Source organism: Vidua macroura, chromosome 18 (assembly GCF_024509145.1).
Source record: "Vidua macroura isolate BioBank_ID:100142 chromosome 18, ASM2450914v1, whole genome shotgun sequence".
Lineage (NCBI taxonomy): Eukaryota > Metazoa > Chordata > Aves > Passeriformes > Viduidae > Vidua > Vidua macroura.
Window position 1 is genome coordinate 7,868,390 of NC_071588.1, and position 121,896 is coordinate 7,990,285.

At 44.9% G+C, this 121,896-nt stretch overlaps 3 protein-coding genes and 1 long non-coding RNA gene across 9 annotated transcripts; 1 reads left to right on the forward strand and 3 right to left on the reverse strand.

Annotated features, from left to right (window-relative positions):
• Window positions 1–31,534: 31,534 nt before the first annotated feature.
• On the reverse strand, window positions 31,535–33,184 carry GP1BB (glycoprotein Ib platelet subunit beta). The gene has a single exon (XM_053993699.1). It carries the CDS (start codon window positions 32,998–33,000, stop codon window positions 32,389–32,391), a length of 612 nt encoding a protein of 203 aa, XP_053849674.1. The 5' UTR covers window positions 33,001–33,184; the 3' UTR covers window positions 31,535–32,388.
• Window positions 33,185–35,429: 2,245 nt separating this feature from the next.
• On the reverse strand, window positions 35,430–78,100 carry SEPTIN5 (septin 5). Of its 5 annotated transcripts, XM_053993695.1 has the most exons (13): window positions 77,977–78,100; window positions 77,833–77,843; window positions 57,443–57,506; window positions 46,045–46,141; window positions 45,447–45,533; window positions 44,779–44,902; window positions 44,540–44,674; window positions 43,751–43,868; window positions 43,330–43,431; window positions 42,330–42,426; window positions 40,943–41,078; window positions 39,292–39,394; window positions 35,430–38,979 (listed from the first exon to the last, which is right to left on the reverse strand). In XM_053993695.1, exons 3-13 carry the CDS (start codon window positions 57,455–57,457, stop codon window positions 38,923–38,925), a joined length of 1,071 nt encoding a protein of 356 aa, XP_053849670.1. In that variant the 5' UTR covers window positions 57,458–57,506; window positions 77,833–77,843; window positions 77,977–78,100; the 3' UTR covers window positions 35,430–38,922. The 5 variants fall into 5 exon arrangements, with proteins under 5 accessions (XP_053849670.1, XP_053849671.1, XP_053849672.1 ...); XM_053993696.1 differs by lacking the exon at window positions 77,977–78,100 and having other exon boundaries at window positions 77,833–77,853; XM_053993697.1 differs by lacking the exons at window positions 57,443–57,506; window positions 77,977–78,100 and having other exon boundaries at window positions 77,833–77,890.
• Window positions 78,101–80,941: 2,841 nt separating this feature from the next.
• LOC128816342 (septin-2) lies at window positions 80,942–116,421 on the reverse strand. 2 transcript variants are annotated; one of them, XM_053993892.1, is made up of 13 exons: window positions 116,367–116,421; window positions 111,519–111,570; window positions 110,318–110,417; window positions 108,783–108,869; window positions 108,074–108,197; window positions 103,479–103,613; window positions 102,890–103,007; window positions 98,222–98,323; window positions 97,260–97,405; window positions 96,174–96,257; window positions 95,220–95,277; window positions 88,352–88,445; window positions 80,942–81,741 (listed from the first exon to the last, which is right to left on the reverse strand). In XM_053993892.1, exons 2-12 carry the CDS (start codon window positions 111,543–111,545, stop codon window positions 88,377–88,379), a joined length of 1,050 nt encoding a protein of 349 aa, XP_053849867.1. In that variant the 5' UTR covers window positions 111,546–111,570; window positions 116,367–116,421; the 3' UTR covers window positions 80,942–81,741; window positions 88,352–88,376. The 2 variants fall into 2 exon arrangements, with proteins under 2 accessions (XP_053849867.1, XP_053849868.1); XM_053993893.1 differs by having other exon boundaries at window positions 80,942–81,744.
• A 77-nt stretch (window positions 116,422–116,498) lies between these two features.
• Window positions 116,499–121,692, forward strand: LOC128816343 (uncharacterized). Its single transcript, XR_008439859.1, has 2 exons — window positions 116,499–116,722; window positions 119,551–121,692. It is a non-coding gene; the product is annotated as an uncharacterized LOC128816343 (long non-coding RNA).
• Window positions 121,693–121,896: the final 204 nt, after the last annotated feature.

The following is a 121,896-nucleotide window of genomic DNA, read 5'->3' on the forward strand; positions in this document are numbered from 1 at the left end:
TTTGAGTATGTAAGCTTTGTACTGAAGAAATTAGTAGAAACTATGCTAAGGAACAGAATTAATTGTAAATACGTGATAATGATAGGTCTTGATCCCTTAGACCACTCTGAAGGATTCACTGTGTGTATGGATAAGAATGAGCCAGCTGAAACTGTGTAAATATATATTTTTTTTTTAAAACCCACCTTTTATGAAGGTCCCTTACAAAAGTTTCATAATGGTGTGAGAAGGAGACAGTTGATAACCCCATCATTTCTCTGATATATCTATTAGAAGAAAAATCCAGACTTTCTTGCTGTGACTTGCAACTCTCTGAAGGCTTTGACCAGCTTCCCGAGGACTTCACCATGGCCAGGATTTCACTCTCAGGTATGACTAAACCTTAAAGAAAAACATGTCCCACAAACACAGCATTTTTCATCCACACAAATCTTACCAACCTCAGCAGCACAGATAATATTTGTTAGAACAATTAATTTTCAGTGGGAGCCTACAGAAACCTCATGGAGTAGGATCAGGGTTATTATTACTTTTTTAGAGGTATAAAGTTCCCTCACTAGGTGCACTGAAAACCAGAGCTCCTTCACAAAGAAAGAATGCTTCACATCCACTATTAATAAGCTTTCACTGCTGAGGCTCAGCCACAAAAAGTGAATATCAATCTTTCCTGTGAAGCTCTGCCCATCTGCAACATTTGGCACAGATTTTAAAGTACAGTAGACTCGAGTTTTCCAGGGAGCAGCCATCATTCCTGTGCTCCCTCTAGAGTGACTACTGGAAGCCAAAAGCATTTAAGCAAAGCTAGATAAAATCAGCAGCGCCCAATGTGGGTTCTTTCTGGTTTCCTGCAAGTAAACAGACATGTTTACAAGGGGCTGTACATTCACATCAATCATAAGGTGACTTTGTTTACAGTAGAGGAATTTCCTGCAGGCTTTTGCTGTCCTGGTTTCTTTCTCTTTGTATTTACTTTTGTTCAAATGCAATTTAAAAAAGCCATAGGTACTTCAGCTCAATTCAAAACGTGACACACTGAAATCTGAAGCAGGCTATAATTCATGCCCAGATTTAGTTGTTCTTTTTCTTGTTTGTTTGTTTAAGCTAACACACGCCTCTGCATTAAAAAGCCACTTTTCTCTACCCATCCAATTAATCTATACCTGGAAAAAGGCAGATTTAATTTATCACTCCATTAAGAACTGCTTTTCTCATCAAACCTTAGAAGAAGGCCACCTTATATAGGGATTGGATTTATAATTCAGGCATCTAAGAGACAGATTCCTCAAAGGAATTAAAGTAAAAATGTTAGTGAATGCAACTGAAAGACTGGTATTAATAGCACCTGAGCTGCCAGGATTAAGGACTTCTGCTGCCATGAATCAGAGTGAACTATTTTCCACCACTTCACTGAATAAAAATTTACTTCAGTGGGGACTTAATTTGAAGAAACACTACAGAATTTGGCTGCAAAGATCAGGGAACCATATTGGTGGTTCTGAGATACACAGACACTTTTGATAAAAAGTCATGAACCAAAAGTTCACTCTGCTTAAGCTACTGGATACAGATAGGAAAAGACTGCAGCAGTCAGGCAGACATCACACCTACTATGATGGCACAGATCCTACAGCTGCTCCATCAGCCCCCTGAAGTGATGTGCTCACTCTGCCTGTTTGCTCTCCATTCTGCTGCATGGTTCAACCACACTTTAGGTCACCCTGAATTATTAGCCCCGAGTGCAAGTGTGCACTAAGAGGTCAAACACAGGAAGGGCCAGGAAAGGACACTCCTTTAAGACACAGGCTTTAGGAGGCAAGGCACATCCAACCCCCAAAGGCTACCAAAGAGAGATACACAAGAATATGAAGAGCAGGGCCAGAGATTTGCCAAGAAGGAAGTAGATTGGTGTTTATGAATTGGAGAAGAAGAAATTAGCCCCCCTGTTTGCTACTGAGAGACTCAGTTGCACAAATGGAAGCCCACATGAATATAAGACTTCTGGAATTTCTTTTCAGTAGTTTCCAATGCACAAGCCATGATTCCGTATAAAAATCAGCCTAGTACAGGTTCTCTTTGTTAGCATCTGTTAGCAAGAATGTCAGCTAATCAATACATTTTTATTGCCAGATACCTACAGGGCTGGAATAGACACAATTTCTGACATTATGTTCAGTGTTCTTCTTACACCTCATTTTCCTGGAAGCTGTTTTCCTTCACCTTGTGTGGCATCATTATTCATCTTCACCGATGCTTATCTACCTCCATAAATTTGCAAAAGGCCATCCAGGGAGCTGAGTCCCTCTGGACAGGCTACCAAATTCATGCAGCTAACTGTCTCTTCCTCACCACTTCATACTTTCAGACTGTCACCTGCACTTGGGTTGGGTTTTGGCTCTTCATGGTGGTGGGGACCCTTGTAGTTGACTTGCAATGTCCCCATGGAGCAGTTTCCCTGCTGTAGGTGACAAGAGGCAACAGCCAGGACTTGGCAATACACAACAAAAAAATCTTCCCAAAGCTGTAATCCAATTTACAAGCAGCTCCTCTTACCACATTTGTGTGTCACAGGTGAATAGAGCCATGAGCTATATCTGTTAGCAGCTCCTGCTGCAACCAGATTTCTGCAGAACTATTTGGCACCCTGAAGAATACATTAGCAAGCCTGGAGCTGCCTCCTGGAAACTTCCCAGCCTCTCTGTTTGCTTCTCCAGACAGACACCTCTTCTCCCATTCCAGACACCTGCATTTTTGTCTCCCATACACTGGCAGTGCCCTGGGTTCCTCAGTGCTTTGTGCTTTTGAGGAATCCTGGCTGCACACTCACAGGGCAGAGATAAACTGGCACATGGTGCTTTTCTGTTCCACAAGTGCTGTGTCCCAGGAGGATGAGCAGCATGAAGAGCAGGACACTCTGAACCAACTGGGGAGCCCAGTAATCGCTTCCTGCTGACCACTTGGCAAGTCACTCATCTCTCAGGGTCCTGTCCTGCACCTCAGCTATTGAACTGCCTGAAACAGCACCTTAAAGGTACAAGCTCCAAGCTTTATGCCTCTGCTCTGCTTTTCATGTTTCCTTTGATATTATGGCCAAGTCACAGTCTTTGTGAAACTGTGTCCCAGCCTGGATGGAGGTTCTCCTTCACCAAGGAAAAACACGAAGTGTTGTGACACCACAGGGGGAGACAACACCAAAATTTTTCAGATATGTCCATTGCTGTCCAAGAAGCTACAGAGAGCAAGATCTGTCTCTTGTAACATGCTGGTGAAACCAAGCACCCACTGTGCTGTGTCATTTGCACTAATGCTCCTCACTGTAAACAATAGTTACTGGTGTGTGGGCCATAGTCAGTAGAGTAAGTACCAAGCATATAGGATATACCACCTCCAAGTTAGTGTCTGAAGGGAGTAAAATTAAGGTGAAATTCAACAACTCTCATTTCAAATCAAGTGAATAAGGCTATATCATTAAAAGGAAGGGGGTCAAAGACAACTGTGCCACGCACACTTTGGGAAACACATCAGTATCTTGGAATAATATATTTAAGAGTATTATTTTAATTCTGAATACTGTCTTGCCTCAGGATCAGTTTCTATTTGTCCCAAGACATGTTGAAACAATAAAGAACATTTTCTCACCAAGCCCCTGCAAAAAAATTTTCTCTTAAGGGTTTAAAAAATTGGCAAAAAGCCTTCTGCAAGGAAAGTGGAAATACTCTTTATTGCAAAATCATCACACTCCCTCAAAATGTGCATACAGATATTGGCAACTTAAAAAAAGCCTCACATTTAAAATAAGGTCCTTTTCTGGTAAATACAATGACCACTCTGCCTTTAATTTTAGAAAGGGACAACATCAAGCAAAACTTCCCAGTGTAGTACACAAATATATTTCTGTAAATACTTACACTGATGAAGCATGTATTTGTATGTGCTGTATTTGACAGGTAGGTTGTGATATGTTTGCTTAGCTGCAGGACAATGAGATTCTTTAGCTTCTACGTGTTATTACATTCCAAAGGATCATGAGGTATTTCGAAGGTTTAGAAATATCCAGGACATCACAATGAACACCCAAGTCATCTGAATAAACCTGCATGTACATAAACCTCAAATGAAATGATCAAAATGAGGAGCTACTTTGCATCATGCCTGGCTCTAGCTTTAAATTCTTCAAAGGAAACTGGCTGAAGTATAAGAAAAGAGGCTTACTTCTTCTGTGAACCTCTTTAGAGCAGTATCTGCCACACAGAAGATACTGAGGGAGAAGAAACACATCCCTAGCATCCCATGTCCCGATATTGTGGATGGAAACACTAGGTAGTAGCCTGAAAATCAGACTTCAGAAGGAAAAATGTGAGTTACATCAAGGTCTTTTTAAAATTACTCTTTTGCTGTAGAGAATACCATAATGGCTGTTGAGCAATATACAGAGGCTCTATGGAATAGCAATGGGTACAAGGACTTACTGTGGGTCTCTTTGGTAGTGCCTGTCACAGTAGCTCAGAGCTAGCCAGCAGTGGGAGGAGGAAGACAATGACTTTCAGTGTATCAAACAAAAGACCCTGCAGTTATTACCGTCCTGAGGCATCCCTGACACAGAGCCGGCTCACTGCAGGAAAAGAAAAAGCAGCACAGTGAACTGACTGCATCATGTACTCAAAGCCTACACAGGAAACACAGACAAAGCCTCGATAGTTTGCAGACGCACAGAGGCACCCTGCATGCCAAGAGAAGGGGGTTCATCTATCCTATAGACAGGTACAATGTGCACTAGGGATAGGGGTAACAAGGAAGAAAACTTACTGAACTCAAAGCAATGAAGTCACTGAGGAACAGCTTCCTTGTCCTTGCATCCCAAGTGAGGATAAACAAAGTTTCTTCCTCCCTTTATTCACAAGTATCCCAGTGAGCCTGGGTTACTTATTTCATCAGAAAAAGTACAACCTATGCCATGAAGATAAATGAGCTACAACTGGAGATGTTTTTCATGTTTAAGCACAGTGGGTAGCAGTAGACACCTAGGTACTCAGTATTTCTCCTCCCTGTAAGAAAAGGGTTTCTACAACTTTTTAAGAAAAGCAGAAGAATCCTCAGCATTCCAATCTCCTTGTCATTGTTCATGGTGAATATTTGCGTAACAAATCCTGCATACCTGAAATTTCCTTACTCAGGCTGTGTGCATGCTCACACCTGACAGCAGTTCTGCTGTATTTGCTGCCATAAAGATTGCTTGGCAGACATTGGAGATACAGCAGCAAACTCAGCTATCGTTCTGTTATAAGGAATCCAATAAATTCTAATGTAAAACGTAGTCAAGTGTTCTTTCTTTCCCTGCTCCTGATTAAAAGTTGTAACAAGCTTCACAGACCTCCCACACCTCCCCATCTAGTAAAACCATTTGTCTAATGCACTGGGGGGTGTGGCATAACCATTTGCACTGTCCTTCGGCATCAATTCAGAAAAGTATTTCAGCATATGATTAAGGTCCTCTGAGTACAACATCAAAGGTAAGCAAATGCCCAAGGACACTGCTGACCTGGCTGTACCATTGAATCAAGATTTTTAGCTGTCAGGCTTTGAATGAGCATCTTGATGGTGCACCCTGGTCTCAGGGCATGGACAGCAAACAGAAAGCAGCACTAGGGCAGAGCAGCACTGATGAGCATAAAAGAATAGCATTAAAGCTAGGAAGGAAACACTTAAAGATTCAATCACAGGATGAGATGTAGGTAGCAAGAGACATCACAGCTAACAGGAAATGTTTTAAAGCCTCCTCAGTATCAAGACAATTGGACCAGATGATCCACTATGGTCCCTTCCAACCCAAATAATTCTGTGATTCTGAGGAAGTGAGAAAAGAAAGTGCTGGTGGCTTGTTCACCTTCTCTCAGGTCTTTGATCCCTGAGCTCAGAAGGAAAACTGGAGTGGAGCAGGGAACAACCAGTCCAGGGTGCTTCTAACCCTCATGTCCACTTCTAAGCCTGTCCTGCTGCCACACAGACAAGCTGATGTAGCACAAAGGCACAGTGGAGCACAATTCAGAGGCAGTGTTGGACTCCTGGGGCAGAAGATGATCACTCGTGCTGTGCTGCCAACCACTCCTGGGATCCCCTCCAGAGCTCTGCTTGACCTGTGGAACTAAGAAACTGATGTGCCTGGGCACCCCACACAATTCTCTCCGTGTTTTGGGGTGATATGCCCTAGGAGAGCACACACCTGCAAATACACTCCTCAAGGAGATAAACAGAATAGGAAAGCGGATCTCCACTAGAAAGCAAAAAACCTCCTGATAATAAGCTGTGACTGAAGTGAAATTCTCTTTATGTAAAGCCATGTGATATCCAAAACCAACCCAACTGTCCTTCATTTTGATCTTTACCAGGAATTATTAGCACCCCTCCAGGAGAAAATCCACCTCCTGTATTCTGTTTCCAGCTGGCTCCAATTCACTCATATTCTAAATGTCCCACTGGATTCTTCTAACATTTTATAAGGTGTCAGCTTAAATTCCTGTAATCCATGGCCCCATCTATGGCTATTAGCATACAGTATGAAAAACAATATTTGGGAACAGGAGAGCCAAACTGTGAAAGCGCAGTCTCTAAATATGGCTGCAGCTTCAGAAAGGAGTTTGCTAATGTCCAGAGACTGGGCTGCTCTCATGTAAACCAGGTCACTTAGACATCAGATCTCCTGATCTGATCACAAGTGTTGGAGCTTGAAAGAAGCAGGGAGAAGGGGAATATGTGGAGCTACAAAAAGTCTCCATTTGCAACAACTGCCAGTGTACATTTATCTTTAATATGTCCCCAACAAAAGAAAATCAAAATAAATCATCTCCTGTGTCTGCTTGGCTCAGGACATAATAAAAAGTGGCAAAATTTCTCTCTATTAATACAGACTATTAGGTTTCTTGTCCCAAGAAAATGGAGGATCCCCTGCTACATAAATGCTTGTTTCTGATAGCAATTGGTCAGCTAAAAGATGGGGGACTGATTGAAGAATTATTTGGTGAAATCTGATGCCTTCTTTTCTGTTGGGTGCAGCCGAAGGCCAGCTGGCTGATACCTTTACTCTCCCCTACCTAAGCATCTTGACAAATGGGTTTTTAACAGCCCTAGTCCCTCTGGAGGGAGACTTTCTGCAAGAGCATGCAGTGATAGAACAAGAGGGAATGGCTCTAAACTGAGAGGGCATGTGTAGATTAGATATGAGGAAGAAATTCTTCCCCAAGAGCGTGATGAGACACTGGCACAGGCTGCTCAGGAAGCTGTGGCTGTCCTATTCCTGGAAGTGGTCAAACTTAGGTAGGATGGGGCTTGGAGCAACCTGGTCTAGTGAAAGGTGCTCCTGCCCATGGCAGGGGGGTTAGAACCAGATGGTCTTTCAGGCCCAGTCCAACCTAAACCTTTCCATGACTCTGTGATAACAAATCAGGAAACCTTGTCTCAATCAACATCTCTCCAAACTGGAGGGGAGTGAGAATAGGGAGGAAGTTTAAGTCTTGGAGAAGATCCAGGTATTATACACTCAGTGTAATACAACAGAGAACCAGAAAAACTTAATAATGAAGTAATCATTAATAACAAATCTGTTGTAGCTTTAGCAACAACATATCATCTGCTAGCAGCCTCATTTTAAAATGCCTCCTGCATGCCAGATTTTGATTTCTTCCCTCAGTCACATTCAAATACAGTGGCCCCTGAAACTACCTTATCCCAAAGGAAACCACAACTTTAAAGTGCAAGCTATGAATATCCCCATGGCTACAATGATTCTCAGCAGCATTTGGCATTACAGCCAAGGTCATCTATTCACCAGCTAGCAAGGGATCGTTAGTGACCTATAAGTGCAAGTCTATTACAAACCTGTAGGTCTTAAATGAGCTAACAGCACATACCGTCTCCAACCTTTTAGGGTAAGTGTGAAGATGCCTCTTAGATCAGATCCTCAAGATAGCCTGGGGATGCTGATGCATTCAGGTTTGAGATTCATGCCAAAACAACACCAAATAAAAATGCTGTGAAAAAAATCCAGTGTCAGAGTGTCTAGTTGGGAAATAAGAGTACTAAAACCACTTATTTTGCCGGGAACACAGCTTTTAGAAAATGCAGGTCTATTTAAGGATTGTATGTGGGACACTATACAGAAACACTCTTATTACCAAACAGTAGAGAACTAATAAATGTTTCAAGTAGGATGAACTTAAGCTTATCTCCATTTTTTGTTGTTGTTGGGAGTAACATGATACAGTGATCTTTATGGAGACATTTCCTATGAGTGTCCTGGATTGCATCTTTATATTCTAGTCTATGGTTATTGATGAGTAGTATTGTATGTGCAGTTCTTCCCATCTGGGTGCAAAATCTGCACTTGCTATATTTGGAAGCTGAGTAGAAAGCCAGTTGGCCATCTCCCCTCCTTGCCCTCACAGGATGCCCCTTTATAGCCCAGCAATCACCAAGCACTAGACTTTACCTTTAACCAGTCACTCCTCTTGACTCAAATGTTTCTAAAGTTTCCCATTAGCCCATTTTTCTCTGTTTCACACCACCAGTATTTGGGCTCCCATTAAACTGAACCAAAGAGACATTCAAACATGACAGATCATCTCAGGATACTTTATATTTAGAAATCAGCCTCAGGCTACAACAGTTCCTGAGATTCCTACCTCCCTTCAGACCCAAGTTTATAATGTATACCCTAAGAACCACTTTAATTTCAAATTAGCACTGCATAGTCCCCAAAAACCACAGAGAGGAATGAGGCTTCCACTGAACCAAAAAACCCACAAATGTCAGGAAAACATGGCCCTAACCATACATAAAATCAAATCAGAGTTGTTCTGGTCATTGGAAAGTTGTTCTCACAAATACTTAGGTCTTCCCCCCAACCCCATACATTTTATAATTAATTGTTTGCTTTTATTTAACAAAATACTTTTCTCACACTCTGCCTTCAAGGTTACCCTACTCCAGTCTAACGTGAGCTGGCAAAAGATAAACATGAGCTGCCTACAAGATAAATCTAGAGAGGAACACACTCCATAGTAAAATCCTCCATTGCATCTGTTCCCTTCACATGAACAACTGCTGCAATCTGGTATTTCTGTTCCAGGATATTTATGTGTTTCATACACCAGTGGGAAGCGATTAGGGAAAGCAGTCCCGACGCTGCAAAGTGCTCACCAGCTGAACCGTGCGTGTGTGGGACGATCAGCTGTCAGTCTGAATCCACATGGATTTTGTTACCTGTTGCCCCTGTGCAACACAGTAATCAATATTAAGGGATTACACTCTAAGAACATGAGTGGGGTTCAGTTTTCTCTAAGTGACCCAAGCACATGCTCAACGTGTTTGTATGAGGAGATCAAGTGAAAGATCCATTAGACAATAAAGCAGCACAAGCCCACGTTCCTGTGGGCTGAAATCAAGGACACATTTTCAAGCACTGAGTAGGCTAAAGAAACTTGATGCCATCTGAAACATCCCTCAGCCAGTGTGTACTGGCTGGATAGAAAATTCTTATTATCTTCTTATCCTGCTTTGTTCCTTGCTAGATTTTTGTGGTCTCAATAATAAAACAGCAAAGTAACATTCCAGTCAGAAAAACTAAAGTGCCACCCCATGTTTTCTTTATGAAGTGCTTCATGTATTTGCCTCCAGTAGCTTTTTCATAGAAGCTAAGGATATTCATGGGGAGAGGCATAGCGAAACCAATCTGTGTCTGGAAAAGTTGATATGCTCCTTACTTGTTGTAACCTGAAGCCATTGACTTCTTTTTTCTCCCCCCTCTTTTTTTTTTTTTTTTTTTTTTTTAATTACTGGTACATATTTGAGACCTGAGCCAAAATGATATAAGAAGGAATCCTGCTGTGGCTTTGCTGATTACTTGAACAGGTCCTTTGATGGCAAAGGACCCGTGCTGATAGCAGAGTATAAGACAATTTCAAATCAGGCCATAAAGCAGGAAAAACAAATGACAGCTAAAAAAAAAAGTACTAATATAAGAGCATATGGTGGTCTACTACTGCAGTGTAACCCCAGGTGCTCTGGTAACTCCTTCTTGTAAAGGAGGCTGCAGTGCTTTAAAAACTTTCATGAGCTAAACACTGCAACATCCCATGGAAACAGGGAGGTATCCTTCACTCGGTAATCTGGTAGAGAGCTGATGTCTGCTCCCACCCCTGTGAGGCTGGGAACTCTGATCCTAGCAGGACCACACGATGCCCATCCAGGAAGCCATTGACAGCACTGGGACCAAGCCTGCAAATCCCAACCTTTTCCCTAACCAGGAACACAGTCCTTCCTCCAAGATAAAGGAAGAAAATAGACAAAGTTAGGTTGATAGGCTAATCTGATGACAGGTGCTGTGTTGAATTTCCACATTAGACAGTGATCACAATAATAATTCTCTATTGAATGCACAAGAAGATTAATAATGCATTTCTTTTAGTAAATATTTAAAGCATAGTCACACAGTGTCATACCTGAGCGCTCAGTTTTATGATTTTGTCTCCAAACCCATGACATTAATATTAGGGTATCATAACTTGTTGGGTTGTTGTTTCTTTTAAATTTGCCTCCTATTTCTGAGCCTTCAGTCTTGTTTTCCAGCTATTACTTTTTTCCTATGACAAGCAGGTTATAAACTGTCTTGGTTTTCAAAGGCTGAGATTCCCCATTAATTACATGCATGGCTCTAGGAAATACACCAAATATCACATAACTTGGCATTCTTACCATGTTTCATGTTCAAAGCACTTAGCAAAATTCAGTTAATGGGTCCTGCTAGCACTGCTGTATTTGGAGTTAGTGCAAAACAATTGCTGTGAGCAGGATTTGGGACCCTGACAAGGCTCTTTGGAGGATCAGGTCCTAAGCAAGATTTCTCAGGGTCATTGGAGAACTCATAACTGGGATTACAGTTTTGGATTCCTCCTGTCCCAAAAGCACATTTCTCTTATTAAAGATTTTAGCACTCAAACAGAGCCTTATCCACTCCTGAGCATCTGTTTACACAGTCTAGGTAATTTTTGATTAGTTTGTTACTGACATATGCCTCTAGCCAACCCACAGTAATAAAGCAGTATACAATATCAATAATGGCAGCTCTTGTTTCCACACCTGCCTTTCTTTCCCATCCACTCACCCAAAATTTTAACAGAAGTGTTTATTTGGAGATAGAAAAATTAAAAGCTAATAGGTTAGAGATGCACACTGGGGATTCAGAGGGCCCTGATCTAGGAACAGGGAAGGTCTCATTGTACCTGGAGAGCCTTTTTTCCTTTCACTGCTAAATCCCACTCTTGGACATCCCTTCTGGAAGGCTTTCTGGGGTTGGTAGTGTTTGCACTGCTTTGAAATGCAAGTCTCCCGCTTTGTTTGTTTTTGAAATGGTTTGAAAGGGAGGAGCAGACGTCCTTGGCTACTAAAGCTGAGCTTTCCCAAAACACAAGCTGCTGCTCTTTGTTTGCTTCTCGTTAATTAGCTGTGTGTCTAATTAGTGACAGGTTCCCTTTGGCTTTCCTGAAACCAAAGCCGCTCCATGTCAGTAGAGGTCCATCAGGGGACTTGTCAGTGACCGAATGGTTTCCAGCTGCTCTGGGGCTCTCCTCAGAAGCACGGTGCACACACACTGCCACTTACCCCGAGGGACTGCTGATAGCCCTGACAAAGGAGATAGATACCAGTCCCTTTATCTGCACTGAACCCCTGATTTCAGGCAGGTCTAATCTGTAATATCCTAATCCACATCACACCCTAATTCACATCACATCCTAATTCACTGTGGAGACAGTTTCACAGCAGGATAGGAAACAGGGGATCATTTTCTAACCCTCTCCTCTAATCCACTTTCCCTTCCCAGTGTTTTGCTCTGACACTTTGGTTGAGATTCACCTCAGTTACTGCAGTCCAGTAACACTAAGTTCACCCAAGGGTGAAAACTACTTTTCAGCTGCACAGTGCATCACTCAGCTTTCCAGACACTCACCATAGGATACTGTTATTGCAGTTTGTTTATTTAAACTGAGGTGAGCTTGGCCTATTACCAGCTTTAAATTCACCTTTTTGGGGACTCATTGAAAAATCCCTTCAGCTGCACATGCTGGTGTGAGAAAGAGGGAGGATACAGACTTGCACCATCCCAGGGGACCACTGAGACTGTTTCTCCCCCACGAACACGCTTCCTGCTCTTCTCTGCTCACTTCCCCCCTACGGGTTTCCATCAGCAGATCCCTAAAGAGAGAGGAGTTTATTTAATTCCCTACTGATGTCAGATCCTGTTGGTGCCAGAATGATTGATGGGCAAGCACCATGACTGACGGGAAGATGCACTTTCAATTAGCACTGTGTGGGCCCCTTCCCTCTCTTCTCTCTCTCCCCAAAGTCCCTCTGGGGCAGTGCCCTCATTGCAGGGTTTCTCTTTGTACCAGAATTCTGTATTCCCTACCCTCTCTTATATCAGCAGCACCATTTTACAAAAACATGGCTTATTTTAAACTGGGCGAAGCTGAACATGGAATTGTCTTGGACATTAAACAACCCTCAAACCCATCAACCCCTGGACACCAGAGAAGACATTTCTCCCAAAAGCCACAGGGTTCATAGCATTTTATTCAAAACCCCTCTGAAACCCAAGGTCTGTGAAACACGTCACATGACAGCTCCAGGGAGTCATGGAGCCAAGAGAAAAAGCACAATCTTTACATGGTTTTGACTCCTATTTTGCAATAATCACTCTAATAATGGACTACACATAAAAACTGGGATTACTCCTATGAAACACTATCAAATGCAAGGGAGATGATAATTCCTCCTATTCACTTTCTCGTTTCTGCAGAACTTGTAATATCTTAGCTGTTGCTCTCATTCTTGGTTAACAGATCCAGCCCCTGGCACAACCATTTGTGCAAATACGATGGCATAAGAACACCAAAAGAACATTTTCTTTTCACTTTTTCAACGGTGATTTGTGTTTCTTTCCGGGTTGCACTAGAAATAATACAGTTACCTGGAAAGATTTTCCTGCACCAAGAGTTTCTATGAAGAACAAACAGTACAATCTAAACTGACTGCGGCTCAGAAGACTGAAACCATTTTCCTGTGTCAGAGTTTTAGCAACAGCCAGATGCTGATGAACAGCAGGTGCCAACAGAAAACATCAGCTCTGAGCTCACATGCCCTTCACCAGCCAAGTCCAAAGCATGCAGCAAGGTTATTATTTCACTTCCCACAGTAAAGGTGATCTAGTCAGTAACAATGGTGTGGGGATGAGAGAAAGCAGGGCACTAATGAAGAACTACACTATTCTTGGACAATCAACTCCAGAAACAAAAGCATCGGGCTTTTGAAGATGAAGTTGAAGAGATATGTAGAGACACTGCTGGTGATGTACCGGAGATATGAACATCTAAGACCTCCTCTATTGATCAAATAAAGCTGTTCTGAGGAACTTAAATAACATTAAGTCATGGCCAGATAAACTTATCTTAATCTAAATCCCCTGTAATTGGTTCTCTGTGCCCCATCCCTCCATCTGCAAATGAAGTTTGATCATTTCCAGTAGATCTACACAGACCGCATTACAAAGTTCTCCCAACCCACTGGCTCTATATATTTCCAGAAGCACTGTTGTCTTCTGGAGTTTACAAAGCATCTTCAATTCAGTTTGGAAACACCCATCTTGAGCGTGCCTAGAATTTACATGTAATCAACAAATTTGAGACGAACACTTCTGTACTGGTTGGTACAAAGATTACACAAACTAAACAGTGTGCCAGTATCAATAGCAATTACGTGCAGTTACAAAATCACCTATCATTTCCAGCAATGAACCAAATCTTCCTTGTTTTAGACGGGCAACATAACTCAAAGTCAGTAACATTATGCTTGTACTGTTTGAGGAAAAACACTCCAGAAGACTGGAAAGAAATAGCTTCTACTAGAGATCCTTTACCACATTTCCACATGGAAAAAGAAACCCCAAAGTATGTCTCTACTGCAGCCTTCCAGCTTCTGTTGCTTTTCTAATTCAAGTTAAAAAAATTCCACAGTCCACAGAAATGCATGAAAAAGAAATCAGGCACCTGACATACTTGGTTTAGGACTCAAGTGACATGTATAAGCAGATGTGTGAGACTTTCCTGTATTGCTCATCCTGGGTCAACTACAATTAGGAAAACAACAGGGGGAATTAAAATGGGACAGAAAACCATGAAGGAACAAAAGCTGAGTCATCAGTCAGCCTAACCCCAACCTCAGTTACAGCATGTGAACATGGAATAAGTCTGCTAAAATTAGTGCTATTCTTCCAGACTGACATACAGAGATTAGGAGGTAGTTCTGACAATAAATCAGAAGATGTGCAGTATCATCACTAGTTTCACTGCAGCTGGTGTACTGCAACACACACCTCTGGTAGGGGGATGCTATAAACAGTTGAAGCCTGACAGTCAGAACTGTTTTGGACTCCAAAAGTTGAACTGCTTCTTATGGGTTGCACAGTAAGGGATGGCAGGCTTATCTACACACTGCCTGCTAAGCAGTCTGAAATGAACAGGGAATCTGGCTTTACTCTCCACTATTCATCTGTTGGGAAAAGAATTTCCAGGAAAAAAAGATAATATATTTCTTCTTCGCTTTCTAGCAACTTCCCCTGCAATTACACATAGCTTAAATCTAGTGCAAAGAAGGGAACAGGGAACAGGGAAATAGGGTTGTCTTTGGAGAAGCAACTTAACTGTGTGCAATGTGGAGCCAGGTTCTACATTTAATAGGCCATCCACAAGGATGTTCAGCAGGCCATGAGGGAAATAAGAATTTGAGTTCTAATAAAAGCAAGAAAAAAAAGGAATGTCTTTTTAGATATCCCATGCTTTCAAAACCAGGGCAAGAAGCCTATAATGAATGCCATTAGTGCCAGCCACTGCAGCACGTCTGGCTTCAAAGCTGCCCTTGCGACACTGCATGTGTTTTTTCATCTCTGTCAGTAGAAAAGAGCAGTAAACAGTTCTAGCAGAGCTGTGTTTTGGTCAGATTTAGGATAGAGTTAAAAAAAGCCAAGGGCAGTCTAAGTAGGGAGTGCTCAATCCAGAGAGCCAGTACTAACTCCTAAATAGCTTGTCTCTTGATCTAATAGAAATTCACACTGGGAAATGCTACACCCTGATCCAGAGATGTGTTCTTTGTGAAACACCTCCAAGATTGCCTGTAACATGAAGCAAAGGAAAGGCAGAAAGATCTAATCCAGCCACTGACTCTGCCAGCAACATTTGTTTCAGCTACCGCAGCAGAGATGAGCAGGGCACAACTCTGTCTCTGTCTACGAGCCCCGTGGGCAGGAAATAGGATTCAGAGAATCCTTTTGTGAAGCAGTCCCTTGACCATTCCCCCAGTCTGGCTGTCTGGAATAAGCAACTGAGTGGATGTTCCGGCTGGGGACATTTCTGTCCAAATGTCACAGAAATCTGCCCCAGAATAGGACGTCCCCTTTCCTCGCCTGCTGGCCGGACGAAGCGGCAGAGCAAGCGCATCCCAGGGACCGTCTCCCGGTTACTGGTGCCCTCTGCCGACCAGCTGGAGGAGGAAGAGTCTGATGGGACAGCGAGGGGAAAAAGATCCCAGACCTTCGCCAGTTTGCGTGGAAAGGATTCAAACAGAAGGCACAGACCATAGTTTGGCGTAAGAAGCTCCTCCCCTCTCCCCAGTCTGACTGGGTACCCCACAGAACAACATGTCTGCCAAGGGACGACATGCTCACTGTAAAATCATGTGCATGAGATGATTGAGGTTCATTCTGAACCTCAGCCCTCCAACCAGTGAAGGTATTTCAAAAAATCACCACCATCTGCGGGTTTGTTGTCAACCAGTGAACAGCCCCCTCAGCGCACACTGAAGTGCATCAGCCCCTGCAGTCCTGCACCACAATGGGGCAGGGGAAGTGCAGTGTGGCCCAGGAGCACTTTGTTTGTTCTGAGTGAAAGAGGGGATTATCTGAGTGGGGCTAGACAAGTGCCCTGAAGATTCAAGCGATGTCCAGAGACAGCTGAAAACAAGCTGTACTGCAGCCACTCTGATGGCAAAAGATAAAGGAGATGACGGCTTAAAGAAAAGGGCTCATTGCACAGGAGACATGGAGGGTAAATTGGTCTTTTTATTTCCTGCTCATGTCAGCTGGTGATGAATTAGGAATAGAAGAAGAACCCTGACAAAGCAGTCCTATAGGCCAATCAGCAGGCTGAGAATTTGGGAGGTTCAGGTCTGCAGGGATGCCATGGCTGCCTTGTCACACCTGCCCAGCTATCTGTGGGCTTGGAGTTTGACTGCAGGGTGGGTGAAGAGGCTGGAACTGCCTGGGGAACTGCTGCTGTGACTGGCAGAATAGTTTCCCTCCTGGCTGATGAAGGGGCTGAGGAGAGAGGAAGAGGAGCTCTTTGCTAAAGTGTACCAGCCTCTTGTGGCAGGGCCAGACAAGTAAGAGGAGTTGCTGAAACTCTGCCCCTGGCCTATCGGGGTTTTTTACAGGACAAAACATTGCCCCCTTAGCATAGATTCAGGAGGGGCAGCACACGGGTTTCATGCCCCACCAGCTCCAAAGAACAAGCACTTGCTGGCAACCCTTCAGCTCCAGCCTCTCCCTGTACCAAACAGCTCAGGAGCAGCTGGAGCAGGCTCAGAGCACCTGCACTAGAGGGTTGTGCAAAACCCCAAAGCCACATTACTGTTTGCCACACAGAAAAGGGTGAATCAGCCCTTCCAGATTGATCTGCCACCCTCCAGCTTACGACAGATTCGGCCCTTGGCCACCCACAGCAATTTTATATCCACTTTGCTTGTTAGGGTGCCACGGGGATGAAGGAGCCTCTTCCCTGACCTGTCTGGAAGCCAGCCAACCTCAGTAAGAGCCCTACTTTCTCACCTGCCTCAGTGCATGTAAGTGTGCATCATTTGCTGCATCCCACACTTTAGGTGCCATAGAAGAGCACTGGCCTTGGCATCTGCTCTGCAGGCCCAGGAGGTGTGCACTGAAAGGCACCTGCTTTCAGGCTGTGGGAACAACCCTCTCAGCTCTCCATTAGAGAAGGCGATGACAGTTGCACTTATACAGGTGACTAGGTTTCACCCATAAGAGACAGGCAGAAGGATGCTTTAACAAAGGGCACACCAAAGAAATGCACCTTCTCTTGGCTAACCCCTGCCCTCATGGTGCTTGCCACCCACAGTGAGCTAAGGGTGTTCGTTGAGGTAGAGGAACCAGTTCTGGTAGCAAAAGCTTGGCTCAGAGCAAGAGCCAGAACTTGCACTAAACTGTTCTTTATAGCCTGTTTTCCCTTTGGTGGCACTGCAGCACCTCCCCTTCCCAGGTGCCCTCTCCTGGACTGGATCTCAATTAACTCACAGCCTCAGGCTATAAATCAAGTCAATAAAAGGGGCTGTAAAATAAACATGAACAGATCTTCCCCTTTCCATTCAAACGTAGTGAAGTGGCAAAGCCTTTTTCCAAGCAGAGCTTAGACACCCTGTACTGCACTGGCTTCACAAGAGGGAATCCAATGTGCTCATACATTAATAGAGGTGACCTGGTCACTGGGATGCAGGCAGTGTTAGGAAGTGCCCCATGGCTTGGAGGTCAGCCTCAGGTCGCTTATTCAGAATTTCCATGGGGTGGACAGTTCTAATTTACAACTCACAAGAGTAGGAAAATATTTTAGAGAGGGAGGTTAAATAAGCAATGTTGTTGGGTTTTATTAAAAGGCCTGGCCTACCAGAACATAAAAGCATACATTTCATCCAGCAGACCTACCTGACACCTCAAATAAGGAAGAAAAGTAGATCTTCAGCACTGGAGCCAAAATCTGCTCCAAGGGATGCCCAGGAGGTCAGTAAAGTTGGCTGTGTGACACTGTAAACACAAAGGACTAAATTCTGCTGTCAAAGCAGCAGCCATGAGAACTGTGACCTTTTCTAATAATTTGCAAAGGAAGAGATCAGAGGATATATAAACCATTGTTATGTGTAGTGCTCCAATGTCTAAAGCTTCCAGCTGCAAATGGGGCCACAGCATGCCAGGTGCTGTAAGCCAAAGTGAGAGAAACACCCTGCTTACAAGTAGTGGAATCCCTGTAGGCATGAGGGGGTAGGAAGATAAAGGAGAGCAGAGGTTTGGCATGGTTCTCCTGATCAGCCCAAGGCCCTGTATACCCTCACTGGGCAATACAGCAGGATAACCCTTTCAAAGGCAGTTTGGAACAGTCTTCTAAAGTAAGATGACCCAATTTAGGGAAAGTTCTGCCTTTCAACCAACTCTCCATGCTGTCCAGCAACACAGCAGCCTCACTCATCTGGTCTACAGAAAAGAAACCAGCTTTATTACTCCAAATCACTGCCAGTTCCCTCCATGCTCCAGAGCCTGCATCAAACATTTTTATAGCCTTAAAAGCCATATGGAACCTTGAAATACATTATCCACCTTCCTGGGTCAAAAACAGCAAAGTAACAGTAACTCCCCAAATCTATGCACTACCACACCCTTTGGAAATCATCCATCTCCCTTGTAGCTCATAATCCAGCCCTAGGGAGTGTCCAACTCATAAGGAGACTGTTTGCTTGGAGCTAAATCCTCTGCACATTATTGTTAAGAAATGGATGAGGCCTGTTTTCATTAGCAGAGGGTCCAAAGCCTGTTCAGAACTGAGCTGCTCCTTGCATTAGGGAGTGAACACATGTGCACAAACCCTCAGTGGAATGAGAAGGGTTAAAATCCTTAGGTCTATCCTTTTGTGGCCACTTTTTCTGTGTTATTGTTGGTTAGAAAATAAGTGCTCATTCAAAGAAGCAGGTGAGACATCTTTAGAGTCAGGAGATGGATCAGAAGATACAGAAAAAAAAGAGTTCATGAGAGGAAGAAAAAGCTGAAGGGGACTGAAATCTTCATTCAAGTCTTTGTCCCTCCTCTATAAATAGGGAACTATGACAATGCTCCTGTAGTTTGTCCAGTTAATTATAGAACAATAGGAGGACCTGGGCTGTGATGGATTGGTGATTTACAAGATAGGAGTGTGAGAGCAGAGAATGGCAATTACATGAGCGCTTCCACACTGCCTAAATGACAGAGTGTTTGACTAAGGAACTATCTGCCTTCCCCTGGTGATAAGAGCCGAATGCCTCACAGGCCCAGGTAAACAACAGAGTTGGGCTTCACTCAGTCTGGATGGGATGCCCGTTATCCTTCCCCCCACCCGGTCCTGGAGAGGCACCTAGGGAGAAGGTGCAGCACTGGCAACTGCTCACCTTCCCTGCAGGGAGTGGATGCCCAGGACCAAGATAAGAATCACTGAAGTAAGGCCACAGGCAGGGGACAATGGCCGGGCTTGGGCCACAAAGCCATCCATCACCTGGGAAACAAAGCTGTTGTCAGCAGGGGTGGCTGCATCCTCCAGGCATGTCAGTTGTCCAGTGAGTTGGATGACAGGCATGTCAAGGACTGAAGAGGCCTCCGGGGAGATGCCAGGAGGAGAAGAAAGACCATACAGTGATTGTCACTACTCCACATCAGTGCCAGGAAAGGCCACACTGCTTCACAGGTTCCTTCCAGGTGAAGAATGCATAAATCTCTTGGTATCAGGTTTGATTTTTCTTAACTGAAGTATTTCTACAGTAGCTGAGGATGCAGCACTTTTCCTTAGCAAAAGAGAGTATTGTAGCTGCATCAATTAAGGCCCTTCATATTTTCTGAACAAAAAATCCAAACTCAAAGTATTCAGGGATTCTTTTTTCCGCTTTTCTGAATGGTGCGAACCTTTCCCTACAGTCTCTGAGTACCCATACAAGATTCCCCACCTGCCTACAGCTCTGATACAAGTTTGTTCCAGTTGGCCCATCATAAAATAGAGGAACATTGGAGAGCACTGATGGTTCCATAGAGGGGTTGCAAAGGAAGGGAGCTGTAAGATGGTATACATATCTCCTTCACACTTCATGCATATCCCACACCATTACTTAGGGCTTGCATGAGGAACAGTTTATCTGATAAGCCCCTTCAATGATTACTCTTATTTCAGACTAACAAAGTAGTTCAGTTTACTTCCTGACCCACTCATGTCTAATTGCCCCATATGGACAAGCCCTTGCACAAGTAGTTTGGTATATCTGTAGTTCCACCAAATGATCCACCTTGAGGGAACAAGAACATTTCCAGCAGGTCTGGCCTCCACATGAAAGTGACACAAGAAGAGTCTTTCTGAGTTCAGTACTGGCCAGAAGACAAGAATGAAACACGTGTTTCTGATCATTTCAGAAGCTCTAAAAGAAGTCTGGTTCAGAGAATGGGCAAGAGTTCGAAGGGGAATAGGGGAAACACATGTCCTGTTTGAATTGTAAGGTCTCGTTTTTTTATTAAGCCATTTTAGCCATTCTTCACACATGCATGTGAAGTGTCAACCCAGGGCAATGTGCAGAGTAGTTCATGATGCATATATTAGAAGTTAAGACATCCCAGAGTTTGGAAACTGCTGAATTCAGCAACGTGGTTTGAGCTCATTGTAAAGAAAGATTAAAATGGAGATGAGAGTCTGAACTCGGTCTCACAAGTACCAGGGCTTAGATCAGGGTATATCTTGAATTATAAGCTGGTCTCTCTCCTTTCTTTCTCCCTGTTGCAGCTCCTGGGACTTGCCTTCTCTGTGTCATGTTTGGTGACTTTTTGCTTATTTTTCTGCCGTCGGGAGAGATGCCACAAACCTGGAGCTGGGCCCTTCCACCCATTAATCAAAAGCTACAAGTGCTCTGCAGGGAGACAAAACCTCTGTGTGTTTTCTCTGATATTTCTGGAGCAAGGCATGGAGGGCGGGGGGCGGGGGGGGGGGCTGGGCCAAGGACCCCTAGTTAGATTAACATTTTATTCAGAGACCTATTAATCAAAGTCAGAAGTGGCGTGAAGCAGCACCAAGGGAGAAAAATAGCTGGACAATCAAGGCCCTTTAAAAAAAAAAAAACTCAACCAACCAACCACCCAACAAAAAAAAACCCTCAGCTTGTCCTGATTTACTGCAACTCACTCACAGAAGTAGGTGGGAAAGGGGGGATTTGCAGCCTCTATCAAAACAGGACTGGACCATGCAGGTAAATTCTGGCTTTTTTCACTTTAAGCAAACAACTCTCTGTATCCTGCCCTCAGCACCAGTCAAAAAGGTCCCTATCTTTCTTTCTCCAGAGCATAACGTGCTTTCATGCAAGCTTATACTTTTTAATTATTATTTTTGGAAGACTGCACAATTACACTCCTTTTTCTTACAAGGAAAGACAGGCACAGTTAACAGGAACAGGTCTGGCCAGCGTTCTGCAGGGCCTTTTGGGGAGGAGATAAATGACCTTAACAGCACAACACGGACAGGAGTGAGGCATGTATGTGTTGGGAGCCTGAACAACCCCGTGTTTGTTCCCTTTGGCACCAGCATTAACTCATCATGAGACGAAGCACAGGGACACAGGTGGTGTGAGCCTGAAAACACAGAGATGCACTGGGCACAGTGCAAAAGGGGTACTTTGTTTCAAGATAGAGATCAGCCAGGGAAGAATTCAACCCTCAGCTCTACAGTTTGCCTCAAGAACATAGCCATTGAAGCTCTGCATGTCTCAGTGAGAGTCCAGTTCCTCCTTTACTTCTGTCTCCTCAGGCTGTTGGAGGATGGTACCTCAAGGACCTCTGAAACCTCAAGGCACAGAAGGGAATTGGGCCCCATGGCCCCAAAGGGTGATGGCATTAAGAACATTATTCTGTAGGGGCTCAGCCAGTAGAACCACATAAATTAAACAGTCCTCTGAGGGAAACCTTGTGCTTTCCTCTGAAAGGATAGCAAGCCTCGTGGAAGACAGAGGGTAAGGACTAAGCTGGACAGCAAGATTATGACCAGTCACGCCAAGCAGTTTGTAGGAAACTGTAGCAGCTGCCTTATACAAAGACAACTTTGCCACAAGGAAGGAGATGGGGAAAACTGTATGCATGCATTCTCTGCCCAGAAAAAATGAAGGCATCTCCAGGAGCTTTGGGTTGGTGTTCTCCCATGGCAAGTTCCTGGCAGCTGATGACAGCAAGGAAACTTAGGGAACTTGATCCCTTCTCTCTTCCTCAGGCTTCTGCCCCCTCCAATCCCAAAACACAAGTATATGGAGGAAGAAACAGATTTTTCCTGTACAGATACATTAGACGCCAGGCAAAGAGAGGCTTGTGGAATGCACAGTCCAATGGATCTAGTTTCCCAGAAAGACTGGCCTGGCCTTAGCAGAGGGTTAATTAACTCTGGCAGCTCAGGGCTGGAAAACGTCCACTTCATGCACTGGAGTGCCTGGCCACGGGTGAAGAGAGGGCCAGGCGAACCATAGGGGCAAAGGTTCATGTATAAAAAACTTGGCTGGGCTTATGCCTGGGTCCTGCGGGAGGAACACAAGAAAGATTTAGCCAATTGCTATAGCCAGTGCAGGGTCTTGTGGGTACAAGGGGAGAACAACAAAACCACAAAAGAGCTAGAAAAACACAGCCATGCCAGGCGTAGGTGGAGACACATTATCATATGAGGCAGGCGTGCACTCTGCCCTCCCTTGTCTAGGCATCACAAGTGTCTTTGTACCTCAGCCTCCAGTAAAAATGGCTGAGGGCTTGATGGGGCTTAGAGACACATTCCTCAGTGGGTTTTGGGGTTCACAAGTAGGGAAGCCAAGTGCATCACTGCGGCATAACAAAGAAATGAAGTTACTTCAAGGCCATGCAGACCTGATGAAAGCAGGATTTGGCTTCCCTTGCACACTGAAAGAGGACACTGTCCCATATCTGTGCACGCTTGAGTGAAGTGTGTTCAAGACAGGAGACCTCTGTTCCCATTGCTAGTTTTGCACATTGCCAGACTGCAGGATACATTTCATGGTCAACAAGAGCAAAGTCAGAGAGATCTTTTCCCAGTGTAGCAGCTCCCAGCTGCATCACACATGAAAAAATGCCCTTGTTCCCCATTATTCCTCTAGCACCTAGGATCTGAGTACTTTGAGAAGACTCCTAGCAGCATTTTACAAGACTTCTGTGAGGTGGCAGCAGCTGCCCACATCAGCCCAGGGTCTGGAGACAGACACTGCTTCCCAGACCCTGATGTCAATCTGTAACACCAACTCTTCCATCCTCTGACTTACTGAAACCTAGTGGGAGCTTGGCAATTAGCTTAACCATGAAAAACAGGAGAGCATAGTCCCTCTTCTCCAGTGTGCCAGTTATTGAGAAGGAAGCAAGGAAGAGCTACATGCAAGAAATACACCTTGGGCTGCACATCCTTCCCTCTCACTTCCGACGAAGGTGGTGCAAAATGCGGGGGTGTTCCGTTCCAGCTTTGCTGCTGATGTGTTCTAGGAGAGCAGGCTCTCTTCCCCTGCTTCAGTTTCTCCATCTTTGCAATAGGTGCAACAACTGGTATCCAGCTTGGCAAAGCCCTCCAAGATCCATTGATGAGAAGGACCTATGAGACAGCTGGTATTATTTTACTAATTATGTTCCTCACACTTCCTAAAACAGCAGGTTCATCACAAGGGTGGGAAAAGAAGGAACAGTGCCTGGAGCTATTTTAAAGTGTCCCACCATCCAAAAGATAAGAGACCAAATCCTTTACGCTGTGTTAGGATAGAACAAGGAGTAAGTTGGCAGCTTACCTATCTGCCCGGGAAAGCCACTGTGTAGCAAAAGGAGGGTGAGAAATTAACACAGAATTTCTGTGATTCCTTGGCTTGCTACTCAAGATGAGTATCACAGCCATAAATATTTGAGGGAAATACTAAACCTAAACAAAGGAAAGTAAGGTTCAAACAGAATTGTTTGCAAAGAAGAGGGAAGGAAAAGAGAAGGAAGACAGGCCAGGAGGTATTGGACAAGCCAAGGAAAATATTTTGAGAACACCATGCCACTTAGTGCAGTCAAATGTATTTCAAAAGCAAAGAAATAGTTTTTCAGAAGTTACTGCATAGCCCAGCTGTAGGCAGGAGGTATTCTGTTGCCCCTGCTTTGAACCAGACATATCCTCTCCTTCTGCCCAGCATTTTTCACTCATAAATTTCAAAGCACTTACAGATGTCCAAACTTAGCATACTTCTGAGATTAACTTTCTAGATTAAGTTTTTTGATAACTCTACTCAATAAAATAGACTTCACCTTTTTCCTTCTGCTCACAAAGGTCCTGCAAATGCTGCTTTGCTATGAAGTATTCATGTTAACTCCCAAATTCTACTGTTTTCCTCTCCATTGGAAGTACAGCAGCTCAAATATGTTTTATGTACAACTTGGCATAGACTGACTTAGGTACAGTGACTCCAACAAAAGAGCCTTCCTCTCCTGTGCTCTGAAATAGGGCTGGATTAGCCAGAAAGGTAGGAGGGCAGGGCAAGAGGAGAGAAAGTGAGTGCCAAGACAGGCAAGGGAATCCTGGCATTCCTCTCTGAGCCTGTAACCAGATCCTCCCTCCTCGGTTATTCTTGCCACCATATCTGTAAGAATTGCTGAGGAGACAACTAGGCCAGCTCAGTAGGCACTGATTCAGCGTTTGTAAATACTCAGTAATTGGCCCAGATCAAGCTATTGTTGCTGGGAAACTGCCCATCAGGCCTACTCCTTTATTCTGCTCACTCCTGGTCTTTTCCTGGTTGTGTGCACAGACTTCATCCTGAGGGCTGTTTGCTGTCAGCTCTGCAGTGAGGTTCTTCCTTAGCTGAGTGAGGAAACCTTTTCCAGGCAGCTCACAGCAGCAAATGAACAGCCAGCAGGGAATGCTTCCATACACCTGCCAGGGACCTCTTCATCTTTGTAGAGCTCAGGTCAGACCTTCCTGGTTCAGGAAAGCCAAGGGGAAACTGCCAGAGAAGCCCATTTCATCCCATATGAGGATCATGGGGGAATACACTCATGGCCCAAGCATTCTGGGGAATTGCTCATGGCATAAGCCACCTCCCCTCAGCAGCAGGCCATGAGGTCACTGGTAGTTGCACTACCAAGGACCACATACCCCAGACAGAGCCTCCCAGCAAGATACAAAGCTGGTGGAAACCATTCTGTGAACTATTTATTTTTTAATATGAAACCCTCAGCTTGGCATAACCAAGGAACAGTTGGTATATGCATCTACTTTTAAGACACAGATTAAAAAATATATAAATCAGTGGACTTGTTTAGCTGTCTGTTTTCCAGTTAACGAATACTGAGGCTCCAATTTTTGAATTAGAGTTATTTTTCACTTAGACAGTGAAGTGTGTTGCAAGTAGGCAGGCGAGTGAGCATGAAAATGAATGCACCAGTTGTATGCTCTGGGTTTCAGCTGAATTGCTTCCAAGATAGATTTTTTTGTTTTCCTCTAAGATGGGAAACATCCGAGATAATTTCCCATCCCACATGGATTTCACAATTTCCCATCCCTGGGAACATAGAGTACCTAGTAAATGGGGCCCTACAGACATCTACAGATAAAGGCAAGGCAAGGTAGGAATGCTGGAAATGCACAGACAAACGGGGATTGAAATTACATGCTAATTTTTCCACAGCTAATTAATCACTAGAACAAGTTTAGGGAATATAGTGCCCGACCTTCATCCCAATTTTCTTTCATTTTGACAGGACTCAGATGCTTTCTGTGGTTTTAGAAATACTTGCTTTACTGTACATAACTAATGTTACACTACCAAGACATGCATAATCCAGTGCTCTTGCTCCAGAGCTGGGCCTCCCTGCATTGGATCTTCTTAAAGAGATTCCTCTTGGCAGTTTGTGTGCACAGCCCAGCACATGCTCTAAAGGCTGAACCCTGAGCTTTACTGAAGTCAATGGCACAATAGAGCAGAGCTAGGATTTCACTCCACTGCCTTCAGGTTTCACATGCTTTCAGCAGATGCATCTCCAATTATTTTTTTCCTGCACATCTGGAACACAAAGTAGGGCACTGGATTATTGCAACACAGAGCAACTTACCTACAGCTGACTTCTTCCAGAGCGTGAACACCACCACAGAGTTCTGCACTTACTGAGGAGCTTCCTTTCAAATATACACACAGGAAAATACATCTCATGATATGTTTTCAAATTATGGACAATGCAATGCCCTCTCTCCATCTCTACCTGATGCAAGCATATCTCTTTATTCCTCTCAACACAGAAACACAAACCAATACAAATACAGTATTTTTATTTTTTTGCTGTGCTGTAGGAAACTGCATGGGAATTTGTACACTGAAATTCACACTCAGCACTTGGAGAGAGTTTGCCTTCATTTAGGCAGCACAGAAATGACAATGCTGCTTCTTGTGCTTTGAAGTCTCAGGAAAAAAGGAAAAGAAGCAAAGGGATCATTAAAATGCCGTTCTTGATGGATAGTGGCAAGAGAGGATGACAGGAGAGGAAGTAATCAAGAACACCAAGGTCTTGCTTTCAAAGCCTCCTGCACTGCATGATCAAATTAATAAATTTGGTGGGCTTGCTGCAGCTCAGCCATCAGAGAGCCAAACATGGGAAAGCAGCAAGCTGTATTTTATGTACAACTTAGGAAATGCCAACAGCAGTGGGAAGGGTGTGGAAGAGCAGGTGCAGACAGAATAGGCAGCAGCTCACAGCAGAGCTGAGGATGAGGCGAGAAGGACAAAAGCAGTTTGGCTGGAAATGAGCCGCCAGCCCAGGCAAGAGGCTTTGGGCTGGACCCAGAGAGAAGTGTCTTAAGGCACAAAAACACATAAAACTGCGCAGGGAACTTGTCCTCCACTTTGTAGCTGTTAATGGGTACAAATTCCCTGCAGCACATGGGGATTTATGGAAACTAAATATAAAGCCCAAGTCCCACTGACTGTCATTTTGTCTCAGTCCCCACAGAACAAAGGTTTCATGTTTTACTTCCCTTCTCTCCCTGCAGGAATCAAGGCAGCTGACCCAATATGAAGATTCACCTGTGAGAGGTAAAAAACAGCCCGGAGAAAAGCCTTCATTTCACCAGCAGGTTCATTCAGAGAGATCACGACACAGCACATAAGGGGGCCATTGTTTCTGGAATAAAATCTCCATTTGAGCTCTCTTCTTTGGCCATGATCAATGGGAGGGAATTAAAGTCTCATCCTGGGAAAAAAACCAGCTTGCTAACACTGTGTTGAAAGATCAGGTAATGGAGATGCAGAGCAAGTGTGGGCACCCACATAATCCATTGCTGAGCGAGCTTGAGAATGCTGGAGGTAAAAGCTTCACAAACACAGGCACATCCCTTATCATACGCTATGAGAGACAACCAAGTCAAGGGCTAGGAGTCCTAACAGGAGTTGCTGGTATTTCACAGTCCTTTGATCCAGATTTCAGCTCCCCACAGCTCCTCCCAGTGCAGGGGCATTTAAATTTCATGGGTGCTTACACAGCTACCTGTTCAGCCTCTGCATTTTCTGTCCCACAGATGCACAGAGCCAATCCCAACAATTTTGAGCCCTCTGTCCTACAAAGCCCTGGAGTATTCTGAGAGCACTTACCTCCCACCCATCCTCCTGACCCAATATGAAGATTCACCTGTGAAAGGTACAAAACAGCCCGGGCACCTTCCCATCTCCAACAGAGACGTCAGTGAAAACCCACTGCTCTCACCACTCAGTGATGATGGCAAGGGCTTTTTCTACCACCTGCCAAAGGATGGATTTCCACCCTCCAAAGCTCATCAGACTAAACACCCACAGAGAACCAACCCTATTTCCATCATGGCCACAACGTCATAATGACCACCTCCTCCCCCTCTCTGCTTCAGCCTGATGCTTTGAAACAACAAGAAAAGGAGCTTTTTATGTAGTAATTACTGGTTCAAGAAGCAGTGTCTGCTGCTTGGGCAACTAAGTCTGGAGCATCCCTGTCAGCCTATGGCTGACATCACATTTGCCTTCACCCTCTCCCAGACCCAAATCTCATGTGTATTTCACTAGTCAAAGCAAACAGGAGTTTAAAAGCTATTTGCTGCCCTCTCCTGAGCAAGCCCCAGTGACTGTCAGTACTGTAGTGGCTCTGGAGACACTTTCCTTCAGCAAGCACAGCTGCTCCCATGTAAAAAGGATGGCGCTGGTGTGGAAGCAAACAGATGTGACAGGGCAGGTTAGAAGTGATCATCAGCTGCAACAGATGAGGACGGCAGATCAGCTACACAGCCTGAACCATCTGGTATGCACAGAGGGCATTCCTGGCATTTTGGTTTTGTAACTCTCAGGTTATTTTTCCTCTGTGGAAATACAAAGAAATACCTCCCAGCATATTCTATTCTCAATAGTCACAAACATTTCAGAGCAAAAGCAGACCGTGAGATATATAAAGAAATAGAAAAAAAAATTCTTTGTAGGGTAATTTGAGGAGGTTTTTTTGGACTAAACCCACTTAAATCTTTTATGTCCTCCAGTAGTGCTCTATCCTGTCCTTCCAGGGAGCATGTAACTTTACCTAGACATATAGTATGTACACACTATCTTCAGAACAAAACACTGCAACCTGCTGCTTTCAATGCACTTCCCCATGATAACTATTTTTTTGCAGAAACCTGTAAAATTAAATTGTACTCTCCATTAAAACACTCCAAAATAAGGCCTATGAACCTGAGGGAGCCTTTGTTTCCATATGCAAATATAGACATAAAAAAAGTAAAAGTCACTTCTAAACATTTCTCAAATATTTGTTTTTCTATGTACCCTAGGATAGATAAGAAGTCCCATGATGTGGAATCAACACTGTTTTCTTGGCATTCTCTCTGGGATGCTCTTCACGCTTCAATCCTGAAAGGAAATGAGGGGTTTAGAGAAGGCCAAGCAACTTCATATTAATGACCAAGAAAAATGCCTCTTACGATTTGTAAACAAGGCAACAAATCCCAGCCCAGGCTGCCACCAAGGCATCCACTGAAAGTTCTCACTCGGGTACACGCACAGCACACAGCTCTGACTGCATGAGAGGGACGTGCCACGCTCCATCCTATCTCCAAGCACTGCCTAATGTCCAAGTGCTGCGTGGAACTGGCCTGTCCCAGTGACCAAGCCCTGCAGTGGGTGATAATGAGTTGTTGTCTGTGTGTACAGATGTGGTATTTTCATCACATGCCTGAGGGTGCAGAACCCATGAAAGTGTAAGTAAAAGAACAGGGGCAGGTTCCCAAGGGTCACATGGACCCAGGCAATCTGTAAACAAGGGCCTGCAGCAATTTTCAAGCAAAACAGAACCACTGTCACCATACGGAGATTATGGGTTAAAATTCTCTAGGATCCAAAATCAGCTTGCTTTGCTCTCAAGCCTTCTTTTTCTCTGCAAAACATGCAAAAGTCACCATAAAGACAACTGAGAAACAAGGCATTTGGAAGAAGAAAAAAGCAGTGTGCCTTCCCCAATGTCATCTACCAACCAGTTGGTCCTTCACTTAGGAAGTGCTGACCTGCTTTTTAGACACCTCAGGTTTGGAGGTCTGCATCACTGAGACTGCAAACACTTTGGTCTGGTCTCCCAGGCTTCTTTAACCTGGTAACTTTCAGAGAAAGGAGCTGCTTGGAAGTATCTGAACCTTTGGCAAGGTAGCAGACTGTCCAGCAGGCCTGGCAGCCCAACCCTGCACGGCATGGACTTGGATTGGCCTGGATACTAGAAAATTATTTGCAAAGCAGCTTAATAGCTTGCGTTTATTATGTTTGCCATATTTCACTGCTGCTTCCCCTTTGAAGCATCTGTGCATTCTTGGACAGTGTCCTTTCAGAATGAAAGCCAGTTCTCATTTCAACAACATCCCAGCAGATCCTCCACTGGGTAGCAGAGCAAGAAAGCATCTGTGACATGCAGATTCCTGAGCCAGGAGAAGGCAAGATATGCAGGCTCTGGATTTATGGATTAGACATGCTGCCATGGCACACAAATCACTCTTCACTCAGTGCAATTCATTATCACAGTGCCATGGCTGGTCACATTTTTCACAGGTGCAAATAATGCCAAAAAGGTTTTTAAACTTCCATGTGCCAAGACTTAATGATGCAGAGTCAGGAGCCCTCCTGCCTCCTCATGGGAGCAAAACCAAAGTCAGCAGTTGTTCTGTCTCTCTGGACACACTGAGCCACAAAGGATTTTCAGTACCCCATGGCAGTGTTAACAGACTAAGCAGTCACAGGGCTGGGACTGTGCCTGCTCCCAGTCCAGCCTCTCCCAGCAACTGAACCTGTTGTACTGCCCACGTGCACCAGCAGCATCTTCTAACCCAGGTAAATTCAGTTAAAAATCCACAGGCCCCAAACGCACAAGGCATTGCAGTGAAAAGCCCCAGGTGCTCGGGGCGGCAGTGCTGAGGAGCTGAGGCGGGAAGATGGAGGCCTGTGGGTCCCCTCACGGGGCCTCATGGTGCACCAATTTTGACCTCTCCACAGAGGAGGCTCCTCAGTGGACCTGTGTCCCTCCTTGGAGGTGATGGTCATAGTGATATTGCAGGGGATACTGGTGAAGAGGTGCAGTCCCCAGAAGAAAAAATAAATCTGAGTTGGACCCCCATTTCCCTGGGTACCTCGCTGCCACATCCAGTCAGGCCAATGCCACAGGGGTTAGTGCTGGAGGGACATGTGGCACAGCAAGGAAATGGCAGAAGGAGACCCCAAGGCAGAGCCCCAGGTTACTCACCTCAGTCAGGCTGGCCCTGGTACACACAGCATGGGGAACGTCCTTCTCAGCCATCGACCCCACCCGCGCGCTGCCCGTGAGGGGACGAACAGGCCTCCATCTTCCCGCCTCAGCTCCATCGGCACCGCCGCCCCGAGCACCTGGGGCTTTTCACTGCAACACTTGGTGCGTTTGGGGCTAGCGCGGCCCTCTGGGCTGAGCTGGGCTGAGCCGAGGTGAAGCAGCCTAGGGCAGAGAAGCCCCAGGACTTCCCTTCTTCCCCTCAGGCGGCCCCGGAGCGCCCGGACCGGCTCCTTCAGCTCCTTCCCCGTCACGGCTCCCTCAGCGGCCTGGGGCAGCGGCCAGCGGGCCGCTAGGGGGCGCTCGGCGGCCGGGGGGCAGCGCTGCCTGGCGGGGCTCCGGCACTGCCCCGGGTCCCACCGCCCCCGCCTGCCCCGGGTCCCACTGCCCCCGCCGGTCCCGGGTCCCACTGCCCCCGCCTGTCCCGGGTCCCACTGCCCCCGCCTGCCCCGGGTCCCACCGCCCCCGCCTGCCCCGGGTCCCACTGCCCCCGCCTGTCCCGGGTCCCCCACTGTCCCTGTTCGCCCACTGCCCTCGCCTGTCCCGTGTCCCACTGCCCCCCGCCTGTCCCGTGTCCTGCCATTGTCCCTGTTTGCCCACTGTCCTCGCTTGTCCTGTGAACCACCCTTGTCCTTACCTGTCCCGTGTCCTACCGCTGTCCCCACCTGTTCGGTCGCTGCCCTCCCGTGTCTCATCACTGCTCTGTTACTGCCCTCACCTATCCCATGTCCCATCACCTTCCCCCGCCGGTTTGGTCACTGCCCCAGCCTGCCCCATCCCAGTGCAGAATAGAAAAATAAGCCATTTACATGGTCATGTATAATTTTATTTAAATTTTGCTTTATTTCAAAAATAATTAAGGGACACCATAAACAGCAGTAGCCATATCAGTAGGGTTTGTAGTTTGAGCCTCTCAAGACCAGATTTCTTGTGCCAGGTGCCATACAAGCACAGTCAAACAAATATTGTCTTCAGGATTAATTTCTCATAAAGATTCAGGGCCCCAGTCTCACTCAAGTCAGTATTAAAACTAAAGTAGACTAAAAGGAATGCAGATAAGGTAAAATGAGTGGCCTTCTAGACATGCCCTCCCTCCCCCAGAAGAACATTGGAAAAGATACATCAAGCAAGAAGATACTTCCTTTCCCTTTTACTTGGGAAACCAAGGCAGGAGAAGACTAAATCCCTAGTCTAAAGCTCTTATTGCTGTCTGTGGTAGCAGAAGGAAACTTTATTTCTCCATTATCCTAGCTCAGTACTCAAACAGTTCACTGCCCACCTCTGTCCTCACCTGACCCAGCACAACCAGAAGCATCCTGGGAAATATGGCTGGAATACTGTAGGAGGGGAGGGATTGAGCACTGGAGCCCCTGTGAGCTTATGAGCTGTTTGAGTCAGTTCTGGTCACTGTAGTTTATGACTTCCTTAGTCTACCGAACCACTTCCAGCTCAGACAAGCAGTCAAGATCATGCTAAAGAATTTAAAGCATTGAAAAAACACAAAATTGATTCTTTAGGAACACACCAAAAGTCTGATCAGTTCAAGTTCTGCTTCAGACTGCTCTCAGGATTAGATGCTGTACTAAATTGTCCTCTCTGGGTATCACAAACTACAGGACTTTGACACAGCATCCCCCAAAAGGAGGAGGGTCTTCTGTCTCATGTTAATCATTGTTGGAGGGCTTTATTGAAGAAGATACCCAAGGGTCTACCTGCTGGTCTAGTTCTTGGGTGGTGCTCCGGGCTTCAGCGGTCATTCTCCGAAATTTCTGCAGGTAGACAATGATGAGGATAACCAAGATACTCTGGAGGAAAAGGAGGATGAAGAGAGAGAGCTGAGAGAGGAGAGCCAGGCTGCAGTACCAGTGCTGGCATGTGGAGACGATCTCATCTTCTGTCAGGTAGGCGATGATCCGGCCCTGCAGGTGCTCCGGGGAGCTGCACCTCACATCCCTGTACAGGCTCCGGTTCTGCTGCCACTGGAGCCAGGAGCGCAAGTAGAGGATGTCACAGGTGCATTCCCAAGGGTTGCCCTGCAGGTAGACTACCTGGAGGCTCCTCAGGTTGTCAAAGAGCCCATTGGGAATAGAGGTGAGCCTGTTGGAACCGAGGTGGATGATTTCAGCCGAAGGATAGAACGCAGTGGGCAGGTTTTCTACAGTCAGGTTTTTCAATGAGCAGTCAGTAATGTTGGTGGTGCACTTGCATGGCACAGGGCATATGGGTGTCACGAGTGGGAGGAAGCCAAGGAGGGACAAGAGAATCCCACTGTTCATTTTCACCTGCAAACACTTCCCTGGTGAGACTGGATGAGGTGGAGACCAGACACCATGCACTCTAGGACTGACACCACAGCCAAGGTCTTTTGTTGTTTTGTTCTGAGGATGAGTTTCCAAAGTTGGATAATTTGGTGTCCTCCACTGGAGACGCAAGAGCTCTGAAAAGAACAAAGTTAAAAGAGAGCAAATTCTGGTCTCTTGCTATAGGTGAAGGAATTTTCATGGTCTTCCAACCTGGATTTGAGGAGGGATATGAATACATGGCTACTGGAAGGCTTAGCTGCAGCCATCAAATACATTTTCACTAGTCCTCAGAAATGTACAAGAGCTGCTTCTGTTTTCACCATTACTGGAGGTGCATTATCAGGGTAGCCAAGAAAATTTCTGTCAAGGAATCAAAAACTAGAATATGAACTTTCTCATGCCTTATCATAGCTCTGGATTACATCTGTAAGCAAAGTTTCATTCATGTAAACTACAAGAGGAGATTCAGAAATAAATCTACTGTTACCATGAGTAAAAAATAGCCTTTCCAGCCTTGAAAAGAAGTGATAAACAGTCTTTGGCTGCAGAGAAGGTGCTGACCTCTGAGGATGGAGGCCAGTGGAGTTTTTCATTCTAGACACTGCTCTAGCAGGTGAATAATCACCTGTGCTGGGAGATATGGGTCAACGAGCTTTTTTTTATGTTACAATCTCATGCCACTGCTGAACAGGAGCTGCTGTACCTTCTCCAGGAGAATAACTACACATACCTGCAACAAGGCAGTATTTTTCTGTGCTTGACAAATTGTAATTGTCAGTCAATCAAATAAAATTTTAAAAAAGTAGGAGGTAGCATTATTGACTTACCAGAGTAGTTCAATCCTTGCTTTCTTGCTGGCTTTACAACACAAAAGTCTCAAGGCAGTCCAGCCAGTGCAAGAGTGTGTGCACAGCTGTGTTCCCAGATAACCCCCTTGCAGCTGGCTGGCAAGATAAGGGTCAGGCTCATCCCAGGCACACCTCCCACATGAGGCCTTCCTGCAAGTCTGCTGCATGTCACCGGAAGCTGAGGCTTCACTGAGCAAGTCTTCCAAGAAACGGAGCTGACACAGTTCACAAGAACACATTTGCTGGGAGAGGCTGCCAGTACTGGTAACTGTGATTCTGGGCCCACAGGCTCAGCCCAACAGAAATGTTACGAAGTCTCAGTGGCATAGTAACTCAAAATTCACTTCAGACTGGAAGGTGGTATTACTGGTTTGTACCATACTCCCTCAGCACTGTGATCTCTGGCTTCCCATCAGGAAAACTTGGCAGAGTGGCGACACTTTCTGAGTGCTGACCCTCAGGTTTCCCTTGAAGCAGTGACACAAATCTAGTACTTATTAGTGAAAGATCTGCTGATAGAGATCTTCCAGTCCATCCATCTTTCTAGAGAAAGATTCTTCAGATGGCCCACAGCCCTTGACAAGTGCAGTTACTGAGAAAGACTGACCACATGCTTTATTTAGAAGCTGCATTACACAAATACTTCAACAGGTAAGTCCCAGGATCAAAACTAGATTCAGGCAGAATCATGTCTTCTCACGGCCATTGCATCTTCACAGACACTTCTCTGCCATCAGCCTGACCAGGCATACACTACACTCCTTACAGGCATACACTACACTCCTTAGCCTAAGAATCACATTATGGAACTGTTGCCCCATTGAACTCAACTCTATTACATTGTACTGTGGATATCCTAGAGACCAGAAATGATGAATGCCCTGAATGTGCTCATGTTAAGACAATTGAGGGTGCAAAAAGTGGCAGAATGTGACCCTAACCAAGGGAAATTTTTTATGCTCTGAAGAAAACAATTAAACTTTAAATTTCTACAAAATTGGAGCAGATAATTCCAGGTGTTTCACTGTGGTGGCCAGGCAGAGTGGGAAAGATATCTTAGGCTAACAAACTAACACAGTTTTTCCTGCAGTCTGCTTTCCACCTGGGAGCAGCTCAACTACAGGAGGGTAAGTTTGTTCAGCAAACTTACCTCGTCTCATGCGTTCGGTGCTATGTTTATTCACAGGCAGGTGTTCAGGCCAGGTGTGGCATGGAGCTGATCTAAGGCCAGACCTACTGTGGCTCTGCATGCAGCATGGACTTGGCAATGCTCTCCTGGCTACTTACAAACTGGATTTCCTGGGATTGGATCTTGCCAGCTGACCATTGATGATTTAGATACCACTCCTAGAGGAAGCCTGGATCTAGAAGAACCTTCAAGATCCTCTTGCTAGCTTCTGGAATAAACAGGCCAGAAATCCCATGCAGGAAACTTGCCTGAAACCTGCTCTGACTGAATTAGACACAAGGAGAAACAGAGTCAGTTTTGCTCTCTCCTGCCCATAATGTATCACCAATGCTGCTCAAGGGGGATGCAAATTAAACAGAAAGAAGTTGGATTTTTGAATGTATTTATTTCACTGATCAATTCAGGTAGTAAACATTAATAATAATAACAATAGTCATTTAATAAAATGGATATGTTTAAAAGGTTTCATTTTCTTTGTTCACAATGACAAAATGTTCAAACAGAAATTTACAAAAAAATATAATTATAATAACCCAACATATGGACAGGAAACATAGAGCCTAGGAATGGAGCAGGGGGTGAGGAAGGTGCATGGCAGGAGCAAGCCAGCATTAAAGCACAGCAGAGTTTGTGAGGAAGAGCAGGGAATGCCATTGCAGAGCACGACGAGTGGGAGCCCCTCCTTTGAGGGGAGGCATGCAAGGAGGCAGCAAGGACTGCACAGGCAGGACCAGCACAGCAGTGGCACACAAGGGGTTCATGCCATGGATCCATCCTGTCAGGCACAGGGGCCAAGATGTACCAACAGCCCCAGCTGCAGCCTGGGATAGCTGTGGAGTGGGACACCATCCCTGCAGCCACTCACTCAGCAGGGCAAAGCTTGGCAGAGACATGGGAATGTGCCAGGGGGTGCAGGGATTGCATGTGAGGCTGTGGAGGGTTGCATGAGGGGAGGTGTTAAATTACTTTCCTATCCACACTTCTCACTGCCAGAGCCATATGGCTAAGCTCCCTGTGTTAGGAGTCTCTTCTCCACTTACTGTGAGAATTGATGCCACAGTACAACACACTCCTTAAATAAACAGATTCCACCTTTCAGGCCAGAATCTGAACACCTGATGTCCCCCACAATCAGTCTCTAATCCCTTTCCAAGCAGTCCCTAAATTCTGGCACTCAGGCCAGGGAACATCTTACAGAGACATGATTTCAGTGGTACCACCACCCCTCTGTAGAAGCCATCTCTGGTGCCTCACTCCTGTGTGGTTTTTCCTAAATGCAACTTGAACCATCTTTGCCAGCTGGTAGCCAAAGGCTTCAGCTCTCTGTAGAGGACAGGCTTGTGATCCTTGACTTGATGTAGGAGGCACATGCACTGAGCTGAAGGAGACTTCCCCACGTGGAGGGATGGGCAGATCTACCCTCAGCAACCCTGCCTGTGACCAGTGTACCGTGTGCTTTCACCAGCACACAGCACCTCTGTGCACAGCCCAGCATGAAAGGTGTCAGCTGCTCTATGTCCATGCTAAAGGGAAAAGGTCTCCTTTATCTTTTAGGAATGAATCTGTTTGAAAGAGGAAAATCTCCAGGTGGACAGGGCTCATTTGCAACAGAACATCCTCCTCACCAAGGTTAGTGTAAGAAAAGAGGGGACAGGTACTTCAAGATGTTTCCTTTTATGTTAGCACAGACAAAGCTGAGAACTCAGCTGTCCACCTTTTTGGAAAACCTGGAGGAAGTTCCTGTTTCAGGCTACTCCACTGCTCAAGTAAGCACATAATGCAAAGAAAGGTTACACTTCCTCTCAGGTGCCTCGGCCCTTCATGTTACTGAAGTCAAGCTGAATCCTTCCGCTCTCCTAGGATGGCACTGCCACTTATGAGCCCAAAAAAGGGGAGCATGAAAAAGAAACCCCTGAATATTGCCGAACACTGCTCTTGCTCAGCTTGCACAGTGCTGTCGTTCTTACTTTGTCCTTCCACATGGTGCCAGGGTCTCTTCCCTGCCCCTACAGCCCATGCTCTGGCTAAGCAGAGGCTCTGTACAGTGAATAACTGGAACCAGCCAACCTACCCACCACCTGGACAAACCCTGACAGGGACTCTAAAGCCCCAGGGAGGAATCAGACAAATGCAGTGCCTAGTAACAGAATCTAGGGCCTGCCTATTCCTGGCCAACACTGTGCTTCCTACCCAGGGAGATCTACTGGGGAGATCCAGAGATGGAGGAACAGATAGAAAAGGGGAAAGGGGGCAGAGGAGTCAGCCAAGGAGCAGAAGGGCCCAGCCCATGGCTGCACTCTCTAGTGTCAGAGGGAAGAGCCAAGTGTCTCTCCCTCCAACAGCCCTGACTCCTGTGAGTGTGGCAGTGTTGCTGGCGAGCCCTGCCCTATCAGGCACATCACACTCCAGGGCTCTGCTCTGGCTGGACTCAAGTTAAAAATACTGCAGGAAGCAAGAACAGGACAGGAGCTGCTGCCCAAAGAGTGCTTTTATCTCTGCCTAGCAGACCCACCAGCCTTCCCAGCACTAGGGCAGGAAGAGCCAAGGAATAAGGAGGGGGGGAAGGGCTGAGTGCCCAGGGGAAAGGCAGGGGAGCAAGAGCCAAGCCTGCTGGGCTGTGTTCAGCCCCACTCAATGACAGCCCTGAACCTGCCAGGCTGACCAAACACCTGCCCACACAGACTGCCTGCAGGTCTTGGATACAAGCCTACAAAAACTGCCCCTTCCCGAGGAGAAGCTTGGAGCCAGCAATGTGCTCGTGGGACTGTAAAGCCTGGGGGTAGGGGACAGGTCTGCATTTTAGGTTGGATTTCAGCCCTAGGGTTTCTATCCCCTCCAAAGCAGTCTTGGCAAGTGCTCCGGATGCCACAGTGCTTTTCAGAGCAGACACTGAAGACACACTGCAGGTGATGACCAGAGCTAAACCATGAAACACCCTCACCCAGCTACTGCAGGGCCTTAGGGTTCCTCTACCAATGCCTCCTCCTGCTGTGGGAGGAAACCATGGCAGGGAAAGGGTTCACTCCAATCACCTCCTTGCAGGCAATAGTCAACAACTCAACCTCTCTGCCAGAAAGATGTAACTGAGAACAGTTTTCTTGTAACCAGCCTCGAGGCACTCAGTCTTTTGCTGTTCAGTGCAAACATCCTGGAGTTTTCTTGATAGGAAGAACAAAACCAACCAACTAAACAAAAAAACTATAAAAACCTGGACAGGATACCAGGCAATCATCAGGACTCCAGAGCAGGTCAGTGCACAGAGGAACCCCCAGCCCCAGTTCTCTGGGCCAGCACTGTCCCCAGGCTGAGAAGCCCAAGGAGCGCAGGTCAAACTCACAGGAGGGTATGGCTGCCTTTACAATGCTTGTGCTGGCCCCAGATAAGGGGAACAGGGACTGGGGCACAGCACCTCAGCTGGGAGTAAACACTTACGTGCATTGACACAGATACTCTAAGTTTGTACACCAGAGAAACCAGGACTTTAAATACCAGAGCATTCCCAAACAAGAGATTAGTACATAAGAAAGGGGGACCTTTTTCTTTTCTTATTTTTTTAGGATGCCTTAGAGACGTCCCAGGCTAGCTTCTTAAAAAAAAAAAAAAAAAAGAAAAAAAAAAAGAAATGAAAGAATAATTATTAAAAAAGAAATACAGATCAGTAAACTGTTAAGTGAACAGCCTCCTCCACAATCCAGCTGGTCGAAAAGCCAGCACTGCTGCTAATAAATTAGAGGGTGCGGGTGCAGCTCTTGCCCACAAGTCTCTATACAATAGGAAACCTTTTCTAAATGTTCACAGCTCTTGCCAGGTCTCAGATGGTCACTGGGGGATCCCTTCTGCCCTCCAGGTACCTGCCTCTCACTGATCCTGCATCTGCTGCTGCATCTTCTGCAGCATCTCTTGCATCCGCCGTAACTGCAGGAGACACAGAAGAGAGAGTCAGAAAGGGACCAGTGGATCCAGACTTGGCAACCCCTTGGAGCTGACAAGGGGGCCTCAGGGAGTATTAACTCCTGCCTGAGCAGAGGCACCTGTGTCTGGGGTGGAAGGGAGCTATGTTTCCCTGGCAGAGGAAGCCACAGTGTTGGACCCTGTCCTCCACCCCAGGAGCCCACAGGGGGACACAGGAGTGGGAAGCCTCAGGACTGCCTCTATGGGGCAACTCTGGAGCAACTCCTGAGATTCCAGCTCCAGCATCCAGGAGGGACAGGCAGAAATGGTACTCACCTCCTCATCCTTCATCTTAATCAGCTTCTCTGTCTCTGTGTCTGGTGTTGGGAGAGGCAGGATAGGAATGGGGCTTTCTATCCTGTTGTCCTGAGTCAGCTTGCTAGAGAGATGGAGAGAGGGGGGAAGAACAGTCACTCGTGGTCCAGGATGGCCGGCTTTGGTGTCACCACACAATGCCTGTCACTTCCCACGGCAGAGCCACCAGCAATGCAGCATCACACACCCAACCAAGTGGAGGGTCTGTAGGGCAATCCAGTCCAGAGCTGTGGCATGCACTTGGATGGAGAATGAGACCTCCTGTTCAGGAGGTGGGGGGCATGAGACAGGCACAGCACAGCAGCATTGCTCTGAGGGCTGGGGTGTCCATGACTGCAGGTAGGGGACACAGAAAGGAGATGATTTTCTTTCAAAAGACAGGAGCTCTCAGTACATGAGGAGGGAATGGTAGTAGCCAAAGAAGTCTGGGCTGAAATTGGAACTTCACGATGCCACTTGCACGTGTTCACCACTTGGAGTCACCATTGGCTCATTATTGAGACAATTCCAGCCTTGGAGCTCAGGATCTCCCACCAAAACAACTCCCTAGAAATGGCCCCGTGCTGGTTTTATGAAACTTGTTGACTGGCAAGGAATTAATCATGGCATGAGAAACGGGACCAAACTGAAGCTTTCTCTAGGCATAGCAACCACTTTTTCACTGTGCTCTTCTTTTAATAGACACACAGCCTACCTAAATAGCAGCTGTGACACTGTTCACCCAGCTCTAGCATTTAACATAGTTATTTTGGGACTCCATATACTTGCTGCTGAAAAAAACAGGCTTGTCTGCTATGCTAAAGTACAGGGATACACTGCGTGTCAGGAGAATGTGCCAACCTGCACGTTGGCACACATGCAGCACTGCTCCTTGCTGAAGCACAGCCATTCTGCTCTGCAACGTGGCAGCACAGAGCTACCAGCCAGGGCTGGCAGGAAGTGAAGGGAATGGTTCACAACAGAGGAGCCAAGACCTACTTTAACCCGAGTTTTTTCACCAGTATATCAGTCATGGAAGGGAGAAAGAAAAGTAGAGGTCTCAAATGAGAAGCCTGTGTATGTTCTCTCTTCCATTTTCTGATCATTCTGACTAAAACCACAGAGCATCAAATGCAAAGGGAAGACAATGCAGAGAAATCTTTGAAGACATGTTGTCTTACTAATTGCCTGGGCCCTGTTGTCTGAGAAACAGCAGCATCCCAAGGGTCATGTTATTATTTAGACATAACTGCAGACCACAGAATGCATTCCTGTTCAGTGATGCACACAGCTACCCCTCACCAGAGAGATGGTTTATCCCGTTTTATTAGGCTGGATGTATTTCATCCACTGCTAGAAACAGCTCTTCAAAAGAATCTCCAGGCCTATTTCTTTATATCTGCATGGGGAATCCTCAGACAGGAATGTGGATTCTCAGAAGCATTCCTGCCTTGGGTTCAGGCTGTGGGAAACATGTTTGGATTTGCTATTTTAGTCACCAGTGCCATTCCTGGAGGCTGCAGCCCAGCAAGTCCCCAGCAGATCCACAGCCTCCTGACCAATGAGCTGTTGTGAGAGCAACCCCAGCTCCACAGAGGGTGACAGACCCCTCCCACCAGAGCTGGGGACCCACCTGGTCATTTGCTGGATGCACTGAGCTCGGTAGTTCTCGTAGTGGACATCGCAAGTGACGTCCTTCAGGTCGTGCATGTGTGTCCGGATCAGCATGTTCCGCAGCTTCACGAAGTCGCAGTGTGCCTGGTTTTCCACTGTGGAAACAACAGGAGAGTGCCTGGATATCATATCTCTCCAGGGAGCCCCTTCTCAGCTCCTGGACACATGGACTGGACTAAAACCCCACCCCAGGGCTCCTTCCTCATCGTCCCCTGCCACTGCCCTGGCGCAGGCCTCAATGGTGCTCTGCACTTCTCAACACCGAGGCCAGGCTGCTGAAGGCACCGTGGTCCCAGGACCTTTTCTGTGTAAAAGGATTCATCAAGCACATACAGCAGAGCCCTGAGAGAGGAACCCACGTAATGGGATATCACTGTTATAACCACAGTGAGCACAGCTGGTGCTGGAGGTAAATTGCTTGTCTGATCAGAATGTAGGACTTATCAAAAGGCCCTGTAGACAAAATCAGCCTGAGTGGCAAAGCCAAGACCAGGCAATGGAGAACTGAAAGACCTGCTGTTGCCATGGGGAGCATGGCTCCAGACAGCACTGTGGGAAGCACTGTGCTGCTGTGATGATCTCCATTTGCCTCTCTGCAGGGCTGGGGAAAACCAACTGTATCAGGCACAGGGGTTCACAAAGTTGATCCGACTGACAAATGCCAGCATCCTAACAGGCACATCCCCCTCTGAAGCCATTGAGGGAGCAGAGCCAACAGCTGAGCAGCCCAAGCAGCCAGCACCAGCCCATGAGTGCCAACACAAGCTTTTGGGATCTAAAGTTGCAAGGTCTTAAAGCAACAAACCAGCAAGGGCAAATCAGCAACAGCAGCAAAAGCCATTCCACGGTTATTCTGCCTAAGGGCTTTATGAAATTTCTCCCTTTAGAAGGGAAGAAAGTTGGAGACAAACACTGTGCACCAGCACAGCCTCCAGCCCAGCAATTCCAGCACTCACAGGAGCAGCAGCAGAGGAGGGAGTACACGAAGGTTTCTGATTGTTTGGCTGAAAGCAACAGCTTCTCCCCAGAAAATAAACAGGCAATGGCCAGCCTGCCCTGCTTAATAAGAAGCCATGTCCTAGTGCACATTAAAGCTTAGGCATTCATCCATTCATACTGGAGCTTCTCTTCCTCAGTCTGAATGGGAGGGTTATTGATACACTCCAGTAACACAGACCTCCTGAGCCAGTCCCGGTGCCTCTGTCTCTACCCTACCTTGTCCCCTGCCATGTGCCAAAGGTGGCACAGACAGTCCCAGCTCTCCCCTGCCCTCCCTGTTGGAAATGCCTGTCCTTGCCCCGTCCCTGCCTGCCCCTCCTCTCAGTGCTCCCAGGCTCCATGCTTACCTTCCACAATGCCCCAGGGGTAGAGCCGTCCACGGACCCGCTGGCCTTTCGCCTCCACCACGGTGTTGCTGCCGATGACGGCAAAGGGAGCGCTCTCCTGGAACAAGAGGCACCGCTGAGCCCAGCTCAGCCCGGGCTGCCCATGGATCCCTTCTCCAGGGGCCAAGCTCAAGCACAGCAGAACAGCAGGAGGAAGGAGCTGGTAGGAAAGGCACAGGGACATCCACACATGCCACAGGGCAGGGCACCACAACCCAGTTGCAGAGAAAAGCCTAAAGCACTGGGATGTACAAGCAGCCTAGTTCCCAGCCTGAGCTCAGCTGTCCTGAGGGAAGCTGTGTCTCTGCAGGTGCCTGCATCCCTTCACTAAGGGGAAGCTCTACAAGGAAGCCAGAGCAAAGAGGCTGAGACACCAAGCAAGTGGGACAATGTACGCCAAGAGCAGGAATGTAGAGACTGTGCTCCTGTCTGCTCAGAAGGGAGTCAAAGCCCATTGCCCCCCTCTGACAGGAGAAACAAGGCCATACTGCATGCACACACAGGCTTGGGAGGCAGTGAGGACTGGGCTGCTGGGGCCTCCAGATATGCCTGTATGATCGTGTTGTGTCCCCCAATGCAACTAATGTGTCACAGTGGTGCCTAATCACTCAAAAATCTCTCCTGCTTGCTGATGGCATCACCCACAAACAGAGGCTCAGAACTGCTGTACAAGCCAGCTTTCATCTTAAACACAGAGGCTGGGGCACATGGAGGAAAGACTGACACTGCCTGGAGGGAGAGCAGAAGGGCCATGAGTTCATGCCACACTTGACTTCATGGCACCTTCTCCAGGCCATGGCATCAGCACCTTCTCCAGGCCATCCACCACATGAGCCAAGGCCGTTCCCTGGGTAGCAGTAGCACAGGCCTTCAGCACAAGCAGGGCAGCTCTGGCTCCTTCTGGACTGACCCACATACCCATGAGTCTGATTCTCCAGACCCTGCTGAGCAGATTCCTTACCTTCAGCTCTCTGTCTTGCTGCTTGAACTCCTCATCTTCATCAGAGTCACACTCAGGAAACTGATACACTTTAATGCCAAATTTGTCGATCTCTTCCCGGATCTAAGTCCATGCAAGACAAAACCAAAAGGATGTAAAACAGAACACTACAGAAACGCTGGGTTTATTCTGTTTGTGCTACCATGGTTTGCTATAGCCTACAGATGGCAAAAGGATTTGATGTTTCTTCTACAGTCATCCTCTCTGCTGAGAGCAGAGCACAGCTACAGCTGTATGTGCAGATACTATGTATGTGTGTGTATATATATACACACAAACACGCTGTACAGACACATAAATACATACATGTCTATCTGCCCTCCCTCCTCAGCTCATCCCTGACGCTACTTCAGGTATAACCTGTACAGAAAGAGCATCTCACCCTCTCTTTCAGCTTCCGGATCTCGGAGGGGATCAGGCAGTCAGCTTTGGCAATCAGGGGCACAATGTTGACCTTCTCATGCAGGGCCTTCATGAACTCAACATCCACAGGCCTCAGCCTGCAGCAGGAATGAGGGACACTGTTAGCAAAGACACACTGGGAAGCTCCTCCTCCAGCCTCTCTCACCCACCAAGCACAAAGGGAAAAGGACAGCACTGTCACAAGAGCCTGCAGCAGCACTGGGACAGCCCTCAGCTAGGGCTGTACCTCCAGGAAAGCTGTCTCCAATTTTAGCTGCTGAGTGTCTCATACAGACACTGGCTGGGTATATGCTCCCTTGCAGGCCAAATACTGCCCAGGTCACAGCCTGGGGTCTCCCTCCAGCACAGGCAGCCAACACAGCCCCTTCAGCTGCTCCAGGCTAGGCTGACACTTGAGCCAGCAAAGGGCAGGGACTGAAGGCAGCTTAAAACTCCCTTTCCTACACATCATCCAGCTTAGCTAGATAGGCACATACAAGTCTGCATGGCATGAATGCATTATTTCTTCTGATTTTCAAATCAGGCTGTAAGGCCTGAGGGAGATCTGCTGTGTCTGTTTACAGGCAGTCTGTCCTGCCAGTGAGGGGAAGGGAGAGCTGTGATGCTTAGCAGAGGGAGAACATCCAGACATTGCTTCTCTCCTGTGCAAACAGCCCTGGCAGTGTACAAGCTGCTACAGGGCAGTCCTGGGCACAAGAGACCTCCCTCTGGACTGAGTCACCCCCAGGCCTGGAGTGTGGGCTCTCACCCGTGCCCAAAGGGAGAGATGAAGTAGAGGCAGCAGTGCACTCGGTTGTCCTGGATGTTCTTCCGGTTCAGGCCACTCTCATCACGGAAATACTGTTCAAACTGCTGGTCAATGTAGTCAGTGATGGGCTTCCAGCTGGGAAGGGCAATTCAATCAAAACAAAATCATCAGTAGTGTCTCCTGTCTCCTAATGACTGTGAGGTCAAGGACAAAAAGGAAGGCAGCAGTGCCCTGCTCACCACTCAGTGTTGTTAACAGCATCTCCAAAGCCTGGTGTGTCCACTATGGTCAGCTTCAGCTTGACACCCTTCTCTTCAATGTCCACCGTGTGCTTGATGATCTCCACTGTCTGGTTGATCCTCTCTTTGAACAGGAGCACGTGAGTTAAAGCCAGGCAGTAATGCTGGGGATCCCCACTACACCCGTGACAAGCCAGCTCCCTTTTACCACTGAACACAGGGAGTAACACAGGTTTCAAAAACCCCAGATCATGCCCTAAGGAGCCTCAAGGGGGTGGTACTGCAGCAGCCAGCAGCAGGCAGACAGACCCCAAGAAGATACACAAACCTCTGAAGTGTCTGTAGCCCAGCTGTTCTGAACATTTTGCCCAGTCACTGGGGAAAGGGAATCCCTACCATACTCCAGCATCCAAGAACAAAAGACAAATCTTAATATCTGATCCCAAAGGGCTAGTGCTGCTCTGCAGCTTCATCTTTCCTTCAAAGGACAGAAAAGCCCTACAGCCAAACCCTTTTTGCTCAATTCTAGTGCCTCAGCAGACACAAAGGAGAGCAGAGCCAAACAAGAAGGCTGGGATCCAGCCAAGCTTGTAGCTGCTGCTGAAGCAAGGAACCAAAGTGCTAGTCCTTAGGACAGTCCCATTCACCCCACTTTGCCCCCAGCTTACCCTCTGCATTGAGGAGCTTTCTGTCTTTGTAGAGGTCTGTCAGGAACAGGCTATTCACCAGCGTGGATTTGCCCAGGCCCGATTCTCCTAATTGACAGAGCGCAAAGGGGAGGAGGAATAAGCAAGCAACATGACCCACTAATTGACTTACAAATGAAACTTTGAACAAGGCTTTGAATCCTGAGCCAGAGGAAGCAAGAGAGACAAGTTGTCAGGAGCTGTTTATTGGCACTACATTTTTCCAGTAGTGGAAAGACTTTTGCTGCAAGATGTCTCAATCCTTGTAAAAATGTGATCTCCCAGCTCCCCATTCTTCCTCTCCTTCCTTTCCCTTGGTCCCTGTTTGGCCCTGCCTTCACCACCCAGAGCAGTCACTGCTGGAGGAAAAGCTTGCTCGAGTGGGTTATGAGGGGTCAGGAGGGGCCTGTTCCTCCTGGGGGAACTGCCACAGGCTGGGGAGCACAGCAGGGCCTGAGACAAGGACCAGAACAGAGTGAGGGGAGGATCCAGGCGCTATGGGAGCACCTAAGGGAAGTGAGGAGAGCTGGTTCCCACCACATACCCACCGTGTGGCCCAGCCACCTCCATCCAGTCTCACCTGCAACCATCAGGGTGAAGTCGAAACCCTTCTTCACGGATTTCCGGTGGACCTGGTTGGGCAGAGTGGCAAAGCCCACGTACTGCTTCTCATGGTCCTGCGGGGCAGAGGTGGATGGCAGCAGGTCAGAGTGTGCCACGCCTTCTGCTTGAGCCTCACACAGTGGCAGGGAGTGGGACTCAAAAAGCCCCTGGGGCAGAGCCAAGGGCTGGAGGAGAGGAGAGTCCCTGCCCTGGCAGCAGTGCAGGGCAAGGCAGACACCTCCTCTGGGCTTAGGGACTTGTCCCTTCCCACAGGTGGGCACAAAGGGACATGTCCCAGCCACATCCCTGTTTGCCTGCTCTCCTGGCAGCTTCCCAGCATAGAGACCACAAGGGAAAAGGCACATCCCACCATTCCCACCAGAGAGCACATCCATGGCTGCTGCTGACAGCTTTCCTAACTCTGCTTCATCTGCACAGTCACAGGCTCCCTTCACAGCAGGGTCACCAAATGCCACCTCTCCCCAGGTCATTTCCACATCCCTCCCTCCAGAGGTACGTGTGCTACATGATGGAGAGCTCTGTAATTAGCACCCCGGGGCTTGCACTGTCCTGAGCTATGTCTAGAGGAAGGTACAGTGGCTCAGCTTCTGCTTGACCTGAGAGGGGATTATTTCTTGCTGTGTCACAGCCACTCCTGGCTGAATAAGAGGAAATCCTGAGTAATCTCTTGTGTTATTTCTGAAGAGACCAAAGTTCAAGGAGCAAGAGAAGTGGAAGGATGTGGAAATATTGATAATAGAACTGAGATTATTTTGGTGAGGGTATTACATTTAGTATTACTGGAGTGTTACCTACCACCCAACCACCCCCCAGACAGAGCTCCTTGTCACTGAGTGCTCCCTCACAGCAGAAAATCCACAGGCACCTCACAAGCATGGCACATGCTCTGTACAAGCACACTAAGCCATTCACAAATGCTTGAGCTAGAGACATGACAGACTCTGCATTTCAACATCATTGAATATAATCATACTACTGGGATTCACACCACAGATACATCCATGGAGCCAGAAGTTCCTCAAAACTGGCCCTAGCTCCTATTCCATGGATGCCTTCAAGCAACGACTGTCCTCACCCATTCTCCAGGCACAACAGGGAACACCTCAGTTCATAAGTTTAACTATCTCCATTCCTGGGCCATACACTCAAAGAAATATGAAATATGATCCCAGGTGCCAAGCTTAGGGCAATGCTGACTTGCTGCTATTTCCACACTGCAGGTGGGCAACATCACACCCAAGCAACTCTCTACAGCTGCATGTCCACCTGTGTGAGAATCCCTGGGCATCCTCATTCTGACAAACAAAAACGTTCCACTGGGGAACTGAGCAGGAAGACAGAGTCTCCTCCCAATTTATGGCTGCTCTGGAGCTGCCCACTGAGATGGAACAGATGTGGCTGACAGCCATCATGGCCCAAGGATTCAGTCCTTTAGCACTTTAGTACCTTCTTGGTTTGGGTCTGAAACTTGGTCATTTTAGCCCTGAGTGATTGTGGGTTCTGATCTCCCTCACCTCCCATAGCTGAAGCAATGTTGTTTCACCACCCCACAGTCCAGAAAGGCAGGAAAGGACAGAGAAAACTAAATTAGAGAAATGGGGAGAATTAGAGAGTGCCCAGAGCGCTCCACTGGCAGCTGTAATGACTGATCTAAAAGGCAGTGACATCCCGAGCAGCGGTGCAGCGAGTGGCAGCGAGACCCCGGGTGATGAGTGATTGCAGCTCTGACAAGCTGCATGCAGCAAAGCATTGCCTGCCTGGGGGACACCTCAAATTGCCACCCAGAGGGCTCAGTAAAGGGCAAACAAGGTGTGCAAAGCAGAGTGAGAAATGGGATAATGGCAAGGTCACAAAAACAAGGAAGAAAAGACTGCTTCCAGCCTCTGTCTCTCAGTATCAGAGCTGTCTCCCAGCTGCTTCACTTCCTGGTAAAACACATCCATGAGCACAGCCGAAGTGGACACGTAACAGCCAACTCCTCACAGTAAAAGGTCCAGTGTGTCCCAGCAAGCACCATAAATATACAGCATACTTCCCTTTTGTGCTTCTCCTGCCCTGATCTTTGCCAGACTTTGGAAAGACAATGATCACCTGCTCTCTCCAGTGACTTGACGTGTGAAATAGTACTACTAATGTGCTAATGAAACCATGGCTGAGGCTTGGGGTGTGCTTCTCTTGTTTTGCTTGGTTTTTAACCTAGATGACTAAGGGCTGACAATAGAGACACTGGGGAGCTCCGCTCTGGTGCAACTCCACTTACTTCTGCCAGGTGTAACTGGCTGAACCTGATCCCTTCATTTCTGTTCAGCCCAACCAAGAGATTGTGGATTTGCTGTATCTCTGGCTGCTTCCCCATAGCTCTGTGGACTCATGATATCCAAAATTAGCAAATCCCAGCTGGTGCAGGACACTGCCCTTCACCCATGGCTCATGTAGTCATTTCCCTTGCAGAAAGGAAGGTCAGTGCTGAGTGCAATACCAACAGAAGAGCTTCCCTCACTATGGGAGGCAGCTAGACCTGTGAGGGGAAAAACCCTGTCCCCAGCCATGTCTCCCTCTGACACACTGCAGAGCCCTGTCAAGGGTGAAGGCAAGAGATGCAAGGTGAGTTGTGAGGAGAGATCCCCTTCTTGTAACAGCCCTCTCTCAGGAACAGCAGTGTAGTCTCTGCACCAGCCTTGACTTGTGGTTCTTCACCTTCACTTTGAGACACTCAATGTGTGCTCCTATCCCAGTCATATTCAGACACTATGACAGACATGTACCACCACCTCTGCCAGCATGGCATCATCAACATGGCATTTAAGGAGCCCAAGTAGCCTCCCGAGCCTGGTGTGTACCTTACAAAGCTCTACACCACTCACCACCTCCAGGTACTGCCTGCAGAGCAACCATGCATGGGGTGGAGAGGCGTGGGAGGGCTACTGACAGATACAGGGGGCTTTCTGGGTTATGAAAAGCTAAAATCCATTAAGTAGATGAGAGGCTTGGATGGAGGGAGTTCCTAAATGCATCACAGCCCCCTCCTTGTGCTCTTGACCCTCACAAGCCAGGGCCAATCAAGCTGACAAAAGCCAGGACAGCTGGTTCCTGCACTGCGCTTCCCTTGCCAGCCCCAGCTGTCAGGAAAGAGCCTCAGCCAGCCAAGCCAGCAGCACTCTGGCACAAGGAGCCCCTCTCCCATCACCTGCTCCATGCTCCTGCCTTTGTTCCCGCTGGCATCCCGCAAACACGTGCCTGGGAACATGCCCCACATGCTACCACAGAGGCCACTAAGAGCTGTGGCCAATCTTTGGGACCCTGTCACAAACCAAAGCACCGCAGGCCAAGAAAAACACACCCGTACTCTCCCTTGGCACACGCTTGCTGGTTCACCAGACATTACAGCAACATGTCGCATCCTCACATCCTCTAATACCCGGCCGAGGTGCCCAGGGCTCCCCTGGCAGCCAGTGCTCTCCCTGGGAGTTCAAGCCAAGCAATAAAGCCCTGGGTGGGCTCAAGCCCTGTTCATGTTGGGGGCGTAGAAACACTCAGGATGTGCTGCACAGAGGAGAAGCTAGCCTGGTACTGAGGTGCTCAGAGGGCTGTGTGCACCTCCAAGGCAGAGTACAGCCCCCATCACTCCTGTCCTTCCCAATTCCTTCCCCACGTCTCTGGTGGATGTGCTGTTTAAATCAACCCAGATCTCACGTGACTTCATTCAGCCTGGGGATAAGAGGGGCCTTGCTGGGTATATTCAAAAGGGCTAAAATTAAACATTGTGGGACCACAGCAAATTTGAAGAATAATCCGCATCAAGGTCTGCAGCAAGTCCCAGAAATGATGGAGCTGTGCTAGGACCCTGGCGCCTCTGCCTCTCCGAGGGAAGGGGCCCTCTCGGTGTCACAGCCTTCAGCACAAGCCATCCACCTCCCTCCCAGGCAGCCCTTCCCCTCCGGCCAGGCACGGCCGCCACATCCGCGTCGGCACGGACCAGCATAGCCCAGCCCTGGAGGAGAGGCAGACCATTTGCTTCCTTTCATTGCAGAAAGCTGCATAAATTCATAACACAAACAGCCCCCGAGGCATCTGCCACGGACATCTGCTCCTCGGGCCTGGGGCTGAGCACAGGAGAATCGGCAAAACCACTCGGCCACCAGCATTTGCTGAAGAGAAGGAACTCGGCCAGCAAAGCACAGCATTAACACAGTGTTAATTAGCACAAATCGGACTGCGTGTGGGCATACATAGCGCCGACTCCTGCCCTGAGCCCCCCCATACACGCACACGCCATTCAGACAGGGAATCACTGCCTCGAATAACCGCACAAAAGCGTCGCGCATCTCCCAGGTGCCCCTCGGCCCCGCGCCCGCGGGGGCTGCTCCCCTCCTTTCTGCGCCCGCCGTCCCTCCCTTACCGGCGTCCTCCCGCTCCTCTGCTCCTCAGAGGTCTCATCTTGTGCTGCGCGCGTCTTCTCGGGCACCATCCTCCCCCCTCCTGTCCCCGCTGCTCCCCGGCTCGCGCAGAGCTATAAATACATCCCTGTACCTTCAGCTTGCCTGGGTGGCTTCGCTGTGCCTGCGTCCGGGGAGACAGCAGCCGCTCCACTAACCGCTCCTGAATAATGATCGAATCCATAACCGCGGCAGGACGGACGGACAGCCACGGCGGGCCAAGGGAAAAAACCCCAACCCATGTGTTCCCTCCCAGCCTTCGCTAAATCCATGCGGCAGCCCCCCCCGCCTACGCGTGCACACACACGCAGGGCTGGCTCGGCTCGCCTCGGTGCCGAGGCGAGGCGAGGCGAGGCGAGGAGGAGAGCCGAGGAGAGGCGAGGAAAGGCGAGGAGGCTCCCAGGCAGCTGCCCGGGATTTCCTGCCTCCGCCTGTGCCGCGGGAGGAGCCTGCCAGCGAGGACAGGACAAAGGCCACCGCGGCCGCAGGCCAGAGGCGATGTCTCTCCCCCGCCAGTGTCCCGCGGAGAGGCTGTGCACGTACCGGATGCTGTCCCTGCCATCAGTCTGACTCCGCCTGACAGATGGGCCTATTCAGCTGCAGGATTTCTTACATACCCTGCCTGATGCAGCCGAGACAAAGGTTTGCTGGGGGAAACCTGCTCTCAGCAAAAAAGTGCTGCTTCTGGCTGTGTGGGTGAAGGTCTCAAGGATCCACAAAGGCCCCAAAAATCAGGGTTCAAATACAACCCCCAGATCGCAGTCCCGGTTGACATGGATCTGTCCCCACGTGATGCAGCCTGATCTCTTGTCTAGTCCAGGCTCTATTGCAGCCTCATCTCTGAATCCAAATGGAATAGCAGCAGATGCATTCTGGATCTTACAGCAACCATTCAAGCTCTGAAGACGTTTCAGAATAAGGAAGCATCTATGTGTTCATTAACCAGATGAACCCAACCCAACAACAACCCAGCACATCAAAAAAGTCATTCAAATCTCAAGTCTGGGTTCTGAACCTATAAGTGATGCCTTCCAGCTTTTCTGTGCAGCCATAGAAACTGAACAGGAATTTATATTAAACAGTTAAAAGCTCCTAATTTCATATAATCACACCATTCTGGAAACCAGGGGGTTAATACCACAGCATGTATAATAAAGTGACAATACCACAGCATGTATAATGAAGTGACAGATGACAGCACTGGTGGTGCTGGAGGAACCTGTCCCTTGCCTCACAGGTTCCTGAGCAGCTTTCTGCTCACCAATGGGAAGGACAAGGCTGCAGCCATACTCCTGCTCTCAGCCAGAGCTGCTGCTGCTTCTCTGGGATCTGCAGGGCTCCAGCATTAACTCCACAGAGTGCCAGACCAGCAAGGCCTGCCCTGGTCACCTTGGGCTACAACCCAGGGCCTCCACCATGTACCCCAAGTCTGGCTGACATCAGGTTCTGTTATAAGGTACTGAGTCACTATAAGGTCCAGTGGCCTGAATGGGAGCAGCTGTGAGTGTGCAAATAAAAGAAAAGGGGAAACCCTTTTTGTTTTACCTACACTGCCATCCTATAAGCTGACAGAGGGTGATGTCAGAAATCAAAGGCACAAGGTCCTAAAGGCTGATAAAAGTAAATGGAGGAGAACTAGGAAGCACTCCCAGAGCAGGAAAACCCCTGCCATACAATAGCTGTCATACCACAAGCATGAAACCCTTCTCCAAACCACACTGATCTGCCAGCAGCATCTTTAATTGCACCCACTGAGTTTTGTTCCCAGTTAATTCTGTGTGTAGCAATCAAGCAGAAGGCCTGGACTGAGATCCAGGTGTGGCAGGAATTGCCACTGCTCAGAACACATCCCTGTTTGGCGGCTCTGCCTTCCCTCTGCTGCATTGCTCCATTCCCCAGGGAGCTGACAGCCCTGCATTGGTCTCCCTGCTCAGTGGTAGGTCAGGCCATGCTCATGACACCTCTTCTTCCTCCTAGACTCACCTAATCCTTGCTTTCCAGGACTGGAGCACTCTCCCACCAGGGCCTGCAACTGGCACATGACTGAGGAGCAGTGATTGCACGGCGCTGCCTGCACTGGGCAGCAGGAGCTTGTGGCACACCCAAGTTGCATCCAAACCTTCTTAAGATAACAGGAGGTTTCACCGGTCCTTCCACACCATAAACCACAATAGCTGCAATCAAACCCTCTCCAACTCCAATGAATTTGCATGGCTTGGAAAACTCTTGTCTGAGTACCACAGGCCACATGGCCACCAACCACAAGCATCTTCCAAAGGCACATGGAGACATGCTGTGTCCCCACGAGCCCACTGCACCAAATCGGAACATTCTTTTGGGCTGGGATCACAGATAAAGTCAACAACAACTTGGTTGCGACAAAACCACAGTGTTGTTCATGGCCCCAGGAGCTGTGCTGACAGTGCAGAGAGAAACAAGGAACGACTGTCTCATGAGTGCCTTGAGCTCTCACACATCACACATGCTCTCAGGACTGGCAGCCAGGGAGGAATTCCAGTCAGAAGGCCATGCCTGACAACTCAGAGAAAAGATCAGGAAAAGAAACAGAAGAGTAGGTCTTGGCTACAAAGATCATCTTAAGACTGAGTGGCCAGTGCTATGGCTTCCAAAAGGCTGAAGGACAGTCAACTGGTCTAAGCCTCTCCTGTCCCTCCTAGAGACAGGAGAGATGCTCATCTGGCATCCTCAGAGTCACCAACCATAAATGACAGACTCATTTGTGTCCCTCAGATGTGACACATGACACACCCAGAGCTATTGGCTCAGGCTGATCTGTGTCCAAACTTCCCAGAGAGCCAAGCCAATCTTGTTTTGCCCCTGTCCTTTCTGATCACAATCCCCTTTCCACACAGCCATTAGAAATGCCCAGTGTAAATTCTGGCCTGCTCCTCCAACAAGAAATCTGATGTACACCATCCTTAAAAGAAGAAAAACAGAAGACATCTCGTGCAGTGTGCAGCAGAGCTCAGCAGGGAAAAACTTGATGCTTCCAAGATCTAGAGCAAATCCAAAGTGTTTTCTTCCACTGGCACCTCTAAGCTCCTCTCCAGGCAGGTGCTCACAGCAGCAGCTCAGGGGTCAAACTGGCTGCAGGATCCAGGTTTCTGAGTGTCAGAGCAGACAACCCCAACCTGCCTAGCCCCAATATGCCAAACAGTCAGCAAGAGCAACACAGACTTGGGGTGCACCAAGTCCTTCCCACCTCACAGGCCAGCCCTTTGTAAACTGTGACAGCAGAGAAGTCCTCCACCTGCAGGGGAGCTGTTTTCTGGCAGAGATGCTGTGGCTTAGGGACTGCAGTGCTCAGGCTCCATCCTTGGTGAACATCCAGGAGCATGTCGTGGAAGGAAAAATCTTCAGCCTGATCCAGACAGACACTCTTGAGCAGCACAGAGCCAGGCAACAGAGTCCCACCAGGGATGCACCCAGCCAGCCTGGCCTGCATGGAAGAGTGGTGAAACTGCATATCCATGGCTTGGCAGGGTCAGCACAGTCACGTAATAACAGCATTTATGTTTCTTCCTCTGAAGCAACTAAGCTATTTTCAGTATTCCCCACAGAAGGGAAATTTTCTTTCTGGCTGTTTTCTAGGACGGAGGGAAGGGCAGTTCCAGAGAAGCTGTTTGCTCAAGCTGAATAGGAGCAGCAGCAGGCAGCAAACCCATTTCCAGCTTGGAACAGGGCAATGGAGGATGAGGAACAGCCAATACCCTCCCCTCCATGCATGTGCATAGCTGGGAACCTCTAGGGCTCAGTTACCACCTTCTTCTCCTGCTGCCTCCTCTCCCACTATAAGGAACACCAGTGCTGACTTCAGACAGATGAATCTCATGGGTATTGCAAGGTCTGAACTCTGCTGCTCCATCACCAGCAGAGCTGCACACTCACCCTGAGGCTCCTGCTGACCTGATCCAAGGAAAAAAGCCTTGCTGATCTAAACTCTGATGGATAATTTAACCTCAAACTTGCAAGCAAGGCTCCATCTAAGTGGCTTCAGAGCCCTGACTCTAGCCAGGCTTCATCCTGTGATGCTCAGGAAAAAGCAAGATACCAAACAAGAAATGCAGAAATCCCAAAGCACAGGATTGATCCTCTGTATGTTCAGTGCCACAAGCACAATCTGCACAGCAGCCAGATCTCATCTTTTCTTTTACCTATCCCACAGGTTAAACTCTTAATTTCCGCTCAAGGATCACTGCTGTTTTGTCACATAATCCCTCCAGAAATGTATCAAATTCTATTTCAAAGGTATTTATGCTCCCTGCTTCCACTTGACGTGCCTCGTGCTTCCTAAGAAGCACTGTGTGACTCATGCCATGCCTCCACTTCCAGCTCTTAAAAAGGAGCGACGACCTTAATTTGCCTCCTGCTTGTTTAAACTCGTGACTTGCTCTGGAGCGAGTTCACAGAGCTTCTCACACCCAGCTCCTCATTTAGGATAATCTGCGCCATATAACAAGCTGGGCAGACGTGGAGCTGGCCGGATCTCTCCCAGCAGCCCCTCGGTCGCTGCCCGGATCTCTTCCAGCAGCCCCTCGGTCGCTGCCCGCTCGTGTCCGCGGCAGGAGCCGCGGTGCGGTACCGGAGCGTTCCGCGCGAGGGAGAACCGGCGCACGCAAGGGCCGTGTCCGAGCGGGGAGCGCCCCAGCGGCTTCCCTGGCCAGGGCCACACGGAAATCAAGGTACAGGTCAAACCTGCCACCCTCGCTGCTTCCTCCGATTTCGAACATATTCCTTAGCATAGGACAGAGGTTTCCAAATTTAGCCTGTTAAGACAGAAGGAGAAACCAGGTGGTGCAAGAAGGTCTGTGGCAGTCTCAGCACTACTGCTGCTCATCTCTCCCTCCAATTCATCTTCCAGCTCTGCAGCACAGATCAGACTTAAATAGATGCCCAGCCTCTCATCTCAAAGCTATAGCTGGAAAACCAGGGAGAGGCAGAGCAGAGCCCTGCCAGCCCTGGGAAGCCAGGAACAACAGGCTGTTGGAGACAAACAGGTACATTTTCCTCTGGGGCACAGAAGCTGGCTGGGCTGAGAGCGGTTTGGTGGAAGAGGATGGAAAATAATGGTGATTTATCTTCTGCAATGGAAAGACACTGCTTCTTCCAGCTCTCAGATTCTCCATCCAAATGACAAGAACATCAGTTTTGGAAGTTCTTGATGCATGTTAACATACATGAATAGGAAAAGGTTGGGGACAGGATCCTACAGAAGGTGCAGTTTAAGTTACAGGTAGTGGTCCCAGTCCTGCGATCCTTACTCACCGAGTAGTCCCTTTGAAATAGAGACGACTGCTCACGTGAGTAAGGGATGCAGGATCAGGCCGGTCTACCAAAGAGGCTGAATCCTGAACCGGAGAGGAGCATTGTGAGACACCTACGCCTGGTCCAGCAGGAGCTAATCCAAGGGCATCACAGGGGAAGACAGTCCAGGCTGGGGCACCACACCTGCAAACAATACTCTGAGCACAGACCACGGAGAGGAAGGTAGTGGACAACAAAGATGCTCCACTCAAGCAGAAATTCTCCTGATTCATTCCCAGTTCACCCATCTCATGGATACTCCCAGGTCTGCAAGGAGATCTTTCTTAACCCTGCTGTCCTCCCAGCAGGCTCCTGAAAACCTTTTTGGGAGAGTGAAAGCCAACTGTCTTGGGAGAACTCCCAACCTCTATCTTCCAGCTACAATTAACATAACTTTAGGAGTAGCTGATGCCCACAAGAGAGGAGAATAAGCCCACTTGGCTCACCAAATAATTTTAAATTCCATTAATTAAGGGGGAAAAGGCAGCTCTCTATAGCAACTTTCAGTTCTGGGAGGCACCCAAGGAGAGAAAAGCTGGCCTCGGACTGTGTGAACAATAACCCCGAAAAGCTGTGCAGAACAAGGAGGTCGAGGCACCGTCTCCTTCCTACGGGTTCTCCTGCAGGTTCCCCATCAAGGACTCAGATGCCCAGGCTGCAGCCACACACCCTCCCCTCCCTGCTGTCAGCTGCCTCTACACACTCAGTAACATGAAGCAGAGTCTTTGTGCACCTTGAGGCAGCAGAGGCACACAGGGACCTTCACCTTCCTTCCCACCCTCACCCCTGGGCTTGCAGCCCCAGCCCAGTTGACCGAGATGAGCATGCTGAGAGGGAGCCATGCACTCACCCTCCTCCCTTTGCACCAGCACAGCTCTGCCTTGCTCCACCTCCATCTCCACACAACACAGCTGTACCTGGCTGTGAAGTGCCGTCCCTCGGAGCCTAGCACGGGCCAGTGTTCCTGGAGGAAGCAGCTGTGTGCCTTCCAGTCTGCCCCAGCTCGCCATGATGTGTGCTGGACCATCTGCTATCCCAGAGGGGTCCCCCAGGAGCCTGTTTCCCAGCCCCACCATAAAAACACTGTGCAAACGTCACTGCCCACATCAGTCTGCCCAGGGCTGGGCCCTGTGTCGGGACTAGCATGTCTTTGCAGATGGATAATTAGATTCCCTTTCCATTTCCTTTCTCCTCCTAATGGTTTCTCTGGCTGGCAGTTCCCCTGCAGCCCTGCACAATCCAGCAGCATTAGTCAGAGGGAAATTTTGCTCCCTTCCTCCCCAGGATGTTGTTCTTGGTTCAATATGAACAGCAGAATGAACTGCATGATGATTTGAGTGCTTCATTGCAATAGCATTTGTCCTTTTCAGCCTGGCAAACACAGGCTTCCCTCCCATAGCTGCACTCTGCCCCTTTTCCCCAGGTGACACAGAAATCACAGTGTGAATTCAATGAATGTGATGTTGTTGGCAATTGGAAGCAATTAGCTAATCAGCAGGAATATGCAATCAGCTGTACTGGGGTTGCAGCACACCTCCATTTATGAGCAGTGGTGCCAAACACTCCTTTTGGGCAGGGCCTAAAGAAGCGTACCTGATTCTCAGCCATGGTGTGAGATGCTCTTAGAAAAAGATCATAACACCCTCCTGCAGGAAACCTGAGGAAGAGATGGAACAATGATGAAATTGGGGTAATTTAACACAGAACTGTATCTCAGAGCTCCCAGAGGAGAGGATTGTATGCCCAGATGAAGTATCCAAAGAGATCCTCACTGAGCATACAAGATTGTCTGTCCTCCCCTGCCACTAAGATGTGGCTTTCTGGGAAGCAGTACTGATACCTGAAGCCCTGATGGTTGCACAAGCATCCCCAGGACCTGCAGAGATGCACAGACACATGAGTTCCACCTGACAGAGAGGACTTATCCTGCTGGGATCACAACTTTCCCACAGTTTCCCTCTCACAGGAGATGTACAGACTGAAGCTTTCAGATTGTCAGAGACAATCTATCAATTCTGTCCTCTTGTACCCTGCGACATCCTGTGTTCTCCATGGGCAATGTCCTGAATCCATGCAGAGCATGGAGCTTACAGCCCTCCAGTGCAAACCACCAAGACTTCCAGCAGCTCCACAGCATTCCCTGGGCTTGGTAGCTTCTATTCTGCACGTGGGTATAAAAAGTAAACTGCTGCCTGCTCCATACAAGGGGCTTTGAAATGCCTTTCAGAAGATTTCAGGAGCCTGCAGCTGACTCTCTCCCCTGTGAGCCATGCCAGCCCACTGTTGGCTGCCCACCAAGAGCTGGATGCAGCATTACCCAGCTGTGCCAGGCTCACAGGCCACGAGGCTGAGACACTGCAGCCATCGAACAGTCAGTGCCTCTTGCACCATTTGCAGCCTGGCTGGGCTTGCCAGGGCCTGGCACACACCGGTGCCCACACCGGCTCACGGCGGCAGCGAGGCACGGTCTTCCCAAAGGGCATCACAGCCCTGGCTGCCCGAGGAGGTCCCCAGCACAGCTGTGGGACCACCTAGGCAGATACAGAGTCTGGCAGTTTGCTGCATGAATGAAGAAGAAAAGGTAAGGGCAGCAAGGCAGCTGGGGACCAGGATTGTTCCCCACTTGCCTGTGGTTTTGCAGCCATCCAGCATTAACATCGGCTCCTTGTACCCTGCCGTCACAGACACTGAGGCTGTGCCTGGGGGACAGCTGTCAGAATAATCAAAAACGTCATCAAGAAATGCTTTCCAACACCTTTCTCTCCCCTTCTCAATCACCTACTTGCTCCAGCAAACACCAAGCCTGGTTACACCTTTGCTGCACAACTCACTGCTTCCCTGTGCCCTGCAGTGTGACTGGAGAGTCACATTTTATATGATGATAGGAGAAAACTTCAAGTCACTGAACATCTAAATCAAACTGTGCTGTCAAAGGGAATTTAAACGAAGTTTTTTCCAAGCTTAAGTGTAATAGTCAGTAACTGCTGAATATTGCTTCTCCTTATCAGGGAGATGTTGACCAGTAGGGCAAAAATAAGACTAGTTAGTCTGAGTTTGTAATGAAACAGAACAAATAACCCTAGATGAAGAACCCTATCTGGCTCAGAGTCTCAGCAGGGATTGTGTCAAATACTAGAGGGCTCCCCATGCCCTTCCATAATACAGGTGTGAATTGCAAGGTCTGGAACCCACAGGAAGGATGGACCACCCAGATCATTTACCAAGACTGGTGAACACTGATGGGTCCCAGTGGCTCTGCAGTACCCAGATGAACACCCTGCCTGAGGCTGCTGCAGGACACAGCACAGTTTGCCAGGCTAGGGGGGTCAGCTCAGCAATCTTGGTGCTCTTGTGACAGGGGGGCAGTAACAGACACCCCAGCACAGAGCCAGGAGCCCAGCACAGCAGCCTTGTCTGCTTCAGTCCAGCCCCAGACTTCATTAGCAGTTTTGCAGCAGTGAGAGATTCCTACTAACCGCTGAGATGGAGCCATCTGTTTCCATTTATGTGCTGGCTCACAGGAGCAGCTACACAGCAAAGGACTCTGGAGAGGCGTTTGCTCTCCTGGGCACACAGGGAGTAAACAGCCAGCCAGTTGAGACAGAGGCTGAATTCACCCTCCTCAGTGACCTAATACCTCCCCTTCTGCAAAATGAACACCTGGGAGGCACTGCAGCCCTCCCCCTTTGATTTTGTGACCAAGCTCCATCATTAATCCACCTACAGGCCACTTCCCTGAAGGCACAGAGGACTTGCTCCCAAGTGCAACTTACACCGAATTACTGCTCTGCATAGCACCACAGCAGAGGAGGGGCTGATAAAGCTGTTCCCACATCTCTTGGCCTGCCCTCTTAAAGCCAAAAGGAATCTGCCACTGATAAGCCAGCATCTCTAAATTAACAGCTACCAGGCCTTGTTTTTTTCTATATCAGGGTCCTGCAGAAATCAAGTTATGCGAAGAGATCTTTACTCAGACACCTTTTCCATGCATTTGTTTTTATGTACATGCTGCTTGGGTCAACCATGTACCCAACTGCCCCACAAAAGGTCAAAACATGCTTGTGGTGCCTGTGCAGCACAAAAGCACAGAGTGGAGATGAAAATGGCAGCAGGTATCATGGGAGAGTCTAGGCAGCTTCCAAAAAAGGTAGCAGGAGGAAAGGGATAAAATCTGGGGACACCCTGTGTGGAGAGGGCTATGGAAGTATTAGTCCTGTCTGGCAGCTGAGCTTTGTGAGGACTTTGCCACCTTGCTTTACCAGTCACACCTGCTTGGGAGGGAAAATAGTCTTCTTGCTCAACAGGAGATTTCATACTATAAAACAGATTGCTTAATTCTTGACAGTTTGTGTTCGGAAACTACCCTTTTCCTGTGTTTGCTACTTCCTCTCTGAGCACACATTTTTTCAGAGCCAGAAGAGATGTTATGCTCCTCTCAGCCTGCCCATGGGCCCTGCAATTCCCTTCAGAGATTCCTTCAGCTTGTAAGATTTGGTGCCTGTGGTGGACTCACAAAAACAGCAGAGAGCAGCAGAACATATCCTAAGTTCTCCTCTCCTTCACAATAAAATCTTCCTAGTCTTGACTGGAGAGAGCAGAACTGAGTGTTCCTGGAGAACACTGCTCTTAGGTAAGAAAGGATGGAATATCAGGACAGCATGGACAAAACACAGCAATACCCTGTGATACTGCAGTAGCAGAAACTGACTGGACAAAACTGCCACAAAACCAAAATCCTAAAACATCCTCCACAGCTTCTTGGAGGGACCCTTCCCAACATGGTCTTGTCTCACTGCCCAAATCCCACCACCAACTTCTCTGCCCCATTGTGGTTTTGGTTATCTCACCTCCAACCACACCCCTCTGCAGAGGGCAATTCTGGATCACTTGGCAGCCACCACCATGCTCAGTCCCATAACAACATGGCACTGATGCTGCAGACAGAGGTGGGAGAGCAGCCAGACCTCAGGTCCATTCTCAATAGCTGGAAAAGAGCATTCTCTAAAGTGTATCTTCCTGTAGCTCATGTGTCTGGTGTAACAGCCTGACCACAGGAGCTTCCCTTGCTTCTCCAATCTGCATTTGCTTTGCTGTCACATATTGTCAAGCTGTCCCACTCAGCCCTGCTCTGCTGAAATCTTCCCAGGAGACTTTCTCCTCAAAGCTCCAGATAGAGTGGCATTGCCATTCTGGTCCATTACAGCCCTGTCCCAGTCACCCTGAGGCTGCTCTCGGGGATTTAATACATTGCAAAGAGCACACACAGCTTCAGGCCAGAGAGCACAGGGCTGCTGAACCTGAGAGACCAGGGGAGCCCTGCCTCCTGCAGTTCCCAGCCCACCGGGCAAAGCTGTGCACAGGCAAGCAGGATCTGCTGCCAAGACCTCCCCCAGAGAAGGAAGAGGCAGTGACCCTGCCCTGAATCAGGGGAGGCCCTGAGCAGCACAGCAGGGCTTGGCACAGAGCCCTGAGTTACCAACCCCGCTCCAGAGCTGACAAACCTCCCAGCAGAGGCAGCGCCTGGTACAAAGCCTCTTCTGTTCCCGACACACGAGCCCGCTCCAGGCTGCCGCCGGGACACATCTTTATTGTGCCCTCCTGACTTCAGCAACAGGCAAAGCTTGGGGATAATGGCTCCTTTCTGGGATGCTGCTGGGGCTCACACACAGAGGCTGCAGACGCAGGGGGCTGCCAAGGTCCTGAGCCCTGCCAGGCAGCCAGCACTGGCACCGTGCATCCGTCACCACTGACAGCAGCACAAACCTCTCCTAGGGCTCCACTGACCCAAACTCTTCCTCAAAGACATGGCAGAGCTCCTCTGTAACCCAGCCAGCTCCAGTCACCTGTCATTGCACTTCAGTGTCATGGGCACAGCTGTGGGATGCTGAGCAGAGAGGAAAAAAAGGGCATTTTTAACACAAAATACCTGTTTGTCTATGCACTTTGGGACTGTTTCATCACATACAGGCACGGAGACAATTCTGAGGCAGGAAGGAGGAAAGTCTGCAAACTCTTGTCCTCACTGTGACATGGTCACAACAGGATTCATTTTCAGTCCCTGCTCCCAGTGCAACAGGGAAGAGGGGCAGGAAGGCTGGAGAAAGTCTCTTGCTAGATCCCATGAATGGTTAAACTCTCCCTATTTAGCAGTGGTGGGAGGGGAATTTATCTCCAAGCCAGAGTCTTGATGCCACCTGGGACAAGGCCAAGAGAAAAGCAAATTCTTCCAGTCAATTTATCCTCTTCCAATACTGCCTACCCAGCTACAGGGAGTTTCTGCAGCCACATAGCCACAGAGACATGAGAAAAGACTGCTTTTATTTTCCTACCCATAGACTACCACTGCCCAACATCTCTTCAGCTGAGCTGGAGCCAGAAGACAACTAAGCTTAAGGGGAAGTGGCTGGACACCCCCACACAGCTTGTGAGACAGCACTTGGAAGCTGTCCTTACTGAAAAACATGGACATTTACTGAAGTCCAGAGCTGCACCTGGCAGACCAGCTCCAGCACACAGGATAGAGCTGGGCTTGCTGGACACCAGCAGAGTCCAAGGACTCCAGGCTCCAGCTGTGCAACAGAAAATCTTGGCCACGTCAAAATAGCAGACATCAAGGCAGGAGGAAGGGCCCTTTTCCATGTCAGGAAGCAGAATTATCTCGTAGTTTCTGCAAGTAGCATCTGTGGTCTCATGTGCTCCTCATCACTATCTGGACCAGCAGCTGACACCTCAACTGGCTCCCACCCCATGCTCCAGATCATCAAATATCCCAGGTTTCTCACTGACATCTTGGGTCCTAAAAAGCAAAACCTCCAGGAGAGCTCTGATCCCCTTTTCTGCTGATCCACAGGATCCTCAAATTCAAAGAAATCAGTAGGGACTCTTCCATCCATGCACGTACCTTCAGGCACCTTTCCACACAGCACATGACCACACTTAGCAGGTTCTCCAGCTGGGCACAGCTCAGCACCCTGCAGGACAGGGCTGGACCTCTCATCAGGAACTAACTGCTCTGTGACATGTCCAGCTGTGTTTTTTGGACTCTGCTTCTCCTTCCTACTTCCCCCCACTCTAGCAGATAAAAACCCCCACAGCCATCACCCACTTACCACCCCCTTGCACAGCTGTACAGCACTGGGCAGGAGGCACAGGACTCTCCTGGAGCCTCAGCCCCTCGCCTGCATCATTCAGAGAGTACCATAAGCTCTGGCTGGGCCTCCAAACACTGCTCCACCTCAGAGCTGGAGACAGATGAGGTCACCTCCAGTCTGAAATCACTTCCCTTCTCAAACTGCTCCCAAGACTGTGCCACAGATTAAAAAGAGTGGGATGGGTGGGGAGGGAAACCCAAACCAATGGAGCATGTTCCCCATTAAGAGCTCAACACTTAATTTATCTCTGCCTCCCAGTCGGCTGCCATCCGAACCCTCCACCCTCCCTCCTTCCCCTGCAAGAACAAATCTGGCAGAAACTGCTTTGAATTAACAGCAGGGTATGGCACAAGCTGCACAGGACTATATTCAACCCCCAAATCCCCAAATCCAAACCCAAGCAGAGCAGTGGGGAAGAATCACAGCTTGGTGTCATCAGATGAGCTCAGCCACACTGCTCTGCCTTGTGCCAGCTCCAACTGCTGACCTCCAACTGCAGCAGCCCAATTCTATCTCCCCACACACAGAGTTGGAAATTGTTTGTACTGGCAATGCAGCACCAAGTACCAGGCCCCCAGCTCTGTGGTTTCTCCAGCACAGCCCCATTCTCCACTGTACAAGTGGCCACACTGGCCAGGGTGGGAGCAGGATTCTCCCACCTGGATCAGACAGCACAAATGCCTGAGGAACCAGACTGAGAAAGGAAAATGAAAACTAAAGTCACCAGCATGGGGGAGTCCTAAGGAAAAGAGCCTTGCAGTGGTCACAGTCAGCCAGGAGAAACCAGACTGACAGTTCTGTGGCATTCTTTTAAAAACACATTGACCACAGATGAATCAGTGTCTCATTGTTGGAAGCTCTAACCTGACTGCAGTACCCAGCAGTGCCTCAGGCAGTAACGGCCCCCACACATCACTGTCATACACACAGACTCCTACACAGTCATGGATTTTCCCCCTCACCCCAGACTTTGCTCAAAACAGGAAGGCCCCCATGTTTTGTGGGTCTCTTCCAGAATTCCCAGTCTCACTGCAATGGCAGCTATTGGATGGGGCCATTTTGTCAGCAAATACAGCTGCTGTGATCCATACCCTGTTTGGAATGCAATCCAGCTCACACATGCACATGGCCTTGGCCTCACTGGTGACACAGCAGCCACTGGGCATGACCCCACAGGGTGGTGAGAGCTATTGCAAAGGCAGTGGATAGAGGAACAAGGGGCAGAGCATGCTTGAGTGCAGCTATCGATCACGTGCTGCATAATTTTAGACTTCCTTCAAGCAGGTGGAAGAATGGGTTGTGTGTGCTGCCAATACTGTGATAGTTTCTTTGGATCACACAACAACCTGAACAGCAGGAGAAATACAGCATGACTGCATCTTCCAGAGAGCACTTTGTTCCTTAGTCTCTTTCCAGAGGCCAGCTCTGGACAGCAACCAGCCAAAACTGCAATGAAAGACCTGTTTTCCTTGTGGGCTTCAGCCCTTCTAGAAGAAGTGGGCATCAGAGAAAGGAATTTCTCTCAACCCCTGGTACGAGGCATGGACCTGGGCTGTTGAGGTAGCTCCTCTTCAGCATAGACTAGGAATAAATACACTGCAGGACAAAGAGGTTTCACCAGGTGAAGCAGCAGGCTGTTCCCACCTGGCTGCATTCCCACCAGCTTCTTTCTGCCAGTTCTGGCTTCCCACCTGTAACTCAGAAAGATGCCTCAACACAGTGAGGACCTGGTGGGGAAGCGCCTGTCCAACAGACAGGCTGCCTTGCTGGGGAGATGAGGAACCACAGAGCTTCTACACAGCAGTGCCTGCGAGTTCCCAGTGGGAGAGCTCCAACAGCAATGAGTGGAGCAGGGCGTGCTTCACACCCTGAGAAACACCAACCACCACATGGAAGGAACAGGTCTGAAGTTGAACATTTGGGCTAAGGGGAATCCTGAGGCTCAAGTGCCTCTGGGAAGCTTTAGTTGTGGTGTGATTGACTCACAGGGGAGCAGAGCCACTCCTTCATCAAAGTATGCTGTGTATCCCTAAAAATCATGGCCTCCAGACAGAAATGCCTCTAGACAGAGCTGTTATATCCTGGGCTTCAGTTCCACCACCTCTGAGCATAGAGAATTTCATTGCAAACACCCACACCTGGTGTCTGCTGAGCCCTTAAGGATCCAGTGCTGGCAAGCACTGAAGAAGAGTCATGCTCTTCACCCTGCACCCAGACACCCTGGAAAGCTCCAAACCATGTTCTCTGTCCCCTGCAAAAGATATTAACACTGCAAAAGAGAAAAGATCTGCAAGAGCAAAGCCTGTGTGAGTTTTCCATGCTGTGATGAGTCTGGTTGAAGCAGAGACAGGCACATGGGAGCATAAGGCCTCAGGGCAGTGCACTGCCTGGCTCCTCAGCCCTGGATTTGTCATCCAAGAGAGCAGACTGCAGTCAGCTCCATGGTCTCAGGGAGCACATCCCTATGTCAGGGTGCAGAGCTGGAGCACAGAGGTGATCCCAGCTGCAGAGGGCCTGTGCTCAGCACACAAGACAACTGCCAGGCACACAGAGCAGCCAGAAAGCAGCACAGCCACTGTGATAAACAGTGACTCTCCACTAGCCAGCTCCTGCCAGGGACACACAGGAGGGGTTTAAGAAGTCTGAAGGAAAATTAAAGAGGACAACTTTCAAAAGAAGGTGGGATGAGCTTAAGAGATTAATCCACAATGGAACATCTCTGCTGAACAGATGCCTAAAACAGAAGCAGCATTGTAAAAGTTTCAGTTCCAATACAGAAACCAAAATGTTAAATGGGTCTGTCACTCCTGAGCACAGCCATGATCCTTTCACAGAGCTACAACTCTCACTGATTTTTTTGAGGCAAAGATGAAAGGGCCATTCAGAGCAGCCTGGAACATACCTCTTGCAGTATTTTCCTTCAGCAACCCCGTTCCTGGACCTAATCCATGGACCACAGCACATGAAAGGCAGCTGTAAGCCTGGCACCAGGTGTGTAAATGCCGAGGCAGCAGCAGCCTCCTCATGGGAGATGGTGAGAGCTCTTGCTACATAGCAACTTAGATCAGAGAGGGATGGGGGGGGAACAGCAGTGACAAGGCTGCTTGCCAGAGCCAAATTTATAAAAATACAGGAGGTATCTAGCTCCTCAGTTTCAAAGGAGTTAGGCACTTTCATCTGTATTAAAAGAAGGCTGTCCCTTGATTCCTATTATTGCAAATTGCCTAAAATATTTGCCTTTTAAATAACTACATTGTACAATGGCCTTTGTGGGAACGCTCATGTTTCAGCCTATTGCCTTTCATCTCCACACCACCAACCCAGACCAGAGGAATGTGTCAGCTCCTTGGTTAATCCAGAATGTGCCAACAATTTCAGAGGCACTGCAAGCAGGATCATTTCATTTGTGGCAGAAACAGCCCACAGTCCTGGACTGGCACAGTGGGAAACTGCAAGGCTGTGGCCCAGGAGAGGCTCCACAGACACCATTGCCATGCAAACACTCAATAATTGCTATCTTGCCACAAGGCCCCATTGAGCTTCATACTGGAACAAAAAGATCAGAGCTGCTGTGATCCTACAGAAAAAAGGCACTGGGTTTACAACCTAACTCTGCAATTTTGGTAAATCTCAGCACTGATAATTCAGTATAAAATACTGCAGCCAGACCAGGCAACCCAATTTGACCAGGACAGATGTGGAATATGTGTATTGTCCTGACAAGGTCTCAGGGATGGTATTTTCTACAGAATTCAAGACTGCTATTCTGCTTCTCTCCTCATCAAAAATTACAGGCTTAGGAACAAACCTTATCACCCAGCTGGACTGCAGGAAACGGACACTAAAGTCATACATCTTGCAGATTATTAAAAGACAGACATTCAAAAGTGCATTCTCTACACCACCAAAGATCCTTTCCACCTTAAGATAACCATTTCTTCCCTTAAAAAATGAGAGAGAAAGCAATCACAAAAGATTAGTGTCCCATGCTGAATAACTACTGTTCTTGCATTAGGACCACAGCCCAACCAGTGAACAAACAGGGTTCTCCTGTTCTTTGCTGATAATATCCCTGTGACACTGGTCTTTGCTGCTATTTCAGTCTTGATTTCCACTGTAAAGTTTATCCAGTCAGAGTCATCAATATACTCTCTACTTGCCCTGTAGAAAAACCGTTATCAGCAGCTCACTAATAGAGCCCTAATTGTAAGGAACAGATAACTGTGGAATCCTCCCTCCTGAGAATTTTTCTGTGGTATTGCTGATTTCATAAATTTCTTTCTGGGCTTATCTGAAAATAACAAAAGTGGTGAAGTACACGAGATGTAAGATGAGAGATGCTAACACAGCAGGCACTGGAATAGCAGAGTTCGTGAAGATGTCACCTTTGAGATGATTACATTGGATTTCTAGAAGTCAGAATGAAACCAGATCAAAAAGATATTAGAGAAGACAGAAAGTCATTTGACTGTAAATGCTGTGGCTCTTGGACACACAAGGGGCAGCAACACGCAATGTTAGAAAGAACTTGGAAGCAATGGAGTGGAAAAAATTGCGTTTGCTAGGCTGTGTTTTCCTACAAGGCAACCCAAAGGAAATGGAAACAGCGGCGTAGGTAAGGCAGAGCAGCGAGACAGGGTGGGGAATGCTCCTCTCAGTCCATGAGTTAGCAGAGAGCCAGCACCCCCATGCAACGTCAGCTCAAGTGACAGCCACAACAAGCCAAGAGTAATTTGTCACTTGCAGCCCTTTAACGAGAACTGGGTGCAAAATCAAATTAGATACCCACGAATAGCTCTTAGGATGTGCAGCACAGCGTGAAGTCAAACCTTTACATGTTTTAGGAATCCAAAGATAACTATCTCCAAGCAAAGCCTAGAACCATTGTCATATGCAAAGTGAGGAGGGGTTCTCTTGGGCTTTTAGCCTGGGCTCTGACTTGCCAGGCCAAACAATGATCTCTTGGGATGTATTTTCTGGGATTTCTTTTCTCAGATTTATTCTCTGTGTGGGTTCTCATCCCACTGCCCCTCACAGGCTTTTCAAGCTTATTTATAAACCATTGCCTTGAAAATACAAAGCAGTACCTGCTTCCTCTTCTGAAGAAAACACATGTTGGCCTATTACTGCAGGATGCCAGCCAAGAAGTGGGTGGATGCCCTAATTATTTCATTTTTTGAAAAATAATGAAGAAAAATAGTTATTTGTCATGAAGGAAAATCCCTAATCAGCTAAGGGACAAATTCTAGGTATCCAGTACACATGGATTCACTGGAAGCTCCACAAGGAAGCTCAGCCCTCGAGCATATGCGGGGTATCTGAGGAAACGGGAGCAGCGGTCTCATCCAGACATTTCCTGGATGTCCACTGCCATTAATGTCATGATAAATGGGATCTGAGTCCTCCAAAATGCCCAATATCTGCTGTGAGTTCTAACTTGGAGGGACACACTTAAGTACTAAACACATCCAAGTTCAAGATGCAGCACAGGAACAGCTGACGGGAAGAAGCATCCACACACTTCTCAAAGAAGCAGAAGATGGCTCATTAAGCTTTCAAACTAACAAGCCCCATGACATCCCTCATTAGCAACCCCATGCACACACTGCACTGCTGCCACATGAGGGGCAGCTCCAATAACACATCACTTGTTTACCAAGAGAACAATTCTGCTATTGCCTGACACCTGCCCATGACAGTGCGACCACGGGAGGAGCAGGGAGATGTTCAGATGACACTGGGCATTCAAAACGCCTGGCACTGGCTGGAACCTCTGAGCAGCTGCTGAGGACCAGCCCTACCACCTCAAACAGAAAGGCTTTCACTGACATTAATGGGAGCTGCTGCAAATAATGCCATCCCACAGCTCTAAGATGGCATGCAAGTGCATTTGGGGACTGGCAGCTGAACAGAGCCAGCACTGAGGAACAGGAACACTGGGCTCCATCCAGTTGCTTCTGGTTTGCTCAAATTGCTGTGAGATCCAATGCTGTGAACCTGGTGTGAGCCAAGCATGGTAGGGCAGGGCAGATGAGGCTTATCTAGGTGACAAGAGGACACGCTCCTGCTGCACAGTGATGGCCATCAGGGTCCCAAGCAGGTCCATGTGGCACTGCTGGGGCATATGCAGCAAACAGACCTCTAACTCACTGACCTCCATGGGCCTGCTCTCAGCCTCTGAAGTGTCAGCCCCAGGACTGCTGGCAGACCAGAGCTGATCCAGAGGGTGCCAGCTGCTCAGTGAACCTGGAGTGCTCCCCAAGCATGTGCCTGGATTAACTGCTCAGTAAAAACACCAAGTTCTGCAAAATTACTGTCTTCCCCGATACCCACTTCCCTCATAAACACATGTGCTGCCAAGGGCTCCTTTCAAGGGGAGGGGAGCTCTTTAAAGTAGCTGAACAGCACAGGTATAAAACTTGGGATGAGACACAAGCAATTTCTCTTCTGCTTGCTACAGCTCCAGTGCACCGCTCCAGCTGCATCACAGAAACCATCTCTGAGAGTCAGGACTGCAAGAACAACGGCCAGGAGACAACAGATCATCCCTGACAGCATCTCTCACTGTCCCAATGACACATTCTTGCTCATCTTGGCCCTGTGCAATCATGGCAAGGCCTTGCTACAGACCAGCTGCATCTCTTGAATTAACTCCTGCTGTCTTGATTCAGCTCACTGCTACAAAACAGGGCAAATACCAACTTCTGAAGGGTCTGATGCTTCTTCCATTACTGTCTGATCCCAGCTGGCACCAGACTCCCTAGGCAGCAGTAACCTCTGAGAATCTATAGAATCTTAAAAGCCATAAATCTCCCTGACGTTTTTTACAGCAGGCCTTGGGCAGAGAGAAATTACTGTTGGTCCAGATGGGCATTTCCAGGACTTCATATTGCTGGCAGAGACTCAGGAGAACTTCAAAGAGAAAGCACAGCCAAGGAGACCATGCATAGGGCAGGTAGATGCCTTTGTGACTCACATTTCACCTGAGTATATAATTAATGTAGTATGTAATTTATTTGAAAATAAAAGTGGATGTAAGACTGCAGGATCTAAAGAGATACATGTGTGCATGTATCACAGCAAGAATGAGTTCAGTGCATCAGGAAGGATTAAAATAGTTCCCACGCTGAGGAAACAGCGAGGAGACATTACAAAAAGCTGAAAGTAAAGTGACTTGTCTGGGAAGTAACCTTAAAAATAATTGCAATACAAACTAGAGCAGTAAAAGGCCTGGCTTGTGCTCCCATGTGTGTTCACACAGCTTCATGCACCAGAAGTCTGCAAGGAAGAATGAAACGTAATCACTGGAGCCGCATCTGTACTGCCACGGGCTTTGCCTCACAGAAAGCAGAAGGAAGATGTTACGCCTTTGGAGCCTCTTTTCCCACAAGCTGAGTGGATCTCTTTCCCCTCCCTTGCTTCTGCACTGAGAACATCCAGAGGTCAGTGGGATGGGCTCACTCCTCATGGCCAGTCTCCAGGAGCTAGCACTCATGATCCTGTGCTTTATTTGCTCAGCCTGCACTCTCAGCTCCAGTTTCCCTGCCAGGAGTCATTCTGAGAGAATGGCACCAACTGCCTCGGGTGGGGTCAGGCAGAGACGGGCCATCCCAGCTCCACACACACACCCCGGACACATTGGATAACAAGCTGCAAGACAAACAGGGCACTCCCAAAGATCCCCGGAAGAGCAAAGGGCTGAGCCGCACAAAGCTCAGGTCTCCCTCTCCTTGGCACCGAGTGGTCACACAGCACAGGCAGGGCCAGGCAGCCGCTGCCCCTCTCTCCCCAGCACAAGTCAGGCCACGCCGAGCACGGCTGTTACTGCCATCAGCCACTGCCACTGTGCACAGACACAGCCCAGATTTAAGAGCTGAGTGAACAACTGGAGTTAACTTCTAGTAAAGGCTTCCCACCCCTGACTGACTTACAACTACACTGGCTCACACGCCACAGAGCCCCAGGCTTGCATGAACCACAGCCCAAGATCCTCCAGTGCTACATTTCCAAACATTAACCCTGAGCCTCCCTCAGCCCTGGCTGCCATGGCACAGCACCAGGCTGGGGCAGGCCAAGGGCTGTATCCAGAGAGGTCTCTGACATCCTGAGCATCCCTGCACTGTCCTGCCCTGCCCAGCACAGCTACATCCCTCTTCCAGAACTCAACTTCAGCCTCAACTTCTCTTATTTCTTTTGACTTCAGGAGTGGACAGTTGTACTCAAGCCAGAAACTAAATTCTCCTCCCCCTCTTGGCGTTACACCCTTGCAGATGCTTGTGCAGGGTTTCACTTCCTCTTCAGCTCTTGGCCAACACTTAGCCAAGCTTTGCTCATTAGCAAAACAGTCCCTGCATCTTCTCAGCACACTCTCCCTTCCAGCCACCCCCGGCACTTGGCTGCTGTGATGCTGCTGGGTACCAGCCTTGCAGTCAGGGAGTGAGGACCAAGGGAAGGGATAGCAGTCTAGAGCTGAATGTTAGCAGGTAATAACAGATTTCAATTAATGCACTGGAAATACAAAAGAGAAGGAATGAAGAGTATCACCCCATTCAGTCCTAAAACAAAGACAGCTCTTACTTAAGTTAGAAGCAACAGATCTGTTCCGCTTCCTGCAGCCCAGCCTCTATGGTCAGCACTGTACATCCAAATCTTCCCTCTCAGTATGCAGTGCTGCCTTCCCCTGTTCATGCTGAACAGTGTTTCTGGAAAGCCAAGTCATGGATGAACAGCAGCACACATATATACTGATGAGGAGCATATGTTCTGGCATCTGATCCCAGCACCACACGCAAATCCAGCTCCTGAACACTTTTGTGGGAACAAGATGACTGCAAACCTCTTCACAGCTCCAGGGACAAATCTCTGGGAGAAAAGGAATGTGTAACAGCAGACAAACATTTTTTTCCTGTGCTTCAAGGCTAACCACACTGTAGACATGCACATACACTCACACAAAATCCAGCCCTTATGGGAATTATTCCAGTATGCTATTAAACAACTTGCATACACTTCACAAACATCTGAAGTCACACACGTATTAGAGGTGCCCCATGTTTCTTTTATGAGTACAGCATTATACTGTGTGGTTTCACTGTCACAGGGAAACCTCTGCCTTGGGCAAGAAGGGGACAAACACTTGTTGTTGGTCAGGAAAGAAAACTCTACAGGTAAGCAAAGAATGTGCCCTCCAGTTCATGCTCTGTTATCCAAGAAAAAAGGCAACACAGAGGCCACTTGAACTGGAAGGGAAATGGGAATGGGAGAGGAATCCTCTCAACTTAGCCAAGAGGTATCTCAGCAAGAAGTACCTGAAGTACTAAGGATGAAGCTGAGCTTCCCAGGCTTGGTTCCAGCACATATGAGCAGTAACTGCAGCATGGTTATAGGAACCACCACTATGGGGTATCCCAAAACAGCTGGAGAAACCCCTTGGACTGAACATTTAAAACTAATTTGGCAAAGCTCTTGAGATGCACAGCAGGCACCCAGCCTGGCCTGGCACAGAGACCAAACCAGCTGGCTGAGATGGAATCTCCTCTGGATTTCTAAGATGTCCATTTCACTGGGTATTTAATGAACAGCACCTTAGACCGAAACTGGGCAATATGGGTTCTAGAAAACACTGAGCTCCACCAGTTGTTTCTCTCTCTTGACTTGCCATTCCTCAACTTTTCCAGGGAATGGTCATAACACAAGCCCCTTACATTTACTGCTAGAACCATCAAATGAAGAACAGCATCAGTGTGAAACCAGTAACATTTCTTGAGAGCATAAGTGGTTGTAAAAGAATCCTTGACTTTGGAGACTAAAAGCACCCAGGGACTGTGTTTCTTCCTTGTTCAAACGGCAGCAACATTTTCCCCTCTGCAATTGCAAACTTTTGCAAAGCCCCAGCAGTCTGGAACCCAGCAGCTGAACAAGTGTCACCAGCATCTCTTGGGGTTAAATGAAGGTTGTTCCTACCCCCTCAATATCAGCAAGGATCAAGCCCTAACATCTGTTTAATTTACACATTTGGTTAATGTGCCTGGAACAGTGGAACAGCCCTGTACAACTCTCACAAGTGCAGCAGAATTTTGAAGTTGTGTACAAGTAGCTGAGCAGGGAAACTGAAGTGACAAAAATCCTGTGCAGGAAGTACTTCTCCCTTCCATAAACTGCAGATTGGTACTTGTATCAAGAGGGCTGAACCTCTCCCCTGCCCTGCACTCACAACTGTTTCATCCATTTGGAGCATAAATAATTGAAAAGAGACAGCAGCAGGAGACAGAATCTATGCCCAGCTCTCCAGCAGTTCTGTTTCAACACAAAGTCCATGCACTGACCTCTTTTTACAGCCCTTTTCCAAGTAGACAAGCAGATAAAGAATGAAAAAAAAAAAAAAAGTCCAAGTGCCCAGGATGAACTTCCCTTCCCAGCCCAGAACAGCCCATCTGTGACACAGGGCCTCCTGCAGCCAGGCTGTTTAGACAGATGCACAGCAGAAACACAGGCAGGGCTGAACCTCCTGACCTGCTGCAGTCCCATCCACTCCCGACACTGTTCTGAGCACTGAGCCTCTGCCCAGCTCAGAGGGCAAGGGACCAACGTTGTCTTTTGAAATGGGCCAAAAAAAATGAATGAAACACACAGGCTTTTCACAGAGAAGTAAAAGCTTCCACTCCTATGTTGCGTCTGGCCAAGATACACTGGGACATCAGAAAAACAAGCAGGGATGTGCTGCTTTAAGTGTGTTTCCAGTATTTACCTCCAGATTCTGTGACTAAGTTGCTACTCCCTTTCTGGCAGGCGCATCTTGGTAGCCAGGATGCATGACCAGGGCTGGAAAACACAGAGGCTGGAAGAGACATTAATGTGGGGAGTCAAAGAGAAACAGCCTCACCCAGGGCAAGTTATGACACAGTGAGAGACTATCCAGCTGTGGCGAAATATCCCATTAGACAGCTGCAAACATAATTTTGCTTTCTCCAAGGGAAAAAAAAAAAAAGCCACCTCACCACAACCACCCTGAGTTGACACAGAGCAGGAACACAGATCCATATAGCTGCTCCCAATGACTCAAAGAATCACAATTATAAAATAATTGGTTTAATTCTGAGAAAATTAAAGAGTCAGTGGTAGTCTGTTCTCCTTCCAGATTCCATACTTTTCTGCACAAGCAAGAACGTTCCTCTAGCCACAAGACTACAAGAGTTGTTATTGTAAGAAAAACATTTAGGTGAAAGATGGAAATGCCACAAAGGAACAGTGCAGGTACAAGTCCTCCAAGCTACTCCAGCAGAGACTTTGGGGAGATTCTGTAAAGACTAAGCTCTGCTTGTGGTCTTTGTTGTATAGCTGCTGTATAAGAGAACCTACCACTCTGATGATACTTATCACATATTTCACAAAACTCAGTTAATCAATTTTCCCTACATAGGTACCTACATAGAAACTGAGGGTCACATTAGGTCATATTCAACCAGCTCAAGGCAAGCACAAGGAATCACCACTTTTCCCTCCTCTTAATCTGTTCTTGGTCATCAGCACCACAGCCTGCACTGAGTTGTCCTCAGTGTGATGGGCAGTATCTACAACTACCCTGGGTGTCTCAGCTCTATGCAGAGTGCAGTCTTTCAGGAGATACACTTACCTGTGGCCCATCTGGGCTTATTTCTCCGTAAGCACAGTAGAGAAAAGGAGAAGGCAGTTCAGCATACATTAAGAGGGAACTGGGGGATTTCCACCAACGTTCTCTGGTGGGCAAGGCTGGGGTTGAAAGCTGACCTTAAAAATTATGCTCTGTGTTGGCACAGTTGCTATTTTAGATAGAAGACATCTCTGCTGTTGCAATATCTGCTGTTCCAGGAACAATAGAAATCTCTGCTCCATCTCTTATAAGAAAAACCAAAGGAGTCTGAACATAATTTTTTAACATATAAAACCCAGATTCTCAAAAACTGAAACACAAAGGCAATGAATTCAGTTCTCAATGACTGGCACTGAAACCACTCCTCCAATCAAACTACATTTTGCACAGCATCTTCTCTATATACAGGCCCCCATATATTTTTACTGACAGGCAGACCACTTAAAAATAAGTTCAAGTAGGAAAAAAGGACTAAACTGAATGCAAAAGGCACAGCCCTGTAATTTCAAACCCACTGAAAGAACTGGATCCACCAGATAGTCTCTGCTCCCACACCCAAACAACTTTGCAAGTTGATGGGGTGGGGAGAGATCAACTTGGGAAGGAGAAGTTCCCATCCTCCTGATTTAAAATGAAACAATGACTTCAAAGAACGTGAGAGACATGAGCCTGAATGGGCAGGAGCCAGCTTCAGAGGCACAGCAAGGTAACACCCCAAGCACACACACACGCCAACAACAGGAGCTAGGAGGCATGTTCTGGAGGAGTGTGCCAGGAGACTCCAGTTTAACCAGGTACTTAGAAGGTTTCACCTTTACTCCTCCCACAGCAACACCTCTGGCTTTGGCAGAGCATCCATCTGCTGTACTTGCCCTGTCAAATTCTTGACAAATTGCTGGGTTTCCCTACATGGGGCCTACTCCTCTGCACACGTGACATTAGTCATTGCTTCATTTCCTACCCAGCTTCACCATGAGAATCCCTCTTAGTGATCCAGTGGTAAATAAATTGCTAGGAAAGAAACCATCCCTCTTTCCAAGAGGTGCTGAACTGAGGAGTTTGGTGTCACCAGGCAACCTGCCACAGAGCCCCACACCAGTCCAAGCTCTTAAACCACAACCCTTCCCCTGGGAAAGCGGAATGCTCTGCACACAGAGACCAGGATGAAACCTCCACTGACTTCAGTAATTAAGAGGTCATTCCTTAAAAATCAGAGAGGTGGAGAATCTACCGTTATTTTTTCCTGATGAATGGTAGTAATTAGGAGCCCAATCTGCAAATCAGAGTACCCTGAACCCAGACAATGCATCAGCCCTGACCATGCTGTGAGGGAGGATGAACACACATTCTTTGACACCACATTGTTCTATTCTATGGAGTCCGTAAGTCATGAATATTATTAAGGCTTTACCAAAGGCAACCCTACTTACATGCAATCTGTTGTACTGCCCTCTAAGAAGCTCACTTAATTTCCCAAATATTCATTAAAAAACAGCTTTTATAATAATTTTTAAAAAATCAATTCAGACAAAAACTACAGCTTTGGTAAATCCTTTCAATTGCTATCTGCTGTCAGATACAAGAAGATTGGAAAAAAGTGGCACAGGAAGAAAAATCCTGCTCTTAAAAAATGCGAAATAAAAATTATTTATGCTTTTGAGTATTCAGGTTAATTTTAACCGATTGCTTTGTGTTCACAGCTTGGTTTCCCTTTTCCATCCACAAGTAACAGGCCTGGCCCATAATGAACTGTGCTCTGTCATGCAAGACCCACTCTACACTCAGCGTAAGACACGCGGATACGCACACGCCTCCTCCACACTGGAGGAAAGACCTCCTCTGCCCCAGCAGGAACTGCACTGGCCTGCACACACGGGTTCTTTGGGGTACAGACTCCAGCCCACTTTTGCCTATGCAGTGTGACAAGAGCCTTCAGGAGCTATGATAATATCTACAACAGACTCCTCTGATCTCTACCTCACTTCTTCCCCTAGGGAATGCACAGAAAGGAGCCTTATACATAACCCGCTTCCCTCTTAATTTAAAAACATGAACTGTAGAACAGCATGGTTTGGAGGGGGATGTCACGAAGCTTCTCTCCATCTGAGAGCTTACACTAGATGTTCAACAGTGTCAGAAAAGATTCTGGATTGCTTTCATCCAGAAATAAAACAATAATTAACTGCAAAATTCACAATTAGCTACACAATACCAGCAAAATTTCAAGTACCTTGGGAAAAATGCATCTGCTGATCCCATTATCCTATTACCCCTAGATTTACTTTGTTCTTCTCACCACTGCGATCAGCAGCTCCCAAAATGCACAGTGCCAAGTCTGCATTATACAGGGAAACACCATCTCTTGCCATAGCCAAGCTGCTACAAAGCTAGTTTGCTTTTCTGTGGCCCAAAAAGGCTGTGCAGTACTAGGGTCTTAGCAGGCAAGGTGTTTGCTTCACACAGAATTGGAGCCTCAGAGAAAGACTGGACTCAAAGGCAAGTGTAAGCCAGGCTGGGAATGGGTGAGATTCTTCCCATGCACTGCTCTGCTGTGTTAACCATCATCTCCATCCCCACCCTTGTGAGACAGAAAGGCTCTTTCATTTACAGCAGACTTCCCTATATCATGATGATGATGGGTACTGAGGAACACACAGGACCCTGATAACCCCTTACCTAGGCATTCAAGCTCTGCAGAGGAAGATTCCTCTTCTTTTCAAACATCCTAAACCCCTCCAAATACCAAATAGACAACCAAAAAACCTGTCGATGTCATCTGATTGCATCACCCCTCCTCTCTCTCCAGGACTCAAAGGCATGTCTCCGAATAGCTATTAGCTTTGCAAAGCAAAACAGATGTTTCCTAACACCCAAATCCCGGCCGCCTGCGAGGTGCCGATCGGCTGCAGCACCAAGGAGCGGCAGGACCGGGGCTGTGTCTGCGCATCTGTGCTGCGGAGGGGAGAGGGATGCGAGACGTGCTCCCAATACCCAAACGCCTCTGCCAGCCCCGCGCTGCCTTTCTCCATCCGAACCCGCTCGACACACCCAAAGGCAGCGACAAAAAAGAAACCCAAGCCAAAAGCCGGGGGGATGCGGCAGGCAAAGCGCCTATTTCCCGGATGAAGGCAGCCAAGCCGCCGCTGTGCCCAGGTAGCTGCCGCATCCCCGCGGAGAGCCGTGCCCGGCGGGAGCCCACCTACCTGCTTCTCCTCTGCGGGGCGGCGCGGCCAGGGCGGGATGCCCGCGGGGGGGACCGGCAGCGGGGAGAGAAAAGGAGAGAGAGTGAGGCGAGAGGGACGCGCCGGGCCGCGGGGCGGAGCGGCCGCGCGTCCCCGCCGCCTCACCTGGGTTGACCAGCTTGCTCTTGTACCGCATGCCCGTGCTCATGGTGCCTCCCTGGAGCGACAGCCGTGACCGTGTGTGCGAGGATGGGTGGGGGACTGAGGGAGTGCGAGCGGCGGGGCCGCCCCGCGCCGCCGCCGAGGGGCCGGGGCCGCCCGGGGCCGCCAATCCCGGGAGCCGAGCCCGCCCCGGGCCCGCCCCCGCCGGGTGACAGCCGGGCCGGGGGCTGCCGGAGCCGCCGGCCGGAGCACAGGAGCGATACCCCCCCTCCAGCCCCGCCCCGTGCCGGCGGCTGGCGGACACAGCCCCGGGCCGGGCTGATGTGCAGGAATAACCCCCCGCAGGAATAACCACCCGGAGCCGGGCAGGCTACACCTCCCTGAAGGTTTAAACACTATAAAAGGCAGCACTCGCTGCTCTCGAACAGAAAGACAGCAGCGAGAAGGAGGAATACAGTATTAAAAAAAAATACAAAACCCAAACACAAATGGAATAAATAGGAAATGTGTTTCCAGATTTAGCATCTCAAAATACAGTGGGAAGTCCTGAATCATACTGCAACCATGCTGTGTGAAGTAGGAATGTGTGCTCTGTTTCCATTAAAAATTTTTAAAGAGGTTATATGTGAAGTTATTTTAGGTAAAAGCTGTCAGCGTAACTCTTTAAGACGAGGCAAGAGAGAACTTAAATGAAAAGCAGCAGTTGCACATGACATGAGAAGAACTCATAGAAAACTCAACAACAGAGAAGAAAGGAGAATGGGATGTGAAGACTAAGGACACCCAGATCCTTCTCCTGACTTCCACAGCTGCAGGGAGGGGTCATGTCTTCCCCATTTCAAGGAGAGGCAAGTTATCAGACCTGAAACTCTTCCAAATACAGGACAGGATAAGTTTGGCTGCATAACTGAAGGGCACTGCCCTGCCTGGGAACAAATATGACACTGATGCCACAATATCAACTTTTCAAATCCTTGTAGTCATCACAGCATTTATCTTGGCATTTCTTCCACCTTCTCATTCAAAACATCCCTCATAACAAAACAAGGAGACACTTCCAAGGCCTGGCAATCCGAGGCACATACCTTTTAAAACCACATTAGCGTACCCTGAGCTCACTTTTAGCCATTGATTCAAAGCATCAGAAAAAAATGAATCAGATAATTGTCAGCAAATTTCCTTGGTTTTAAATGCTAGAAAGCCCCAGACCATCAGAGACTCTGCACCACAATTAAAGGCACCAACGAGCCAATCAGTCTTTCATGAGTTGTTTTATAGTCTGCCACAGTGTTTTAAAACTAATGAAGACTGAAAGAACTGCAGTAAAATACTCTTTGATCCTGCTGAACAGTCATTAAAAAAGTTACATGTGGGCACTTTGTCCCAGTGCTGGAAAACGTCAATCTGGAGAAGGCCAGGAGGAAATTCAGAGAAAGGGACTTGTCTTCCAAGGCCCTGGTACTGCCAGCACCTATGGGAGTTGAAATGCAAAGTCAGAAAACAGGCTCTAGCCAGTGTCCTCTGTCCAGAGAGCTACACAGTACAAAGACTTGGCTTAACAACTATCTATTCCCCCAGTCAGCTGCTAAGTATTTTAACAAAACCAAGTTCAAATGTAACTGAAAACTAACATCAGTCAACATCAAAGAAATGGTAGAAAGCATAAAAAATAAAACTACATTGAAAGGAAAATACACACATATGGAATCAGCAGCTCTACAAGCCCTTCTTGGACAATTATTAAAATAGATCTCAAATTTTGAGCCAAAATGCTCCATCTGGAATCCACAAACCCAAAGAAAGTACAGACTATCAATCATTACTCAGTATCTCCAAGTAAAAATCTTTTCACTGAGGCTTTCTACACAAGAACTGTGACAGTGACTTTAGGTGCCTTGCTTTAAAGAGAGAGAAAAAACTCCTCTGTTTTTAATAAAATTAAAGACTAGATGCTTTTGATAGTCTGCTTCCCCATTGTCCTAGCTGGCTTTGAAAGGCAAAGCTTTCATGCCACCTTTTCTCAGAGAGCTAATCTAGTTTGTAACTAAGGTCTCCAACTGAATCTGTGTTTCTCAGGAGGGGTGTGGCTGTCCTGACTTTCACAAGAACAAACGGACAAGCACGTAATTAAGAGGGGTGCAAAATATGATGCAAAATCCTGGAAGAAAAACAACAAGAAATGTGCAAATAACAGCAAATGAATTATGAGAAAAAGCTTGCCATTAAATCTCTCACCTTGGCCCTCTGGACAGACATGGTTAAATTCAAATCTTCATAAAAATGGTAGAAAATTTGTGTGAATGCAAATCTGTCACTCCATTTCTTCTTTCAACTTTGTTATAGCAGCCACTGAAGTAACAATGTAATGTCCATTTTATGCAGTTCAACTCCAAGCAAGCCAAACATGCATCCCAGTAATACCAATCATTTGCGAATCCTATCCTGATTAAACACTCATTGCTAGACAGCAAAATTAGGGGTAATCATTACATGAAACACACTCCAATTTAGTACAGAAGACAAAGTGTCTCAATCCCATATTTGGAAAGTAATTTACACTTGTGCATATATAAAACACACAAGACTACAAAAGTATGCAGAAGAGAGCTGCAACTCAGCAATGACATAAAGGAAATAACAACATTCATGAACTTATAAAGTAAGGTGTGTGATCAGATTTCCCAAGATATTCACTCACCTAAAGACATCACTAGGTGCTTAATGAACTTTGGAAAAAAATAGATGTGAAGCTTTACTACCTAACTTACAGGTAAAACACTTTTAAAGTTGTTTTGAAATGAAATCAACGCAGTTTGCAGGTATACAAATTTTAGAAAACACCTTCATACCCCAGGGTAAACATCAAAACTCTTTTGAATATGCACTGTGCAGAATGCCATTACAGCATTTCATACATTAGCTTGAAAAGGCGAAATAAAACAGGAAAAACCACCCCAAAAAGAAAATCAACGTTTTCCACATTCATACAATTTATTACAAAACTTCAATGAAAAGTAGTGCTATGGTATATATAAAAAATCAGTACATGCCATCGCTCAGCTGACAGATAGAAATGCCTGTGACAAATTTTTGCCATCAATTCTTGAGACCTGAAGCCAAACCTCCAGAGGCATCCACACAAGCTGTTGGTGTGTGGAGTGTTTATGGTGTGTTAAGGCACGGCGATTTAGGAAAGTCAGCTTTTTCCAATCACTGGTGAATCATCAGCGTTTCGTACATTTTCTCATACATCACACAAATGCAAATCACCAGAGATGAAGCTTCAAAAGCAACAAAAGCACAGAGGAAGTTCTGAAAAACTGATACGATACATAATAACCTAAAATGGCAGGTGAAAGTTAAAATACTGTGCAAACACACATACGTTTACCATAAACAGGCCACAAAGGCTTAGTATTAACCACGAAACTGTTCAGAACAACCTAGCAGATAAATGATTAATTCCTTAAACCCACCACAATGACTAGTCCAAACAGTGTACTCTTGGCAGTTTCTGAATAAAAAGGTATAGGAAGGATAATAAAACCACATGAGTAAGTATGAAGACAGTGTTACGAAAGGAATCAAAAAACATACACTATAAGTTGAATAACATTGATTATATAAAACAAGCAGTTTTACAACATGATCTTCAGACTTTGTGTTTGTTTTAACGCAGGTCCTGGTCTACAGCTTCCAGCTTTTGCATTTGAACGTTACCACTCGGGCAAAGAAAAGAGAGCACCCATCCACTTAGAGAACCGTATGCTGCTGGGAACAAAAGTGGAAAACAGAGCATTAGAAAGGACAAACTCTTGGCACTGTCAGAGCACTGGGGGCAGTCAGAGCCCCTCCAAGCAAAGCAGCATAATCCAGGGAATGGGGAGTTTCAGCTCCTGCAGCACAGGCACCTGTATTACAACTAGATCAGCTGAGCAGTTTGATCCTAAATATTTATCACAAATGTCCAATAAGAGCTGCTAAATGAGAACTTATTTTTAGCTACATAGTTTCTTAGGCACCCATACCCCCCCTCAGCCTGCAAGAACACAAGGAGAGCGTTACAGCTCCTCTCAACAGTCCTGCACACAACACACCGACCTTGGCCTGTTCTGTGAAGCATTATTGCTGCTGAGGGAAACAAACCACTCAGCTAAACAGGGCTAGCAGGAGGCAGCAAGCTTGACATCATGCACTGACACTATTAAGGTAAAGCAGGAAAGCAGACATTTTTTCAAGCATTCATACAGCAGTGTTCCTGTGGCTGAAAAAAAAAAAAAGGATATTGGTCTGTAATTTCAAAAATAACTATCAGTTTTGGATATTTCTACAGTTACTTGCCAATCAAAAAGGCTGCTACAAAGAAAGCAGAATCCCAGCTTCCCCTGAAAGTTGGATCCTACTTAAGAAGTTGTGTCAGATTTGGAACTCAGGGGATACACCTCAAATCCTCCAGTCCCAAAAGTCTCATTCCTTACAGAAAAAGTCAGTTTAATCTAAATGCTCATCTGGATGGAGAAAATAGAAATATCCTAGAAAACACTATTGTGCCAACTTACTTGTAAAATACACTGTAACACTCATCCAGACTACAGCGGGGATAAAGAGCAACCTGCTTTGCTCTTCACCCTTCTCGCTGTGGAGTTCTGTTCAATACACAATTCCTTCTCGTTTTAAGGAGCCCATCACTTCTAATAACAACTAAAACAAGCAAGCTAGCAATAAGGCTTTAAAGCCAGAGTCCATAAATTGCTAAGCAAATTCAATACTCAAATTCAAACTCAACCTGTTGTACTACACTGCTACTTTGAGTTTGAAAGAGAACCTTGGTTTCTGCCACTGCCTGCCCAACTCTAATCTGTTACAGAAGATACCTCAAGAAGAAACTGTAACTCATTTCAGGCTCACAAAAAGCCGGGAATTTCCAATAAACATGAAGACTTGGGTTCTAAGCACAGCTGTGCATTGATGTTAGCAGCATTAGCTACATGATACCCACATCTTATAAGCTATAGAATACACTTGGGCAAGTTATGTTTGTGTACTTTTAATGTGGATTCATTTCACTGCTCCTTTTTCCTCATCTTGTAACAATATTTTATGACACAATTAGGTTAATACTATTCTTGACAAGTCTGACCTCCAGCTTTACTAGACCAACCTTATAGTCCCCCATGCTCATTTCACCAACACAGAGTTAACAAATGCCTCCATCTGCAACGTGAGTTCATACCATCATTAAACAAAGAGGATATTTCTCCAGTGTGCCATTAAAACAAAACTCTCTCAGTAAGCAGCATAACTAGCAAGTACCACATACACCTGCACCCTGATCCAGTGCTCACATAGCTCAGAATCCTGTATTTGTGAAGATTTTGAACACCTTGTAAAGGAAATGGGTTTGTCTCCCCCTCAGCTCTTCCAAGAACACCACTACAATGCAGAGTGACTTGGTACCTCTGTTCACTTCTGAACTCCAAATGAGAGAAATTTGCTTGATAAGCAGCTACATTTCCTCACTCACCTCTCTTGTTTTTCTTCAAACAGCACCCATTTTATGATAACTACAGCCCTTTGAGTGCCCCATCATCAGCAAGAACTTTGAGAAATGGCATCTTTCCAAAAAGCAGAGGAGTCCTGAATGACACCCTTGCTCTTCTGTAGGTTTTGATTCAGTTCATCACCACACCCTAAACATTTTCGTTTTCTGGTGTTTCAGTCACCCTCTGTTGACTTCACTGCTTCAAGTTTGTTCCCTTTCCTTTGCTACTCTGTAGCAAGACCTCAGACTTCCCCACAGCAAACATCATCAGCCAACTTCACAGTAAGTTACAAAATCGGCCTTTACACTGATTACCAATGCTCACCAGTTAAATATGTAAATAGGCGTGATAACCACAGAGTCACATCTACATACCAGGATCCAAGCTTCAAAACTATCATAAATGTTCCTTTGTTTCTTTAGGAAAAAGTGGCCCTGACACATTTCCAGGTTCCCCATGTTACCATACAATTTCCAATAGAAGTCTATTCTCTAAAGGTGGAAAAACTTGTGCCAGCCCATTAATGCAGGGCTTGCTGAACAACTCCACAGTCAGAAAAGCTGAGGAGAGCTGGACACTGACAGCACCCTCCTGGTCTAGTTTCTAGCCAGAGAAACATCCACTGGCAATGCCAGGCAGTTGATACAAATACTACAAATTTGCCCATGCTTCACATTCCCTAGGCTCTCAATTTCAGCTGCCAAAAACCTACAACATCATCTCTACTTCCTCAAATGACATTTCTCATCAGATCAATTCAGCATTCAGCAGCATCGTTTTAAAAGGCTGGTTGCTATGACAGTGCTTTGTGTTGTTCTGTTAAATGATGTCAATTCATTGGTAGAAAAAAGGAGCTGTTTGGTGTCTTTACCACTGTTCTTATCAAGAACCAGTTAATGGGCTCAGGAGGCTTTAAAATACTTGTGGAAATCACAAGCTATACTAAAAGAATTTTCAGCATCCTACAGATATTTTAAGTGCAAGATGCTTGGGTTTCTTTTTTGTCTGAACATATCTCCCTAACTATAACTACATTTCCAGATGGCTGTATTAGCATTCCACAGCCTGGTTTCTGTTACTGATTTGTCCCAGTATGATCTTGAAACTGAGTGAAGACAGACAAATCAGATTTGTAAGAATAACAAGAGGAAAACAGATTGCAAAGAGATACACTTTGAGAAGCAGAGAAGGAAAGGGAAGAAACATCCACCAATAACCATTTCACTTGGTACAATTATTCCAGCTTTTCATAATAATTGCTCCTCTGAGATGGACAAGTTCAGAAACTAGTAAATATGTTATTGGAGTTACTGCAAGCTTATTTCAAAAGCATTTCATATTTGAGCACCAAATAAAACTAAACATGTTTTAGTTTTATTTATGTTTTGCTACCTTATTCCACCCTTCCATCTTTCTCTTCAATCCTTCATGTGAACTGTCAAATATAAGAACCAATAAATTCCTACACTTTATAGCAGTGTCTTGTGTTTTACAAGAAAGAACAAAGCCGAGAAAGATTAGCAAGGGGAGTATATCAAAAGTCAGGGTAAAAAAATTGTTACTGTTTAGTCTAAGAATATTCTGGTGTCTAGCTGTGCTCTCATTGCCTGCTCCACCTGCACTAGTTGCATACAGAAGCTACTAAATGTTTAGAGGAAAGAGACAGAAGTGTAGGTCAACACACCTTTGTCAGGGCTGCACTCAAAAGATCTTAATCACCACAATCTGTTCTCACAGGCTTTTGTCAGAAACTGCAGTTGGAAACAGGAATGACCAGTGTGCCAAAATCATCTTCCTTTCCTACCTCTAACTGAGTCTCCACCAGCATTCATCTTCATTCCCTTTCAGGATTCTACTTCTCCACAGCAAGAAATCTGTCTGTTCTCTTTGGAAACTTTGAATGTATTTCCTGCATCTAATTTTTGCCTTTGTCACTCCCCTTATTCTTCTCTTACTCCAGCCTTGAAAGTAAAGGAAACTGCTTGAAGTGAACTCTCTCTTTGCTCTTGCCACAAAACCTTTAAAGATGGCCCTATTCAAAAGGGATCAGGCAAACCAGATCTTCCAGTCATCCCATCTGTGTAGCACTTTCTGGTAACACAGACTTGTCAGTCTTTTTGGCAAGAATTTGAGTTTAGCACTTTTTAATCATTATGCAATGCTCCTCCTAGAAAACCCCAAAGCATTCAGCAATCTCCTCCCCACTCCAAAATACAACTGAAATCAGAAGTGGGTATTTCACATATTTGGATATTAACACCTTTCATTCCCCTACTGTTTATTCTCCAGCTTTTAACTATGAAGGTCTTCATACCATACCACACCCCACTTTTCCCAAAATACCTGAAAACTGTGCTTTATGAAGGGGAAAATATTTTAAGAGTCTTTTGAAGAAAACACAAAAATTAAATAAGTATCCAAAATAAGAGTGAAAATATTAATTTTTACATAAACTCTCTGTTTATAAATTCACATATTTTTCTCAGCACAAAGGGTGCAAAAGAGCAATGGGAGGAGAGACTGTGCTTTCAGTGATCCTTTATAGTTCTTGTAAAACTAGAACCTAAGAGATGTTCAAGATAAACTGAGATAGAACAAAAAGATTACTACAAACTACATTTAAATTTGTTGGCAGTTTGGCTCTGTTAACCACTGTGTTAATTACAAGTTTCCTGGTTTCTCTAGAAATAGTGATTTCAATAAAATATAGCAAATAAATCTGATGGGAATGGTGGAGGTTGAACTCGTCACTCCTCCTAAGTTGCAAAATCAGTTAACATGCATGAGAGAAACTTCCCTAAGGCTAAGCTCTGGATGAGGATTCCCTTCCACATGCTACCAGGATCATACAGCAGCATCCTGGTTTAGGAGGACTGCATCTGCAGTTCTGACTGCATCCTGGATAGCAATAAAAAAATCAATCTATCTTTCACTCTCTTTCTCAAGGGTAACAAAACCAGCAGTTCAAAAGTCTTTCCTGAAAGCAATCTGTTAAACATGATTTTCACAGCAGCTGCAGAAATGTAGCTTAGCAAATTCCAAAGTAACAGCAGGACCTCCAGGTAAGAGGATCTCATTCAAATCCTTCTCAAAATCATCCATACTCAAGTATTTCACCCCAATTAACTTCACCTCAAGATTTAGTTCAAATCACAACAAGATCTTGGGAACACTCAGTTAAATCTGCAAAATCTCCTGCTTAACATACAGAGTGGTCCAAGCTGCACTCCAGATTAGCAGAGTGAGGTATCTACAGAAGAACATTTCCCTTGGACAGACATGAGCATGCTCAGAACTCTGTTTACTTATGTAGCCATGGCTGCAAATTGGGCTAGGGACAAACCATGCTCCAGTTCCTTTTTATAAAGACCATATCCAGTATTGCCAGAAGCTGTGAAACACAGAGGATCTGGGGCCATTTCTGGCTAACCATTAGTGAGAATACTACATCCCATCAGCCCTCAGATACTGATTTCACAGCAAAGGCAGCACCTAGGAACTGAGGAAAGAAATCTGAATATAATTGTACCCCTTGCCATCCTCCGCCCTGCCAACAACTGTGGACAGGGGTAGATTTATGGTGTGTTTTTCTTATTGAGTATCAGTTTGAAAGTGTCATGTGATTAAACATGATTTCTAACTCCTACAAAGAACTGAGCTCCTTAGCAAAAAACAGTAACAGTAATTTACACTAAAAAAGCTTCCCTACACCAAATAACCATTTCTACAAGTGGTAAGAATTTGGCCACATGACAACAAAGTCACAGTGAAAACTTGGAACCTTCAATTCAGACTATAGTCATTAACAATATTGAACAGGCTGCAAAATGACCAGCTCCTGGCCAGAGAATGAGAGCTTTCTGTCAGACACTGCTTTCACAAACACCGTGTGGTCAGCCACAAAATTATCCTCAATGTTTAGATTACCATCTCTGGGAAAACATATCTTAGGATGGAAGTTGGAAGACATGATGTGAAGAGTCCTCCATCTGCAACAGTTGGAACTGTGACAGTAAGAAACCTGGGACTGAATTACTTATTTCCCCTTAAGTACTTCACTCAAAGGTAACAGTGCTCATACCAGTAAAACAATCAACTTCTGCTTAAGTGAGAATCCAGTGAATAAGTTTATTTCTTAATTATTTTTTTCTTCTTTTTATGTAAACAGGAAGACTAAAGGTTCAAATAAAGGCAACAAAAAAATCTCCTTATTTTAGGCTTGGAATGTTGGCAGCTGACACAAGGTCATAAGGGATAATATAATCCATTTTATTCAAGCTTTACATTCCACAAGACCAGCAATCACAACTAGAGTATTAAACTGAAGTATTAAGCAACAAGACTTCTCATATCCTTCCATTTTTTGTTCTTGCATTTAAAAGAAAAAATCTACCAGAAGAAAGAATGAGTATGTGCTACAGGAATTTTTTTCTTCACTCACTCTGATCTCCCCTAATACATCACACATATCAAGGGAGTCTGTATGCAGTACACCTGAAGAAAATTCTGTCTGGCTCTTTGAGAAAACTGTTAAAAACTCAGCAGCCCACATACCCCCAAACACTCTATCTTTTGTTTACATATCAAATTAACTTTCTGACCAGCTTGTGCTAACAGAAGCAAAGCCTGATGATCCAAAAGTAAGGCACTGAAGAGAAGGATTTACAGGTCTTAAAAACAGCTGGGAGATAACACTGACATATATCTTTTCTAGTCTACTCATGACATCACTTTTTCCTATTAAGTACAGTAAATGCAAGGCCAAAGTGCAAAATTAACAATAACCATTGCCAAAATCTTATGTAAGAGGTGAAAACAAGTCAGAAAAGCAATACCTGACACATCCAGATGCTAAGCACCTTAGTCATCACCAGGCTTCATCCTCATCTGGGCTTGCATCTGAGCAATCATCTCCTGCATGCGGCGCAGCTGGAAGAGAAAGACACCCCAGTGCTCACAACAATTTCATGAGAAGCCCAAAAATCCAGGAAACCTTAAAACTTTTTTTTTTCCCCATGGTAGAATACAGATCCTATTTTCCCCTTCACAAAAATTCACATAACTGAATACTTTGTTTTTCTCCATCTCATATTCTTCAGTTCAGTACATCTAACTTTCACAAAAGATTTGCAAGAATACTTATAAGGAAAATTAAGCAATAGAACCAAATCTTTTGAAACAGCTATGCTGCAGACCTATGAATCAACATTTAACCCATAATAAGGAAAGCATGTCCTTTAGGTGTGCACAGAGCTACACCTGAGTGTAGCAGCTTTGTTCTGATAGAGGTGCTCAAAGCATCAGATCATGTAGGAACACTCATCCTGTGACTATCAGAGAACTCTGCAAATTTTTAGCAGCAGTAACAGCCAAACATGAAAACAAGATTTAAAAACTATTTCAAAAGAGAACTAGAAAGATGTTTATAAAATTTGGAATGTCAGACTAAACATATTAAGCACCAATATTTTTTACATCTAAACAATTACTTTTCCTGGAAAAAACTGTTTTCTTAAGGCGTTTTCTTATAACACTTAAAAGCTGGTTTCCATTTCATAAAAGGCCACTTATATATAATGCTTTGTTGCTGGTTGTTTTTCCTAAAAAAAAGAAAATATTAATCTGAACAAATGTTCCTAAGACAGAAGAAAGAACACTAATATGGATTTTCAAAGTATATATGCAAATACCTCTAATTTGCTTTACAAATGACTGGGTACTTCCTTCCAAATGCAGGTGGGGAAGCTCCACATACAGAACTACAAGAGCCCCATTTTACAAAGTGGGAAGGAAATGGGCTGCTATTTCCATGCACACTCTATAACCTATGAGTCCACCTCAAACCAGAGATCATGTAAAAATCTGAGGCTTGTATAGCAATTTCTCTTTTTTTTATTTATGTAGAGAAGTGCTTTCATTTATTTTCATGGGGGAAACTAACTGAGAAAAACTCTATCTAAACAATTATACTCTATTTTCATCCAGTAAACCACATTAACTCTTGTGATACTTGTTACTCCACCAGGTTCAATACAAAAGAACCTGAGACAAATGCTAGAATATATGTGGTGTTGAGCTGTTGTTCTGTTTTGTTTAAAAAAAATCCAACAAACTGAAAGAAACATCACAGAACAAGAAAAACTAATTGCAGGTGCCTATATCACTTTTTCTTGCCTGCACTTAGATACAGATTAAGGAAAGAGTAAGAAACAGAAGAATAACTAAAGAGTAAAAAAGACTGCAGCACAGCCAGAAGTACCAGAGCTTGCTTAAAACTCGCTGGCTTATGTACTTATCCTCTTGCTGCAGCAGCACAGGGTTCAGGAGAGGCTAATTCAGGTTCCTGTGACTGCTGCAGAGATGCCCTCTGACAAAAGGAGATTCACACAGGAACAGCATGAAATACAGCTAAGTCTGTGAGGATTATTATAAACCCATCTGCATCTTTCTGCTCAGTACTTAAAACAAAAAGCTTCTGATTAAGAAGATGGCATAATGTTGCAGGAAGGAGGAAAAAGAGGAAGAAAGTTCCCCAAATGTGTGCTGCATTGATTTCATGATCCAAGAAAAAAGAAAAGCTTCAAAGATCAACTTGTAAATATGTAAGACACCTGGTCTTTTGAACTTCCTCACTGCAGATCTACCATCAGAATAAAAGTAGCTTTTTGTAAGCTCTCCTACTTGAGCTTTCCCAAGAGCACTCCAAGCTGAGCCATGAAACGTTCCCAAAATAGAAACCATTCAGTAATCACAGGGGGAGATACTGCTGCACACATATTATGGTGATTGCTCAAATGCAGAATTCTGCTAATAGCCAACATTATATTTTAAGACTTAAATACAGAATTGAGAATTGCATTTTCTTAACTTTAACTGATAAAAATATGCCCATAGCACAAAATAAATCAGATGCTGCATATGACACAAAGATAAGGTAGCACAAAAGCCCAAGGAAACCTACTCTGCTCTAACATTAAGAGTGTAAAAGATTTTCCTTTTCCATCCTCATGTGGTGTTTTTGAGACCTACTGGTGAAGCCTCAGTCTTTTCCATTAGGCAAAGAATGGCAAATTTCTGAAGCTAGTTTAGAATAATTCAGTAGAAAACCTTTCAGACACAAGGTCTGTAAAAAAATGAGACACATTGTTTGAAAATTAAAAAAAGGGACTCAAGCTCTATTGTGCTCAAATGGTAACCATGCCAGTCTCTTCAAAAATTCCTCTTCGAGTAGAGAACAGGACACAAGAGCTGTTCCTCCACATTACACTACAAACAAAACCAGCTCATGGTCACCTTACTGGACCTACTGAATAGACAAAAAAAACTCTGCTCTTAATAAAGGAGAATATAAAAGAATCACACCAAAGACTTAAATTGATGTCATGTCAACATCTACACTCCCTTTGCTGTTGGGGACTGCAAGCAACAAGAGCAGAAGATGACTGTGATCTTGCTCAGCAGAGAGTCCTCTCACTTGCAAGAGCAGCACTGATATATTTGTGTTCATCCCCTAAAGAATGGATGCTACAACATGACAGCATAGGGCCAATGCACATCATGAGTGGAAGGAAGCTAGGAAACAATGTTTGGAAATCTGTTAAAACAAATAATTCCTGTGAATTCTCAGAAAACAAAAGGCAAAAGAATAAACATAACCTTGGTATAAATGCCCCTTAGTTTACTTATGTCAGATCTACAATTTAGTTCAAACGATCATGTAACTACTGCAGCAAATCAGAAAGGAAACAAACATTTAAAATGAGAGCTAAGGTTACAGAGTTAAAAGTGAACCATACATCTGGTTAATAGCCTCCACACCCTTAACAGAAACCACAGACACACCACTCTGCTGTACCTACAGATTTCCATATAATACCAACAGACGCAATTCCTGTTTAAACAGCATGAGCAGCTTCTCAGTGACCAATATGCAGGTATCACAGGAGGAGAAATATTAAGAAATTAACAGTATTTACTTCCCACTGATATGTTTCCCCTCTACCAAGTCTGATTATTCCTGCCCATGCTTTTACATAAGAAAGGCATAAGTGAAGATGCTGCAAGAACAGGGAAGATGGAAAACTGCAGACATTGGATTTTCTAGTGAATGCTCCCGTAAGAGTTCTTTTGATTAAAAATACTTCCAATACCAAAGAACGCAAATAATTTTGTTAACTGAAGACAGGAAAAATATTCCTGATAATTTGGAAATGGGGCTACCATTAAGATAAATGTCTTCCATAGGACACGTTCACCAAGAGCAGAAGTCACTCAGGCCACAGCCACTGAGCTGTGCATGCACTGCTCCTTCAAAACAGTGAAGGAACTGTTCCTTCAAAAAACAGCTAAAAAGAAACAAACAAAAAAAAGCAATTGTTCAAAGAAAAAAAAAAAAAGCAAAAAAAAAAAGGCACCAAACTTTTGCAGTATAATTCCTCAGAGATTCCCATTGCTAACACTTCACAGGGCAAGGCTGAAGCATTCTGCCCCCTGTACTGGGCAGTAACATCCCATTAAAAAAATTAAACTTTAGACCTGTTTTTATTTCCCTCAGGTCTGCAGGTCTTCATCAGCAGTCATGCTGTCTCTTCCCATGGAAGTTTGCCCCTTATCTCTGAAGACAATGCTTTCCCAAACCCCAGCAGCAGCAGGCAGTTACCTGCACACATCGCTCCCATCCTCACTCCCCACAGGGCCGCTGCTGGCCCCCAGCCTGGCAGCCCCACTGCTGCTCCCCCTCCTGACTCCCACACTAACCCAGGGCTCTTTATCTCATCTGCCAAGGGTTACACATGTTCAGAAAGTGGAAGGACAGAGAGTAAACAAGTTCAACGTTGTGTTCATTCTGCTATATACAGCCCACTGCTGACCAACTCCACTGAAAACAGAAGTGTGGAAAGATTTGCCCAAAGTCTCAGGGTAGCTCACTAGAGAAACCCAGAGGAGTTTATTCCTTGCTGTTTTCATGTAATCACAGCCCTAACATTTTTCTGGAAGTACTACCTGTTAAAACCTTCACAGGTTTTTATTGACAAGATATCTTCAGAGTAGGAAAAATATGGGACAAAACTACAAACTAAGTTTGTGCCCACTTACACTACAACATCAAAATAATCTCTTCTGCATCATATTTACAGTAAGGAACAAGAATATCTTCATGCCTATTTTCATTTTCCAGCTCTAAAAAAACAGGTCATCACTTGCAAATGAGAAAAAGCACAACAAGACTAAGCAATAAATCCAAAATGACAGATTAGCAATCACAAATTGGCTGAACTGGGACCACATCCTTTGGCATAATAAAAGACCATTTAGCAAAAGTGATGCCTTGATAAAGATGATCCTGGCACTAGTTCAAGCATTCATTCCTTCCAAGGTTATATAAACCTCACAAAACTGTAAATAGAACATCAAGCACCGTTACTGATGGGAATGCAGAACAGGAGGGGAAATGGATATTTGTTTTCTCTGTGAAGGCCATGGAATGCAAGCCCATTTCCTCTGTGCCTCTTTCCTCCACAGATTTTTCCCAGTCTGAACCTTAGGGATGATTTGGAGATGAAGGGACTTCATACCAGCTTATCTACAGAAGATTCAGCAAAGCCTCTTGATCTCTTTGGAACAATAGAATGCAGAAGTTAAAAATGTATTTGTTTTTTCAAGTTCTAACCTAATCCCCCACAACTTCAGCAGCAATTATTCAGAGATGATTAGCCCCAGAGGAAACTTTCAAAGACTGTCCCCTGAGAAATTCAAAATTTCATCCCTTTAAGCCATGTTATATAAAAGACACATTACATATTTATATACTGGTCTATTTTGACCGCTCTATGTCAATGCATAAATAGAATATATATATATATATATATATATATATAGTGCCTGTCATATCAGCAGTTTCCAGGGAAAATATTTATTTATAAGAGACTTATTTCACACATAGGTCTTAAAACAAATAGTTCTACAAGGATACCCAAGATTCTACTTAACTACTAGGCATGTACAATTTACATAGCTCAAATAACAGGAGAAACAGCTATGACTCAAATTCTTTAAGTCTACTTGTCTGCTTGGAATCATTAAGGAAAAATAGAAAAACAAACAATATTTTCAAAAAACGCTCTTGACTTTTTTGAAGCATTCAGTACTGCTGGCTATCAGCTGATGTGCTCCTATTGCTTTGCACATGCCCCAGTAAATGGGAAGCAGTTAATTTGTGTAGCGAGCACTTGCAGAAGTTCCACTCTTGTATGTGCACAGTCATCAAGCGTGCTCATGCTGCTGAAATGCAGTTATATAGTGATAAATATGCAGCTCACTCAATTTCCAGTAATTCATATTATTAGCTACTAATTATGGTGATAATCAGCTGCTTCTGTATTTCCTTATAGGAAAATTTTTTCCTATTTATATCAACATGCCACAGTTAGCCAGTAGCTAACCAGGGTCAGCTATTTTTAAATATGGATGCTATAAGGGAAAAAGGAAACGCACAGACCAAAGTAAATTTCAAAAATTTCCATGTATGGGAATAAATTTTCCACCTCAGAAACACACAAAACTGTTTGTAGTTTTTTATTTTTTATTACAAATCATTGCAATGATCTTTCTTGCAGTTATGGATGTGGATCCAGGCTGAATTGGATAAAAGAAGGATAAAGAGAAAAAAACCACTATCTTACAACTGGCAGCAAGTCTTCAGTTTTCACACTGCAAGTACTATAAGCACTGGCAGCATACTGCTAGAATTTAAATACCAGGCTAAAATTTTCTGAGTCTCTACAACTTCAACATAAAAATACTAAGTTTAAAGGCCTAGCAATAACTTGGAAACAGAGTGAGAAATCAGGGTTTGAAAACACTGATCTCATAAACTGACAGACACAACAAAAATACTATGATGTAAGTCAAGGTTAAGATGAAAAAACACATGTATTAATTATATTATGGGTTTTTTAAGACTCAGAGAGGAGGCAATTAGGGATGAGGATTTGGAATTGGCACGGGACTTGGGCAGCTTTGTGGCACTGGTCATCCTCCGGCGGGGGAGGGAGCCAAAGTGGGAGCAAATTCCATACACTGAGGTGAAGGAGTTAAGGAAGGCCGCCAAAGATTACGGCAGAAACTCGCCTTTCTTTAAAAATGTGCTGGACTTAACATTTGCTGGACATTTGCTAGTCCCCCATGATTTAAGGTATATTGCTAAGGCACTGTTTTCTCCCACTGAATGCGACCTCTGGGAGATTCATTGGAAAAAACTGTTGAAACCACTCCTGCGCCTATTTCTACTCCATAGCCACAAGACAAAAGTATAAATTTACTGGTAATGTGCTTGCAGTAAGCACCTGCACATCTGAAATGACATGAGACTGTCAGTCTATCCCACCACAGCACCCAACACGTGTAGCTGACAAACATAAATTGATTTCAATACTTAAAATAGCAAATATCCTTATGGAAACTTAGCACCCAAACAGGAAATTATAAACATTCTGCCTACAACCAAGAGTGCACACATTACCTCCCATCCACAATGCAAGTGACTATAAACAAAACACTGTAAGGGCCACTGTATGGTCAGGTTATGCCTGTCATTTTGCACAACTCCAATCCTACCTGCCACAGGCAGTAGATAATGCAGAAAACTGAAATTGCAACCTAGCATGTTATATTAAAGAACAAGTTTTAGAAAGTTCCTCTTACCTCAGCCTCTTTCTGCTGGAGGATTCTATCCTTGTCTACCACTTCCTCTTCAACAGGCCTATTGAAGAAAAGAATGAATCGACAGCATAAAATACAGAAGTAAAAATCTCCAAGAACAGATTCAAGACTCATATTTCAATATAACATCATCAAAGTCCACATTCTTCCATACAGGGCAAATTAGGACATTTTAAAAATCATGCTGCCCTTTTGTAAAAGGCCATCTTTACCTCACAGACTCCTGCTATTCGCTCTCCATTTCTTAAAATTTTATTTCTTTACTGCTATATGTATTTTTTTTTTTGCAATTTACTTTAACGAAGAGATTTCCTTCACTATCTATCCGTCCCACTAAAAAGCTGTGAAGGCTATTTCATTTCTTCTTTAACATCAAAATGCTTTGCTGAACACTTGAAGAACAAATGGAATGTGGACAAGAGTAAGTTACTATCCCAAAAGATGCAGCAAAGGTTGTTGTGGGTTTTTTGCATTAAGTTGCCAAGGACAACCTTGCCAAGAATTAAAAAAGATATAGTGAACTCCATAAAACACACAAATTATCAGAAAAGATTGTTTGGTCTAAACATCTCTCTTTAGCTACATATGAAGGAGCAAGAGAAGAAATACCTCCCTAAGCTGATAGACTGGGGCCTATTTAAATTTGCCCACTAGCATTCATTTTCTTCAAGCAGACCTCATTACATAAAACCTATCCTGCTTGCAGGCACCTTCTTCCTGCACATTCCAGTTAAAAGCATAGAGAAAAGGGGATTTAAGCTGTTTATAAGCACAGCACTTTGCTATATATTATTCCTCTTCAAGAAGAGCATTTCATACAAATTTCAGAATTCCACAGATTGAAGTCTCATCAGAAGTAATTGTTTACAGGTGGGATTAGTTAGGAGGAAGAGCAAGTCCCTTGCCAGTGGGCAATGAGGAGCAGCACACACTTACTTGCCAGTGCGTTTTAGCCTCTCAGAACGGAAGTTCTCATAGTGTAAGTCTTGGGTCACCTCCTGCAGGTCCTGCATGTGTGTCCTAGAACATGCAAAGGGCTATTGAACACTCACCAAAGCAAAGAAAAACACCCTTTTATCTTTTGTTTCTGTTTTATCTAATGGATGTATTTACCAGAAAAGTAAATCCTTACAGACCAAGCCAGCCAGAACTCTGCTTTCAAGTTCATTGATCTTTAATTCATTCCTATGTGCCACACCAATATTATTCAAAGACCCAAAATATGCTGTCCTCCTCTTGGTCATTAATTATTTCAGATGAGTTGTTTATATCAGTTTTGCAGTGTTAAGAACTTGCAGAGACAGTAATTCAGAAAGGTACTTTAATTCCAAAAGTATTTTATTACTCTTAAGTGCTGTCAAACATAATTTGTAACTGGGAACTAGGTGGAGCTGCTTGGTTCACACAACAGCTGACATTGCTTAACAATTTCCAATTGCCAAGAAAAAAAAAGGAAAACCCACTTTCCCCCAGTGCCCAGCAGAGGGCAATCCCTGCCCAGTGCAGAAGGAATCTGGAATGACACAACGGAATTCACTTCCAACAATAGCCAAACATAGTTAAAAAAAAAAAATCACTTAAAAGCATTTACGCAGGCAGAATATCCGTATCGGCTAAAACCATAACGGGGTGGGGTATCATATTTAACAAAGGATTTCCCATACTGCCAAGAAAATTGCACTTTGCTTTTGGAATATTCTTCACTTTGAAGAGTATTTTAAAAGCCTCTCTGCCCCACCAACTGCACGACAACAAAACTTCAGTTGGTATGTACAGCCATCAGATCAGTTCACATAAGGCATAAAACCATCACTTGTATCTGGCAACATAAAATATAGAAAGTATTTCCTGAATTGAGAGATCAGAGGGTACAGCAGGAAAACAAGCTGCAGGGGACTAAAATCTAACTCTATGCTGGCATCAGGGCTAGTTTTAAATTAAGGAATGAAGGTTGCTATAGGTTTTTAGTCACTGTGGCAGTTACGTCACCACAGGAGATGGGATCACTTTACCATTACTCACACCAGCATTGTGCGCAGCTTGAGGAAATCATTGTGCTCTGGATTTTCAACTTCAACAACTCCCCAGGGATACAGGCGGCCTCTGATTTTTTTCCCCTTCACCTCAATAAGTTGATTGGATCCAATAACAGCGAAGGGAATGCTAGCCTAGTTGAGACAGAAAAAACAAGTTACTGTTTTGATTGTTGGTTGGTTAGTTTTTGTATTTTGCTTTGTCTTTCTTTTAAAGAAAGCACAACAATTCAAGTAACAGGCAAGAGAGGGGGAGAAGAAATGTTGACAAACACTCTCTACTAAAACCCTCTCATACCAGAAAACCAACAAATCCCATTCTAGGCAATGCAACCTCTCCTTATGAGCACCTGTAGCTGTGTTAGGATCAATTTGTTTTAACAGAGGCCCAGAAGGAAATGACGCTTCTCTTTAGGAACACTCGACTGTTGTTAAAGTACAGTTTGGGTATAATGTGTCATCTGACATAACATCATGCATGGAGAACAGCCAACAGAAACATACTTCAGATGCAGAGTGAAATAGCTAGAAAGAGAATTTCAGACACATTCTTCAAACACCTTTGCAAGCACAAAGAGGAAATTACTTCAGTAAAACCTTGATTATCTGCTTTAACATGAGGCAAGTTGTTAATTAGTACAGCAACCATAACACACACAATCTCTCTCCTTGCTCACATGTTAAAACGTTTGAATCAGAAAACAGACTGCAAATAATAGTTCATGGTGAACAGTGGTTTACACGAAAAAGAGGAAAGAAGAGAAAGTCATGACACACTACATTTGGAATTCTGATGAAGCAGAGACTAGAATAAAAGGGATTATAATTCAGAGTCAACACACAAAGGAAACTGAAATTTTCGACACATTGTGACAAGAATAAAGTACCTTTAGGCATGTTGTAGATGGAAGAACTACAGCAGCAAAATTATAAACTAGGAGTGAAACTTGCCTTTAAAACTCTAGTTTGCTCTTTAAACTCCTCATCTTCATCAGAATCTGCATCGGGGAGCTGATAAATCCTAATGCCATGTTCAGAAATCTCATCCAGAACCTGAATGTTTGCAAAAAGAAAGAATAATACTCTTAATTCATTGAAGAGGTATTCAGTTAAAAATATATGAAACTGATTAACTAGTCACAAATATTCACCTGACTCAGTGTCCAAACTGCAAAATAGCACAGGCTTGAAGATTTTTTAAAAGGCACAAAAAATAAATGTATTTTTGGAAAACATAGCAAGTAAATAATTAAAAAATGCCAGAAGATTTACAAGGCAAATACAGAAGCAAAGTGAGGTTAATATGAAAAAAGAGTAGAAGTAACAAGAAGGAATTTGTTAGTTACAGAATCAAAACCATTCACCCCAAGTCAAAGTATATTTTTTTGCATTTGATATGTTCAAAAATGTAGAAGACAGTGCCTAGTGCCTCTTGAATCAAAAAATATAGAAGCTTATTACCCACTTAAACTGGAGAAAGTAATTTAAAATCCACTAAGAAAAAGACCCTGTTCTTAAACAGTTTTCTTCATCATTAATGTCTGAGGGTAACATAAAAAATACAGTATCTGTATTCCTGGGCACATTCTTTTCCTAATGAAATCACTGCAGGAGTGAGCAGGCAGCATAACTCTAGGCCTCTGGCAGTTTCAAAAGGTGGCACAAGTCAATTCCTTTTTCAAAACCAAGGAGAATGTTTCTGCTGCCACACTACTAAACATACTTAAGTCAGCTCTTGTCACTGCATCAAACACACTGACAAGAGTTACTTTCAGTAAAGGAAGTGTGGTGGTGTAAGGAGAGCACGAAGAATGCTGAGATTCTACAATGACTGTCTCCAAAGGGGTCTTGGATGTTTCAGCAGAATAGGGGAAGAACTGTGCAAACTTCCTAGAGCAGCAACTGTAACCCCACCAACAGCACCTGAACCAAGCAGCTGCCCTGCTCAATGAACTCTCAGCACAGACAAAGTTTGGACAAATTCAGGGAGAGTTTTGAAGTAATGGTAAAAATATTCAGAAGAGCCTATGTAAGGACTTGTGATGCCATTACTGTGTATACAACTGGAAATTAACTTGGTAGCACAAAATCAAGCAGACTTCAAATAGAGAGGTCTTAATGAGCCTTCTCTGAGTATTGTTGGGCTCCTCCATCCTCTGTCATGATGGCAGCTGACAGCTACAGTATAAATTAAAATTATCCAATCAGAACTTGGTTATTTAACAGGTGTTTAAAAGAAAACAATTCTCCAGACCATTAGCAGAGGAAATACCATGTATGAGCCACAGCTGTTCCCTGAGAATGTTTTCCTGCCAGGTATATAAACATCCCCCGCACTCACACACACGCGCACACTGAGCAAAGTACCACGAGCCCCCACCTACACAGAGAGCAATATTTTATAGAGAGAAAAGAAATTTGGGAGTAAGTGTTGCCAATAAGCAATTAAGACATTCACACAATGACATTTAAATCAATGGATATTACTGTTTTGCAAAATGAAAGAGACCTGAACTGTCACCAAATGACAATAAAAGATGCACAGCTGGGATGGGTGGGGCAGCACTGCAGTTTGATGCCTTTAAGCAGTTGCATAAAACAAGAAAGCACATTTAACCTGGCTGAGATCTTTGAGATAAAATGCAAGTGGAACAATAACGGGAAAGCCAACAGCAAGGGGTGCTAGAATAATATATTACAGCTGTTAAACCTAGTGCTTTCCTGAAAGGAAAAAGAATTGCAATAAAAACAAACTGTGTTTTATGCTCCTAACAATGAAACAGCATTTTGCTTCTTCAAATCTGAATTTTATTGGCCTCAGAGGATTCTGTGTTCCTAAAGATTAGCCTTCCCATGGGAAATTAAAAAAAAAGTCAAAATATTAGTTCCCCTCTCATGAAGTCATTCTTTTGAGCATGTTTCCTTAGCACCCTTGCATGGCACAGCTTGTGAAACTGTCGTGCATTTCTTCCCACTCAAGAGTTTGAAAAACTAACTTTGAATTCCAGAAAGCCCAAACAGGAATTACTCCAAGCTGGGTTTCCTTTGCAAGCACCACAGGCTAATCTTGCTGCTTAGTCCATAGCGGCAAAACAAAAACATTTTACTTCAGATTGACGGCCAAATGGCAGAAACATCTAAAAAAAGTAAGACTTCAAGCTGCGTCAGCAAAGCAGGACTTTGATTCCTATTCTTGATTAGAGACTCTGTTGGCCAAGATGCTTTGAGTTAGAACAATATACAGTAGCTTTGATTTTCAAAGCTTTGGAAGCACATTATACATTTGACTTAATATAAACTCAGTTTGCAGAGTGACCTTTGCCAGCAGTATAAAAATAATGAAAACTTGTTTACCTGCTCCCTAACCACTCCCTTAGACTACAGATGCCCTTCATCTTGTTGTACTTCACCACTGCATAAATGTGGTGTTCATATGGCTAAGTCCAGACTGTTTCAAAGATTAGTTAGTTAAAAGTTAGTTAAATTGCCAGTGATTCTATTTTAAAATAATTAACGTTCCACTTAAATGCCTTCTTCAAATCTTTCAACATCATTCTGCTCCCAAATGCTGAACCAAAAAGCAAGCAACTATGGACACTGAGCCTGAAGTACGCTGCTGAAAGGGTGAATTACAGGGATTTTACAAAAAGTAGCAGTTACACAAACAATGTGAGATAAAAATCTTTCACAAAGTCAGTACAGTAACAGAAAAGGAAAAGTAATAAAACCTACACAATCAGCCACATTTTTGCTTTATGATTTTCCTATGAGTTCCTTCAATTCAAACACAGCACATCTGTTGTTACCTTATAGTATTTGTGGAGGAACAAAATTAAAGTTCAAGAGCCTGGCCAGAATTTCTCCCAGCAAGATCCAAAGGTTCTTCTTGTCTCAATGAACGGACTTTTTAAATTTTCCCTCCTCCTTTCACCTGGTTCACTATAAAGCTGCTCATTTCTGTACAAGTATCTCCTCCTCTCTTCAGTGGATGTTTGCCTGCATTGCAGACAAGTTTCATACAGTCACACTGTCCCCATTTTTAACTTTCTCAGCTACGAAGAATTCATTCCATCTCCTGGGCAAGTTTTCTCACTGAGCTTTATAAAACACAGCAGCAATGCCAGCAGTACCTCACCTTGTCAAAATGTAGTTCTTCATGTGCCCACACAAACCATGGCCACACCTACCACTGTGGCACTGGTTCACTCAAAAAAGCTCCAAACAAATCCTCTGAATTTAGGTGGAGTTCAGCTAATGTGCTGCTTTGCAGCATGATTTTATCTATACTATTTTCCCAATAAATAAAACTGTAGTCCCTCCTCAAGAAAATAGAAAAATACTCCCAACACGAACACCCTTGGAATAAAGATCTAATAATCATTCTAAAGGCCTACAGGAAGTCACAGGGTCACAATCAAAACTGTTATGCCATGCATGAAAATGTAATATAAAAGGTATCTTACCTTATAAAAGGTTTGCTCTGGTGTAAAATACAGACTGCAGTTTAGAAGTACTAATTATCCCTACACTACTCAAAGAGTAAGTCTTTAAATTTGTAAAAATTCATAGGCTTTGTAGGGTTCAAACTCATTAGACTTTATAAATTATTGTACTGGTTTTGAGTCAACTGAACGTGACAAAGTTTGTGATCTCAATAAACTTTACTGGGCCACCTCTAAGCATACAAAATACAATCACACCACCTACACATTCCTTTAACAAGGCGGACAAAGTCATTCTCAATCAAAGAGAATAAATCAGAGCAGATTAAATATTCACATTCATTGCTCAGATGATGCAATAAAATGGAAATTCAATTTAAGGTTAAAGACTTGTACAACAACAAATATTGACATTATTATTAATTCACTACAATATCATATCTGGCAAAAGCTGGGCTGTCTTGGAAAGGTTTGTCAAAAAATAAAATTTCAAGATGCTGAATAAACCTTGCAAAGCAAAGAATGATTTTAGTACCACTGTCTGGAGAGACAGATGGTCTCCAATACAACCCTGAGTATGTCGTGGTGTTTCAGATGAACACAAAACCCAGCAGGAAAAATGTTCACATGTTCACACAACAACATGCATTTTCCTATAACAATGGAGCCACAAGAGCATCCTGCTCATATATTAACCCAACTGTCCTGTCTCTGTATTAGTGTTTTAGTTTGTACCATGGGTGCACTTATTTTAAAAGTTTCCAACCACGTTTTGCTACAAACCATGCAGCAGAGTGCACAACCCAAGTACCTTCTGGATGAAACTGAAGATATGCCCTCAGAACACACCTAATGCACTCCCAGCACTAAGGGGCACTCAGGCCACTGCTCTCAGACTCTCCACTTCTCCTTTCAGGATTGTCTGAACCCTTGTCACAAACCGCGTTGCTGCTGGGTGCCCTGCTTTGCTTAGATACATGAAGCCAAGAACTGCCACATTCTTAGCAAGAATAACTGGCAAAGCACATCACACTTCAGTGAAGATTTCCCACCTCACGCTTCCCCAAGATTAGGTCCTTGGCCAATATCATTCAACCCTCTTCAGTTTGAAATTACTTTATATTTGGCTTTAATATTGTATGGGTTGCTCTGTTCTCATGATCAAGTGTTGACCTACTCTTCTCTTCAGCCTCTCCCTCTCCTTCAGCGTCAGGGTGTCAGCCTTGGCAATCACAGGGACAATGTTGACCTTTCCATGAAGAGCCTTCATGAATTCTACATCTAATGGCTTCAGTCTGCCAACAAGCAGGGAAAAAAAAAGATTTAAAATAGGCATGGAATGTTGTGCTGTTTATTTTATAACAGACCAAATGTATTAAAAAGTATTTATTGCAAGTGTCCACATAAACATTATTTTCATAATAAATTAAGCCATTAAGCTTAATGCCCTTGCTTATCAACTTGGTTGTACAAAGTTTAAGTTGCAATTAAAACTGTCTCTAGATAATGAAGTGGATATTAAAAGCATTTGTTTCTGGGTGATAAACAATGCAGTACTGACTGCCTTGAAACAATATTAAATGCAAAAGGGGATGAAGTAAAGGAGAGTACTCATCTCCATAGACTGTTTTAATTGCACTGCTATCTGACAGGTTGGTAACTCAATTAACATTACTGCTAAGTTACCAGTTCAAGTAACAAACAGACTTATGAACCGTTATGAAGGTGCAACGCCCTAAAGGACAAAAGCTCAAGCTTTTTCTTACCCATGCCCAAAAGGAGAGATGAAGTAGAAGCAGCAGTGGACTCTGTTGTCTATGATGTGGCGCCTGTTCAGACCACTCTCATCATGTAGGTATCGCTCAAACTGGTTGTCAATGTAGTGGATAATTGTTTTGAAGCTGTGGTATGGGAGGGGGGAGAGAGAGAGAGGCATCTTACATCAGCTTTAAATAATAAGGAAAGAATCATGAAAAGATAAGAACAGAAGGAGAAACACACTTTTATTAAAAACATTACTGTTGCAGAAAATTCAACTTCCTAGCATTTTATCTGGTACCGAGGAAAAATATTTTGATAATGCAAAAGGGTGTTTTCATAACAATCATCAAGTGTCAACTTATGCCTAGAACCAATTTCAAGTGTTACTCTGTTCACTGGCTAAAAAGTTCAAGTGCAAGCTCAGAAAAAAGCACTTGGTGCTGAGACAACATGGGAACAGAAGACTGAGGATTTTTCTGCCTTTTTTTCTGGGGGTAGGGGCTGAAGATTTGTTTTTAAACTGGTTGACAAATGACATATCCCGGATCTTGATTTACAACCCTGACCCTACAGCCAGGTTTCTATAGTTACCTATGAAAATTCTGGTATTCTGTTTGAATTAAGTACAAATACATTTGCAAGTCATGCACTCAAGCATCACATGATTTATTAAGCTATTTTTGTTACCTTACAGAATTATTTTCTGTTGGCAAAGAAAAAAAACCCTCCTACTTAGTGCAAGGCAATTTAAAACATTCCCTACAAAGAAGTAAATGAGCGCAAAATCTGATCACAGATTAATCAGACACAGAGAGCAGTGACTGCAGAGAGAATAGAAAATAATGCATAAGAAGATAATTTTAAGCTATTCCAGAGCATGCAGACACCTGCAAACACCATTTATATAAAAGGACACTTTACATTAGTTACTGCAGGGGAAGGGAGGTGAACAGCTGACATAGGTAAGGTTAGGCAGATGACCACGTATCATGAACATGTCTTAAACTACTTGAAAAAAAACTAAGCAGAAAACTTAACTTGAGAAATAGGAACATCCATATTTCTGTTGCTGAGAAAACACAAACTTGATGAGATACATTTAAGGAGGAAACCGAGCAGATAACAGAAAAGAAAATCACTAATTTGGAAAATGAACACGGAATGCTGGCAAACACTGTGATAGGCAGCAGTGTTTGAACCAGGCTGCACGGCTGCAAAGGAGATAATAAAAGAAAGTAACAAGAATGATGGAAGAGATCCTGGAGGGAATTTGACTCTTCAAAGCTAAGTAAGCTTTTGGATTGAGAAGGAATAAATCCACGGTAGAATATATAAACACACACATTTACACCATTGCAAGATTTGGCTATTCTAAGTCATATTACAGAAGACAACAAAGTAAAAGATGGAATTCATTTGGCTTTGACCTTAGTGCTACTCATAAGGAAATAGTACCTTAATACGTAAATGTGCTGAAACACATCAATATGGTTTTTGTTCCTGTTAATCTTCAATACCTCTCTTAGCTGGTAAAAGGTAACGAGACTGAAGACATACAAATATTAGGACAGAAACCAAACACTAACAATGGGAAAGAACTATCACACATTTCTCTGGTAATGTAATTAGTTTACGTGCAGTTTTCTAGGTCTAACAGCTACAATTTTCCCTATAAATACGGCATTAGTGTCCTGTACCTCCTGACCTCCGGGAAACACCTGGCTTACACCACAGTGCTGTCATTACTTAGGAGATAGCACATCCTGTATTGTAACAGCAAACAACACAAACGCTGCATTTAAGCCCACTGGGGGAAAATGAACAATATTATCAAGCTGCCAAAACCCATAAAATATAACCTTAGTCAGTTCAGAAAAAAGAAACAAAACAAGAAAGAGAAAAAAATAATTAGCAGCAGCCAAAGAGCTGAGAGCAGCTATCAAAGAATGACCTGTGACACCACAAGCAAGATGAAATAAAGAGTGTGATCAGCAATATCTAACAAGTTCACCTCTAGTTTGTTTTTGTCAACCACTTTTTTGAGGCCAGATATCAAAGCAAATCTAAGCATCAAGCAATTTTTTCCTCCCCTGATTAGATCCTCTCTCTTCTCATGAAGGATGTTATTTTAAGGACACGCTTCTCTCATGATCCCAATGTACTTACTCATGGAAAGATGGTGAATGCGTCAAACCTCCCACCACAAAAAATTTTGCTGTTCTCCAAAAACACCCTTAAACTGATGCCATGAGCAATCCTAGGTGTGGGTCTGATTCTAGAATACAGAACTCCAGCCAGCTTCACATAGAATCTTAAAAGCTTCACACAGAATCTTAAAAAAATCACCACAGTAAACTGTGGTTCACGTCCACCTCACCTATCATATTGTTTAAGTACAGTAGCATCCAGAAAACAAGAATTACTCTACTTCAGAAAATGTGTTGTACTAAATCTATAACAAATCATTTCCCAATCCAACACTGTTGTTTTTCCAATCCAGTAGACTTCCTGGACACACTATTAGTAGCAAAAAATCCTTCTCAGTACTTTTTCTTTGACACAAAATACATAAAAATTTACCTCAGCTCCCATCCCTGAAAGTCAAACTCTAAAATTTAGCCCTTTCATCAATGCACAGAGACTAAAAACCATTAGGGAACCTGCTTAGGAGAAAGATATTTGAAACACTCCCAGTGATTGCAACCTCCTACAGACACCGTGCCAGTTTGATTTACCTGTGTTCAAAATTTGCCTTAGTAAAATTTGGCACCTCAAAAAACAAATAGTCTGCACAAATTGCAGCCTTCCCAAAAAAAGGGCTTTATAAATCTTGGATCATGAACAGCACTATCTACCAGTGAACCGCAACTGCAGTAAATGCTCCTGAACACAAACATAAGTTCAAGAACATGAACTTGCTCCTTCCTCTGAACTACCAAGGAAGGAAGGTGGTTGCACTGGGTTAGTCTTCACTACAGCTCAAAACAAAGAGTCTGCCCATCCAAGTCCCTGAGACATCCTGTAAAGATTAACAGACTTTGTCAAAATGACACTTGCCATGGCCGAAAGGCTTTTCATGTGACATAAGTAGACTAAAGAGATACCATTAACTGTATCTTTTTATTTTGTAAGATGTAAGTACTATTTGTTCCTGTAGTGTATTTGATGTTTCATATTTGTCATATAAAATTACATATAAATTGTTCTACTCAGCTCTGAATCACCACAGAATGATTCTATTCAGAAAACCTCCAAAAAGAAAGGGGAAAATCTGAACACGTAGGTCTCTAAGAAACATCTGAGCAGAATAAACAAAGGGCATTAGAACACAATCAACAGGAAGAGCTCTCTATAACACAATGCACAGGCTGCAGAGCTCTCAGCTGCAGCGGAAGGAAGCTCTAGTCAACAGTGCACAAAATAAGCAAGACCATGATGCAGCCCAGAAAGATGCCTTTGTGTTACTCCAAAAGTTCAGGTTTTTTCAACTTACTAAAGTAGGAAAAGTGGAAGGAAAATAGAAATCTCACTAGAGCTTCACTTTCAGACTTTCATTTAGTGTATTACAGAACTTCACTGCCTTCACTTTTGCTGTGTTCCTACATCTACACCATAGAAAGAAGAGAAAAACCATCTGATAATGAGAACATTGCAGATACATCATTCTGCCAATGAAAGATTACAAAACATTCTATTAGCATTATATATGCTTATTTTATCTGCTATTTATCTATTTCCTGGTCTTTAACTTATAGTGAAGGACTCAAATCAACCTGTATTAGCTTTATGTTCCATTTCTCTGCACAGTGATCCTTGTTTTCCTTGGGATTACCACCACCACCACAAATAAAGTGGTAATTAACAACTGAGTAAAATAAATATTGTTAGCACTTCTTAAAAGACAATCATGTGAAAATTCGAAGTTTTAATCCACTGAAACTAGGAGCATCCCAGTAAGGATATCTCATCTTTATTTGAAAAATTCATCAGCTTTCCACAGTTAAAGAGAATTGCCTGAATGTGATTATTTGGAAATTACATTTATGAACTTTGTTACAAATTGCCCCATTCCTCTCTAGCTACTTTATAGATTTATTTCTTCATAAACATTATGCTAAAGCAATTAGGTATATTTTCCAGCATATCTACTGACAATTTTTTCATCCATTAAAGATTGTTGGTGATATTTAGGCAAGAGAGAGCCAAGTGGTAACTTCATCATAAAAAAACACCAGTTCTACCCAAGTTGTTGGTAGTACATATAGAGGACAGGGAATGAAAAAAACTGTCTTAAAAACATGGAAACTGGATGGGCCAGAGACACAGAAAGTAAAAGACAAAAAGTTTCCCCCCACCAGACTTTTGTTCTATTGGAATGGACATAGAGACAAAAAGCTGACTGCAGTGCTCAGAGAAATTTTTTGAAGGAGAGGCTGTTAATTTTGAGGCAGAATCATAGACACACCCTACAAAACTTTTAAAAACACCAAAAGTGGTTAGAAATTGAAACCGGAAGTTGTAGAAAGTACCAGGCACACTAGAATAGTGTTTGTGTAAGACACACAGAACTTTGTTAACAAAGCAGTATTTACACACATACCAGTCCTGGCTGTTAATGGCATCTCCATATCCTGGTGTGTCAACTACAGTTAAACGCAGCTTCACCCCTCGCTCCTCTATCTCTACTGTAGAAGCTTCGATTTGAACTGTCCTCTCTATTTTCTCTAAAATAAAGGAACATTTGGATTGTTATTTGCCTAGCAATTCCTGCAGATACCTCCACAGGAGAGAGCAAGAGGAGGAACTGCAAGCTCAAGTGTGTTGTAACCTGCATGACATAAAATATTTTATCAAAATACACAAAGCAGTAAGCAGAATTTAACACCATGTTTTTGTAAGTAAACAAGAAACAATGAACTAAAACATGGGTTTACTTATGACAATATACAAAAATAAAATAATACTACTCAATAGATTCTTTGTCAAAAGGTTATTTACACCTCTAACCAGGATTTAAAGACAAAAAGCAGTAAGAAGAAATGGGGATTAGAGCAAAACCACATTTAGGTATATTGATACCTAAAATGTTTGGGAGTGGTTTTTTTTAATAGCAACTGATAAAGAAATAAAAGCTGTCTTTGAAAGGAAATCTAAATAAGAAAATGACAGCTCAACAAAACATAATTTAGAAAATTTAAATACAGCATGACAAAGTGGTGTAATGGGTAAAGAATGAAGCAATATTAACTGAAAGAACATGAAATTTTATAGGATGGAGTGTGCTGGAGGAACTGCAAAACCACATTTACCTGCAGCTCCAGGAATATAACGCTCTGGATAAAGATCAGTCAGGAACAGACTGTTAATTAAAGTGGATTTTCCTAAGCCAGACTCACCTACAAACAAAATAATTCAGGTTATTAAGCACATACACTTTCTACTCCAACATTTTTAAAGCACCTTGTCTTTCTCCAAGTCCACATGGAGGAAAAATAATTTGTTAATCAGGATCCACCCTAGCTTTTGATATAAAAACATCAAAGGTTCAGCTAAGCACTTTGAAAACACCGGAAAAACAAGCCTCCAGTGTTCTCATAAATGTTACATGAAAATTGTAAGTTTACTGTAACAGATGTCACAATAAAAGCTGAAAGGTCATACAGCACTTGGACTATAGATTTAAGGATAGCTTTAGTTACTTGAGAGAAATTACAGCTTTTTTCATTTAAACTTACAAAATCAGGAGCTTTAAGTCTCCTGCTGAAAATTTCTGAGAGCTTGAAGGTTTTCCTAAGCTACAAATTAAAGCTGGAACACTGCTGGGAAGACAAATGAGTAAAGCAGTCCCAAACTAATAGTCAAGTTTTGCACCCTTACACTTAAGCCCATATAGGTTCTATGTAACTGAAAATCATAAAGCAAATTATTCAAAATTCACCTGAGAAGTTTCATAATTCTGTAACTTCAAATGATACAAATGTTGTGCTACATCTAAGTAATGAAGTTAAACGTGTAAATTTAACTACTAAATCTGAGTTTCAAAAAATTGCTTGATTCCTAACTCAAGGAATCAAAGGAGCCAGCATTAGACCAACTGGCCGTATTATTTTAGATGATACTAGCCTGATATTAGAGATGAAAAAATTACCTGTATTTCTCATCACAAACTACATGACACAAGAACTCTACAATTATCACAAATTACCTGCTTATCTCACAAACACTGCTGAATACTGTCACCAAGTAATCTCAAATGGTACTACAGAGCACATTTTCATTTTTCACTGCTACAAAAGGATAACAGTACTGTGGACTCCCTTTGCACATGCAAACCATTAAACTGATTTAATGTAAACATAATTCAACATCACTAGGAAGAGCTTTGTGCTTAAAGGACTCTCCATAAAAGAGACTCAGAGGTGCTCATTGACAGAACAGGCAAATTACAGGTTTATCTCTGACACCAGAGTGAGTCAGTACAGAACAGCAGAAAACACAACAGCAGCATCACCATTTCAACAGCAAAACACTCACTCTGTGCATTCATGCCTTCAGTGGGGAAACAAGAGTGAAAGAAAGATTAAACAACTACCCCTGTCATCTGACGATGAATCAGGAATGCCAAAATGTCCTGTTGGCTCCAAGTCTTCATCTTTAATCACTATAAATACTCCCTCCTACTAAACATGACAAAATAGTAACAGATGTAATTAGAAAGTGTAAAGAGGTTCAAAGCTTTTTCTACTGTGTAACAGTCAATTGCTAAGTAGGAAGATGTATACATCTATGTGAAAGAAATGTTGTTATTGTATAACAGTCAAAAATACTTAAAGAACTCACTTACCAACCACCATGAGTGTGAATTCAAAGCCCTTCTTCACAGATTTCCTGTGAACCTGGTTGGGCAGATTAGCAAATCCCACATAGCCTGCCGAGTCGGAAAACTGACAAGAAAACAAAGGTTGAATGTAAATGAAATCCCTTTCCCCCTAAAAAGTTGAAAAAGAGTTTACTTGATTCTACACAATAAAGTGCAAGGGTATATAAAGCACATGGAAGAATAGAGAATGAAACCATTTTTGCTGCAATAGCAAAGCAGACCTTAAAAAGGCTCATTTACCAAGCAGGCTGATATAAATAGAAACGAGGTAAGTACCTTCAGCTACACAAATGAAACTCTCCCCTTGGATAAAATAAAAATAAAAATCTGCAAGCTTGCAAGACCACGTTATTATTAATCTTAAGAAATAAATACAGCACAAAATAAAAAAATTCTGTTCAGATTTGGTGTCTGCTGCTACTATCTTCTATAAAAATAATGCATATGCATGCTTACAGGTAAAAAACAAGAACATTATACTAATGGAGGGGTTACTGAGATACAATCACACAGAGATGTATCTTTTGCTGGTTAAGTTGTTCACCTATCTTCACAATCTTTAACTTCTAACACAAAAGCAGGAAAAAGAAACATGCCTGAAAAACTTATCAAAGAGATCTGGGCTATAAACAGGACAGTCTGCTCCAACATCTGTTACCCATTGACTGAAAACCTAATAGGAGCCTAAATAAGAACTGCAGCCATCTGATTTAGGGACCTGTGGGCTACCTGGAACCAGATGTCTTCTTCACAGATGAGTTTATTAAGAGAACAGGCTTTTTACAACGCCATGCACTTCCAGTGGTGTGGGGGGATACAAGGGAAATCGCTTAAAAGGTAATTATTTTTTTTGTTAACAATCCTTTTAAAGCCCATCCAGGTGAGCAAAAATATTAGGAATGAAGGTTTGTACCATGAAATTTCCTTAGGTGAAGGTACCATTTTAACTTTGTAAGCAGAGACTGAATGTCTGGTGAACACCAGAAAGTCTATCACTAGGATCACATACAATCTCTGTTTCTACTATGCAGTTCCTTTTAAGAAACACATCTGAAGCAATAAGGTATAATTTATTTACAATTTTAGCACTTCAGTAAAGTTACAAATGTTTTCAGAAGTTGAACAACTTCTAGACAAAACATTGGCTATGCAGCCATCTCTTTACCTTTACTTTTTCACCTGACTGAGACATGTTTCTTCACTTCAAGTTTCAGACACTGGAAGAAAAAAAGCCATAGTGCATGTTAGCTGACTTGAAGATTACATTACTTTTAATTTTGAACTGATCAACTGCATGTAGCAATCACATTTTATTCTAGTAGAATGAAATGTCACATACTCAAGGATTACCAGAACAAATAAGCCATAATCAAAATGTGTTCCTTCTGAAATAAATCAGAGAAGTACTTAATTTAAATACTTAAAAATTTCAAAATAGAAAAATTCCTTTCAAATGCAAAATATTAAAATTTAGTATCATAACAAACTTTCACCCATCCTGTCTTTGTAGAAGGATGGTTCACAGATAGGCGAATGTAATGCAAATGTTGTCCAAACATTACATTTGAGAATTATTACCACATCCAAAAATTCTCATGAGAACAGGACACCTACATGATTCCCAGGTAAGGGTCAGAACATAACATTATTTTCAGTGACTTCAAAGTGCTGTTGCTGAATAGGACACTATACTTGGCTAACCCATGCTGGATGCAAAAATTCATGCCAGTGTGAAGGACTATCAAAAGAGATTTGTTCTTTAGTTTCAGACACCCAGAACAGCTGGACTTTGGCACGCCCTTATCTCTTTACTCAAGGATGTTAGCTGTGCTATAGATTAGTTATCAGGGCAATAGCAAAGCCCTTTCATTTAGAGCAGCCCCAGAGTAGGGACAGGAAACACAGAAGTGGCCAGAGCACTTCACAGCTTGGTTTGTTGACAATGCAGCTCTTGGCCTGGAAAAGTAGGGAAGTGACCTATGCAGGCACCTGTGTGTTCAGACCTTCCTGTTGGGTAGCAGAAGTCATTTTAGCAGGATACAGTCCAGTTTCTGACACTGGCAGTTTGGCAGTCAAATCCTGGCAGAGTCCAAGCTCTGGACTGAAGGAAAAGTCGAAGTTAGCATAATTGCTGCTTGGAGTTCTAAAGAAACCCGATCTTCAGCTCCCATGGTATTTCATTTGCCCTGCAGCAAGCATTTAAAATCCTGGCAGCTGTGCAGGTACCAGCTACCTTATAAGCAAGGAAAGTTGTTTTTTTCCTCCTCCAACTACTTTTCACCCATACCCAGCTCATTTGCTTTCTAATGAAAGCCCAATGCATCCATTGCCTGGAAAATAAGGAGGTTCTCATTCTAATCATCTGTCAGCCTCTAATTGTGTATTCCTCAAAACATTCTGGAAAGCATCCCTTAAGAATGGTTTTGAAAACCAGAGCTTCTTTTCCTTTGACCAGTATGCAAAGGCTCATTGCGGCCTCCAGCCAACCATTGTCACAGATCCTTAATGACACTCACAATCCCACTGACAGAAGCAACTCGTTGCTCTGTTGACATCTTATTTCTAAGTTTGGAAACCTCTGTTGTCACCTTGTCAATAAAATTAGTAACATAGTTCAAGAGTTTAGAAAACTCATAGTTACTGAGTGCTAATGTAGATATACCTGACCCATTTCTCACAGTAATGACAGAGAAGAATTCACCCAGGCCCACTGTCCATAGATAAAGGAGAGACAGGGGAATGATTCAGGTTTCAATATGTATGGCAAATTCCCTACTTCTTCTTTAAACTGACAGTATAGTCACATCCATTGTAGCATTATTCAAGTTACTTGATTAAAAAGCAGAAGAGTCAAAATTGCCATCAACTGATTATGATACATTCAGCTTCAAAGTTAGTCTGTTATCGCATAAGGAACATTTTTTCGTAAAATCATCTGTTCCACAAGTACAGCTTACAAAACCTGTTTCCTACAAGGCAAACCACATCACCTTGTGTCTTACTCTGACTGAAAATTGCTGTAGCCAAAACAGCAGCCCAGCTGCTCTGATCACATCAGATTGCAGCTCACACTTCCAGTTAGTAATTTCCCAATGTCTTTTGTTAGAGTAGAAATATTTTAGCTCAAGTTACCTCAACAATAACAAAAAACCCCACAGAAACACTTGCCGTTCCACAACACTTAAGGTGCCGAGGTTCATTTGAGAGCTCAGTTGCTCAGCCTTGACATTTTGCAATTCCTAATACTGCCCTCATGAGGTTTCCTCGAAAATCATTCCACCAAACTTCCCCAGATGACCATGTGCTGCCTTCCCAAAGCTCTACCATACAGTACAAATCAAAACCTCGGAATGAACAAAATGCCACACGTTAAATCCTCTTACAGCACCAAACAAGCACAGCACTCTCAGCACTGCTCACTAGTGAGAGTCTGGCGCTGGACCAGTCCTCGCTGCGCATCAGTGACCACAGAAAACCACAGCTCTGTCTGCACACAGCTGACTCAAACATCAAAACACCGTGAAGCTGAGTCTTTGACAACACTCTGGGTAGTTCACACACCTGGAAATTTTAATTTCTTATCAATTGTCCAGAACAAAATGTATAAAAAAACCCCACAACTAAGGCAAACCAGAGCAAGAACTGTATCTGTTCTGTTTTCTTTAAATTTTCAAAGTACTCTTTCAATCAGCATGAGATAAGCAAAACAGCACACACAAAACAGTTCAAGGAGAAAGGAATAGATAAGATACATTTGCAACAACTTACAAAAAGCAGTGAAACTTTATCTGTAAATAATGCTGGGCCCTACTTAGCAGGCCTAACAGAAAAAAGGGGGCACTGTGCTACAGCAAAGGAATGTCCAAATCTGGTTTTGAACAGTGGATAACACAACAAAGTTTCATTTTGGATTCCGACAAATTCCTATCCTGAACAATTTGATGTTGGCAATGTAAAGGAGCAACGTGCCACCGAGTTCAGCTGCAGCTGGAACGTGCCATCGCACTGTCCTCTGCTAAGAGCAGTATTCCGGTGAGAGAGAAAGAGAGAGGAAGGAAAATGGGTCATTTCCTTTGTTCCTGTCAGGATGCAAGAAGTAAACTGTGAGGAACAGGCAGACTGGGAGCTTCTCAATAGGAACCAGCACAAAGAAAGCACTACAAACATGTACAAAGAGTGTGTCCATATTAGGATATCAAACATTTTCAAATAATCACTTCAGAGTGACCTTACAACATCTCGACAAGCAGAACAGCCCTCCTGATTTCTCAAATGAGGCTTCTTCCTTCCATCAGAGGCTACATAACTCAGATACTTTTTTTGGCAGTATTTAATAGCCACAGACAGGAGTAAAGACTTACACAGGTTTCCCAGTTCTGGAAATGGTCTCAGCAACATCAGCATTCTGAAGTCACTTTTCAGACTTAAAGCAGACAGAAACACCAAGATATAGCAGTAAAACAGCAGTATTTGTGGTTTCTCACTAAAAGAACTACAAAATCCAAGGAAGAAATGTCAAATCTGAGTCACATCAATAATAATAGAAAAAATTTGCATGATTCTGTGAATCATCGAGTTCTAACAAACGTATCCAGCACAGCCTGTTCTGTGTGCCATGCTTTGTTCTTGGCATGTCCTCACCTCCACTGTGGGAAACCCCCTCCAGATGAACAATCCCAGGTGATTTCATTTTTCCTCATTAGAAATAGGTATTATCAATTGTAGGAATGCTCTTTTACACACTAACAATTCTGCTACACTCTGATTCAGAAAAATGACTGTATCACTTCCACCAAACATGGAATTTACAGAAAATGCAACAACCCAGGTGTGACCTTTGCAGACAGACCACGTTAAGTGTGAGCCACTGCTCTGGCCTGGAACTGATGTTCAGAGCTCTTAAGTTCTACAGACTTCCTTCTGGTATTGTATTTGAACTAAGGAAACTGTACAGGGATTACTACTGGGAATGCATCAAAATTTGGAACATGCCTGTGACTCAACAGCACACATATGCACAGCAAAAGGAACAAGGACTACAAGGGTTCAACCACCTGTATGAGCACTATTCTTAAAAGGTCAAGAAAAAACAACACACGAACCTAAAGCTCTAATCCTAAATATTTTATTTAAAGTTCAATTTCAACACTAACATATGACTCTAAACAACTTTTGTGCTGTTTCATCAATGAAAACAGCCACTTGAAATGCACAAAGGAGGCAGTGACACCGTTCTTGTAAACTATCAGTTCTAGGGATGATGTTGTTTCTATGCAAGCAGCATTTGACATTATTTTTGCTGAGTTACTGTGTCAAAAAGCACTGTTAAACAGACCTCTAATTGTGAAAAAACAGGGACTTTTTAAAATTAAAAAGATAAACATATTAGCCACATCACTCATCAGGAAATAGGCAGCTCTGCCTCACACCCACAGAGCTGAAGTATAATTGTGGACATACTGTCAACTCACAGCAAACCGGTAAGTTTGCATTTAAATAATTTCCATGTCATGCTTAAGTCTCACGATACCATGAAGTCTCTGACTTACACGTGAACAATAATTAAAGACAAAAAGAAGTACAGCACGAGCTCGGTCTGTTGCCAAAGCAGGTTCGCTCTGTGCATCCCCCCGGCTCCCGGCAGCCGCAATCCCATGGTGGGTGCTGCAATTTCAAAAGCATCCGAGGAATGCCTAGTGGAGACAGCACTTCCTGCTCCATCCTCTCCTCGCATCTCCGGCTAGCCCAGCACCGCGGCCCTGTCCACATCTCAAATTAATCCTCGCCTTGCTTTAAAAACAAATCAAGGTGTGCGGAAACGGCCCCGCAGCGGCGTCCCGGGGCTCCTGCCCCCGGTACACTTCTCCCGTCCCCACACACCGGCTGCACAACCCTCCCCGCAAACGGCGGCGGAGGCGGGGCCGAGGCCGTGCCCTGCACGGGGGAGCCCCTGCAGCGCTGTGGGGGCGGAGGCGCCGCCGCCGCGGGGAACCGGCCCCCTCCCGCCGCTCACCTGAGGCCGCGGCCGCTCCCGCCGCCAGGCCGCGATCCGCCGCTCCGCCCCACAGCCCTCCCGCATCCCACCAGCCACCGCGGCGGAGCGCCCGCCTACCCCGCGCCACTCTATGGTCCGCGCCCGGCCGGAGACAGCAGCGAGAGGCGGCTCCGGGAGCAGCGAGAGGAGGGATAGAGCGTCCCCCGCCCGCCCCGGCGGGCGCGGCCATGGCGGCCCGCGGGCCGGGGCCACCGCCGAACCGTCTTCCGAAGTGCCACATCTACACGGAATGGTTTGGCTTCTGTTTTCTACCCAAAAATCGTTAACTTTTGGGATTGCTCCACTTACAGCGGGTTTAGCGATTCTCCTCAATGGTAAACGTGGCTGGTGTGATAACCGCGGGTACTGTTTGACTGTAAGGGAGTATGTAGCACCAGCCTGGTTGGCTTGCAGATGCTCATTCACACATGAAGCAAATTCCTCTCCCGAACACTGTACGAAAACTCCCCGGTACTTGTTTTACTCACACTGTTCTCTCCCGTCACAGCTTTCCCTCTGGGTCTGTGAGAGCCTTGGTCGCTGTCACCGCTGAAGGGCCAGACGGGATTCTCCTGCGAGTTCTCTGCGGTGTCAGGGACTCCAGCAGGCAAACCTGGAGTGTAAATGATACCTACAGTTAGATTACAGACACAGATCACTTTCTCATGGGGAAACCGTGTTACATAGCCCAAACTCTAAATTCAAACACATATTAGCAGAAGTACCAGAAAGGCTTTTCCCAACCTTCCAGCTGCAAGAACTGTGTTCAGGAAAGTTGCTGGACATCTATCCACACATTTTGAGAGGGCAGGTTGTGTGTGTGTGACCTAGCAGCAAATCTTTTGACTAAAAATCCTGAATACCAAGAAACACATTTCTGTTATGTCTGTATTCCCATCGATTAAGCAAACAGGGTTGCAGCTCACAACAGGAAAATGTGGAAGTGAAACAAATGCTGCTGAAGGCAGACTGGCATTATTTGCAATTCACATTGTGCTCATATTTTCAACGGAGCATTGATGGGATCTGAGTAAGAACAAGATAAAAGCCAGTGAAAGTGCAAGCAAGTTCCATTTCCTAGGACAAAATGTAATGTTATAACTCAAAGTTCTGATTCACACTTCCTTCCTGGAGGAGTTAAAAGATAGCATTTCAATCTTCCTTAGAAATTAAGGTTTTATTTTCAATTATTCCATGGATTTCCATATAGGTGTTTCGTACTATCACCAGAGGAACATCTGTGGCAGTTTTTCTTTCACTAAATTAGAACACTGTGATGCGCACAAGATTTTGCACACATGCACTGTCTACAAACAACTGCTTAGTATTTGAAGAAATTATAAGAAATTGGCACAGACAAATGCCAAACTACAGGCTGCCATCAACACAGAGACGGGTGGAAGTTCGTGCTTTCCCATGACTGTCAATCCTTTCCTTTGGCAGGATTTAGTGCAAGGGGTGAGTCTCCAGAAATTTCAAATCCTTTGCTATTGAGGCAATAATTTTCCCAAGTCATGGCTGAATCAGATCGCTGACTAATTGTCACACAAAGTGTTCAGGGAAGCCACAACCCTCCAAAGAAGTCCCATTGGGCCAGAAAGTGATGTAAGGAAGGGCACTCGGGGTAAGTCAGTCCCAGCCAGTGCCCTGCCTCTGCAGGGCCCAGGAGCAGATGCTTAGGAAGAGATAAAAGTAGCACCGTGCCTGTGTATCCTCCCAGATTCCAGCAATCTGGAGCTCAGCAGCTTCCTCAGCCAGAAGTTTTATCTTGATAGTTCTCTCTTCCATGAATTTTTCTTCTTGCTTTTTGAACCCATCCCAACTTCTGTCATTAAAGAGCGTCCTGTGACAATGAGTGTTACAGTGCATTATTCACTTGATGAAAATGTACTTTTGTTACCTTTGAAACCTGTTATGAGACTCGTTATGAAACTGCAGTTCACAGGAATGCCAGGCAACAGAACTGGAATTGTTTGGGGTGTGTGACTGAGAAATGCTGCACTGCAGACACCTACAGCAAATGCAGCCCCCCAAACACATGCTGCATGTTTTTTATTTCTACACCAATATTAGCAGAGGTGCAAAGAGAAGAAGTGCTTCTACTGAAGAACACTGGTTAAATAGTCTAGAAATGTTCATGCTGTGAACAGCAGTCTGACTGACTGACTCACTCATTCCCAGAATTATTATTTTTGGAAGAATTTTGTTTCATTTTTCCCTTGGAAATTCCAATGCTTTTTCTTAAAGTTCCTGACACATCAGGGTTTACATTATCAAAAGCACAAAAGTGCTTCCTTGAATTCAAATCTTAACTCTGTGTAGAGTCACATCTTAGTAAGTCAGAAATACCTCATACATTCAGTAAAAGACATTATGTGTCTTTTGTTCCAGTTCTCTTGCAGAGAAAATGGTGATACTGATTATAATAAAACAAATACAGCCATAAACTGAAACCTAAATTGAGTTTTAATAGATAAACCAACTGCATTCCTTGGCATTACTTTCCTTAAGATATGCTGCTTAAAACTGTTTTTATTTTTCAGTTGTGAGATCCCTTTTAACTCAATTTTCTTTCAGTGCAGTCTTTTCCTCACATAGATGAATAGCTGTGTTTGAGCCTAAAATTCTGTGTGATTGCTGTAATTAATGGCTGCACTATGAAAGCAATTCACGGAGATATTGACTCGCTACTGTCAGACACTGAGCACCTTGAGCATTTGGGAGCATCATCACTCCCAAATATCTGTGGAGATAAAATTGCCCAAGGGCTGATTAAACACCTTAATCATATACATAAAACCTTTTCATTTCCATAAGATTTCAGTGTTTGATTCAAAGTATTTGTGTATGCTTTGCCAAGTTACAGTACATGGCTCCAGATCCAAACCTTTTAGAAATAAATCTGCTGCACACTGTGGGTGACATCCTCTTTTAAAGGATTACCAGAGAAAAAAATACTTTGAATGTAGCTAGTGGAAATGTCAGATGAAGTAATTTAGATATTCACTGGGTTAATTTGTAGGATTTGGGTGTGCTGAAACACAGAAATTTAAAGGTGAAGTTCCCATTGATTTGATCAATGTAGTATTTGTGTAGGGCTTTATCTATGGAATCACCAACAGGGAGAACCATTCTAACATCTCAAATTTCCTCATTTTTGCAGACATGCTGCATCAGGAATCAGAGATGTCAGGCCAGTGAAAGCTGGTGTCACTGATGAGACCTGCAGCTCAGAGCTGGAGCCTGGGCAGGGTACAAACAGGAAGCCACTATCTGTGCATGCACCAAGATTTACAGACACAAGCTGCTTTACAAGAAAATCTGCAACAGATAAGTATTTTCCCTTGCTGCAAAAAAATGCCCAAGCCTCATTTTCAGTGACACACTACAGGAAATGAAGATTATATTTGATTTATAGTAGTCTCAGAGGAACAGAAGTGTTTCTTTTGCATTTACAAGCACATACAAGCCCTCCTTTTCAAGATGCTACTTATGGTAATGAAGAAGCAATAAGAACAGCCTACAAATATTCTCCAGTATAAGAGACATTTTGCATCTTTCTACCAATAACAGTCATCATTTCCTCTTACTGGAAACAAAGTTCCCTTTTAAGAAGGAAGCCAGGATTGACCAAACAGATGTGTGTTATTCCCAAAAGCAGAGCTTCTCTGAGATGTGTAGGGGCTGCACTGCGGAGAAGAGATGTCCCAAACCTCCCACATCTTCTCAGCAAGGCACATTTCTTTAGACACAAGATAAATATAGTATATTTCCCACCATTAACCCTGAATAGTTTTCAGTAACTTCATGGTCATGTCTTTACTTTCAACATCTGCAATGTATATTTAAAACAATGGCATTTGTCCTTGCTGACGCCGCTCTCACACAAACTGACATCTCGTGTGATTTCCCAAGAATTACATGGGAAAGAGATCTACCAGGATCCTGGTACACCACAATCTGTGGAAGGAGGCTAACTCTGGAAGAGGACAAAATTAAACTATAGCTGTCCTGAAGGAAATATGTTGTAGAATGGACCATTAGGCATGAAACAATGTGTATTTCCTATAGCTTCCCCCCCCCCCATCCTGCCTATCCAAGCTTTAATACGTTATGTTCTCTGTCCATAGAATTAAAGAGAAGTATTTGAAGTGGCATGGCCTAAGCACACATTCAGTGTGATCTTCTGATCACACTGTGGATGATCAAACTCACCTACATGACATTCTAAACTTTGGGAAGGGACCTTCACTGGCCATATTAACTCCCTGGAACACCATTAACACGGGGTTATGGCTGTCTAGTGACACCACAGTGTTCTCTGCAAAGCTGAATCCAGAAAACAAGGTGCTGAAGGGTTGGGTGCACAGCAGCTCACCAGTGCAGCCCAGCTGGTCCTGCCTGTGGTGACTGGAAATGTTCTCAGCAGGGCATGCTTTAACAGAGAGACATGAAGATCAATTCCAACACTGGGAAGTTTCAAGTGCTGCTTCAGAAGTTTGTGTGCAAAGAAATTCAAGAGCGGGGATGTGGAACTTGGTTCTAGTGATGGTTTACCACTATCGTTTTCCTCATTCGGGGAGGAAAGCACCTGTAACATTGTCTCAGCATTCCCACCGTGTGTAGTCCTGGCTGTACCCGGGCAGAGTGTGTGTGTAAAGAGTAGAGACTGATACAGGGCTAGGGCCACTGTGTCTGGAAAGGGATCTGCAGCAGCAAATATATGAAGGCTGGAAGCACATTTATAACTTCTTTCAGTGTTTTTCCAGCTACATATATCTGTTTCCTTCCTTTCTTTTACCTGAGTCTAGTCACATCATCACTGAGAGGGAACAGGGCATCAATGTATTTCTCAATCCTGAGAGGCAGCAGCAACACTTGTACTAAAAAAAGTGTTGAATTCTACATCATTAGCACCAGTCACTGAGAACACTATGTGTTCTTCCAAAATTCTGGTCTGGTTTTCTCTTTGCTCAAAAGATGATCTAAGAAGAAGTGACAATTTCGTATTAACCACTTCAGCTTGTTTCCGAAATAAATGATTGTGAAATAAATCCTATGGTGAAATTGAGCACTTTCATTTTGTAATAACCTGCTCATTTGACAAGAACTCATATCCTATGTGCCAGTCTTCTGATGTGCCACACTGAAGACACGTTGGCATTGCTGACACTTCCTGAAACCCTATCCTAGTATGGAATCTCTTCGGTTGGGAAAAGAATTGCATTTTGAAGGAAAATTCAGAAAGAAATAATCTTCTCTGAGAAATCTCAGGCTTTCTAAATAAAGAACAGCCTTTGCCTAACCCCTCTATGTTTGTAAATCTCCCTGCCTTTATTTCAGCACTAATTAGAATACAAATATGGCACAAAATCTATCTCTAATAGGATTCCTAATTCTTCACCTTTGCTTATGTCTGATCCAGAAGTTATGGTAAGCTGTCTCGAGATCACTGAGCTTTTAATTAATCTTTTGACTCATACTCCATCTTATTCACACAAACAATACA

Coding starts and splice junctions, on each gene's coding strand:
- LOC128816342 (XM_053993892.1), bottom strand. CDS start 111,545: ATGTCTCAGTCAGGTGAAAAAGTAAAG. Junction 110,418..111,518: donor AGTCAGGTGAAAAAGTAAAG/GTAAAGAGATGG, acceptor TTTTCTTGTCAG/TTTTCCGACTCGGCAGGCTA. Junction 96,258..97,259: donor AAGCTGCGCACAATGCTGGT/GTGAGTAATGGT, acceptor TGCATGTTCTAG/GACACACATGCAGGACCTGC.
- GP1BB (XM_053993699.1), bottom strand. CDS start 33,000: ATGAACAGTGGGATTCTCTTGTCCCTCCTTGGCTTCCTCCCACTCGTG.
- SEPTIN5 (XM_053993694.1), bottom strand. CDS start 50,708: ATGGATTCGATCATTATTCAGGAGCGGTTAGTGGAGCGGCTGCTGTCT. Junction 44,903..45,446: donor AAAGCTCCTCAATGCAGAGG/GTAAGCTGGGGG, acceptor TCCTGTTCAAAG/AGAGGATCAACCAGACAGTG. Junction 41,079..42,329: donor CCCCTGGGGCATTGTGGAAG/GTAAGCATGGAG, acceptor TTGTTTCCACAG/TGGAAAACCAGGCACACTGC.